Below are 120281 nucleotides of genomic sequence, written 5' to 3' on the forward strand. Positions count from 1 at the left end.
CCACTAGATACTGCCTATGCTCTCCTGGTCCCCAGGGCCTTAGTCACTACTGGGCACTGCCACTGCTCTGCTGGGTATAATGGACACCTGTTTCTGCAGTTGTCACCATCTCTAAATGGGCACCAAGCACCTACACTGGGCACCAATGCCCTTGGAATGCCAAAACTACACAGATTGTGAAGAGGCCCAGTCAAAGCTGCCCTGTGCCAGAATTGCCCAATGTCTTACAAAGGTTTTCGGGAAAATGTTAAACCTCAAATGGGACAAGTGATGTAAATGAGCAAAACTGAGCTGAGTCACATGCAAGGCAATAGAGAATGGTGGGGACTGTGGCAAACCAAAGTACATGCCTCAGCTAATTGTTGCCATGTGGACATTGGCACCCAGTATTGCCAGATTTGGGGGAATTTCTGAAAGAAAACCAGAAGGTCAGATTTTTAGATGAAGTGTCCCAAGTTTCAAAGTGCTGTTCAGGCGGGATTCAGCCCACAGGCCACGAGTTTGTAAGCCCTGCTTCAGTGAGACAACTTTTTCCATTTTCACTCCTAGCTCTCTGCTCTCCAACTTGGCTCTCTGGTTATCCAGAGGATGTGGACCTGAGCCAAATGGGGCCTAGCCAGGAGGCAACCCCCTCTCCCACTGACCTCAGACTCACCCTCCCCCAAATAGCCAAGGCTTCTCCCTGGGTCAGGATGATGGGCTGGGCTCCTCCTGTGGAGCGAAGTCCTTCCCAAGGGGTGCCTTTCAGGTTGACTTCTGGCCAGCCAGCAGTACATGCCTGCCAGGCAAGCCTGTACTTCTCTGAAACCCACTGACACCCAAGCTGCAGAAGCTTTTCTGGTTCTTATGATACAGACCAGATTCATCACCCTGACTTCCAAGGCCCTCACAGGCAGATTGTTGCTGACCCTTTCAGCCCATGACTTTGCTCCTCAAATTGGTCCCTGCTAATCCCCAGTCCCATCTCCTCACCCTCCCCCCTCACCCCCAGTTTTCAGATAGAGTGCCTCTTGCTGTCCTTCATCTCTGGACCTTTGTAAATGTTGTTCCTTAGACTGTGCCTTCCACATCCCTCCCCCCACCCCAATACTCTCATGTCTTGTAGCTCTTCAGGTGTCAGCCCAGAAGTCCCTTCTTCCAGGGAGCCTTCCCTGACCACCTATACTAGTTTAGGGACTGAGATCAGGTGTTCCCACACCTGCTGGAGTTCCCCATCACAGCTTAGCACCTAATGAATTCTCCTTCCTGAGGGAGGAATGGGACATTCCTCAGGGACAGAGACCAGGACTGCTGGGTTTCCAGGTGTTTATCTAGCACCTAGCATTATGCCTGAAGCCAAGTAAATGCTTAAATAGTCATAGAAGGAAGAAGAGGGGAAGGAGAAGGAAGGAAGGAAGGAAGGAAGGAAGGAAGGGAGGGAGGGAGGGAGGGAGGGAGGGGCCTTCACTTTGTTTCCATCTCTGTATCTCTTTCCATTTCTGCCTATCTCTCTCATCTCTCTCTCTCCATCTCTAATCATCTAAAATCTCTTTCTCTGACGATCTATAGGTGCAGCTGATCATCTGTTCCTGACCCTTCCTCCCCATCTCTGACCTACGCCCCTGGGAGTGCAGGCCGTCCGGCCCGCCGTCCGGCCCCCCCGTCCGGCCCCCCGCGCGTCCCTCCAAGAACCGCTGCTCTCCAGCCTCAGGACGTCAAGTGTCTAGAGTGGTCGCGCCAGATGTTTCCCAACAGAGGTTCCATAGGTTTTGCGCCCGGATTGGGGAGTAAAGGTTGGAAGGTCGCCGCACTGATGGTTCTCGCAGAGGCCCAAAGCTCTGGCTGAGGGGAAAAGAGGCGGAGAAAGGGAAAAAAAGGAGAAAAGAGGAGGAGGGCGAGAGGGGGAATGGGGCGGAGAGGGGCGGGCCTGAGCGCTCCCCTCCACCCGGCGCCGCACTGCCAGCGCCCTCCCAGCCCAGCCGGCCACATCTGGCGGCTGCCCTCCCTTGTTTCCGCTGCATCCAGACTTCCTCCGGCGGTGGCTGGAGCTACGCATCTGGGGCTTTAAACATACAAAGGCTTTGCCAGGACCGGCGAGAGCTGGCGGCGGCGGCGAGGGCTGGGGGCCGGACCATGCGCCGCTGAGCCGGGCAAAGCCGAAGAGACCGAGTCGAACAGCCCCTGGGGGCGCAGCGCTACGCGGGAGAGCAGGCGCCAGCCAGGCGGCGACGCGGCCACACGCACCGAGCCAGCCACCCCCCGGGCGACGCGCGGGACCCGGGAGCGCAATGACCGAGGCGCGAGTGGCTTGGGGCCCGCTGGCCGGCCCCCTGCGGGCGCTCTGCGTCCTGGGCTGCCTGTTGGGCCGCGCCACCGCCGCGCCGTCGCCCATCATCAAGTTTCCTGGAGATGTCGCCCCCAAAACGGACAAAGAGTTGGCTGTGGTGAGTTCCGAAGCGAGCCTCATCCAACCGAGTTTAGACAAACTTAGGAGGTGGAGGAAGGGCCACCCCTCCCCCCATCCCCACGGAGGGCACACAGCGTGGGGGAGGGGCTTCAGCAAACATCATGGGGTGGTCTGGTTCGCGGGAGGAGGGGCTGGGGAGCTGCGGTAAGAGGAGAAGCCCAATTTGGCAACTTTCAGGACACAGCGGGGGGCGCGGGGGGTGCTTTGGCAAACCGCTGGAATGGGCCCCCTTTGCAAATAGTAAGGACATTGTCTAGTATCCGGGATTTGGCAAAGGGGGGCGGCTTTGTATACATCTCTTGGACACATCTGGGGGGTTGGCTAACGAGGCCGTTGGCCAGCGTCCTGCTAGGCCTTTGGCAAAAAGCCTAAAGGGGTCTCTTTTGCAAACGGTGGAGGATCCTTTAAACCCCTGTGGGACTTAAAGAAGAGGGGCCTTTGGCACAAAATTTGGATAAGTTTTTGCACACGTGAGGGTGGGAGCTCTGAGCAAAGCGGAACTTTGGCAAACGTCTGGGAACCTTTGGCACACATCTGGAGAGGGGCCTTGGACGAACCGCTCCCCGGGACCTTTTGGCAAGCATTGGGGGCAGGAGGGAAGAGGACAGCGCTTTTTCCAGTGGCTCAATGAGCAAGTCGGTCAAGGAGGGTCAAGGATTGGACCTCAGAAAGTTTCCTCGAACTTCTCCGGAGGGGTCGGAGGACAGAAGGAGAGAATTGGCCGGCAGGGCGGAGGGAGGGGCGGCACGAGGGCCCTGGCGCGTGGGGCGGGGGCGGACTGAGGCCGGCTGGGGTCGGAGAGCGGCCAGGGAGCCCTCCCTCCTGGCGGGGCTCCGAGCTGCGGCTCAGATGTTGTTTTGCGAGCGCGCGCTCGCACGCGCGCGCTCCTGGCCAGAGGGGCATCCAGGCCACCACACTGCACAAGCAGAGATGGGGGCAGCTGAAGGGCCCTCCCTCTCGCCCTGTAAGCGCCTCGGGCTGGGGACCCCTCAAGATGTTCTTTCCAGCGCACAAGACATCTGCCACGTTATTGCTTCAGCCACCTTAGAAAGCCCCTATTCTCCTTCAACGTGGTCCCCAAACTGCCCAGGACAGGATCCTCGTGCCCCCTGGTCACCTGGGGGGCCCCTTCTCTGGATGTGACACCACCCCTGCCCCTTTTCCAGCATCTAGGTCTCTGCCTTCTCTGGACAAATGGGTTGGGAGACCTTACAGTTTTAGGGGGTTATTTTTCTCAAGGGTCTGGAGGTGGTCTGCATAATGAGGGGGCAATGGCTGAGGGCGAGGGTGGAGCTTTGGAGCACTGACAAAGCTACCTGGGTCCCCATGCTTTCTACAGCATATGGAAGTCCATGTTGCCCAGAGGCAATGCAGTGGGGACGGGGGCTTGAGAAGCCAGGCTTTGAACTTAGTCTGCCTGGCCTCAAATCTGGGGGTGCACTAACCAACTGGCCTAGTAAATCTTGGGCAAGTGACTTAACTTCTCTCAACTGCTTCTGCAAACTGAGGGTAATAATGGTACCTGTCTTGGGGTTCGAGGAGAGGTAATCTTAGACACTTTGAAGGGTACCTGGGACATGGTAAGTGCTCAATAAGTATTAGTCATTATATTGTTATTATCATTATTATTATTATACCCTTTATTTCTTCTTTCCTAACTACCCTCTCAAACAAGGTTAGGGCCCCAGTAATGAGATCTCCTGGCTCCTCCCACCATTCCTATCACATATTTAATTTTCCACTTATTTGTGGTCCATCAGCCTCCCCACACTGGGATTTAAACCCTAGAGACTAGAAACATCTGTCGTGCTCACCACTTGACCCCCAGCACTAGCACCAGGCTTGGCGCCTGGTACGTGTCAAAAAGTATTTGTTCAACAAATAAATGAGCTGATTGGTCCCCGATGCCCTGCAGGGGCCTGTTTGGTTTTGGCCTCCATTTGGGCAGAGCCTGCTGCACAGGACCTGAGGGACAGGACTGTTTTCTTCTGGGGAATGGCAGATTCAGGATTTGAACCCAGGACTGACTGCTGCTGGAGCCCTGGCACATAGCCCTTGAACCTCTTTAAAGAAAAGTGAGGAAAGTAATCCCTATGTCATCAGCAGTTTGGTGGATTAAAAGAGACAATGGAGGTATAGAGGGGTGGTAGAGAAGTACAGTTCTAAGCCTGGCCTCTGGAGCCAGTTTGCTTGGGTCCAAATTCAGTTCTGCCATTTGTGAGTTGTGTGATCTTAGGCAAGTTTCTTAACCTCTCTGTGCTTTAGTTTCCTCCTGTATGATGGACTGTCTACATGATAGAGTTGCTGTGAGCATTCAGTGAGTTAACACAAGCTGACATTAGTGCCTGGGCCCATAGTAAGCACTCAACATGTGCTCCCAAGCCGTGCTCTCTACAGCTTTTATGTCACTCGGCTAGTGGGTGACAGAGCTGGTTTGGGAACCTGGGACTCCACCCAGTGCCCTTGGGTCCCTGACTCCTTTGATCAGTACTATGCCATCCTAACGTGGCTGCCTGTGCCGGGGTGCTTACTTCTTCCAGCAATACCTGAACACCTTCTACGGCTGCCCCAAGGAGAGTTGTAACCTGTTTGTGCTGAAGGACACGCTGAAGAAGATGCAGAAGTTCTTCGGGCTACCCCAGACAGGTGAACTGGACCAGAGCACCATCGAGACCATGCGGAAGCCGCGCTGCGGCAACCCCGACGTGGCCAACTACAACTTCTTCCCCCGCAAGCCCAAGTGGGACAAGAACCAGATCACCTACAGGTGCCGGGGCAGGGCTGCGGGAGGCAGGGCCCTGGGCCAAGGGACACCGCGTCTCATTGGGCGTTGCCTCCCCGCTCCGGGGACCCGGGAGCTATCTTGGGAGGACTTGGCCTCTTAAGGAGCTTGCATGCAGAATTCTTAGGACCTGGAATAAGACAGACCAGGACTTGAATCTCACACTTACTGGCTGTGCGGCATTGGACTCCTTCCTTTTCAGCGCTCTGAGCCTTGGCTTCCCAATCTGCCAAATGGGGTTGAAATGAAGCCTTACTTACGGCTTGGGAACTGGATCATATGTATAAGGCGCTTTTAGTGTCCAGCATGTAGTAAGAGTGTAATAAATGCTAGTCACTATTATTATCAGATGAGGTCATTGGGGCGGGTAAAGGGAACTTGATGATTGGTTGCTAATTGGGTTTTTTATTGTATTATAGAGTTGCTATAATTAGTTGTTAATTGGGCTGCGGGCTCTGTTCTGTACGGCTCATGTTGGACTCCAAGGATGAGATCTCTGTGCTGTGTCCCTTAATGCACTATTTACACCCCCATCCTTCTCCCTCGGCCAGAGGGAAGGAAGAGACGCCTGAGGCGGGGCCTGAAGACACAGGCTGATCTGAGGCACTGCCGGACCTCAAGGCACTCTGGGCGGGCTCTTCTCCCAGGGAGCTCTACTCAACATGCACACACATTGTCTGCCTGTGCATCCACACTCACATGCACACGCTCGTGCACACAGACTCGCACACCCCTCCCATGTATGCACACACTTGCGCGCACACACACACCCTTGCACACATGCACACACTCACATGCATAGGTACACGCACGTTCCTTTGCACACTCACGTGCCCTTCTGCCACCTCCAGGATCATCGGCTACACCCCTGATCTGGACCCTGAGACAGTGGACGACGCCTTCGCTCGTGCCTTCCGAGTCTGGAGTGGTGTGACTCCACTGCGGTTTTCTCGGATCCATGATGGAGAAGCTGACATCATGATCAACTTTGGCCGCTGGGGTAGGCAGAAGAGGGGCCAGCAGGGGGGTCAGTGCAGAGACAAGGGGGCGATCGGACATTAGAGAGGCACAGGGGACTCCTTTCCAGCTTAGCTAGGAGGGCAGAAGATGAGACACTGGAGAGCCGCGTTGATGGGAAGGCAGTGACGTGACTCCCTGGAGGCCGTGTGAACCTGAAAGCAAATGGCTCCCCATCTCCTGTCCAACGTGGTAGCCCCTGGATCCATAGGGCTACTTACTTTTAAATTAGTTAAAATTAAATAAAATTTGAAATTCAGTTTCTCCGTTACACTAGTCAGATTTCAAGTGCTCAGTAGCCACATCAGACTATTAAGTTGAACAAAGAACATTTCCATCATGGCAGGGAGTTCTATTGGATGACACTCAGAGACACTGAGGAACTCTAGATATGAGAGTGGGTCAGATGGACCAGTGTAGACATGAGAGTAAGTGGAATAGAACCCAGGATCCAGGGCGCCATGCGTGTTGGGGTGGGAACACTGGCAGTAGTGTAGACACGCAGGTAGGCAATGTAGACATTGTGAGTGGTATGTGAGGAGGGTAAGTGACACAGGCACAGGAGACAGTGTAGGCATGTGGCCCTGGGTGGCAAAGCAGTTATAAGGGTGAGTGTTGTGGCCACTGGGGATAGTGTGACATGAAGGGAGGTGATACGGCTGAGGGAGAACGGTGTGGACTTGAGGGTAGATGGTATAGACACTGGACAATGAGGGTGGGTGGTGAGGAGACTGGTATGGCAGTGTAGGTATGTGGATAGCAGTAGTGTCATTGGCAGTAGTGTAGACAGTAAAGGTTGGTGGCAGAGATTCTGAAGGCTGTGTAGACTTGAGGGAGTAGTGAGACCATAGGATGGTGACAGTCAAGTCAGCAATACTCTAGACTCATTGTGTCCCCAGTCCTGGATAACCCAACAGGACAAGGGAAGGGGACAGATGCTAGGTGGGCTAAAGGGCCCCAACCATGGATGGCATGTGCTTGGGTTTCAGTGCCCAGCGGGGTAGCTAGAAGCTGAGATCCAGTGTGTTTCAGAGCATGGAGATGGGTACCCTTTTGACGGCAAAGACGGGCTTCTGGCTCACGCCTTCGCCCCAGGCCCTGGTGTCGGGGGAGACTCTCACTTTGACGACGATGAGCTGTGGACCCTGGGAGAAGGGCAAGGTAAGAAAGTGACCATCCACGTGCCCAAGCCTCCTCGCCGGTCCTCTGCATGCCTCCCTGTCACCTAGCAACAAAGATTTTGGCTTCCCTGGCAACCGCGGACCCCTCCATCTGCTCAAATGGGAGGGGGAGGGAGGTCACACACCCTGGTGAGTCACAAGCCTGGTCTCCAAAGAAAGGCCTGGAGAGGTTCACCCTCCACCCTGTGTGGCCCCTCAGTGGTCCGCGTGAAGTATGGGAACGCCGACGGGGAGTACTGCAAGTTCCCCTTCCTGTTCAACGGCAAGGAGTACACCAGCTGCACGGACACAGGCCGCAGCGACGGCTTCCTCTGGTGTTCCACCACCTACAACTTCGACAAGGACGGCAAGTACGGCTTCTGCCCCCATGAAGGTGAGTGTCCTCCTGGCCCCAGGCCTCCACCTTCCCGGCCTCCACACTCTCCAGGCCTGGCACTGCCAGTCAACCAGTGTCCCCCCAACTTCCTTCAGGCCCCATGTCCTGATCTGAGCCATCACTGTGCCCCTCTCATCTGTTCCATTATTCAGTTAATACTTTCATTAAATCAATTCCTTTTTTTCTTTAAGTTTTATCATGAGCAATAGTATTTTTGAACTCACCAGTTTGATGCACTAATTATTTTTTTCTAACATGCGTTAGAGGAACTTAGAATGATGAAAATGCCCAGCGGATCTCTAGAGAACCACTCTCTACCCTCCAGCAGGATTGGAGGTTCAAGGGCATGAGGAGAGGCTTGGGGGTAGATGAGAAGCCTCGCAGTGGGATTGGGAGGCAAGACTCAGACACCAAGGCTGGTACCCAGCCTGGCTTGGGGACGCCAACCTAGGGAATTTCAGCCATCACTTCTGGTTCTGATTTGGACTCTGAGTATGTGTGTGTGTGTGTGTGTGGCGAGGGTGGGGGGGTGTCTGGGAGCTGTTGCGTCTGCCTTTCTTGGTCTCCATCTGTCTTTGCTTGTGGCTGCATCTCTGTGTCTTGGCAAAGGCATTAGGTTTGACGCAGTATTTGTGTGTGCCTTTTTGTCAGTGCTTGAGACACAAGCTTCAGATATTTTGAAGCAATGTAGAGGGAAAAGTTTTTTAAAAGGTGAGGGTATTGACATACACACTCAATCCTTTTTCATCTATCTATCCTTGACACACTTCATAATCAGAAATCATAAAAGGACAGCATACGTACTTCATACTCTATCAAGTCATCGTGTTTAATGATTCTAGAGATTGAAAGCTGAGAAAGTTTGGGGAAAAGGGGAGAAAGTCCAAAACCTTTTAAAATACTTTTTAAAAGTATTCACTATCCCATAAAGATTCCCTGTCTTCTTGGCTGTAATTTTACATGTTTGTGAATCTCTGTGACTTTATTGCAACTGAACCCTAAGCATTAGCCATATTGACAGAAGGAAAAAACAAAGACCTAGTTAACTGTGTTCCTGTTTACGCTTTTGGTACCAAAGTGCACACAATACTTTGTATTAAGTAAGAGTTCAAGACATTGACCATCAATAAGTCAGAAATATTTAAAACCAAAAATATTTAATGTATCTTGCATTTCCCAGTAGGGATTTAGATGGCGTTAACCCTCCCATGTGTCAACCCCTGTGTTTAGAACAGAATGTCTTGATAATAGAAGTGGAAACAGCTGGAATTCATAAGTTAGGGAAGGGTTTTTCCCTGCCCTGAACATTAGCCATTGATTTGGTCTTTAGCCAGATGCAAGTACGCACGACATGCACGTGTTTGGGTCTTGGGGCAGAGGTTCTGGTTACTCAGCCCCTCCTGACTGCTGAGTCAGCGTCTGCTTCTCTCCATCCCTTTGGGGGCAGGATCTGAGAGGAGATGGGGGCTTCCTGGGTGGTAGAAATGCAGCTGATGGAAGGCCAGAGGTGGAGACTGGCCTCCACTGAGGTTAACACCATCCTGCCCACCATGGATGATATATTTAACAATTGCCTTTCCCACTTTGAGGTCACCAAGGCATCTGGCCTCAGTGTTTCTTCCTCCATTCATCCCCTTGTTTCTGGCATTGCAGGAGAAGGTCACTTGGTTGGGGAGACGGGAGCAGTGAGGGTACGGGGCCCCAAGACCTGTGCTGGGGTCACCACGGACTGGGCTCAACTCTGGCCATGGCGGAGTTAACGGGGGCTGGTGAGGTCACCTCTGGCGCCGTAGTGCACAGATGGTCCTTGTTATGCACTTGTGGTTTTGCTAGTCGGCAAATCCAAAGACACACCATTTTGTAGCTTTGGGGTGGATGAGGGTACAGGGGAGCAGGGGAAGACCCCAAGCCAGACAAGCCCAGACTCTTAATCCCACTATCTGCCCTGAACTCTCTAGTCATGGCCCAAGTCTTGGGGAGGTCAGAGTGGGAGCCTGGGGTGTGACTTGAAAGGTCCCCCAAAACACCACCTCCCTGTCCTGCCCTCCATCTCCTCTCCTCCTCCCTCGTGCAGGGACTGCAGCATCCAGGAAAGGGCCTGGGGTTGAAAGGAGGTGAAGCTTTCTCTGTGTGCACGAGCGTGTGTGACAGAGGAAGGGAGAGATTCCGATTCAGTGTGTTTTGTTGTTTTCAGTTACAGCCCTCATCCAGTTTTTCCGTTTCTATGACCATAAGCAGTTCTGGAACCAGCTTCTGCAAACCTCAGTTTCCCGATCTATCAAATGGAGAGACTCTTGCCATCCTGCCCACCATGGATGATATATTTAGCAATCCGCAGGGATGTGGGCAACAACCAGCCAGAGTGGACAGTGATCCTGGGGCTGGGGCAGGGATCTGAGGGCCCCACTGTGTGCCAGGTGTTAACTATTTTATTGCTGGTGTCGAGGGGCCGTCCATAAGGTCCCAGGGGCAGGATGGGGTTGGCCATGTAGGCAGGGGTAATTACCCCCTGGGAGCTCAGAGGAGCAGCAGTTTACCAGCCAGGATAGATGTTTTTTTAACATTTTACCAACGCTACAATTTCCCTGGTATGAGCGGGCAGGTGGGCAGCAAGCCAGCTCTGCGCCCAGGCAGGTGCCCAGCGGATGCTCCCGTGGGCAGATGGGCGGTCTCCCTCACATTCGCCTCCTCCCCCTCTCTCCTGCACCCCAGCCCTGTTCACCATGGGTGGCAACGCCGACGGACAGCCCTGCAAGTTCCCGTTCCGCTTCCAGGGTACATCCTATGACAGCTGCACCACGGAGGGCCGTACCGATGGCTACCGCTGGTGTGGCACCACCGAGGACTATGACCGCGACAAGAAGTACGGCTTCTGCCCCGAGACCGGTAGGTGTCACGCCTCTCCCTGTCCTTCGATAGCAAACCCACAGGAGCCCTGTCCCCACCTCCTTTCCCCAGGACCGGGGCGCTAGTCAGGGTGCTTAGCAGCTGGTCCAGCACGGACACCAAAATCAGGACAGACGCTGGGCACCAACAGCCAGTTCAGCTGAATTGGTTGGTGATGTCTAATGTCAGGTCCACCCAGGACCCTCTGAATGGCCCACAGTCTCGCAGCCTCCCTGGCAATTGTCTCTTCCTCTCTCTGATCTCAATGTCTCTATTGCCTGCCTTTCTTTGTCTTAGTCTGTATCTCCTTTGGTCTCTGTTTTTCAATAAGGACTCCCTCCCTCCTTCCCTTCTTTTCTTCCTCCTTTCCTTCAGCAGACATTTGCTGAGTCCCTGCTCTCTGTAGGAGACACAGGTAGGTCTCCCGCGAGACCATGTGTGATGGAGCTCCCGGTCTCGGGAAATGTGTTGACACCTTCAGCTCTGCCCAGCCCCCTTTGCCTCTAGCCGCTGTGGTCCCATCCATGGGAGGCTAATTAAAGCTCTGGAATCTGGCTGCCTGGGTTTGCACCCCAGCCCTGCCACTTCCTAGCAGCATGTGCCCAGGCAAGTTACTTAATCTCTCTGAGCTCCAGTCACCCTATCCATGAAATGGGGGGTAACCTAGGGTCCCAGCCTCACAGGGTTGTTGGAGGGGGCCAAGGGGGTGAGCGGTGTGTAAAGCACTTGAACACGTGCCCCGGACTGAGCAAGTACTCAGTAAGCCTGGTTTGTTAATGGCCGCATCATATCATTGCTCCCTGGTGGTGGCCCCAGACCCCCCGCTGCCCGCTGACCCATGTCCCTAACCCCACAGCCATGTCCACTGTGGGCGGGAACTCGGAAGGTGCCCCCTGTGTCTTCCCCTTCACCTTCCTGGGCAACAAGCACGAGAGCTGCACCAGCGCCGGCCGCAGCGATGGGAAGTTGTGGTGTGCGACCACGGCCAACTACGACGATGACCGCAAGTGGGGCTTCTGCCCCGACCAAGGTAGGAGCCCTGGCCATTGGGCAAAGACACTGCACACCCCGCCCCGCCCGCGACTGAGCTGGGAATCTTCCAGAGTCCCCACCCACCTCAGCCACAGACACTGCCCCCCAGACACCCACCTACCCTGGTAGAGACACTGCCCACAACAGACCCGCCCACTTGGCAGAGATGCTGTCCGTTCCTCGTAGAGACAGTGTCCCTGCCTTGGCCTTGTTTCTCCGGGCAGAGACATGGCCTCCGAAATAAGATCCCGTCCATCCTAGTACCCGATTCCTGGGTGGGAACCAGCTTTCCCAAGGAGATGCTGCTTTTCCCTCCCACATATGTACCCCTCCAGGTGGGGCTGTCAAACCCCAAAATGTCTCAATGCTGGGCACAGGGAGCCCTGCCCCAGAGAGATGATTCTCCTGCGAGGCATTCGCACTCCAGCAGAGAGCTGCCTTCAGGGAGCCAGGTGGGCAGAAGAGAGGAAAACAGGAGGAGCCTCATCCTTGCTCTCCCCACCCTCCGTGCAGCACGGGGAAGCGTCCACAGCCCTCCTGCCCCATGGGCGCCAACCTTTGCCAAGTTGTGAATGGAGGGGTCCTCGTCCGTGCTGGGTGTTGAAAACACAGCTACCTGGGACAGTTCTCTGCCCTCCAGGACTCACAGGCTGGAGCGAGAGGGTGGCCAGGAGACAGGTCATGACCGTACTGTGTGGTCACTGCAGCGAACAGAATCCTTGGGGGCACTGTGCCCACTCTAGGCTGTAGGGCCCAGTGTCATTGGGTTCAAGGCCCCAGATGGCCAGGTGAGAGTGCTGGTCCTGGGCCAGCCAGAATTAGGTCAGCCTCTCTTTAAGTTACTTTTCTTCTTTTTTACTCTCAATGAGATGGATCTTGGAGAACGCCAGCTGACAGAGGCTGGCCAAAGGAGTTTTTCTCATCCTCCACCAAGTGCCGTGCTAAGACATACCCTGATTTTACCTGCTGCAGTCTCTACCTAAAGGTGGGATTCTCCACCTGCCTGAGTGGTTTAAGGCTCCAGAGCAGGTGTGGTGCACCTGGGGGGCGGCGTATTAGTGTCCTGGGGGGGCCATAACAGGGTACCGCCAACCAGGTGGCTTCAAACAACAGAAATTTATTCTCTTGCACTTCTGGAGTCATCTAGAAGTCTAAAATCAAGGTGTGGGTAAGGCCACGTTCCCTCTAGAGGCTGTATCCCTCCAACCTCTGCCTCTGTTGTTATTTGGCCATATATGTTCATCTCTAAGTATCTTCTTTTCTTTTCTTTTCTTTTTTCTTTTTTTTGCGGTACGCGGGCCTCTCACTGTTGTGGCCTCTCCCGTTGTGGAGCACAGGCTCCGGACGCGCAGGCTCAGCGGCCATGGCTCACGGGCCCAGCCGCTCCGCAGCATGTGGGATCTTCCTGGACCAGGTCATGAACCCGTGTCCCCTGCATCGGCAGGCGGACTCTCAACCACTGCGCCACCAGGGAAGCCCTATCTTCTTTTCTTATAAGGACATGGGTCACATTGGATTAAGGGTCCACCCTACTGCAGTATGGCTTCATTTTAACTTGCATCTTAATTTATCTGCAAAGACTCTGTTACCGAATAGATAGTCACAGGTACGTGGGGTTTGGAGGGACACAATTCAATACACAACAGGGTGTGACAGTAGGGTTTGCCCACTGTCTGGCTTGAGCTTGGGCACCCACTCCAAGTGAGAGTCTTTTTACTGCTTCCCCTGGAGCAGAAATGGGGGTCCCAGGGGTTACCTCTTTGGAGACCCCACAGAGCAGGTTTTGTCCTTAGTCTTTATAGAGAAAGAGCCAGGAAACAGGATTTTTAACAAATGGGACTCTACAGAGAGGATTTGCCGATGTTACGTGCTCCCCTTTATAGCACACATGCAGCCCACCTGGAAAGGGACAAGCGGACTTTGGTTGACTCTCCTTGAAAACAATAGGCATGGTCTGTTAACCCCAGAATTCTTGGGAGAAGGAAAAATCAGTACATGTCACCTCCACGCTCTCAGTCCCACCATGGGGATGTCCTCAAATGTCGCCATCGCCAGGGCCAGGCCTGACTTCTCTCTCATCTCTCTCCCTGTCTTTCTGTCCCTCCTCCCCTCCCTGCGGGCCTCAGGGTACAGCCTGTTCCTTGTGGCAGCCCATGAGTTTGGCCATGCAATGGGGCTGGAGCACTCAGAGGATCCCGGAGCCCTAATGGCCCCCATTTACACCTACACCAAGAACTTCCGCCTGTCCCATGATGACATCAAGGGCATTCAAGAGCTCTATGGTAAGCCTCAGCTTGGGGTCCCTGGGGCAGGGATCTGGGGAGGTCATGCCACTGGGAATGGAGGCCCAGGGAGTAGAACCATCCAGGTCCCATTTGTCTAGGACTGCAGGAGACAAGGGCAGAAGTGTTAACCTGGTCCAGGTGTGCCAGAGCAACTCTCCAAGGGGGCTCTTGGACAGCCCTTTCCTTTCCAAAGAACACCAGTGTCTGTGCCCCACTTGGTTCCCCAGAGCCATGCTGTGAGGCAGGCGGGGCGGAAATGGACTCTCCATTGTCTAGGCGGGTCAACTGAGGTCTGAGAAAGGTAACCCTCTGGCCCAAGATCAACCAGGTTTATGCATCCAAGTGAGGTTTAGAATCCAGGAGAATTAGCTAAACACAGGGTAGAGTTTCCCAGTGCCTGGAATGACCTTAGTGATACTGGGGTGCAAGTTTCTAGTCTTCCTAACGACTCTTCTATTTTAACGTGTAATAGGATCAATACAACTAGTACCTGAAACTAAGGATTTTATTTATATTAATGCTTACAGTGAGGCCAGAGTTCACAAAGTAACACCATTTTAAAAAAAGAAAAGTAAATATATGATAGTACTGGTGGTACCTGGACAAAGCTGAAATCATGAAACTGGCTCTGGAGTGATGAAGTGTGGGGAACATTGGACTTGGGGAAGAACTGCAGTAGAGTGAGAGGCTGTGGGTTCGAGTGCTGCCTCTGCCACTCACCAGCTGCAAGAGATGGAGCCAGTCTTTACCTCTTTCGACTCAGTTTCTTCATCTCTAAACTGTGGCTGGTTATCCTAAGGAGTGAAGGAAATGCTGGACACACGAGTATCCCCTCTGACCGCCGTGACTCTCTTGGGGGCTTACTAACATGAGCTTTGGGTTTAAATATTTGGGCAAGTCATATACAACCTTTCTGGGCCTCAGTTTCCTCATCTGTAAAATGGGAGTAATAATGATGCCTACCTCTTAGGGATGTAGAAAGGACTGATTCTGAGGATGTCAGGGAAGAGCATTTGTAAAAGACGAAGGGCCACAGGATTCTGGTTTCGTTCAGTCTCCTCTCTCCAAGTCCAGGCCTCATCCCCCATCCTCCCTGGGCTGACACCAAGGCCAGAATACTATTCTTCTGATGCTTCACAGGTTGGGTGGGCCAGCCTAGGGGCTCAGCCTGGTAGGGAGAACCCCTGGAGCTGGGGAGAGTCTGAGGTCAGGTGTCCTCCCCCAGGGGCCTCCCCTGACATTGACATTGGCACCGGCCCCACGCCCACGCTGGGCCCCATCACTCCTGAGATCTGCAAACAGGACATCGTCTTTGATGGCATCTCTCAGATCCGCGGGGAGATCTTCTTCTTCAAGGACCGGTACGTGTGGGATCTTGCTTCCTGTCCTCCTTGCCCTCTGCCCATTCTCCGTTATTCTCATGCCCCCATCTCTTGCTCAAGGATCCCACTGTGGGCTTCACAGAATGGCCTGTATGAGACCATTTTTGCTGCGTGTCAGATAGATCCTGGTGGCTACCACAACAGGCATTTCTTGTGCCCTCTCCTAGTCTGTGGGTCTACTAGGTGCCTTGGCTTCAGGCTGCACTTTGGGCTCAGGTTTGCTCTGCATGTCACTCATTCTGGGATTACCGGCTACTTGTGGCAGATGGCAGGAGCACAAGAGGCCAAATCAAACCACACAAGCACATTTAAAGCCTTCAGTCTCCGCATGTTTGAGAATATTCCACTGGCTCAAACAAAGCACATGGCCAAGCCCAATGCCTACTCTAGGGGATAGTACTGCATAGTCGTGTGACAACACACATGGATGTATACTTCTAAACTAGGGATGGAGGGAAGAATTAGGAACAATAATCCAGTCTACCACAGGCCTTCTCCTGGAATGGCCTTGACCTAAAATGTTCTAGGTATGAGGAGCAAGTAACCACAGAGTAGAAAGAGGTGGTGTACTTCGTGCTATAAATAAAGGCCCTGGGCTTCCCTGGTGGCACAGTGGTTGAGAGTCCGCCTGCCGTTGCAGGGAACACGGGTTTGTGCCCCAGTCCGGGAGGATCCCACATGCCGCAGAGTGGCTGGGCCCGTGAGCCATGGCTGCTGAGCCTACGCGTCCAGAGCCTGTGCTCCACAACGGGAGAGGCCACAACAGTGAGAGGCCCGCGTACTGCCAAAAAAAAAAAAAAAAAAGGCCCCGACTCAATCCATCAGGGCTGAGACTCACCCAGCTATCCTAAAGGCAGGCAGAATCTAGGACTACATTAAAGGGTCCATCCATCATCCATCAATCCATTCACCTGTCTGTCCATCATCCATCCATCTATCTATTATCTGTCCATCCATCATCCATTGTCCATATCCATCATCAAGCCATTCATCATCCATCCATCTGTCCACCCATAGAGCATAATAGCTGAGAGAATGGTTCTGGAGCCAGATTGGCTGAGTTAGAATCCTGGACCTGCTACTAACCAGTTGCACGATTATAGGCAAGTTAATTGTGTATCTCTTTTTAACCTCAATTTCCTCATCTCTAAAATGGGACGAATATTCCAACCTATCTCACAGGGCTGTTGTAAGGATTAGGAGAGCTTAGTGCTTAAAACAGTGCCTGACACAGACTAAGTGCATTCAAGTGTACTAGCTGTTATTATCGACAAATAATTACTTACCATCTACTGTGCCAAATCCTTTGCTAGGCTTTGGGAGCTGGGGGTGCGAGGTGTTGTTCTAGAGGCAGAGGGGCTGTTTAATGCCTGAATCGGTGTCCTCAAAAAGAGGTCAATGGATCTCCCACACAGAAACCACCTAGAGTGTGAGGGTTAAACACGTGAGTTTCTATCCCCACCCTCAGGCCCTCTGACTGGAATCTCTGGGAATGGGTCCCAGGCATCTGCATTTAAGAAAATTTCCCCAAGGGAATTCCTGGCGGTCCAGTGGTTAGGACTCTGAGCTTTCACTGTCGAGGGCCTGGGTTCAATCCCTGGTAGGGGAACTAAGATCTCACAAGCCATGTGGCACAGCCAAAAAAGAAAAAAAAAAATTCCGCAGTGATTCTGATGCACATTAAAGTTTGAGCACCCCCAGTCTGGTTTAGGGAACAGAAGCATAGAGGACTGACATGGCAGAATGAAAGAGATGTGACTGCAAGGGACATTAGCAAAATGCTTGTGGACACGTCCATGTGAAGGAAAAGCTCTGCAGGTGAAGCAGCACTCAAGGGGAAACGTTAGAGGAGAAGCAGACGCGGATGGACGTGATGGGGCTGGCAGGGTGGGAGCGTGTTTGAGACGAGGGAACTGCAAGAACAAAGCCGTAGAGATGTGAAAGTTCCTGGCTTATCCCGGGAGAGCCTGGTGAGGCTGAAGATGTTCCAGAAACTCTTGTGAAGGGGCTCCTCTGCTTCAGGCACTGGGCTAGGTGCCGGGGGGCACATGCCAGTAGGGAGAGAGAGGGCAAGAATACAGAGCGAGATGAGACCCAAAATGCAGTGAGAAGTCAGGTCCCTCAGGCCATGATGCCCAAACCAGGACATGTAACAACAGATGTCAGTGCTGTCCTGCAGCCCCCATGACAGGGCTGGGGAAGGGGTGAGCCCAGGGGCCCCATGCCCCAGCACCACCCTTGGTCTGGAGCACTTCTCCCTAAAGAAGCCCTGACCACACCTGCAGATCTGCGTACAGAGTTAGGAAAGGGTGCAGTGCCTAGGCCAAGGTCAGAGCCATCACCGGCCTGACACATCACACTTTCTTTCAAAAGGACGTTGATGAGTGTTTAACGGATTCCTTGAATTAATCAGTAAATATTTAAGCGCTGACCATATGCAGAAATTGGTGCTAGGCATTGTGGGGGACAAGAAAGGCAGTATTGTAGGATAATTAAACTCAGACTTTGGAGTCAGATGTGGATTTGAATCCTGGTAATTCCATTACCTCTCTGAGCGTCATTTGCCAAGTAAGGATTGTGATACTTTCCTGTATCAGGATGTTTTGGCTGCAAGTAACAGAGAATCCCAGCTCAAACCAGCTTAAACAATGAAAAGAAATTACTCCCACATGGTACAAAGTCCAGGGGTAGGGCTGCCTCCAGGGGCAGAAAGAGGGTCACTGATTCAATGATGTCTTTGTCCACTGCTCTCCTTGGCATTGACTTCATCCTAAGACTGGGTCCCTCAGGGTCACACAATGGCTGCCAGTGGCAACTGGGGCTATAAACTTCCTTGCAAACATCCAGCAGAAAAGAAAGAGAGAGACAGATCTCCAGATGTGAAATATAAGTGTATGTGTTCAATCTTATTGTGCCAACATAGGACATATGGCCACTGCTGAATCAATAACAGTTGCCAGGGAATGCTAAGCTCCGATAGGCTTAGATCCGTGGTTCTCAAACTTTGGCATGCATTAGAATCATCTGGAAGGCTCTTAAGACACAGATTACTGGGCCCCAAGCCCAGAGAGTCTGATTCATGGGTCCTGAGTGGGGCCCAATAATTTGCATTTCTAATGAGTTCCAGGTGTTGGTCTAGAGATCACACTTTGAGAGCCGGTAGCTTAAACTCATCAGAATGGGGATTAGGTCCACCTATAGGAAAGGCGGGGCCATAAATGTGGAAATTTTGTGAGGAAGGATGATAGGGAAGTAAGATAATAGATGCTGGGTAGACCACTGAGAGTGCATATTATCTTATAATATTGACATTGAAATTGACATTTTACAAGCCACATAAAGTGCTTGGCACTTAGTAGGCCCTCAATAAACGATGGCTCTTTACTACTCCTTTACTACTCCAAAGTGCCTGAACCCATCATTTCAATTCAGGAAATACTTTTGAGCGCCATCAGCCTCTGCCTGAATTGGCTTTGAATCTGACAGGAAAGATAAGACACTTAAAAAAAACAAACAATCAAGCTACTCTTCTGGGCACTCAGTGTTGATGATTTTAAGAGGCTCAGAGGAGGGAGAACACAGTAAGGGACAGAAGTAGTTAGGGAAGGCTTCCTGGAGGAGGGAACAGGAGGGTGAGCAAAAGGTTGCTTCTCAGCCCTGGCATCTTGCAGAGGGGGCTCTGCCTATTCTCCAGTCCTTCTCCACCCTTTCTTTGATCTTCCCTCCCCGCCTCCCAGGGAATCATCCAGGGATGTTTCTGAGAGGGTTTATAGAGGCATGTGCAGTTACAACTGCAGAGTGACTGAAGGTGTGGTTTCCTGTGTCCCCTTCCCCCACCCAGGTTCATTTGGCGAACAGTGACACCACGTGACAAGCCCATGGGGCCCCTGCTGGTGGCCACATTCTGGCCTGAGCTCCCGGAAAAGATCGATGCTGTATACGAGGCCCCACAGGAGGAGAAAGCTGTGTTCTTTGCAGGTGTGTGGGAGGGGAGCTGCCTGGCCCTCAGCTCTCCTGTACGGATCCACTCTTTCAACCATCATCTGGGAGATGGGTTCAGACACCCAGCATCAACTAGCATTGGCCCACAGAACGACCATTTCAATAACCTTTTAATTCCTTTTCAATCCTTCTGATTCCTTTTCCAGAGGGAAAAGGACACTTTAGTTCTAGTGTCTTTAACACCTTCCTAATGCTAGTGCCTTTGGCAGATGACAGTTTTAATTAGAATTTTTAAAACACCTATTTGTTTTCATTTTTAATGTTTAAATTTATTTCTATAGACTTCAAAATGAATTCCTTGAAAGCAAAATGTTAATTCAAGAGTTAAGTAATATGAGGAGACTCTGTAAGTGGTAAAAATCATCGAGGTGGGGTCACATGGGTAACATTTGGGAAACCCTGCTCATTTAATCTTTATTCGAGCACCTATCATGTGCCAGAGATGCAGCTCCTGCTCTCAGGGAGCTCATGAACTAGTGGGGGAGACAGAAAACCAGGCTGTTATGAGGGAGCTCAGGAAAGGCTGCAGTGGAGGCGCAGGGGTGGCTTCCTGGGGGCACTGAAGCACCACGGGCGCATGTTCCACCAGCCGGCTTCCCGGCTCCTCCATCCCAGAGTGACGAGGGCAGCTGCTGGCTCACAGGGGACCTTTGTGCAAATTAGAAAAAGGTGCCTATTCACAACAGGTGTGGCACTTAGAGTCTCTGGCTTGGTGAGTGGAGCCAGGCTAGGACTCACTCCCGCTTACCTTCTTGGCCAGGGACCTTCCATAACCGATTTGTAAAACCTTATATGTGGACCCTGATTCCGGACACTGAATCCGGAACTAGGCAGAATTTGTGTCCCTGCTGAGAAAGGCCACAGTGGGGTCCCTGGCAGATGGATGGTGGGAGGAACAGCCTCCAGCACCTGCCACCAGCCCACCCTCTTCTTCCACCCCAGGGAATGAACACTGGGTCTATTCAGCCAGCACCCTGGAGCGAGGGTACCCCAAGCCACTGACCAGCCTGGGGCTTCCCCCTGATGTCCAAAAAGTGGATGCTGCCTTTAACTGGAGCAAGAACAAGAAGACGTACATCTTCGCTGGAGACAAGTTCTGGAGGTAAGGGAGGGCGGTGCACAGGAGAGCAGCACCACCAGCTGCGTGGACAGAGAGAAGACACTGGCTTTGAGCCTCCTGGGTTAAGTTTGGAGCCTGGTGGACCATGGATGCCCCCTCTCTGGTCTCTAATCTGCCAGGGTTATTGGCCCTCTGAAAAGTCACCACAGGGTGAACTATTCTTGGGCACATTACTGGTACAATTCTGGTTAGATCCTCCTTTCCCTTCTCAGAAGTCTTTGGATTGGACCCATGTCCGTCTGGTCTGGAGCCCCATATTTTAGAGTGAATCACTGAAGAAGGGAGTGATAAAAATAAAAATAATGGCTGCTACTCTGATGCTATGTGCCAGACACCATTCCAAAGGCTTTATGAGGTGGATATTATTATTACTATTCCTCCCATTTTACAGGTGAAGAAAGGGGTTCAGAGAGGTTAAGTGTCTAGCTTAAAGTCACACAGTCAAGTAGTGGCAGGCTGGGATTTAAACCCTGGAATTCTGGCTCCCAGAGAACATTCTTCACTTTTCTACACTGTACCTGAGATAGTGGGGTCCCAAGAGGTGGGGGTGGTGGAGCCAGGGATGGCAGATGGCAAACATAGGATGAAAACTGAGACGGGTGTCCACTGGAGCCAGCATCCAAATCTGGCCTCATTGAAAACAGCGGCACCTTCTGGCCCATCTGCCACAGGCTCAGTAGCTGTGGGCACAGGCTGGCCGGGGGGCCAGTGTGGAAGCAGGTAACTCTCTGCTCCAGCTCATCTAAAGGGAAGGGTCTGATTCTGAGAGGCCACGGTCAGGCCTGAGGGTCAGGGAGCCTGATCTCCAGGAAAGGTTAGTGAGAGGCAGCCCGGACCTCAGGAGTTTGATTTTAAATCTTCACATTTCCTAAGTGAGGAATCTGAGGTCCATAGAAATGAACCAACTTGTCTAAGTTATTTATAGGCAAGTGTGTTGGCCACAGATCATAGGATTTATAACCGCTTCTTCTGGCTTCTAACCCTGGGCCCCCTGCACTGTACCCTCAGGGTCATTGGGTCGGTGGGGGAGGGGTGGTCTTCCTCCTTCCCTCCTAGCGTCCCCATGTTTCCTCCCGTGGCTGCATCTGGACCTTTGTCTGCCACCCCTGGAACAATCCTGCTTCCCTCCCAAGGCCTCTCTCCTCCCGTCTCCTCCCCACCACCCGCCCCCAGCTGCCCTGCATTCAGGAGCTGTTTATGTCCCAGGCTGCCGTGGCAGGGTGGAATTCCAGACATATTGCTAAGATACTTAGCAACTTAAGCTGACTGATATCTCAAGCCTCAAGAAAGGAAACAGTCAGCCAGGAAACCACGGAGCAGGCACTCTGCCCACAGGCTCCAGAACACTCTCAGGCACGCGCACGTACTGTGGAAGGGCATCTCGGCTCAGTAGGCACTCCGAATCTCCAGATCTTAGAATCATGCACAGCAAGAGGCCCAGCCTCACAGAGCAGAATCATAGAACCCTTGTCTTTGAATCATGGTGTTGAAAGGACATTTATAATCACCCTCCAGCATGTATGGTGAGTGTAAACATATGAGAACAGACGTGTCCATGTGCACGCACGTGCGCACACACACACACACACACACACACACACACACACACACTGATGCTCATGCTGTGGTGGTACCTTGCTGGGTTTTGGGCAGAGTTATCTGCTTCCCAGTCCTTTTCCACAGCAAGCCCACCTCACAAAGCCTGGATCTGGGATGGACAGCCTGCTCTACAGAGGATGTTCTGTGAATCTTCCTTAAAAGCAGCAGAACTGAAACATCTATTGGAGGATCTGGGTGGGGTTTCCAAGGAGACGGATCTTTTTCCCAGGAGAGGTAGTTAACGAGCTCGAGACACTGGTCCTGGTGGAGTCGGCCGATGCCCAGGCCTCCTTTCTGGAGAAGGAGAGAACGCTCCAGAATGACAGAGGACGAGCAGCTGCTTCCAGATTGGGCAAACCCTAGGTCATGCCAGGGAGTGCTCAGCCCTTGCTTCTAGAAGCTTCCACTAAACCCACAATAATATATTCAATATCTCCTATGTGCCAGGCAATTACCTAGGTGCTGGAAGACAGTGGTCAAGAAATAGTCGCTCTGTGGAACTTACAATATCGTGAAGGGAAGAGACATAAACACATACAAATAAGATAGTGATGGCTCTTGTGACGGGACCTGTACCACACCCCAGGGCTGTACATTTCACCTGTTTTTCTCATTTAAGGTAGATGCTATTATTAGCTCCATTTTCTAAGTGTAGAAACTCAGGCTGAAGTGCCTCAAGGATATACCTTTGAAAAAGCTTGGACACAAATGTCTGTGTTCTTTTTTTTTTTTTTTTTTTTTTTTTTTTTTGGCGGTACGCGGGCCTCTCACTCTTATGGCCTCTCCCATTGCGGAGCACAGGCTCCGGACGCGCAGGCTCAGCGGCCATGGCTCACGGGCCCAGCCGCTCCGTGGCATGTGGGATTTTCCCGGACCGGGGCACGAACCCGTGTCCCCTGCATCGGCAGGCAGACTCTCAACCACTGCGCCACCAGGGAAGCCCAATGTCTGTGTTCTTAACACCTGCTCTGCACTGCAATTCTACAGCCAGAAGGGAGAAGTTCAGAGGGTCACAGAGAAGCCTTTCAAAAGAGTGCACCAGCGAGCAGGAAACACTGTAGGAGGAGGCTCTGGGGAGAGAGAGGAATGTGAAGAGGTGTGGTCCTGTTCAGAGCCAACATGTTCTGATGGCTCCATGCTGTATTCTTCCTGGAGGAAAAGAACTTGGAAGCAAATTGATTCACTTCTCCAAGCTTCAGTTCCCTCATCCATCAAATGGGGTCGCTTTCTGCTGTCCCTACCTTCCGTGGGTAGGGTGAGAAAGAAATGAGGGCAAGTTCAAGGACACATAGCTCTCAGCCATCATCACTCTAGAGAATGTAGTTTGGGAGGTCAGTGCAGGTGACATGGATGGATTGCTAGAATTTTGAGCTGGGAAACTTGGTTTTGGTACCCCAGGTCATGAGGAAGCATGCTAGGTTTGGCAAAAAGAAGTCTCATGACAGAACTGGGATTAGGAAGGCTTTTCTGGCAGTTCTGAGGGTGATGGGCACAGGGGGAAGACCCCTGTAGAAGGGGGCTCAGAGAGGAAGCTGCTTTTGGCATCTGGGGCGGAGGTCATCAGGCTGGCTGTGGGGAAGAAGAGAGTCAGCTATGAGGCTGATGCTTGACTGTCACCGGGATGGCATTCAAACACGGATCTATCTAGAAAATCAGCATCATGAGGGCAAGACTTTATCTTGTTGATTACCATATCCACAGTGACATAGTGGGAGCTCATTAAATATTTACAGAATAATAAATATATTGAGTGTAAGCGGAGAAACAATGGCATCAAAATAACCCCAGCGTTTAAAAATTCTCCCTCCAAATTAAAAAGACACAGATGTTGCTAGCCAGAAAGAAGAATATGCCAACTAATACTCAAGGTATTTACACAAATTAAAGGCAGAGCCCGAGACAACGACTTGCCCTGAGAACTGCGATTGGGACTGAGGTGGCAGGAAGTCGCCCTGTGGCTGACGGGGTTTGGGGTCACACACCACCTTGTACTGTAACCTCACGGTCCCAGCCAAGACCATCGCCCAGGATGTGGATTGTCAGCTCCACTTGACAGATGAAGAAGCAGTATTTGTCCAAGCTGAGCCGTGAAGGGCAGTGATGGGGCAGGACCCTGTCTCTGGGCTCCTGGGCCAGTGCTGTTTGTACTGCAGCAGGGATCAGAGTTTGTAAGGGAACTAACATTTCCCAGATACCTACCCAGTACCAGATACTGGGATAGGCACTTTGCATGTTTTACTCTGTTTCACATATATGTTAATTAAATACATTAAATTAATTATAACCCATTTTACAGATGGTAAAACTGAGGCTCAGAGAGCAGTTTGCTGCCCTGAGCCAGACAGGCCGGGGTTGGACTCCCACTTAGAAACTGGGTGCCCTTTTTAAGCCTCTGGTCTGTAAAATGGGTATTATGGGGCTTCCCTGGTGGCGCAGTGGTTGAGAGTCCGCCTGCCGATGCAGGGGACATGGGTTTGTGCCCCGGTCCGGGAAGATCCCACATGCCGCGGAGCAGCTGGACCCGTGAGCCATGGCCACTAAGCCTGCGCGTCCAGAGCCTGTGCTCCGCAATGGGAGAGGCCACTACAGTGAGAGGCCCGCATACCGCAAAAAAACAAAAAAATGGGTATTATGGCAGTGACTGTGTCTTAGGGTTGTCAAAAGGATTGAGAAAGTATATGGAAGGTGGGTAACACACTGCTTAAACGTGAGCAGTAATCACAAGATTGTTTTCATGGGACTTTCCGAAGTCACCTAATTAGTGAGTAGTGGAATTAGGATTTACCCAGGTCTGACTCACTGCCCCTCAGCTCCAGTCAGTGGCCTCCCTGAAGGGCTAGGTCTGGCTTCCCAGGCTCACCCAGGAGCCATCATCCTGGCCCTCCCATCAGGCTGGGGAAGGGCTGGCCTTTAGGGATTCCCACAGGTTCACCATGGCCATTTCCTTGCAGATACAATGAGGTGAAGAAGAAAATGGATCCTGGCTTCCCCAAGCTCATCGCAGATGCCTGGAACGCCATCCCTGATAACCTGGATGCCGTGGTGGACCTGCAGGGCGGGGGTGAGCTGCCCAGGCCTCTGTCCACTTTCTAGGACTCCCTGCCCCCCAGCCAGGGCCCTGCTCCTCGCAAGCACACACTCCCTTATTGTGCAGGAAAGCATGTGGCGCCCCGGGAAAACAAACCAGCCCCTTCAACCCAGTGCTGGGAAGGCATCCAGACCCCTGACCTCTGCTCACTCAGCGGGCTCCAGGCAATAAGACCCAGAAAGGCCCCTCACAGCTGCAGAGCCTGGAGCCAGGGAGCAGGGAGGGCGGGAGGCCTGCTGGGAGTGAGAAACCTGGGCTCAGTGCCCTGGATTCCTTCTGGGGTTTGATCCAGGCCCTTTTGGGTTCCACAAGAGGCCTTGTGACTGCTTCCCATTAGCAGAAGGATGGCTCCATCTGAGACAGCACAAACCTTGTTAGGCCCTGCTGCTGATGTGGCAGAGATATCCCACCGGCTCAATTTGTCCCTGGTCCCTTGCTGAACGAAACACCAAACCAGCGAGGGATAGAGTTTGGAGTTTCGAAACCATATTCCTGAGGAGGCTTCTGGGAAGTCTCTAGGGCCCTGGAAATGAGTTCAGTTTGGCTTTTTAGAGGAGCTTTCAATTAAATTTCACAAAGATGCTTCTTGAGTTCCTATCACACGCTAAGCACATGGCCCTGACCTCCAGGGGCTAAAGGTCTTACATGTCCAGGAAAAAGCAGGATATAATCAGGTGCTAGGTTAAAGATTATCTTCAGAAATAAATGTCTACTGAGCACCTACTATATGCCAGTGTTTGAAAGGAAGAAAATGAGATCATATATGTTAGGAGTAAGAAATCCCAAAGCCCACAGGGGCCAAGCTGGTGGCATGAATAAGTGAAGCGGGCAAGGCAGACAGTAGGGAGTGGTGGGGTCTGTGGAGCACCAGAGAGCACATGGCTCATTTTCAGGGAACAGTTGCTTCTCGGCTTCTGGTGATCTCTGCCCTGCAAGAAAAGGGGAGCAGTGTTATTAGATATTCTAACTCTTTTAAAAGGAAGTGAGAAATCTGTATTTTCATATGAAATTTCCAGATGTTTACATGTTAGCCAGTTATTCAAAACAAAACAAAACAAAAAACTTGTGTGAACTAAATAAAACCAATCTGTGGGCCCGATGGGGCTAGCAGCCTCCCGGTTTGCCACCTCTGGAAAAGGAAGTTGCCTAGTTTGGAGCTTGCGCTCAGTGGAGTTCTGTTATTTATCTTAATTATAGCATATATCATCTCATTTAATCCTCAGAAGCCTTAAGAGGTGGTATCGTTATCCACATCTTAAAGATGAAGAAACAAAGACTCGGAGAGCATAATTCCACAGCCGTTTCCCTTCTTCCAGCCTCACAGGGGTGTCCTGTGATTTAAAAGCTTCTTCCCTATGGCAGGCAGACTTGTAAAGCTCTCAGGAACCTTCCCTGTGCCGTAATGCCTGAGGATGGCTCGGTCACAGCCTCTTCTCTTTCTCATCCCAGGTCACAGCTACTTCTTCAAGGGTGCGTATTACCTGAAGTTGGAGAACCAAAGTCTGAAGAGCGTGAAGTTCGGAAGCATCAAGTCCGACTGGCTGGGCTGCTGAGCTGTCTCTGCCTCCCCCAGGGCCTGCCTCTCTATCACTTTCTGCACACTGGGCCCCGAGCACCAGGGAAGGACCCGGATGGGCCTGGCAGCCCTCAGCTCTGTAGTTAATCAGCATTCTCACTCCCACCTGGTAACTTAAGAAACCACAGAGTGGCTCTGCCCTGTGCTCCAAGAAAGGTGCTGATTGTACCCCTCCCAGGTGCCCCTCCCCCTCCACACCTCACCAGCCCTCCAGAGCCACCCCCAAAGAGATGCTTTGATATTCTAAATCAGGCTCTTCTCCTTCCACAGTCTTCTGTGGCTTTACAGCACCCTTGGAGCCAACAGAGACTGTCTGAAGAGGGCACTGGTGGCCCGACAGCCTGGCCCGGCATGGGGCAGTGGGAGAGGGGCGCGGCCCGGTGGCCACGCCAGACACCTGGCCTTCTCACTGCTGGCTGCCTTAGAACCGTCCCTACATTAGCAGTCTGCTTTGTATGCACTTTGTTTGTTTGTTTGTTTGTTGATCTTTTTTATTTTTCCACTTTGAAACTGCATTTCCTGACAGAAGGACTCAGGTTATCTGAAGTCACTGCACGATGCATCTCAGCCCACGTGGTGATGGTCCCCTTGGTCACTCTATTTAGTATGTCCCTCCTCTGTCACTTACTCCACTGGATGGAGGAAAACCAAACCCCGGCTCCTCACCCAGCTCTCCCCTCCTCCCTTCAGCAGTTTCCCCGTGGGAAAAATCAACGAGTATGAATAAAGACACCGATTGAGTGGCCGTATTGGCCGGCTGTTTTAGCAGAGACTAGAGGGACCCCAGCCCCAGCCAGAAGAGGAAACTTAGAAAGTCTAAACCTCCGCTCCCTGCAGCATACAGGTAACATATGCTGGAAAAGTCACAGATGCCCAAATAAACAGCGAGAGACTCAGGGTGGGTGAGCTGGAGTCCCTCTGTCCCGTGGAAAGAGCCCTGGAACAGCAGCGTTTCTGTTATTTAATTGCAGGGCCTTGTTCAAGGTTTCCTCTCTTCTTGAGTCTCAGTTTCTTCGTTGACAATAACACCAATTCTAATACTAATAACAGTGAACAACAGTAATACCCCTTCCATTAATAGAATGCTTACTATATGCCAGGCACTTCACATGCATCACTTCATTTAAGCTTTATAGCAACCTAAAGAAGGGAGAATATTATTAGTCAACTTTTATTGATAAGGAAACTAAGGCTTGGAGAAAAGTGATTTTCCCAGGATACCATAGATACTGGGTAACATCCTGACTCAAGGCCAAAGATGACCTAGAGAAGGAGATTTAGCAGGAAGCTGAGTATCTCCCTCAGCAGCATTAACCTCCACCTCCCCCAAAACCCTCTAAGTAAACTCAGCTGGGGAGAAATGTGTGTGCTTTCTAAACACAACTTCTATTAATGGGTAAGCTCCTTACCTTCTTCTCCAGCAGATTGCCCATCTTTAATCCCTTCCTATATAGAAATTCTGGAGCTGCTACAGAGCAGAAACTTAAGGCCTGGGGTTATTTCAGAGATCCTTTCTGGCTCCGATAGACTATTACTTCAGGCCTCTCATGGTGGGGCTGGTAGGGAAGGGGATGAGGAGTGGACAGGTCTCTCTGGAGGTGACCTTGGTGGAGTCCTCTTTTCTCCTGTGGCCTGCCCAATCGCTCAGGTCCTTGAAGGCTCTGGAGAGACTGCCTTCTGTGCTAAAGAGCCACAAGGGTCTGCCACCCTCTACTTGAAGACTCCAAAGCTGGGGCACTTTATATCACGGCTGTAATATGTTGTTATTAAGGTTCTCTGTTAAATACTGAGAAAATTCAGCTGCTCCACTACATAATACCTAATACTCCACTACGTAATACCTAATACCATTTCTTGAGTGCTTTTCTATGAACACTACACATGCATTATTTTACTTAATTGATACTACTGGGTTGGCCAGAAAGTTCATTTGGGCTTTTCCGTAGCGTGGTGTGGAAAAACCCGAACAAATTTTTGGCCAGCCCAATACAATCCTATGGGGTAGGAATTAGTCTTCCCATTCTGAGATGAGTACGCAAGCTCAGAGAGGTTAAGTGAGTAGCTGAAGGCTGCATCTATCTGGTAGGGTCAGAAGATTCTGAGATTCTACAGTGGACACCTTGGAAGGAGCAGCGGTCCCAGGGCCCAGAGTCAGATTCTCATCATGCCTCCAGCCTGCTGTGAGCAGTTGATCAGTAAAGATAAATCATTCACCATCTCCATCTGCCTCTCAGCCACTCAGGGCTTGACCAACTGGTCTCAGGTCCTGGGAAAATCCTCCCCCTAACCCCCACCAACAAAGGGCCAGATAGGCCCTTGAACTTCTTCAGGGTGAAGTGGAGCCACAGCCCAAGTCACTTCCCTTTTTGAGGCCAGGTTCCTCATCTAGTGCAGAGGGCAGTGGTGGTTTTGTCATTTTCTAGTAGTTGCAGCTTCAGTTTTCATTTGGAGAACTATCTCCCCATTGTCAGTCCATATTTTGAGTGAAAGAGATTCCACTCCTGGTACCAGTTTCTATATTAGTCAGGAGTCTCAGCGGTAACTGATAAATATCCCACCCAAATGGGTGTAAGCAAAACCAAAACATACACCAGAAATCAAATCCACCCTGGATAATTAACCCTCTTACTGGAACAGCCCAGGGGTTGCTCCTTGAATTGCTGGATTCAGGTTGTTTATCTAAGTTCCATTTATCCCCGATTACGATTACGAAGGGGGCAGCGGAGGCTCATGGAGACAGTGATTTGACCAACGTCAAAGAGCCAGTAAAAGCGAAAGGAGGGGTTTCCCTGGTGGCGCAGTGGTCAAGAATCCACCTGCCAGTGCAGGGGACATGGGTTCGAGCCCTGGTCCAGGAAGATCCCACATGCCGCGGAGCAACTACTGAGCCTGCGCGCCTAGAGCTCGTGCTCTGCAACGAGAGAAGCCGCCGCGATGAGCAGCCACCGCTCGCCGCAACTAAAGTGGGCAGCAAGGAAGACTCAACGCACCCAAAAATAAATAAATAAATAAATTTCTTAAAAAAAAAAAAAAAAAGCAAAAGGAAATCTAGGTCCGCCTGACCCTAAAGCAGAGAACTCAGCCTAAACTGTCTCTCACTGGGGGGTGCCTTGCTCTGAAGGAAAAACATTCACCCGCAAGGAGGCTGAGCTATTAACCCCAAGAGGAAGAGCCGGACAACCTAAAAGGGTGGGGTGTGCTCAGGGGGGTGGGGCCAGGGCCTGGGCGCGTTCAGAGCCAGAGGGGGCGGGGCGAGACCGGAGGGCGGGTAGGTAACTTTGGCGCCTGCGCAAAGGCCCCGGACTCCTAAGCTACTCCCCCTCAAGCCTTGGCGGCAGCGGCAGCTCGCACGCGCCGCCTGGGTCTCTTCGCTCCTGTGAGACGCCGGGCTCGGCCATGAACCGGTGCGCTGAGGCGGCGGCGGTGGCGGCCTCGGGGCCCGGCGCGGGCGTCGGGAGCGCGGGGCTGCGGCCGCCCATAGTGCCCCGCCAGTCGTCCTTCTTCCCGCCGCCCGTGCGCAACCCCTTCGTGCAGCAGACACGGCTGGGCGCGACGAGGCGCATCCAGGTGCGGGGCGAGGGTCTGACAGGGGACGCAGATTCAGGTGAGGGGCGTCTGACAGGGGACGCAGATCCAGGTGAGGGGCGTCTGACAGGGGACGCAGATTCAGGTGAGGGGCGTCTGACAGGGGACGCAGATTCAGGGGAGGGACGTGGGTCCGAGAGAGGAGGCAGTTTGAGGGGAGCTTGGGTCTGTCAGGGGAGGTTGCCAGAGGGGAGTGCGGGTGTGAAGGGGAAGTGGCTGAGGAGGGCGTGAGTCTGGGAAGCAAGGCTCTGAGGAAGGCAGGGATGTAGATCTGAGAGGAGAGGGCTTTTGAAGGGGCCATGAGTCTGCAGGGGACTGAGATGCGGGACTGAGAATTGAGGGGCCTTGGAGGATGGTCTGGGGGCGTGTGTGAGAAAAGAAGATGCAAAGAACATGGGGGCCTTGGAGGAAGGTCCTAAACAGGAGGAGGCCGAACAGGCAGGCCATTGGCAGAGGAAACATTCCTTGCTGAGAAGAGGGAACGACTGTGGAAGAACTTCGACTTGAGTGTGTGAAAGTCTAGTGGGAGGTCATCGTAGCACAGGAGAGTGGGTTTGGGGAAGTTTTCGCTTTGCCGCAGGGAAGGAGAGGAGTCAGTTTGGGATGGGAAGAGCAAGGGAGAAGGCAGAGAACCCAGGTCTGGAATTAGAACAAGAAGAAAGGCTGGGATGCTCCGGCTGAGCAGGGACATCAAGGACGGGAAATCACAGTCTAAGAAAAGGGATAATATGGGGCAGCTTAAGGTATTCAAGAGTTTTTGGTCCTGAATCCGTTTTCACCCAAACACTTCTACATTCAAGGATGAGAGGCAACTCAGACTTGCACTTACACTCGCTCTTTGGACTTCCTGTTTGGTGAAGTTAGTGATCGGAGAACAAGATAGACTGTGCAGGCTACGTTTGTCCTTTGTGTTCTGCATGGAAAAAAATGGCTTTAATATTTTCTTGTCCATCTCACCCATTTATTTACTTTGGATTTGAAATAGCGTAATTTTTGCACGGCATACTTGTGTGCCCTGAGACTGTTGTTCTCTACGATGGAAGCAGGTTAAGTGCTGGGCCAAGCAGCCTGGGGTGGTGGTTAGAATAATGGTGGATGGGTGTCTGGTTGAAGAAAGGTGTGAGAGAGGAAGAGGAAGATAGTGAATGTAGTAATACCTCTTTGTAAAGAAACTAAATGTTTAAAAATTTGATCTTCATGTCTTTAACTGGATAGATATTCCCTTTATATCTTAAAACTTCTGAAACACTTAATAAATACATGGACTATCATTCAAGGTTCCTTTTGGTCTGATTTAGTCAAATCGGTCATACTTAAATGAAAGTCATGTCCGTCTATTTGGCTTTATGTTTTGGAGAGAGGCTCAAAGTGGCATATTTATAAGTATTTATATTGTACCTGGAGTAAATTATTAAGTTTTTGAGGGTTTTTTTTTTTAATAGCGTGCCTGCAACCATTTTGAGAGCACTTTCAAATAACCCTGTAAGAGTTGTAGTATGATAGAAAGATCACTAGTCTTAGTCAGAAAACCTGCTCAGGCCCTGCCATTTATTAGTTGTATAACTTTGGCCAAGTCACTTAACCTCTCTGAACTTTACTTTCCTCATCTATTAAATTGGAATAATAATACAGGGAAGAGGGATTAAAATTTAAGTGAGATAATGTGTGAAAGAATCTGGTATTGTTTGCTGATCTTAATATTGATAGTTATGCTATTTGTTATCTACAACTGTATACTGCACTTAAAATTTACCACTTGGATTGGATGGAAATGAATATGGTCTCAATATTTTTTTAAAAATTAAAAATGCATGTAGACCAGAGATCCCAAAGTAGTTTCAATGGCTTGAACAGTCTGGGTAAAAGGAAAATTTAAATAGACATGATTGAAAAACAATGTTGTCTGTATCATCCAGTTTAAAAGATTGATATACTTGCATTTAAGTATGATTTGATTAAATCAGACTAAATCTAATCCTAAATGATGATCAATGTCTTGCTTAAGGACTGTTGTGACTTTTGCGTCTCATTATAGGGCTTAGCTTTATTGCTCGCCTTCTCTTTTTTGACCGTTTAAGGGTCTGCTACATAGTGCCGTATAAAAAATTAGCCTAGCTTCTATTTCCTCAATAGAATATGGAATTAAAATGAGTGGTTGTAATTGTGGGGTCATTTACCATACCAAAAGTATTTGTTGGATGCCTACTATGTGCCAGGCACACTGTTAATCCCCGGAGACATAGCAATGAACAAGAGAAATAAGGACCCTGCCTATTTAAAGCTTGTATTTCACTGAAAAAGTTAAACAAGCAAGTATAGAAATATATAATTCCATGTTTTAGTAAGTGCTATGAAGTAAGTCCAGAGAGGAAAATAATCCCAATAGAGTGTTGAAAGAAGGCCTTCCTACAGAGATGACATATTACCAAATGGCAATATAATGGGTAATCCTCTTAATTCGACAGTTACTCAGAATTGATCTTGTCATCTTAATTTAAAGATTAAAATTTTAAATCAACTTTGTGTATATACTAGCAGCAAACAATTGCAAAAAGAAATTAAGTAATCTCATAGTAGCAATAAAATGACATTAAATACATAGGAATATATTAACCAAAAGCACGTAAGACCACTACAGTGTAAACAACAAAACACCATTGTGAGAAATTAATGAAGATTTACATAAAATGAAGAGATATACCATGTTTATAAGTTTGAAGAATCGACATTACTAAGATGATAACTCCTCCCAAATTGATCTGTAGATTCATTGAAATCTCAACAAAAATCCCAACAGGCTTTTTGTTTGTGTGGAAACTGACTAATTCTGAAATTTATGTGGAAATGCAGAGGATCTATATTAGCCCCAAAAAAGCTTGAAAAAGAAAAAGTTGGAGGACATACACTACCTTATGTCAAGAATTACTACAAAGCTATAGCAATTAAGAGAGTAAGGTAGTATCGACAGAAGGACAGATGAATAGATCAATTGAACAGAATAGAGAGCCCACATGTATGTTCAATTGATTTTTGACAAAGTGGCCAAGAGAATTTATCGGGGAATGTCAAGTCTTTTCAAAACTTGGTTCTGGGGAATTCCCTGGCGGTCCAGTGGTTAGGACTCGGCGCTTTCATTGCTGGGGCCAGGGTTCAATCCCTGGCTGGGGAACTAAGATCCCGCAAGCTGCAGCGCAGCCAAAAAAAAAAAAAAGGAAGGGGGATGGAATTGGTTCTGGAACAGCTAGATAAATCTGTAGATAAAAATGAAACTTGATCCCTTCTGCACACTATACAGAAAGTAATTTAAGATGGATCATAGTCTTGAACATAAAAGCAAAACTCATATATCTTCTAGAAGAAGAAGAAAATATAAAATAATCTTCATGATCTTGAGATAGGTAAAGATTTCTTAGGATGCAGAAGAGAACTAAACAGAAAATAAAAATTGATAAATTAGTCTTCATCAGAATTAAAATTCTTCTCATCAAAGGATACCATTAAGAAAATGAAAAGGCGGACTTCCCTGGTGCTCAGTGGTTAAGAATCCGCCTGCCAATGCAGGAGACACAGGTTCGAGCCCTGGTCCAGGAAGATCCCACATGCCGTGGAGCAACTAAGCCCGTGTGCCACAACTACTGAGCCTGCGCTCTAGAGCCCGTGAGCCACAACTACTGAGCCAGTGTGCCACAGCTACTGAGGCCCGCGCACCTAGAGCCCATGCTCCGCAACAAAGAGAAGCCACCACAATGAGAAGCCCGTGTACCACAATGAAGAGTAGCCCCTGCTTACTGCAACTAGAGAAAGCCCACACACAGCAACAAAGACCCAACACAGACAAAAATAAATTAATTAAATTTTTAAAAAAGGAAAGAAAGAAAGAAAATGAAAAGGCAAGCCATGAAATGGGAGAAAATATTTTCAATACATGTATTGAAAAAGGGCTTGTAAACAGAACATATAAAGAACTCCTACAAATTGATAAGAAAAGGACTAACTACCCAATAAAAATGGGCCAAAGACTCAAAAAGACAGGTTAAAGGGATGACCAATAAGCACATGAAAAAATGTGCTCACCGTCATTGTTCATCAAGGAAATATGAATTAAAACCACAGTGAGATATCATTTTACACCCACTAGAATGGCTACAAAGACTGACAACACTGAATGTTGATGAGGATGTGAAGCAACAGGAAATTTCATACTTTGTTGGTGGAGATATAAAATGATACAACTACTTTGGAAAACAGTTTGGCATATGCTGGCCCAACAACTTCACTCCCCTTGAAATGAAAATGTATGTCCACATAGAGACTCAAACATTAATGTTTACTCATAATAGCTAAAAACTTATAATAGGCTAAATGTCCCTGAACAGATTAATGGATAGATTAAGTGTGATATATTCATACAATGGAATATTACTCTGCAATTAAAAAGACTATACTACTGATACATATGACAACATGGTTGAATCTCAAAAATATGAAGTGAAAGAAGCCAGACATAAAAGAATACATACTGTGTGGTTTCATTTATATGAAAATATAGAACAGGCAAAAACTATAGTGAAAGAAAGACTGTCAGTGGTTGCTATACACTGAGGATATATTGACTGCAAAGAGGCACAAGGGAACTTTTCTGGGTGATGGAAATGATCTATATCTTGATTATAGTGGTGTCTGCATAGGGTTATGCATTTGAAAACCTCATACTTAAAATAGGTGCATTTTATTTTACGTAAATTATGCCTTAGTAAAATTGATTTTTATAAAAGACTACAATCACCAAATGTCAGCAAGGATGTACAGTAACTGAAATTCTCATACACTACCAGCGACACTTTAAAATGATACAGCCACTTTGGAAAATTGTTTGGCCAGTTTCTTATAAAGTTAAACTACATCTATGACCCAGCAATTCCACTCCTAGGTATTTACCTGAGAGAAATGAAAACAACTATTCCCAAAAAGGCTTGTAAAAGAATGTTTGTAGTGGCTGTATTCATAATAGCCCACAACTGGAAACAGCCCAAATGTTCATCAACAGGAGAATAGACAGACTGTCATATGGTCATATTGTGGAATAATACTCTGCAGTCAGAAAGAATGACTTACTGACATCGAAAGCAACATAGTTGAATTTCAAAAACATGTTAAGTGGAAGAAGTGAGACACACAAGAATGCATAATGTATGACTCCATTTATATGACACTCAAGAACATGCAAAACTAATAATATATGATGATAAACATCCAGCATTGGTTGCCTAAGAGGATAAGGATTGACTGAAAGAGGTATGAGGCAACTTTCTGAGTGGCAGATGTATTCTGTATCTTGATTGAGGTGATGTTTACAAGAGTACACATTTATCAAAACTCATTGAATTACACATTTAATATCTGTATATTTCCTTGTATGTAATTTTTAATTCAGTCATACACATGTACACAAATAATTTGATAGAGATCTGATAACTACAATATTTTTGGCATTTCTCGTAAATTATTTGATGATGCTCAGATTCACATTACGGGCCAATAGAGCCAAGAAGGGCAGCACTGTTTGAGTAGTGTAATTGGCTAAAAAAAAAGAAGACAATTTGTGATATATAAGGATAGTTTATTTCACTTGAAAGGCATTATAGGATAGGATTAAGAGCAAGACCTTTATAACCACATTGGTTTCAAATCCTGGTTCTGCCACTTACTGTGTGATCTTAAGCAGTTTAACTTAATTCCCTCTGTGCCACTCCTTTCTTGTATGTAAAATAGCTTAAGGTTGTAAGACTCAGATAAGTTACTACATGCCAAGTACTTAGAGTGCCTGGTACGTAGTAAGCACTCAGTATTATTTGCAGTTCTTATTTATTTAGTTTTTATTCTTATTTAGTTTTTATTATTTTTTGTATTTCCTCCCCCATCTCCTTATTGTTAGTTATAAAGGACTGGCAGGTATATAAAATAATACATTTACCTCTTCACACTCTAATGCCTTTACTAATATTCATCCTGCTTATAGCTCTCAAAAAGCTATTTCCCCCTCTTACCTTGCCAGCTTCTGCTTGCTTCTTAAAGCAAGACGTTTCAGCTTCAACTCCTCCAGGAAGCTTTCCCTGACTACTAAGTCCAACAAACCTTTTCTTAGTTCCCCCAGCAGCCCCTATTCACATTCACTGATATACAGATCAGGTAGTACTTGGTTTTCTTCCCTGTTTCTTTTGCTGCTTTGTAGGCTTTGTGAGGTCAGGTACAATGTCTTATTTTCTTTGTGCTTAGATCCTTGTCTGGTATAGGGTAATGCCCAATTCATCTTTGAGTGAATGCATGAATAGCATAAGATTTTCCTCTTATGTATTTCTGTTTGATAACTACAGCATTAAAATAATGTCATCTGTTTTTTTAATCAACTTTGATTTCAGATTTTCTTTCTTGGAATTATCCTGCTTCCAATTCGTGCCCTGTTGCTTGCATTAATTTTATTACTGGCGTGGCCATTTACTGCAATTTCAACAGCATGCTGTCCTGAAAAGCTGACCCACCCAATAACTGGTTGGAAGAGGTAAGAAATAACTATGTCTAAATATTAGGAAAATCAAGATAAAGAAGAGTTTGTCAAAGTTTAGTCAGTGATCAACAATTATGACTCTGAATATAAGATATTTTGGAATATAGTTTTTACAGGCTATGTCACTAAAAATAAAAAATAGGAGGTATGGAGATTCTGTGAAGGGATGAGCTCTTTATCTTTAAATAAATAGAGATTTCAACTCTAAACTACAGGGCAAGGAGAGATCGGTCATTTCCCTGTACCCTCTGGAAAAGTTCTTTGGTTTTCTGTGTCTCACTTCTCCTTACCATGAAATTAAAGTTAGAGAAACTTCCTCAGGAGTTAGTTGCTTAATAGCGCCTCACTATATTATTATGTGAATTTTGAGAGAATTCTATAGGAAGCCCATTTTTTAAAGCTCCCACTGGATGTCTTACGGGAGACATTTTTCATGCAAAGCTATAATGCTTATTCACATACTGAGATGTCTATCATGTGTTTGCACTTCGAGGGCTATTTTTTTGTTTCTCTACTCAACTGAGTTTATCAAGGACAGAGACTGGATCTTACTTGTCTTGTGTGTCCAACACAATTCCTGGCACAATTTGATGAATTAACTAATCTTTAATGACAGATTCTTTTTAAAGAGTAAACAATTCAATTTCTGGAATTGAAATTGCTCTGTTCCAGAGAAGTGAGATGGTAAATTTACTTCTTAAGATTCTTGATGATGTCTAAGGGCTATAATGATATAGGTAATAAGGCTTACTTTTAAAATTTTACTCCTAAAATAATTCTGAGGACAATTTCCACATGCCGGTTCTAAAAGTGTTTTGGGAGGTAGCGGCATCCTTGTTACACAAATATAGATTTCCAAGGTGACTCCTTTGAAGGACAGTACTGATTTGGATTTCTCAGTGGTGGATGCATGTTGAAGATTCATTCTTATTACTTTATAGTCACAGAATAAAGGAGCCACTTATTAGCCACATGGCCTTGGGAAAATTACTTCTCTGGGACTCAGTTTTCATGTCTGTAAAATGGGGATAATAATAAATGCTATCTATTTCATAAAATTGGGCTAAGGATTAAAGAAATTAATATGCATAAATTACTTAGAACAGTGCCTGGCAGAAAGAGCTCCACCGAAGTGTTAGCTATTCTTCTTAGCTCACGTTTTAAAATGAAGTGCTCCAGCTTGTCTTGGTTTTTGCGTTGTGCTTTAGAGTAAAACCCTGCTGTTAGCTGCAGTTGGAAAAGCTAATTATGTCCTTTTTTGTATTTATTTCCAAAGGAAAATTACTCAGCCAGTCTTGAAGTTTCTAGGCCGTGCCATGTTCTTTTCAATGGGATTTATAGTTACCGTGAAAGGAAAGATCGCAAGTCCTGTGGAAGCACCAATTTTTGTTGTTGCCCCTCATTCAACATTCTTTGATGGAATTGCCTGTGTTGTGGCTGGGTTACCTTCTATAGTATCTCGATATGAGAATGTGCAGGTGCCTCTGATTGGCAGTAAGTACTTTATAAGATAACAGAGATAAAATATTTTCATGCTCATGCTTTCAATTTAGAAAATCATGTATAGTTCATTGGTAGGCTTTTTAAAAACTTTAAAATAATAAAACACTTCAAACATATTTCCTTGCTTTTAATGAGGTACTATATCACAAGAATGAATTTATGAAAAAAGATTAAAGACTTCCCTATCTGTACCCTTATCATTCTTTTTAAGTCTAAACTCTGTCTCTGCACCATCACCTCTTTCTGCTCCTAAATATAGCCAAAAAGAAGTTTTTAAATACCAAACATGGTAGATTTTTTGGAGAGAGAATTTAATCTAAGAGTCTGTGAAAGCACTGGTTACATGCTATTTCAGTGAATTTCTCTTCAGGGTATTAGACTGATAAATAAATGCACTAAGTCTTTTCTCCTCTCTGTTTTCTTCATTATTGCCCAGATCTCCATGAGGGACAAATGTGTAACTCTTTGAAAATTATGATGTGGAACAATTAATGCTTCCTGCCATAAAAAATAATGAAGCAAGTGAAATGTTTTTCCCACCAGATGCTTTGCTCTCTCCCCAGGGGATTAGTCTCCAAGTAACTGCTACCAGTTGTCCCAAGGTTATTGCCAAGCATCAAGTGGTGAGAAAGTGCGTGTGAAAACTGCCTGATGTTGCCTTGGTACTCTGGAGAAATAATAGTAGTTCTTACAGCTTTGTCATTCATCTAAGAAAGACAGACTCTCTCTCTCTCTCTCTCTCTCTCTCTCTCTCTCTCTCTCTCTCTTTTTTTTTAAGGTAACCACCTTTCTTTGTGTAATATGACATTTTCCCCAAAAGTTGTTTAGCAATAGTCTTTTGGTAAATTGAGGTTTATTTTGCAGGTGCTAGGAAGCTACCTACTTAAAAGACTATTGCGCTGAAAATTTTAGTAAGATAAATAATAATTGCCTCCTACCCACGTGTACTATCACTTCACATAATCGGTTTGCAGGATATTCCTGAAATAAAACAAGATAATCTTATAGTATATTCCAAATGTTTAATGTCAATTGAGGAAGAAGTCTTTTAGGGAGAAAACTGCATTTGCTTCTTTTCATATTCCTGCTGCTAACTTCTGTTAAATCAGTGAAATATTTTTAGGTCTAAATATCCACCTATCCTTTTGCAACTGGAAGCTAAGTTCTAATAAACTTTGAATTAGAGGGCTTTTTAAAGTTGTTCTCTTTGATTTGCTATCATTTTAATTTTCCATACAATTTGTTTTATGATTTATCTGGTATCATTGCTGAAGTAGCTTTAGCCCCCAAAATGACTTAGTTGTGACTTTTCATTTGTTTTAAAGGAATATTGCGGGCTCTGCAACCAGTGTTGGTGTCCCGTGTAGATCCGGATTCTCGAAAAAACACAATAAATGAAATAATAAGGCGGGCCACATCAGGAGGGGAATGGCCCCAGGTAAAACATAGTAGATGTTTATTTAAATATATTGAAAGTTTATTTATTGTACACTTGTATACATACTCATTTGGATCCACAGATCCAATACTGAGGGACACCTTCTGCTAGATGTCTAGAAGCAGAATAAATGAGTGAGGATTAAAAAGTCCTCTTCCCCATGAGATACTCTGTGGAATTAAATGTATCATTCTTTTTTATTCTCCAAACTCTTTGAACTGGTTTTTACTTTGTGTCATAAAATGTTAATTCTCTACCTCTGAATTTATTTACCCTTTTAAAGATGAGATACTGAAGCTCAGTTATACTCAACAATATGGTGGGTTTATTTTGAAAATGATTAAAATCTTAAGTTTATCTGAAGTGTATTTAGATAGTCTTTTTAGTTCAGGGGCATATCAGAATCACCTGTAGAACTTTTTCACATTTTACCATTCCACCACCTCCTTCCCCTGGAATGCTTTTTGAAGGTGTGGAAGAGGCAACATTTATTGCATAAATGGAGCCTCATGGGTGATTCTGATAAGTACCCCTCTATCTTTGCCCAGGTGAAAACAAGTGATCTCTAGCAGAACTCATGGTCCTGAGGTGATCTGGCCACTCATGGTGATTTGTAGTTGTTAAAGTACCAAGAGGCATATGACCAACCAGGAGGTTTTAGAAACCAAGGCATGTAAGGAATGATTTAAAAAGTCACTGGGAAGAAATGACATTTGGAATAAGGGTGTGATTTTGCTCTTGGCTCCAAGGAATGTATCTAGGACTTGTGGGTGAAAGTTAACAAGTAGGTAGATTTCAGTTCATTTTGCTCATCTCAAGTTTTCTGTCCAGAATTAGAATGGTCTGATTTGGAATCTCTTTCTGGAATGTTCAGGCATTGGCTAAGCAACAACTTGGGTGGGATATTGCAAAAAGAATTCAAGCATTAGAGATGCTATATGACTTTTAATGCCCCATCCAGTTCTTGAGATTTTATGATTTACTCTATATTAATTTATTGTTTATATTAATTTATTGTTCATAGAATATCCACTCCATGAATCATATTTGATATTGTATCCGTTTGGGGTAGGAAACCTGTTTTTTTTTTAATTGGAGGATGGAACTGCGCCTATTCACAATTTTTATTTTACAAATAACTTGTTATTGTGACAATTTAGCTTAATAATGTTTTCCTTCTCTAATTATTATAAAATACCCATTACTAACTGCTGTTAGTGCAGGGATTTTCTTTTTTGTTTTATGTGCCTAGCAATTTACTCATTGCTAAATTCTAACTGCTTCAGAAAAATGAAGCTGCTATGCTGTTCAGTTAATGAGGAACTGTACTGCATATCTTTTGTGTGGGAAACATAAAGAAGTATATTAAAAGCTAAAAACACCTCCTCAAAAAAGGACATTAAATTGTATTCCATATGTCAATGAATTGAAGTAAGCATAAAGCATATTGTAGGCATTTCCTCCTTTTTTCTCAGTACTTACCAAAGCTATATGTTGTAAGAGGGAATATCATTTAATGGGAAAACTGAAACAAAGAAGTAGGAAATGATTTGGTTAAGGATGTACAGCAGTAGAAGAAAGCATTTAATATTGCCTAACATGCACACTTTGACCATGATTCAGGGTCTACATCTTCGAAGCCTATTCAGATCATTAGCATCATCATTAAGAAATCTCACATTTACTATGTGAATTCTCTCTTCAAAGCTTTAATTCATTTTCTAGTTATCTTAATGGTCAGACTACACTTCTTCTAGAGCAAAACCGAATAATCAGATTCTAGCTTTCACTAGAATCAGGTGTTAGCCTTTTATTTTATTTTTGCTTTATAAAAATTGGCAACTATTTGCAAAGTCTTAAGAAAGCAAGTAAAAAGCTAATCTATTAATTAGACTGAAATATTAAATCTATTCCTTTTCTCCCAAGATACTAGTTTTCCCAGAAGGTACTTGTACTAATCGTTCCTGTTTGATTACTTTTAAACCAGGTGAGATCAATTAAATTATGTATTGTGACAAAGTAGTATGGAAGATTTCTCAATGATCTGTTAATAAATATACAAAATAACTTGTCAGTTTGCTTGGAGCATTTTTTATTTTCTGATAAAATGTTTTGAATGATGTGGATCCACAGAACTCACTCCTTTGCTTTCTCTTTTGGTATCATAACCCCTTCTTCCTTGGAATGTCCCGTGTGTGTGTGTGTGTGTGTGTGTGTGTGTGTGTTTGAGCAGAAACCACTAGCAGATTTTTCTTTTCCTCCAAAGATAACCCTCACAGACACTTGGGGTCCTGTGTCATCAAGTTAGAAAACCTACTTCAATTATCATTAAAATACCTTCAGTTCCTTCTAAGGTTCACTCCTTTTAAAAATATTATGAAGTTTTGAATTTTATGGTAATTTGTAATTTCATATGTCATTTCATAGTAATTATTAATACTTTAAAATGTTTTTGTATTGGCTACTAGAATGCTCAGCCAAAGTTAGAACTCAATTCTAGCAAGTGTGGTAGTTTAGGGTTCACGCATTTGGTTTCAACTAGATTTTCTTCTCTTTATTTTCTCTTTGTCTTGGTTTCATCATTACTGTTTTTTTAATCCTGTTGAATAATAGGTATTTGGCAAATGAAAACAAATGGAGATATAAGCAATATTTTAGGTGACTTGGGCATAACATTTAGTATTTTGCTTACATAATTCTGAATTCAAAAATCTGTCATTTTGGCTAACACCAGGGATTTACCAACATTTAACCAATAGTTTATATGTGCTCTTAAAACATTTAACATATTTACATCATTTATTATTAATTTTTTAATTCACTGTAAAGTTTGTGTTCATGTAAAGAGCATGTTATAAAATTTCACTATGTGGTTATAGGGGCCTTCATTCCAGGAGTTCCAGTGCAGCCAGTTCTCCTCAGATACCCAAACAAGCTGGTAAGCATCGTAGTTTACTATGGGAAGAATCTCAACATTCCAAACAGCACAAATTCTCTAGGACCCCTTTTGTTTGAATAAATAAAATAGATGAATAGATAAATGGTGGGCGCAGATGGGTAGACTCATTCTCCTTGCTACAATTTAGTTTTTAAAAATTTGCAAGATAGGCACATATTGGTTGATACCAATTTGACATATTGCTTTTGCTATTACTAAGCTATAGGAAGATATTTCCTTAGCTTCTACCCTGTAGTCACTGTGATGGTATGGTTAAGTCTCAGATTCAGGGTCTCTTAGACTGGACTTCAGAAAACTCTTCATAAATTTGTAGTTTTCATTAAGCCTAGAAGGAGCAACTTCTCCTGATTCAATGGTCATTACTGATGGAGAAGGATTGAAGTAGTAGGATAAATTTGGAAAAGGCTTGGTGTTTAATTTCGGGCTCAGTACTTAGTAGCTGTGCGACACTTGGCAAATAGCTTAAATAAGAAAATATCTGAAAAGAACCTAACATCCTACAGAAAGTCCATGTGGGATCAGGAAATACTCTTCTGCCCCAGCGAGGAGCATTGTCATTCTCTGGGTATTGACTGCATCACCATTTTCCTAAAGAAAGCGGTTTTTTGGCAGGGGGAGGGACGTTCTGTTTCGGAGAGGAGCTTTCTTTACTAGAGAATTTACATTAAAAGGCGGGATGTAATTATTAATGATCTATGTCATTTAAGATTGAGCTCTTAATTCAACTTTCTATCAGCGGCTTATTTCTCAACCTTGGACACTTGTAGTTAAAAAATTAAAATTCATCAAATTTCTACTCAGTGTACTTCTACCTGTGGGTTTGCATTTGTCATTTACTTAAATTCTTTCACTGTGCACTACCTCACTACTGTAGTTTATTTTCCCAAATAAACTTTTTTTTTTGAGAACTGATGTATTCTGGTTTTTGTAAGCCAATTAATTATCCAGATATGTTCATATTAGGAGAAAAATAGTTAAGCATGCACAAGTTTTGTTAAAAATTCAAAGCAACTTAATTCCATAAAAAGATAGGTGGTTACATATGGAAGACAGATCTTTGCCATGTAGGTATGTGATCCAAGAATTTATAGATCAGTTGACTCTTGTTTAACAATAATATTATGCTTGTCTTACTTTTCAGCATATTGCTTTTAATTCAGAAAGAAAGTATATTCAGTATCAAAATGAAATTTTTGTTTTATTTGGTATTTTTTCTCTGAACTAACAGTTTAAATACTATTGTTATTCTAGGATACTGTGACATGGACATGGCAAGGATATACATTGTAAGTCACTTATATTATTATTAGTTTATATAAATTTTATTCGAGTGAAGAAAAAGAATTTGTTCTTCTTTTTTTTTAAAAAAAAAAAAACCTTGTTTTTGTAGAAGTAAAGATTTCTAATCAGATCCTTAAATCTTGTAACTGAGAAGTTTCTGTAGAGAGCATAACTATCTTGCCCATTAAACCCCAGTGTCTGCCACATGCAGAATTCTAGTTGTTTGTCATGTTCTAATGGGTCTCAAGTGTTTATCTACCAATTCTTAAGAAACATTCCAGTGATCTCATTTGCATCCTACTTAGCTTAAGTTTTGTAGTTTCATTCCCATTGCAAATTTAGCATTATCTGGTGTCTCCATCTTTATTTTACTGTATTCATTTAAACAGTCCAGAGCAGTTTAGTCATATGGTCTGAAATAGTTGTGATGTGTCTGATTTGAGTTGAGGAAATAGCTAACCAAGCTTTCACTTCCACTCTTGGATTTTAAGAGCCTAGGGATCAGCAGTTTCTATAAATGTTGAAGAGAAGAATACAGTTTCACTGTTAAGCTAGCTGAAGTGAAATAGACCTTTTAAAAAGAGCAGAACATGTAGAATCTTACTTTCTCTCAAGAAGTTCTTTTGTTTAGCTCCCCTGCCTGTTTACGTGCCTCCTTTGGTCCTTTACCTGCATGGAGAGTGTCGACATCCCTCTATGTTCACCTCAAGGAACCTGGCTGGCTTTGGGTGGCAGAAGAGAAAAAAAATAAATAAACCTCTCCCAAACTTAAAAAAATTTTTTAAAGACAGCCTGTTTATATTTTGGATTTGAGGACTTTCCCAGGACTTATGAAGTAATGCCTTTTGATACTGTTATACACAGAGCTCAAATTATTGATGGATAGGTGACGATCACTTGGAAGTATTTAAAAGAAATCGCCGTTTGCCTTCAAGTACATTGTAGACAATCCAAACAACTTCTGAAAATTAGATTTTTTTAACTACAACATACTTATTTTCTCCATTTTTTTGTGTATGTAAGTTGCTTTGAAATGATACATTTAAATCAGAATAGATGGGCCAATTACATGTGTTAATAAATATTGATACGCCTGAGACATTTATGTTCCTGTTATACTTCAGTCCCTCGTAGTTGAAGTTAAGTGAACAACACCAAAAATAAGGAACATAAATTGTAAAAGGTATCTAGACATTATGCTATCTTTAACCCTACAGGAAATCAGTCTATTCCCTTGGCTAGAATACATATTTCCTGTCATTACTAATTACGAATTCCTCGTTTTCAGCTTCTATACAAGGGAAAAGTAGGAGAAACAAGTAGTGTGAGAGCATTTTAGAAAAAGAAGTGCCTGAAAATTGAGGGGATAACATATTTATATTTCCAGAGGTGTGTCATCCTTGGGGCCTTTACAAGTTAAGTCCTCATAGAGATAGTGACTTTGGGTTCATTGTGACTTTCTTTGGTTTTGCAGCTGGGCTGGTGGATATGAAGGTCAAATAGGAAGCTTTTCTGGAAGGGAGATCAGGGATAAATAGAGTGGTTGAGTTAATCTAAGCTCTAACCTGAGAAATGTGTGACAGAGGGGGAAAAATAGGATTCAGCAAAGAAAGGAAAAAAAGTATTTTCAGAGTTAAAGATTTCTTAGGGTTTATAAACAAACACAAAATCTTCTAAAGATACAACGTTGTTTTATCCAAGTGCCACATCACACTTATGTGTGGTAACCTCTCGTTTACACTTTTATCTTCTGATCTTCATGTTATATTTAGCACTATGTCTCTTACTTCTAAATCAGTTCTCTCAGTTGCCCTGGCTCCAAGTACTACTCTGACTCAGGATCTAGGGAAGGGATTTTACACCAAAGCAGATGTCCTAGGGAAGAGGAGGCTCAGGGACTAACCATCAAGAAGGGAAAGCCTTGGAAAAGCTGTTTTATGTCAGTCTAAGAAGTGTTGTTTGGTTTGTCTGTAGTGTGGACAAGTCAAGTTTAAAGAGATCTTGTGTGTGGTTTCATTTGTGTTTTTTTTTTTTCTTTAACAGCATTCAGAATTTTCAGAACAAAATATGTATTAAAGTCATTGAATTCCAAAGCTCAATTTAAATCATTAAAGAACAATTTACTTAATGATAGATAATCTGGATTGGCTTTGTGGCTTGGAGTTGATAGTAAAAGATTCTTTCCCTTTCAAACAGAAGATATGAGAACTGACACATTAACAATTTATAATTAATTATGGAATTAATAAACCTGTTTCCTAAATTCCTTCTTTTAAGTAAATTCCTTGTTTGGATTCCTAAATTCCTTGTCTTAAGTAAGTCCCTTCAAGAAGTTTTTACAGGTAAATCATATTTTAATTTCTTAATAGCAAAAAAAGCTTGGTTGGTTGTTTTCTTAAACATGTAGTCTAATTTACCCTGCCTGACTTCTGGGTCATCCGTCTACATGAGGCGAAATAAAAGTCCCGTAGAAATCTTATCCAGAGAGTCTAAATATACACTGGAAAGCTGCAAGTAGGAACCATTTCAAAAATTATCTTTGAAAGGATTGATTATAACCACTTTAAAGAAAGCCTTTGTCTAGCTTTACAATGAAATCGGAAACTTTTCAGAAAATTTCCCCATAGCTAAAACATTTATTAATAACTGGGACAATGATGATAAAGTATTGACTTTTAAGGAAAGGCCCACTGGTGGTTTTTTTTAATATTAGAAAAGAATTTAGTAATGTAATGTTCTACTCAGCAGTTTTTCTATAAACACATTAATGTACCTTAAAACGTGACCATGGTTAGTTTCTCTAGGCCTATGAGTCTTAGCTGTCAAGAAGACTTCAAATTTGGGGTTTAGTCTGCTGAGCTGTGGCTCTGACCCACAAATACATATTTGGTATTGCATTCGGCAATTTAACTTTTGAATATCAACAATAGTTCTCTAAACCCAAGAAGTGTTATAGCTACAGTGTGGCATTTATAAATGCAGAATACATACAAAAAGTGACATAGGGTTGCTTGTATGTAAAGAAAAGATTGTTCAGTAATATTAGATGGTACTTGTATTACTACATAAAGATGGCCTTTTCTTTTTTTCTCTTCAGCATTCAACTTTGTGTGCTCACTTGGTGCCAGCCCTTCACAAAGGTGGAAGTTGAGGTAAGTGGTTCAAAATGTAGCCTTGGAGCCTAAGATTTGGCCTTACCTTTCATTGTGAATTTTTAGTCTAGAGAGACCAGATGTAGAAAGATTGGAAGTTAAATCCGCCACCTTGAAAATAAACCCTGGTCTTTTGCAAATTGTGTGCCTAAACCCAGTCTGTCAACCCTAGCCCTTAGAACTGTGTTAGGAAACACAGTTTCCTAACTTCTGGGAACTTCCAGCATGTCACCACCCTGGCTGGCCAGATTTGCATCATCCGTTCCTATCTTTTAGTCCTTTTAGTGCTGACCTCTGCCAAGTTGTATGATATACCTTCACATCCTGACCAAAGGAACTACAGTAGCTGGTAGAACCCCACAACTTCTTGGAGAAGTATGTTCTCTGAAAGCTGAGAGATTGTGGGAGAGGTACAGAGTGAGAAACCCTCACTTTTGGAATCAATCTGCACATGGAAAGCCTGAGGAAATCATGTTGTATGAGCCGTGAAGGCAGCTCATACCATCTTTCACAGGACAGTTTTTCAGTTTAAGTCACAGTAACAGGCTGTAACACTGGAGGAGTGATTAGAATGTTCTGAAAATTCTGACCAGATTTTTAAGACTCTGAAGGTTGATTCCAAGAACTATGCTTAGTTTCCAGGAATGACATGGAATAATGAACCCCTGAATTCAGAATCTCGTTGGCTTTAGTGATACCCTCAGGTAGCCTCTGAAGAGAGAGGGTCAGAATAGTGGTTCTCCAGACTCTTGCCTGGATTTTCCAATTGCATCCATGGCTTTTGTAATGAAAACCTTAAGTTTGCATATGTAATTCAGAGTTCTGAGCAGGGGGCCAGTGCTCCAGGTGACAGGACTGTGTAATGGAAGTCACAAGAATCCTATTTTATTTTGTTGGATAGCTTGGTTGTTCAGCCATTTAGGTGTTGTCAGCAATACCAAATGATGTAGGAGGGCAGATTATGTCAAAGTGAATTTAACTTCAGTGAAATTTTTCTTGACACTTGCAGGTTGTCTGCCTGCCTGCCTTGAAAATACCTGTTTACTAATTATATGCCACACCTCCCCACTCAGTATCTCTCAGTGTGCCCAGAAAACACTAGATCTTGGAATATACTTAGATGTTTCTAGAGAAAAAAACTAATCTGTATCCTAATAAGTTTAGGAAGTACCAGGGTAAATAAAATGAATCAGATTTCTTTTCTCAAGACTTCTCAGTGCCTTTGAAATGTTTGACCACTGAACCCCTTTTTTCTCTAGGATACCTCCTAGAGCCAGTTTCCATAGAATACATTTTGGGAAACCCTGGTAGAAAGAAATATCTTATTATTTCTAAGTACTTCGACTGAGCACTGCTCTTCCTTCTTGAAAAGCTGCTCAGATAGCTAGCCCTGTTTTCTTTCTTTCTTTTTCTTTTTTTTTTTTTTTTGCGATACGCGGGCCTCTCACTGTTGTGGACTCTCCCATCGCAGAGCACAGGCTCCGGACGCACAGGCTCAGCGGCCATGGCTCACGGGCCCAGCCGCTCCACGGCATGTGGGATCTTCCCAGACCGGGGCACAAACCTGCGTTCCCTGCATCGGCAGGCGGACTCTCAACCACTGCGCCACCAGGGAAGCCCTGTTTTCTTTCTCTAAAAAAAAATAAATAAATAAGAAAACCCATACTTAAAACAGCCATACTATCTTCTCTGCAAATTTGGAAGATGCTGTTTATATATATATATGCTGTTCCTTCCTCTAAATTTACCCCTCTTTAGCTAAGATGAAATCTAGCAATAGATGTGGAAATGCACATAGAACTGTACATTTTTTTTGTCTAGCACACGTGTCAGTGGTCAAATTGTGTTACAACAGAGGTATGCAAATTCCTCATGCTTTTGCCCTGACCACTATTACCACATTTCCTTTCCAGGTCATGGCTGTCCTTCTTTCTTTTCAATTACAATATTTGCATTCTCCAACCTGTTCTCAGACCTGTTTGGATAATATTTTCTGCAAATAAAAGAATATATCCTTTGCTTGATAACTTCACACACAAAATGGCTTTCAACCAGTTGAAAAAAGCTGAATAGGTAGGGATTTGATGTATAAGAATTGTGGTACAGGGTAAGAAGATGGAAACTTAATAGGCTTCAAACTGGGTATTCTTATTTTAACTGTAATTTAATTTGAGATTTATGAGTCTACCTTTCACCCAGGGGATTCCTAACTACTTTATGATTTTTGAATATTTTTAATTCCCCACCGTTGGGATGTAACTGGAAGATGTATCCCAGCAGCCTGCCAGGCACTAAGTATACCCACACCTTGGCTCAAGACTCTCAGGGGCTGGGCACTAGCTCTGAGGCTCCAGCTTTTCCACCACGTCAGAGGAGGCCCAGCTTGAGCTGCCCCAATGCAGCTCAGTCAGAAGTCTCAGTACATTTAGTTGCTACAATTTCAGTTGTCTTGGTTGTTCAAAAGCACCTCCTCTGCTTTCCTTTTTCTTAAAATGGATGGAAATCCTAGGTATTATTTTTAACATGTGTTTTTAGACCTTCTTGAATATTAATTAGGTAAACCTAATTCAAGATGTATTATTCAAGAATATAGCCTTAACTTTATGGTTTTTAAAATGAGCTATGAGTGGATTATTACGAAAATGTCCATTTAGACACACTTGTTCTTGTGAGTCAAGGACTTCTCAGTATGTTGAAGGCTGTATCCTTTAGTTTCACAAGTCTCCCCTCATTAATGATGATTATCAATCTCTTTAATTACCAAAATGATCAGATATCTAAAAATCTAGGGAATATAATATTTAGGACTATTTCCTTACCCACTCCTTCTCTGCTTCCCCAACACAAAGACTTATTTTTGAAAAGGTTATTATTTTCTTGACTCTTGGATCTTAAAAATACAAGTTCCAAACCTCATGCCCTATGGAATTGGTCTTGTGGCATCTTTGAACAATGATGCCATGTGTGTCTACAGAATGGTTCTATTGAAAGTTATTCTTTGAATCATAATGTGGCATAGTGGGTGTACTTAAAGCATCTTTTAGTGATCACTTTTATCAGCCAGCTACTCCACAAGTATTCCTTAATAAGCATATGGCTTAGGGGCATAGGGAATAAGCTAGCTAGTAGGGAACATTCCAAAATATGACATAAATTAAGAGCCTTCTATTTTACCTCATGAGAGAGAATATAAGCAAAGTGAGACTATATAGCACTCTGTGGATAACAGCTAGTTTCTGAATGGAAACATGACGTTCACATTGACTCTACAATCAGTTTCCTTTTTCATGGGCTATATCTTAGTTTGCATTCAAAATATGTTGACTTTAAAGCCATCCATTGTATTTAGAGATACATAAAAATGATTTGTCTGTAGACATACATATTTTGCTTTAGGAAAAATTCCTTGGCAAAGCTTATAGTGAGCTTCTAGTGGCTGCTGGCATTACTTAATGGTAGGTAATTCATTGCCTTGTGATAGAGGTGTTTTTTTTTCATTAAAAAATTTCTGATGTAGGAAAGGATTATAATAATGAGTGTTATGGTCAACACCTATAGAAATATATCACTTTTTAAATCTCTTAAAGCTAATTACTTAGAGAAATTTCAAATACATTTATATAGTTTATTTAAATATACAAATGCACTAAAATGATGTGTAGTTTTTAATCTAAAACGGGCCTTTTAGAAAACCATCACACAAATACATACATACATACACACACAACACACCCCATATGTACTTGTTCTAACAGAGGTAATTTCTTCTGGAACTTGGTAGAATTCTGGAATTTGTAAGTGGAGAAATAGAGTGCTACAAGAAGAACGTTAGCTGGGGTTTTTGTTCCAGTTCTGCTAGTACTTACCTGTATTTGCTTGAGCAAATTACTTAAACCGCTCTAAGCCTGTGTTCTCACTGGTCAAAGGGGGATAATAATACCTGTTTTATAGGGTTCTGAGGATTTAATCAGGTTGCTTGTGTGCTAGTATGTGGTGAGTTAGGCATTAACCTTTATTCACCTTATCAACTAGATTTTCCTGTTCTTTTAAAAAGGAAGGAGCTAATGTTCATAAAACATTGTTCATAAAACCTTTCTTCTTTTGCATTTCTCCTTTTGAAGACTGTAAAGGAGAATCACGAGCAGAACTAGAACTGCACTTTTCTTCTTCTTTTTCTTTCTTTCTTTTTTTTTTTTTTGGCTGAACTGCGCGGCTTGTGGGATCTTAGTTCCGTGACCAGGGATTGAACCCCAGGCCCAGCAGTGACAGCACCAAGTCCTAACCACTGGACCGCCAGGGAATTCCCAAAACTGCACATTTCTTAAGATTCACCTGTTAAAATCCTTTTCTGTTCCTTAGAAGAAGAAAAAGTTGACTGTAGCGTCGTCACTTGTCAGTCTTTTTCCCTCTCATCATCACTTATTTAATAGAAAGGAATGTGCTTGATGTGGTTAGTAAAAAATGAATACACCAGACTCACTGGTAGTGAGTATTCATGTAAAGGACTGGTTCTGGGTAATGGAAAGCCTTAAACAATAGGCAGGGAAATTTGGGCTTTATCTTGTGTGCAGTCTAAGGCCCAAGAAGAGGTAGGAGGCTCTGGGACCAAAAGTGCAAACTAGAGGTGCTGGTGTGGGAGACAGGCCAGTTAGTCTCCTCCTCATCTGGGTCAAGATGGTACAGAGTAAGCAGGGTGAGGGAAGAGGTGATACTGCAGTGAGGAGGGGGCTGGAGCTGTGGAGCCCATCTCAGGTGCAACGGGAAAGGGAATTGACGAAGTTTACACAGGATGCTGTCAGGGAGGAAAGACTTCCCTCTACCCACCCAGGTCTGATTCCTGGGTCTGTGAAATAAACTGATAATAGGCAGATTAACAGCAGAAAAGATATACAAATTTATTAAGTTTTAATATGATATGCACAAGGGCATCACAGGGAATAAAAAGTGAATACCCCAAACAGTGAGATTTGAGAGCTTATATACCATATTAAAAGAAGCAGGGGATACAGCCACTATGGAGAACAGTATGGAGGTTCCTTAAAAAACTAAAAATAGAACTACCATATGACCCAGCAATCCCACTACTGGGCATATACCCTGAGAAAACCATAATTCAAAAGGACACATGTACCCCAATGTTGATTGCAGCACTATTTACAATAGCCAGGACGTGGAAACAACCTAAATGTCCAATGATAGATGAATGGATAAAGAAGATGTGGTACATATATACAATGGAATATTACTCAGCCATAAAAAGGAACGAAATTGGGTCATTTGTAGAGATGTGGATGGACCTAGAGTCTGTCATACAGCGTGAAGTAAGCCAGAAAGAGAAAAACAAGTATCATATATTAATGCATATATGTGGAATCTAGAAAAATGGTACATATGAACCTATTTGTAGGGCAGGAATAGAGACGTAGACGTAGAGAACGGACATGCGGACATGGGGAAGAAGAGGGTGGGACGAATTGGGAGATTAGTTTTGACGTAAATACGTGGGAACCTGCTGTATAGCACAGGGAGCTCAGCTTGGTGCTCTGTGACGATCTAGATGGGTGGGATGGGGAGGGAGGGAGGTCCAGGAGAGAGGGGATATAGGTATACATATGGCTGATTCACTTCATTGTACAGCAGAAACCAGCACATTGTAAAGCAATTTTACTCCAATTTAAAAACAAGATGAATTAGAGCTTCCACACAGTTTATAGCAGAAATAAAAGTTTCAAATTAAAGAAAAAAAGAAGCAGGGGAGGGAGGGCCTAGGCCACTTAGGGGAGAGTAAATGATTTTTAAGAAAGACCAGTGGGCCCTTAGAACAGATAGGAGACATGATGGTGTGTGATAAAGTTTGTCTGGGTGTGATGTTGACTTCTAGTCTCCTCCCCTCTGATGAGAGTCAGTCTTCCCTGTTTGATGAAATTCCCCAGGAGCACATTTAGGACAATTGAGTTCTTTTTGGAGGATCTGTCTTGGGCAGATAAGGGAAGTTCAGAGAAAGCCTCTCCCTGCAGTGCTGTTTTTAAGTGCCTACAGCTCAAAATAATTGATATACCCAAGTGGCACATTTTGCAGTTGCATGTCCTGAACTCCTTCACTGTCTTCTTTCTAAAGTTGGAAATGAAGTATCATTGAGATGAAAGTGGAATTGCAACTTGAGAAGCAAGGAACATGTTTGAAACAGGAAAATATGATGGCAGCAGGTCAAAGAGGGACAGAAGAGGGCTGCCAAGCAGCAGTGAGGTTCGATTTAAGTAACTTGATCCTCACCCATCACATCAACATTAAAGAAATAGACCCAGTGTTGAGATCATATATTTTGGCCCACCTACAGAGATTAGAAAGATAAAAGAAGATCTTCAACAGCAGAAACAAAAAAGTATTTTTTTATGTTTGGAGGCAGCATGGTCACCTTGGGAAATTACATAGTTTTTCAAGCAGCTCCAAGGAACTGAACATGAATTTGTAGTAGCCTCAGCCAGTAAGATTTTGTACCTTTGTTTAGCATCTCTCAGTTAGCATCGCTGTCTAACAGGATTAGGGAGGCGGGATCAGGAGAGGTGACCGAGTATGTGATTAGTGCCCTGCCTGTGGCAGAAGTGACAGATTCTAGGTGACAGAAAGGTCATAGAGAAGTGTCTGATTCTCAAAGTCCAGTGTAGACAGGCAGACAGATGGTGTCAGCAGGGGGTGGTAGAGAGGGATGAATAGTTTCTGAGGGTGACCGTCAGTTTCTTGCGGTCTCTGCAGGACCAGGTTAGGGGTGAAGTAAACACTAATAGGTAATGAGGGGAAACTCTCATGGAAGAACTTGTCAGAGGAGGAACTAGAATTGCATGTTTTTTCCATGGCCAAGGTGGAGTTGAGAAGAATATCTGTGGCCAGATGAAGGGGTGTGAAATCAAGATGGTCCATCAACGTGGATACTGGGGATAAGGAGAGAAGATAAAGGTAGAAAGGATAACTTGCGGTCCTGGGGTCACTGGGGTATTTAGGTGTGTATTAGTGTTCAGTAATAGATAATGACAATCACGTTCCCCTCTCTCTGGCTGATCTTCCTTCCCAAGTAAAAGATATGTTCATGCTGTGACCCTTGAATGACTTTGTACAAATTGGAAATGTGATATAGAGGGCAAGATCTTATCCAAGGAGAGATGACTTTTTATTAGAATTTCCACTGAATTGCTTCTCAGGAGGCATGGGGGCCTCCAAGACCAGTGAGTATCAAATCCAGGCTTTTAACTGTTTTGAACTCTCAGGGGAATTATTTTTCTCAAGAATAAAACGCCATGCCAATATGAGCATTATTAAAAATCATTTTATGGAAAATATTCCCTGCACTAAAAGGAACCAAACCCATAGTTCATTGTATTGTGTTTGGTTAACGGTGTAACAGCAATTTATTTTTTAGGGTTTTCAGTATGAACTTTTATAACCTACCAATCAAGTGTATTATAAATGAGCATTTAGCTTATTTTAATGAAGAATTACATGGCAATTTAAAACTTTAATTGTATTATTTTGTTAGGTTTTTATGAACATTGATTTTAACATAGTTTTCTTCCTTGGATTTCATCCTAAGCAACTATAAGAGATTTTACTAGAACAGGATAGAGGGAATTTTTAGAAATATTTATTTGCAAAGATTTTTCATTGCTCTGGATATATAAGTGATGTGGGGACCTCTGGTGGCTTAGTTTATTTTTCCATCTTAAAGAATGACTGGATACTAAGCAAAAAGATAGACTTAGAAGTCCAGTTGGAAAGGACCTTAGACGGCATCTACTCAAACTTTTTCCTTTGACAAGAGAGGGAATTGAGGCCTATAAAGGCTAAATGACTTTTCCAGGATCTCACAGCAGAGCCAAGGCATCAATCCGGGCCTAGTGCTGTCTCCGCAGAATGCCACTGTCCTCTTGGAGAGGATGTTAATAAAATAAGTGTGAGAAGTAAAATAGCAAATAGCACATTATCCTATGATTTCTGTCCATTTTATCCTAAAAATGCCAGTTGGGTCCATGCTGGCCCGTACACCCTCCCTCTATTCATGGTCTTACCATCAGTCACAAAGTGATTGTGGTTGCCTCCAGGGGCTCTCCCTGCTCTGAGCCTCTTCCTCTTTGGTTATCCACTCCCTGACACCAAAGTTACTGCTCAAAAACTTGGACCGGGTCATTTCACTCCCTTGCTTAAACGTCATCTCTGAGTCACTGTTGCCCGTAGGCTTCTTAAGCATGGTTAACAAGCTTGAAAACAGGTCCATGTGAGTCTGAAAGTGGTGTTATTTATACAGATATTTACTTTTCTTTCAAATTGTGACCCTGCCATTTGTGTGTGGCTTAGCTATATCGTTTAACCTCTCGGAGCCACATTCTTTACCTATCAAAGGGAAATGGTAGAATTTGCCTCAAGAAATTGTTGAAAGAGTTCAGCATATAAAACCCCTTATATAAAGCACCCAGTACACAGTAGGTTCTTGAAGGATGATAGCCCTTATTGGTGGACTTAGCTCGCTGTATCGTACATTTATTCCCCACTGCATGAAGAACTCCTTGAGGGCAGAACTTCCTTGTCATGTCTTCAAGGCTTAGTGTGGTGCCTGGCATATAACAGTGTGCTTAAGCAGTATTTGTTGAATGGAAATGAGCCATGAAATCTTGAGCAAGTCATTTAATCTTTGTGATCCCCAATTCCTTATGACCAGAATTGGGAGGGTTAGTAAAATGAAATAATGCATATAAAACACCTAGCATGGTGCCTGGTTCAGTTAATAAACAGTAGGAATTGGCAAGATCATGTTTATCCTCAGAAAGTCAAGATCAAGTATTAGCTCTTCTATAAAACCTCTTTGGTTGCTTTTCCCAGCCCCCGACCAAATTAATCATTTCCTATCCCTTGTGTTCGTACTCCAGGAAGGATGGTTTAGTGGGGAAAACAAGGGTTTTAAAGTCTGACAGGCCTTGAGCTGAATGCTAGTCACGTGACCCATATAACTTTAAGTAAGTTAATTAAGCTTTTAAGTCCTATCATTATAGGGGTAATTATAGTTAGTGTGTGTTGTGTCAATCTATCCTGTTAAAATATGGATCTTCTTTAGAGTGGGAATTAGGGTCCTGTTCATCTTGCCGGGTGCTCAAAACATGTACAATGACTTAAATATAGCACTGAAAGCTTGTTAATGTTAGGAAACTATAATTAAAAACAAGAATAGTACAAATGAGGTATCACAGAATATCAAGTGGAGAAAAAAGAGTAAAATTTAAAATGATAAAGCAAAACATGGTAGAAAGCCAATATAAGGGTTCAAAAACAAGCAGAAGAAATGATAAAACATAAAGCTTGATCAAGTGATTAAAATATAGCTGATATAGGAATGGATAGAGAAGATAAACTACGAAAAACAAAGTACTACCACTAATAACATTTTCACACAGAGGGTAGGTGGGAGAAAATGCAGCTTTGAGAGTAAGATCTGAGTAGTTTCAGCTTTACAACTTCCAGAATTCCAGACATTGGTTCATTTCATCCTCACCACAACCCGGGACATGGGTGGTCACAGCCCTCCTTTCAGAGTTGAGGAGACAGTTCAGAAAAGTTAAAGGTCGTACTAGTTAACACACAGAAAGACCCAGAGCTTGAATTCAGATCTCTTGAGTCCAAGCACAGTGCTCTTGACATTCTATCCTATAACCCGTGTGCTAGAAAGGCAGGGGATTTCATATAATGACAGCTTATGAATTACTTTAGCATTTAAATCTTAGGCCTCACAATTGTAATGGAAAGGTATATTTGCCTTTCAGTTTATGCCTGTTCAAATACCAAATGATGAAGAAAAAAGTGATCCTGTCCTTTTTGCCAGTAGAGTCCGGAATTTAATGGCAGAGTAAGTATCTATATGTGATTATGATCAGTAAATAGTTTTAAAATTATTGGTAAAAGGCATTTAACATTGTTTGAAGTCTGTTTTTTTCTGTCTGAGGGCCTCATTCCCCAGCTCATTTTGGTAAGGAAAAATCATGTGCCTAGGAATGCGGTCAGTAAGAAAATCTATAAATATTTTCCCTGACGTAACCCCAAACTAATGGAGACGTAGCTTTGCCAGAAGGTGAACAGGGAGGGTACATGAACCGGGAGAAACCAGCCAGTGACCTCCAAAGGGTGAATTCTCCCAAGCTGGCCAGTCGCTGTCAGACAAAGCTAATGACGGCCTGAGTGGTTCCTGCTGTGACCCACCTTCTATCCCCTCAGCCTCCATATAGCTGCCAAGGCCACGTGTTTCAAAGGCATTAATGATTATAGCACCAAAGAGGAAAAAGTTTGCAAGGGAATGCAATAGATGCATAGAAAAGGGGGAAAGTCACCCTCATTAAGGGGATGGCTATAAATTTAGGATTTAGAAACTGCAAAACATAAGGCAAGTATTTTCCTGCACTTAAAGGAGTTTTAACTGGCCACTATCCTGATTAGATAAATCACCTCTCCTCCTGTAATGAAAGGGTGTGTTATACTATCCCCACCACCCAGGCAGCCTCAGAGCCCTCCAGGTGTGCACCCTTTCCCCAAGCACCACCTCCCTCAGTCATGCCCAATGGCAGGTTTGGAGCTAATAAGCCAGCAGTATTTATTCTCTTAGTAAAAATGCAATGAGAACTCTGAATTTAGCTTCATAGCTGAATTTGGCATTATAAGCAAGATTATATATATTATATGTATATTACATATATTAATATTTCACAGGAGACTAACTTTATTTTCAAAAAAGAATAAATATTTAAGTGTTTGGCTGAAAAACTTTTGTTACTATGTGTCCCTACATGTACTTGATTTACCTAGTTTCTAGAGCAGCTACAAAATTTGCTTTGATATTGTTTTCTTCCCTCTTCCATTATGTTTTCATACTAGCTTATGTCCAAAATTTAGGAAGGAAGATAAGTATTAGGAACTGAGAGAATTTACATCAGATATTTTGACTTCCCAAAACCTGCCTAAAAACAGAGGAAAGGTTTGTTTAAGCAGCCTTTTCCTGGATTTGGAGGCGTGGAGGTAGAAGGGCCTTGGATAAAGAGTAAGGAAGACCTCAGTTAGCTGTACAACCTTGGATAAGTCCCCTCCAAGGCTCCTTTCCTCATGTGTAAAGTGGGAATTCTAATCCTTGCCTGGCTTTTCTCATAGTTTTGGTTATTATGAGAGTCAAGTAGGAAAGTATATGTTAAAAGCATTTGAAAATGGTAAAGAGCAAAGCCGAGGTAAGTAGTGGTGGTCGACCACTAATATATATTTACCAAATCCTGTGCTAGGCCATTTGCTTGTGTTACCTAACATATTCTTCACGGCAGTTCTGAGGCAAGTGAGGAAATGGAGACTCTGAGGTAGTGAGAGTCTCTGGGCTGGGATTCAAATCCACACTTCCTATTACCAAAGCCCAAGCTCTTAACTGTTTTGTTCTACTGTTTACTCTTATAATTCCTGAAGTGTTTTTAATTTTTATTTTCCTTATATATTCTTACACCCAAATAGTCATTAATCAAAAACAGCTTAGTGGCAGGTGGGAAAAAAAAGTTTATTCATATTGCATTCATTGAAAATTGAATGTTCTTAGCCATGATTCAACAAAATCAAATAACAGTTGATGACATAATTTTATGATTGTCACTGAATGTGTGTGAATAAAAATTTAGCCAAGAGGGATCTGCAGGAAATTATTTTATGTACAGCACAGATTTTCTTCTTGCCACTCAAGTGTTTTTTCAAGTTCTTGTTAATATGTATTTTTTCCAAATCTGTTTCACCATTAGTAGATCTCTGAGCAAGAGGGAGGTAGTCAGTGTTGTGCACTCCTCTGAGGATGGAGGGTGTTTAGGTTTGGAAGAAATATGATCTTATAATCAGTCCTCGTTAGTATTTTTTGAAGATTGCTATGTAGCAAGAAGGTGATCTTCAGTCTTAAGAGATGGAAAGATGCAGATGGCTAGCAATATGGATAGACTGTTCACTTATAATATGTACAGGTACCATTTATCTGTTTAAATGGCACTTCCACAGGCATTCTTAGTTGGTCCTTAAAATAACCCTGTGGAGGGCCTCCCTGGTGGCGCAAGTGGTTAAGAGTCCGCCTGCCGATGCAGGGGATACGGGTTCGTGCCCCGGTCTGGGAGGATCCCATATGCCGCGGAGCGACTGGGCCCGTGAGCCATGGCCGCTGGGCCTGCGCATCCGGAGCCTGTGCTCCGCAACGGGAGAGGCCACAACAGTGAGAGGCCCACATACCGCAAAAAGAAAAAAAAAAAAAAAAAAATAACCCTGTGGAGGAAGTGATTATTCCTATGTGCAGATGAGAAAAGTGAGGCTTAGGTTAAGTGCCAGCTGGTAAAAGACTCCATAGGACTTGAACCTAAGTCTTCTCATTACTTTCCATGGACTGAACTCAACTATTATTATCACTGTAGTCAAAACACAGAACAGAAATGACTAGCTGGCAGAAGCACACAGACATAAGGAGATTAACTCAGGCCACAATAAGTCTGTGAAGTAGAGAAATATGTCTCTTTGGCAAATAATAAGCCAAAGCCACTGGTTCAAAAAGTAGTAAATACTTTTCCATTTACTGTCGTTTGTTGACCAATTCAGGCCTAATGAAAAACCATCACCTTTTTTAAAAAGTTGAATCTGTTTGTTTTTTAATACTTTAGAGCTCTGAGAATTCCAGTAACAGATCACACCTATGAAGACTGCAGATTGATGATTTCAGCAGGACAGCTAACACTGCCTATGGAAGCTGGGTTGGTGGAATTTACCAAAATCAGCCGGAAATTGAAGTAAGCATATTTTTAAATTACCACACTTTCCTAAAGGTGTCCAAAAGAGATCTGAAATCCCATTATGTTTATTTTCTCTGGTTTCATTAATGCTCAAACTCTAGAACCTATGTGGTGTTTATTAAGAAAGCCAGGGATGTGAATTTATCTCCCATTTAGTTCATCTAGTTTTGTTTTTTCAAGAACAGCTAACTCAGAAATATGTGCGTTGGTCATGAGAGGAGAACGAGATAGTAAACATGAGTCAGCGCAGATCTGCCTCCCTACCCAGAAACAGCTGAGTAGGTGGTCCTGCCACCTTCTTATGAGAAAGATGGCATAATTATATGGGACTGGCACAAGGTGGTCAGAATTCCTCATGTGAAATAGGAATTGACTTGTAGAGCAGCAATTCTGACCATCATTGAATTTTAAATACTTCCCTAGATCAACCTTCTCCTTCTGGGTACATAATTTTTTTTTAAAGGCAAAAAAAAATATTGTGATTTTTATTATCTGGTTTAAACCATTTAGAACATTCCCTTTGAACTTCCTGGTATGAAGGTGTAACTCCCACATCCCTCTCATTACAGTTCATTGTTTTCAGCCCTGACAGGGATCTGCAGAATTTATTAACTCAGCAGACCTTGGCATCCTCCCTAGGAGGGAGTTGCAGAACCAGTTACTGTATTAAAGTTCAATATTAAAAAATATTTTTGATAACTGATGTAGCAAACATTATTTATATCTTCTAGATAGCAATGTTTTGATGTTATATTTTTACAATATTCCAGTAGATTTGAAAAAATTAGATAGTTACTGAAATTGGATGTAGAAGTATGTGTTAAGTCACCTGTTTAATTCTACAGGATGTGATGTAAGCTACAGTATATTTTTCAGTGTTTTTTTTGTTTTGTTTTGTTTTGTTTTTTTGCGGTACGCGGACCTCTCACTGTTGTGGCCTCTCCCATTGCGGACCACAGGCTCCGGACGCGCAGGCTCAGCGGCCATGGCTCACGGGCCTAGCCGCTCCACGGCATGTGGGATCCTCCCGGCCCGGGGCACGAACCCGCGTCCCCTGCATCGGCAGGCGGACTCTCAACCACTGTGCCACCAGGGAAGCCACCAGTGTTTTTTAAAGTGTTTTATAACTAATATTGGAGGAAGTGTACAAAGTCTAATGAATCCCCCATCACAACATTTTGTGAAATGTGAGTTCGTTATCATCCGGAAAGCTTGAAAGCAAGAATTGTATTTTTTCTTAACAACCCAGTAAGTACTGTTGACTTACTAAGTAATATTTGGATTAAAATGTGAGTTCTTTTTTTCTTCTCATGAGTCATTTATTATCTTACCACATTGCTCCTTTTCCCAGTTACTTTTCTTTCCCTCAGATATTTGGGATAATTACAGTTATGCTAATATCCTTTAAAAAATTAGAAGTCTGTATCCATGTTCAAAGTGTGCCTTAAAATATTCATTTTCGGGGCTTCCCTGGTGGCGCAGTGGTTGAGAGTCCACCTGACGATGTAGGGGACATGGGTTCGTGCCCCGGGCCAGGAAGATCCCACATGCCGCAGAGCGGCTGGGCCCGTGAGCCATGGCCGCTGAGCCTGCACGTCTGGAGCCTGTGCGCTGCAACGGGAGAGGCCACAACAATGAGAGGCCCGCGTACCACAAAAAAAAAAAAAAAAAAAAAATTCGTTTTCTTCTCCTTTTCAAATGTAACACTGAATATATTTTTCCCTCAGACAGATGAATAAAACAGAGCTCACAAAATGTCCAAGTGGACTGTAAAACGCTAATAACACATCTTCATAACTCTTTGTTTAGATTAGATTGGGATGGGATTCGTAAGCATTTGGATGAATATGCCGCTATTGCAAGTTCCTGTAAAGGAGGAAGAATTGGAATTGAAGAATTTGCGGAGTATTTGAAGCTGCCTGTTTCAGATGTCTTGAGACAACTTTTTGCACTCTTTGACAGGGTAGGTTAAAGTTTAATCTTTAACACACAAATATTTTTATTTCGCGAGTCCCCACAGGGTATAAATCAGTATGGCAGGCATTAGAAAAACTTGCTAGGTCAATGTTAGAAGAAGCAAGGCTGAGCCCATAGTTTAATTGCATGCTTTTGTTTTCAGCTTAATAGTAGTAGTAGCAGTAGTAGTCGTAGTAATAATAATAGTAATATAATAATGATTGTGTGTGTGTGTGTGTGTGTGTGGCAACAGTCATGATAGTGTCTATTTATTTTAAACACCAGGTCAGAAATAAATATTGTGACCATATACCCATATTTGTGTATGGAATTGGAAAGGTTTACATAACTAGCAAGAATTTTAATATTTATGTCAAAATCATACATTGATGACATGGGTGGTACTATTCTATCCTGAAGGTTTCTGGACTTCCCCAAAAACATCCGAAGACCAAATAGATTTTAGTTTATTTATAACAAAGTTTTCAATTAAAGCTTGACTGTTTGTCCTTATATTGGGGATTCAGTTTTCTGCTTACGAATATGTACGTACATGGAGTTAGATAATTGAAATGTCAAAGTTTCCTTAGGAAAAGTGCATCAAGGTTTCAAGTTCTCTCTTTTTAATTTGTTTTTTAATATATAAAGTTGACAGTAAAGTTTACTTTTTTGGTTACAGTTTTGTGAGTTCTAACAAATGCATAGAGGCATGTAACTACCACCACATTCAAGAAATACAACTGCAAAAAAAAAAAAACTCCCTGTAGCTAGGCTTTTATAGTCAAGCCCTTCCCTCACCTTTAACCATTGGCAATCACTCCATCCCTATAGGTTTGCCTTTTCCAGATGCCATACAAATGGAATCATTTAGTATATCCTTTTGAGTCCAGCTTCTTTCACTCAGCATAATGCATCTGAGATTCAGCCACATTATTGCATGTATCTGTAATTTGTCTCCTTTTATTGCTGAGTGGTATTCCATTGTGTGGATGTACCATACTTGGTGTATCCATTCCCCAATTGAGGAACATTTGGTTTGTTTCCAACTTGGGACAATTATGAATATAACTGTTCTAAGCGTTCATGTATAGGTTTTTGAGTGAATATAGTTTTTCCTTTTACTTGGGTAAATACTTAGGGTTGGGTAAATACTTAGGATTGTTACCTTTTTTATTTCACATTCATTCCTGAGGGATATTTTTGTTGTACATATATGGGATTCTGTATAGAGTTCTTCCCTTTCAACAATTTAATAATTTCATCCTGCTGCCTTCAGGCCTATCTGGTTGTTTTTCAAGTTCCTCCTGCCATGGTATTTTACCCAGAGGTAGTGCTTTTTGTATTTTGATCAAAGTTTCTAATTGTAGTGAGAAGGAGAGATAGGCTAAACTAGGCTCATTCCATCCTGGCTGGCACCAGAAGTCCCAGGTCTCTATCAACCACTGGGAAAAGATATTTTGCAAAGAAATTATAGCCTGCTGACAGAAACCAGGACAGAGCTTTTCTTTTTCTTCTTACCCAGAGGTCACTAACATTCCTAATGACTTATTCCGTGACTTATTCTCTTAGATGAACTTTTTTTTTTAATTTATTTTAATTTTGGCTGTGTTGGGTCTTCACTGCTGGGTGCGGGCTTTCTCTAGTTGTGACGAGCAGGGGCTACTCTTTGTTGCAGTGCGCAGGCTTCTCATTGTGGTGGCTTCTCTTTGTTGCAGAACACGGGCTCTAGGTGCGCGGGCTTCAGTAGTTGTGGCATGTGGGCTCTGTAGTTGTGGCTCGTAGGCTTAGTTGCTCCGCGGCATGTGGGACCTTCCCGGACCAGGGCTCGAACCTGTGTCCCCTGCGTTGGCAGGTGGATTCTTAACCACTGTGTCACCAGGGAAGTCCCTTAGATGAACTCTTCTTTAACATGATGCAGGTAAGCAACATTCTTCCATATGGAATGCACAAGCCTCTCTTCTGTGCTTGTTGCAGCATACAAATATTGTTTCCTTGTCTGTGCAATGGTAATGTGTCACTGCAATGGTGCTACTATAAAGTGTAATGAAGATTTAGGGAAAAGGAGATGTAAATTATGGGATGTAACAGTGCAAGTTGGGAAAATAGAGGCACTTTTCACTTATACTGTTACTAGTATTTCTGTGAGATTTGTATAGCATTTTTCAGTATGGCTCTGGAAACCATGCAAGCAATTTTAAATAAAGTTTCTATAAATATGAACTTCGTGACAGGAAGGAATTTGGCAGGGACATACAAATAAGAACAGGAGATGGGGAAATGGGAAGTGACATGAAACAGGGACCAAGAGGGAAGTTCAAAGCACATGATAGACTTATGCTCATCAGGATTTTTAATCAAGATTAAAAATAGTCTCCATAGAAGTTGCCCTGTCTTTCAGGTGTCATACTGTCATAACAGCAATAACAGGATTGCTTTGATACCAGTTCTGTCTTTTGATGACTGATGATACCTGCCAGTGGCCCCATTGTTTCTATAGCACTGGGATATGTGGGAAGATTTGGGAGTGGGGAAGGGAGTGTAAACCAAGGATTACAATAAGCCCTAGTTAGCCAGATTGACTCACTCTGAACGAAAGAATACAATTAGCTCCAAGCAGTTTGGAGACTGGTGAGCCTTTGTGGCCAGTGTGGTTAATCACACTTCTGCATGGACTGCTTCAATCGGCTCACGTATCAATTGTAACTGTAAGTTTTCTTCACTTCTTTGTATAGTGTATAGACTTCACTTTAGATATAGACCATGAGTTGGGCTTTAAAACACTTTTGATCTCCAACATACTGGAAGGTAGAGAAAATAATCTGGAGAATTAACAACCAATGCATTTGACCTTTCTTTACCTCTTCCTTTTCTCTTCTCTTTGTCTCTCTGTCTTTCTCGCTTTCCTTTTTTGTTTGTTTTTAACATACCTGCATGTCTGTGCCTGTGAAGATTTGCTTTGTTTTGAGAAACTGAATTATGCAATCGTTGCCACGCCCTGTGCACATCCCCACTTCCATGCTCCCTTGGAGGGATTTAGCTGGGAAATGTTCCACGGAAAAGACAAAGAAGTTCAGTAACGTCATAATTTATTTCTCTCTGAGTAGCTTATCTTGCTAAACTCAATACTTATGAGGGGTGGGGGAGGAAGAAGGGTGGGAAAGAGAGAGGGTGGGGTGTTCCTCTTGCTCCTTCATTTCAGTAGCTATAAATTTTTGCAGGGCAGAAGGCTCCTCCATGTGCCTTTCCCACTTTATTCTCATTTTCCCCTTCCTTCTTTTCTTCTCTCAATCTCTCCCCAAGTCTGGTGCAATTGTGGTTGGTATTTTGGGGAAGGGGAGAGATCTGTATATCTCTCCATGTTCCCTTACTCCTTCTTGCCACATACATTCCTGGCAAGTCTGCAAAAACTTCATAATGGTTTTCGTCTCAGTCTGTCCTAAAAAAAAAAAAAAATGTGCTGTCTATTCAGTTTCTTCTGACCATCTGATGTGTTCTTTTAGATTGTCAGATATGCGATGGCAGATGATTTCAAGGTCCAACAGAAATGTGGCATTCATGATCCAAAGCATAGCATGGCTCATTGGATTAGGATAGTTTCTTGTGGAGAGGTCTCATCTCTGAAAAAAAGGAAAAGAAGACCCTTTTCATCTTTAGGTTTCATTCAGCTTCTTTATTTTCCCAAATGTACACTGAAGTCTCTGAATCAGAGACTGATTGGGATTAGTCAAAAGTCCACATGAGTTAGAGTTGAGAGCTGAGACGGTAGTTTAAAACAGTGGCTTCTCAACATTTTTTATGTTCATAATTCAGTTTCCAAGACTAGATTGTTTTGCCAGCATTCTTGAAGGCATTTAAATACACTTAATGGGACTGAGAAACAACACTGGCTAAGTCAGAAATAATTATAACACAGTCATTTTTACAGTTATAAGAATATCTACACAGCATCACCTTATTTCATTCATTCTTCAACGCTGTGTTATTGAGCAGAGCCATGTGCTACCCTGCCAGCAGTATCTTACATACCTATGAGACAAAGTCCTCAAATATTGCAGCACACATGTCATCTTTGTTGCTAGTTTGACAGTATACCATGTTATCTGCCTCTTACCTCTTACTAGTTGCAAGTCATCTCATCTGCACTACATCTCATGATACATTCAGGGTCATGTTCCATCTGGCACACATCACCATAACGGTATGTGTATTCGCTGGTGGCAAAGCTGTATTTCAGGGGTCAGCAGACTTTTTTCAGCAAAGAGCCGGATTGTAAATGTTTTTGACTTTGTGGGACATTGGGTCCTAAACTTTCAGTATAATTTGTACAACTGAATAGAAAAGTTAATCCACCCCACTCAGAAAGATTTCTCTGTTTATTTTCAGTCACTTAAGCCACATAAATGCCCTGTCCTAACTCTCAGCATGAAAATCTGCAAAATACAGCACCCTACCTTCTCTAACAGGGAAGGGCAAGCAAGGATGCTTGTTATTATATGCTCATGATTTAACACTTGAACTAATGCCAAAAACAAGGCAGACAGAAAGAACTCGGATAAAGAAACACATTCATTCCACACAATGCAAAACAGTAATAAAAGATCTCCAGAATAGCCAGAAATGCTGGATTGTCAAAGTGCTAAAGTATACACACACTTTCCTGTTCTAATATTTAAACAAAGGACATAGTAATGCCAGAAGAACTAAGTACCAGTTAGAAGGCCGAAATGGGAAAAATTAGGACAGTTTTCACATTTTTTAGAGAACGGAAATAGTAACCATCTATCTAAATTTTCTTAGCCTGTGGTCTGTTGTGTGCGTAACGGTTTTAGTAAAAAGAGAGTGAGCTCATGCCAGACTATAGCTGAATGATTAGAAATCAGTCTCTCTCATCTGTGAAGATGAATGATATACCACTAGTTAGAAATGGGGAGGATGTCAATAAGAAGTAGACAGATTTGGTGAGAATAAAGATTCAGAGTGACCCCCTTTAAATCAGATGTGGAACAATGGTGGCTATAATGCCTGACTGCAATCCTTCAATCAGTCCTTAAACTTTACCAGCATGCTTTATTTTCATCAGTTTAGGAAATATAGCAGGTGACAGTCAGCAAACTACAGCTGATAGACCAGATCCAGTCTGACGCCTATTTTGTAAATAAAGCTTTATTGGGACACAACCATGCCCATTTGTTTATGTACTGTCTATGGCTGCTTTCATAATACAGTGCCAGAGGTGAATAGTTGCAACAGTGAAGTCTTCTATCCTTTTTTTTAAATTGAAGTATAGCTGATTTACAATGTTGTGTCAGTTTCTGGTATACAGCAAAGTGATTCAGTTATATTTATATATTCTTTTTCAGATTCCTTTCCATTATAGGTTATTACAAGATATTGAATATTTTTCCCTGTGCTACACACTAGGACCTCATTGTTTATCTACTTTATATCTAGTAGTGTGTATCTGTTCATCCCAAGCTCCTAATTTATCCCTCCTCCACCCCCCCTTTTCCCCTTTCTTCTATCCTTTAAATTTCCAGTTCGGGTTTGATGTGTACTTTAGTATTTCATAGCTCATGTGAAAAGAATTCATCTTGATTCCAATCTCAATTAATCAGGATTTGTTATATGAAATCTAAAGCTCATATGATATAATTAACAGAAGAAGGCTATAACCTTCTGAGTGGGCTAGATGAACATTCCTATCCAGTTGTACCAGTCATCCTGAAAGTTTGATGGCCTATATGTCTGACCATTTCCTTCTTCAATTCTCAGGGTGACTTAACTCCCCCATGTAGTCCAGCATAATATTTTCCCTCCCTGAGTGTTCTTACACTAGAAATATCCTTTTAAGCATGAGAATTGTATGCTTTCTTTTTGGCTTCTCAATGCAAGTCTACCTAGGGGACACTTAGAGGAAACAGAAAGGAGAGGGCATTGATTAAAGCTCAATTTTTTATTGGAACAAGTGAGCAATGGCCTCCTCCAAGAGCATAAAGAGGTAAAGAACAGGGCTTTGTACGGAGCAAATTGTGTCAGACCAATTTAATTTCCTCCTATGACAGAGTGACAGTCCAAGATGATAAAGAAGAAGAAATAGATATTATCTATATGGACTCTAGAAAGGTTTTTGATTTCATCCAATGTGACATTTTCATCAATAAATTAGGAAGGTCTGGTCCAGATCATGTTTCAGTTAGGTGAAAGCCCCACTTGACAGAGAACCCTCACTGAAAGTGGGAGCTGTGTGTCCTGTGTTATTCGAGACCTGCTTCAGTCCCCCCACCTTGGAGTTCTGTCTGGAGGAGAAACATATTTGATAGGTTACCGGAATACTTTTGAAAACCATACAATACATCAAAGTGAGGATAAGGGTGTGTAAGTATGTCTTTAAAAGTTGTAGAACCAGACCCAAGAAAAAGATTAAATTACAGTCATATATAACATAAAAATACTTGGGCATGAGAAGGAAACTGAATGCAAGGTAAGAACGAAGCTGCAGTCACTTCATGGCACATGAAGATCTAGACTCAGAGAATTCTAGATGTCAGATTGCCCATCTTCCTCATTTCTCAGGAAGCTTCCAGCCCAAAAGAGGAAGTTGTATGCTCAAGGCTACAGAGCTGGTTAGTTGCAGCACTGGGAACTCCTAGTTCAGTATTCTTTTTACTACAAACCATCTCTGGACTTTTTAAAAATAACTTTCTTGAGGCATATTTTACATATCATAGCATTCAGCCATTTCAAGCATACAGTTCAATGATTTTTTTTAGTAAATTTACCAAGTTGTGCAACCAGCACCATAAATAAGTTTTAGAGTTTTTCCATCACCCCATTATGATTCCTTGTGTCATTAACTATTAATTCCTGTCACCTACCTATCTCCCAACCCTAGGCAACCACTATGGTAAGTCCTCCTGCGTTGTTCTAGACCTGGTCTAGAATAAAGACTAGAATAGAGACTTGTATAGGTTTGCCTTTTCTGGACATTTCATATAATGGAATCTTATGATATACAGTGTCATGTCTGGCTTTTATCACTTATTGTAAGCTTTTTTTATATAAATTTATTTATTTTATTTTTATGTATTCTGGCTGCATTGGGTCTTTGTTGCTGCACGCTGGCTTTCTCTAGTTGCAGTGAGCAGGGGCTACTCTTCGTTGTGGAGCACAGGCTCTAGAGTGCAGGCTCAGTAGTTGTGGCACACAGGCTTAGTTGCTGCGCGGCATGTGGGATCTTCCCGGACCAGGGCTCAAATCCGTGTCCCCTGCATTGGCAGGCGGATTCCCAACCACTGTGCCACCAGGGAAGCCCACTTATTGTAAGTTTTTGAGGTCCATCCACGTCATTGCCTGTATCAGTAATTCATCCCTTTTTATTGCCAAATAGTACTCCATTATATGATTTTATCACATTTTGTTTATTCATTCACCTGTTAGTCGATATTTAGGTTGTTTCTACTTTGGAACTATTATGAGTAGTGTTGCTAGTAGCATTCGTGTGTCACTGTTAACTTTTTTTTTTTTTTTTGCGGTATGCGGGCCTCTCACTGTTGTGGCCTCTCCCGTTGCGGAGCACAGGCTCCGGACGCGCAGGCTCCGGACGCGCAGGCTCAGCGGCCGTGGCTCACGGGCCTAGCCGCTCCGCGGCATGTGGGATCTTCCCGGACCGGGGCACGAACCCGTGTCCCCTGCACCGGCAGGCAGACTCTCAACCACTGCGCTACCAGGGAAGCCCTAACTTTTTAAGTTCAATAACTCTTCCCCCTCAAATTGAGGTTAAATTTTCCATTGAATATGGCCTCTTCCCCTACTCTTTTTCTCCAGAGCTGCACAGTAGAGTTGCCCCAGACAACAACCAAAGTTCCTATTAATGTTCTAATAAATAGCCTTAGGGGATTAAATAGTCCAGAGAAGAAAAGGTTTGTTAATCTAATAACAGTCTTTTATTCTATGATGGCTTATGAGAAACTGTTAGCCAAATGCTTTCCATCTTAGCAGAAAATAAATGAGAGGAATTGGATTTAAACTTCAGCGAAAAACACTTCAGATGGTCATAAGGAGGCACATTTTATATGACAATGGATGCTGTCAAGTTAATTTGCAATATTATAAAAACAAAGCCCATGTAATTTCCTCAGAAGCTTATATGAATGGATTTAAATCTATCTGAGGCCAGATGGCCCCTTGTGATCCCCTAAAGGGAAGAAAGTCCTTCTGTGGTGCTTCTTCAGTGTGGTAAAGGAAGACATTTGGCCTTTGGTGTTTACAGAGACTGTTTCACGGTGCCCCTGAGACCAGTTATTGGAGTCATTGTGCCATAAAACCAGTTGATGGAGAGTTTTCTATAAACCACTAAGTGTGGCAGGAGACATTGCTCTCATGTCCTACCTACAGAGCAGTGTCTCCCAGCTACGATTCTCTCCCGAATAATAGCTAGAATAATCATTATTTAATTCTAGAATTGTACAGTTTATAAAGTAATTTTACATTTAATCTCCTTTTGACTTCATATTTGAGCCTTAGTAGTTTCCAGAGTAACCTGTGAGATAGACTCTGTCACATGGCAGTTCAGAGTCCTTTCCAATTTCATTCTCTTCTATTGAGTTGCCTTTATCTCCCATCATTCTCAGCAGTAAACTCTCATCACACTGGACTACTCATTATGTCTTGAATACCACACATGCTTTAGTTCCTCTATCTTTTCACTACACCACCCCTTTATATATATATATATATATATATATATATATATATATATATATATATATGTATCTTGTCTTTTTGGAGAACTCTGACTTAGCCTATAGTCAGGCCTACACATTACCTCTTCTGTAGGTAAATGTTCTCCTTTCCTTTCCTCAGCAGAACTTATTGTTCCCCTTTTGGACACCCATATTGGTTTGATAATCCTATACAATATATTAGCTGTGTGACCTTTTATAAGTAGCTTAACTTCTCTGAGTTTTTCTTTCCTTATTTCAAATGCTTTTATGTCTTTCAGGGAAATTCTATGAAATTGATATACCAAAGAATATTCTATACAAATGTAATAGTTTAGTATTAATAGTAGAAATGTGAAAATAGACCTCAGATTATAGTTACAACACCTAGTTTTCTGTGGGTCTCTTTGATCCTTGAGGACAGCAATCCTGATGTTTTCATCTTTCTCCCCTAAACATTGAGTCCAAGTCCTGAAACATAATAAAAGAAATGGAATCTTTATGAAGTAGGCAGGGGAGATACTATTATCATCAGTTTGCAGATTAAAATTAAGGTCCAAAATGCTGAGTGATATAAGGATTTAGTTATGTCCTGGCCACTTTTCCCTGAGTTTACCAATAGAACTTCCAAAGACTGCTGAAGGGCTTGTACCCTGACTCTACCTAGTATCAAGGGTGAGGTTTCTCAAAGTATTATCTGGGACTATCTGTCATAGACTGACTTCTGAAGATACTTATTAAAAATATAAAATCTCACAAATGTAATTTTGAGCAAAGAGAATCCAGACACACAAAATCAGAAAAGAGAGGACAGTACTACCAAATTTACAGAAATAAAAAGTATTATAAAACAGTACTATGAGCAACTGTATATCAACAAATTGGTTAACCTAGATGTAATGGACAAATTCCTAGAAATGTACAACTTACCAGGACTGAATCATGAAGAAAGAGAAAATATGAACAGACCTAACTAGTAAGGAGATTGAATGAGTAATTTTTTAAAAACCTCCCAACAAAGAAAATCCCAGGACCAGATGGCTTCACTTGTGAATTCTACCAAATGTTTAAAGAAGAGTTAACACTAATCCTTCTCAAACTCTTCCCAAAAATTGAAGAGGAGGGAATACTTCCCAACTCATTCTATGAGGCCAACATTATCCTGATACCAAGGTCAGAAAAAGATAGTACAGTTGACCCTTGAACAACACAGGGGTTAGGGGAACCAAACCCCGTGCAGTCGAAAATCTCTGTATAACTTTATAGTCGGCCCTTTGTATCCATGATTCTGCATCCACAGATTCAACCAAGCTCAAGTGTAGTACTGTAGTATGTATTTATTGAATAAAATCCTAGTAGAACTGGAGGCACATAGTTCAAACCCGTATTGTTCAAGTGTCAACGGTACATGAAAAGAAAACTACGGACCAATGTCCTATATGAATTGTTTTATTTATTTATTTATTTTGGTCTTAGTTGCAGCAGGCAGGCTCCTTACTTGCGGCTCACCAGCTCCTTTAGTTGCAGCACGTGTGCTACTTAATTGCAGCACATGTGCTCCTTACTTGGGGCTCATGGGCTCCTTAGTTGTGGCATGCATGTGGGATCTAGTTCCCTGACCAGGGATCGAACCCATCTTCCTTGCATTGGAAGGCAGATTCTTAACTACTGCACCACCAGGGAAGTCCCCCATATGAATATTGATGCAACAATTCTGAACAAAATACTAGCAAACAGAATTCAACAACACATAAAGAGGATTTTACATCATGACTAAGTGGGATTTATTCCTTGAACGCAAGGGTGGTTCAACATATGAAAATCAATCAATGTAATAAACCACATTAACAGAATGAAGGGGGAAAAAACACAGTTACCTCAATCGATCCAGAAAAAGCATTTGACAAAATTCAACACCCTTTCAGATAAAAACACTTAACAAACTAGGAATAGAAGAAAAGTACTTCAACATAATAAAAACCATATATGAAAAGCCCACAGCCAACATCATACTCAATGGTTTGAGCCTGAAAACCTTTCCTCTAAGATTAGGAACACAAAAGGATGCCTGCTTTCACTACTCCTGTTCAGCATAGTACTGGAAGCCCTAGCCAAACAGTTAGGCAAGAAAAGAAATGAAAGGAATATGAGCTGGAAAGGAAGAAGAAAAATTATCTCTGCTCACAGAATACATGATCTTATATGTAAAAAAATCCTGCAGACAACACACACACACACAATTCTTAGAACTAATAAACTAATTCAGCAGAGTTGCAGGATACAAATCCACACACAAAACTTAGTTGTGGGGACTTCCCTGGTGGCACAGTGGTTAAGAATCTGCCTGCCAATGCAGGGGACATGGGTTCAATCCCTGGTCCGGGAAGATCCCACATGCCGCAGAGCAACTAAGTCCGTGCGCCACAACTACTGAGCCTACGCTCTAGAGTCCGCAAGCCACAACTACTGAAGCCCGCATGCCACAACTACTGAAGCCCACGAGCCTAGAGCCCATGCTCCACAACAAGAGAAGCCACCACAATGAGAAACTCGTGCACCGCAACAAAGAGTAGCCCCTGATCACCACAACTAGAGAAAGCCCGCATGCAGCATCGAAGACCCAATGCAGCCATAAATAAATGAATGAATGAATGAATGAATGAATGAATGGATCTGCCTACCAATGCAGGGGATACAGGTTTGATCACTGGTCCAAGAAGATCCAACATGCCATGGAGCAACTAAGCCTGTGCAATGCAATTACTGACCCTGCACTCTAGAGCCCGCCTGCCACAACTACTGAAGCCCGTGTGCTTAGAGCCCGTGCTCTGCAACAAGAGAAGCCACTGCAGTGAGAAGCCTGTGCACCGCACCGAAGACCCAATGCAGCCAAAAATAAATAAATTTATTTAAAAAAAAAAACTTAGTTGTGTTTCTATATACTAACAATAAACAATATGAAAAAGAAATTAAGAAAGCAACTCTGTTTACAGCAGCATTAAAAAGAATAAATATAGGATAAAGAATAAAATAGGAATAAACAACCAAGGAGGTAGAAGACTTGTACACTGGAAACTACAAAGTGTTGTTCAAAGAAATTTAAAAAGATGCAAATAAATGGAAAGACATCCTGTGTTCATGGATTGGAATTCTTAATATTGTTAAGAAGTCAATACTACCCAAAGTGGTCTACAGAGTCCGTGCAATCCCTATCAAAATCCCGACAACATTTCTTTTTACAGAAGTCAGAAAATCCATCCTAAAATTCATATGGAATCTCAAAGGATGCTGAATAGACAAAATAGTCTTGCACGAGAACAAAGTGGAAGTCTTATACTTCCTGATTTCACAACTTACTACAAAGCTACAGTAATCCAAATAGTGTGGTACTGGCATAAAGACAGACATATGAACCAATGGAATAGAATAGAGAGCCCAGAAATAAACCTGTGTGTGTACATACAAATGATTTTCGATAAGGGTGCCAAGACCATTCAATGGGGAAAGAACAGTCTTTTCAACAAATGGTGCTGAGAAAACTGGATAACCACATGCAGAAGAATGAAGTGGACTCTTACCTTATGCCATATATAAAAATTAACTCAAAATGGGTCAAAGACCTAAGCATAAGAGCTAAAACTATTATGTTTTGTGTTAGACAAAAACATAGGAGAAAAGCTTTGTGACGGTGGATTTCTTGTTGATTTTTTGGGTATGACACCAGAAGCACAAGTAATAAAAGAAAAATTAGATAAATTGAACTACATCAAAATTTAAAACTTTTGTGCATTGAAGGACACTATCAACAGAGTGGAGAGGCAACTCATGGAATGGAAGAAAATATTTGCCAATCATGTAACTGATGAGGGGTTAATATCCAGAATGTAGAAGGAGCTACGAAATAACAACAAAAAAAACAAACAACCCTATCAAAAAATGGGCAAAGGGCTTGCATAACATTTATTGATATACAAGTGACCAACAGGTATATGAAAAGATGCTCAACATCACTAATCATTAGGAAAATGCAAATTAAAACCCCTATAAGATATCCTGTCACACCCATTAGGATGGCTATTGTCAAAAAACAAACAAACAAACAACCACCCAGAAAATAACAAGTGTTGACAAGGCTGTGGAGAAATTGGAACCCTTGTACACTGTTGGTGGGAATGTAAAATAGTATAGCCACTGTGGAAAATAGTATGGTTGTTCTTTAAAAAATTAAAAACAGAATTACCATTTTATCCAGCAATTCTGCTTCTGGGTATATAACCAAAAGATTTGAAAGTAGGAACTTGAAGAAATATTTGTACCCCCATGTTCGTAGCAGCATTATTCACAAAAGCCAAAAGGTGGAAGCAACCCAAGCATCCACCAATGGATGAATGGATTTAAAAAAAAATGTTATATACATACAGTGGAAGATTACTTAGCTTTAAAAAGGAAATAAATTCTGACACATCCTACATCATGGATGAACCTTGAAGACATTATGCTAAGTGAAATTAGCCAGTCACAAAAGGACAAATACTGTATGATTCCATTTATATGAGGTACCTAAAACAGTTAAATTCATACAGACATGAAGTAGAAGGGTGGTTGCCAGGGCCTAAGGGGAGGAAGGAATGTTTAATGGGGACAGAGTCTCAGTTTTGCAAGAAGAAAAAATTCTTGGAGATGGATGGTGGTGATAGTTGCACAACAATGTGAACATACTTAATGTCACTGAACTGTACACTTAAAAATGGTTAAAATGGGGGACTTCCCTGGTGGTGCAGTGGTTAAGACCCTGCGCTCCCTGTGCAGGGGGCCCAGGTTCGATCCCTGGTCAGGGAACTAGATCCCACATGCGTGCCACAACTAAGAGTTCACCTGCCACAACTAAGGAGCCCACGAGCCGCAATTAAAGAGTCCATGTGCCACAACTAAGGAGCCTAACTAGGGAGCCGCCTGCCGCAACTAACTAGGGAGCCACCTGCCGCAACTAAGACTCAGTGCAACCAAATAAATAAATAAATATTTTTAAAAAGATGGTTAAAATGGTAAATTGCACATTACATGTATTTTACCACAATTTTAAAATTTTTTAATTAAAAATTTAAAAACAAGATACAAAAATGTATATGCTATATGATTCCATTTATTTAAGGTACAAAAATGAATCTGTGGTGTTAGATGTCAGGACAATGGTTAGTTACCCTTGGGAGAGGAGAATAGCTGGAAAGAAGCATGAAGAGGCTTCAGGGGTCCTGATGATGTTCTATTTCTTGATCAGAGTGTTATGACATGGGTATATACATTTTGTGAAATTCTTTGAGCTATATATTTGTGATTTGTACAGTTTTCTATGTGAATGTTACACTTCCAAAAGATTCCAAAATCGTAAATCATGAGCCCCACAGCAGACTATACAGAATCAGAATCTCTGAGGATGGGACCTGGGGACCCTGCATTTAAAAAATCCCCCTTCTAAGTTTTTCTTAAGAACGTTGGATGCTGCAGATCTTTGCTAAAGGAAGAGAATTAGGTAAATATTTTTCCAGTGCCCCAGAATTCTTCAATTGTACCCTAACAATAAACATTCCTTAGAAAAGAAATTCTTGATAACCTTGAGTCATTTACCTTCTCCTGTTAGGAAACTCCACGTCATCTTTCAGGTGCTGAGAAAGAGAACTAAAAATAGTTAACAGCATATAGAAATGTATAGTTTAATATATTACACTTAAAAATATGATTTCTTCTAATTTGTCAGACATACTATAACTTAAGAGTGTTTTATTAACGCCCTCTGAAAAATGGCAGGTGCTAGGGCCTAGTGGAATTCAGGCAACTAGGGTAGGAGGTGCACCCGGGGTGTGGTACAGTGCAAGCAAGTACAGAAAAGCCAGTTCTTCCCCATGTAAACTACTTAGACTCCATTTCATCTTTCTCATACCACCTCCAAGATTTCAGCAGCCTTTACCCTTTACCCTTTCGGTAAACCAAAAGCATGTTTCTTGCAAAGGCTCTATTGGAAGGAGCAGATCAAGATCGAGGTCTTGGACAAGCTCTTGGAGACCTTCTTGGAGGAGGCGGTCAGAAAAGAAGAGGAGCAGGAAATATTGGAGGGATAGTTGGAGGAATTGTGAATTTTATCAGTGAGGCTGCAGCTGCTCAGTATACCCCGGAACCACCACCCACTGAGCAGCATTTCACCAACGTGGAGGAAGTGAGGAAGTTAGGCGGTTTCGGCAACAATTTGCACAACTGGCTGGACCAGACATGGAGGTGGGTGCCACTCACCTAATGAATATTCTCAACAAAGTCCTGTCTAAGCACAAGGATCTGAAGTCTGACGGCTTTAGTCTTGACACCTGCCGGAGCATCGTGTCCATCATGGACAGTGACACAACTGGAAAGCTGGGCTTCGAAGAATTTAAGTATCTCTGGAGAAACATCAAGAAATGGCAGCGTGTTTATAAGCAATATGACAGGGACCATTCTGGGTCTCTGGGAAGTTCTCAGCTGCGGGGGGCTCTGCAGGCAGCAGGCTTCCAGCTAAAGGAATAATTTTACCAAATGATTGTCCGCCGATATGCCGATGAGGATGGAAGTATGGATTTTTAAAAAAATTTATTTTATTTTTACTTATTTATTTTTGGCTGCATTGGGTCTTCGCTGCTCCGTGCGGGCTTTCTTTAGTTGCCGCGAGCAGGGGCTACTCTTCGTTGCGGTGCACGGGCTTCTCATTGTGGTGGTGTCTCTTGTTGGGAGCATGGGCTCTAGGCGCCTGGGCTTCAGTAGTTGTGGCACACGTGCTCAGTAGTTGTGGCTCACAGGCTCTAGAGCATAGGCTCAGTAGTTGTGGCACACGGGCTTAGTCGCTCCGTGGCATGTGGGATCTTCCCGGACCAGGGATTGCACCCCCGTCCCCTGCATTGGCAGGCAGATTCTTAACCACTGTGCCACCAGGGAAGCCCAGAAGTATGGATTTTAACAACTTCATCAGCTGCCTGGTTCGCCTGGATGCCATGTTTCGTGCACCCAAATCCCTGGATAGAGATGTGGATGGCCTGATTCAGGTGTCTATCCAAGAATGGCTGCAGCTGACCATGTATTCCTAAAGTGGGCACTAAGTCGGGACTACCCCGGGGGACAGGAGTGCTGGAAGCTTAGCCATGCTCTCTGCACGGTTGCGGTTACCCCATCCAAAGCTGTCATTTTCTGCCGAGTTCTTTCATAACCCGACCTATTTCTGAACTTGTGCTGCCCTTTACTGCTTAATTAAACAGATTTTTCATGAAAAATGTCCTGAGTGGTTTGTATGTCGGCTCTTTGAGACACGGGATTTATATGGACATATATGTGATGGGAGTGCAAGGCAGGCTCTAATGGAGTAGATTTTAATAGGTCATTTCTTATTTGGTGAATGAATTTCAAAGAGCAGGAAAGCTGTTGTTGTTATTGTTAAGAATGAAATTTTGAAAAATATCCTGGAATAAATCAAGAAAGCTCTCAGGAGATATATTTTTTTCCTTTAAAAAAGGTGAGGAGGCAGGAAATTCAAAATCTGTTTTTCTCTTAATTCACATCTGGTCTTTCTATTACATTTTTTTTTAAAAAGTGTTTTCCTGGAAACCTGCTTAACTGTATAGAAACAGGTTCAGAAATGTGAAATTAAGCAGTTTTATAAAAGGTAGCATTTTTTTAATGGTGGAACAACTATCTAAACTCTAGAATTCTTTAGTCTCGTTTCTCTAGTAAAATAAGCATGTAACAGTTTTGTTTTGATATAATTGTAAAAAGGATCAGGGCATTGGGGAATGAAAGAGTGTACTTATAGTTGAAATGTCTCTGGTTGCCTTAATGAATCAAAGTGATCACTCTTACATGTACTTCAAACTCAGGCACGCCCTGCTGATGTTAGCCAGCTCTTGTCATGTCTTGCCCTGCCTCAGAGCAAAGAATATTCTTTCATTTGTTTGAAAACTGCAGACAGGAAAAAAAGTAGACAACGAAAATGTACACAAATCATAACCCGTTATTTGGTATCTAAAGCGATAGAGAGATGTATAAATATATATAAATGTTGCTGAGTCTTTATTGCAGTGGTTCTCAGCCCTGACTGCAATTTAGAATCACCTGGAGAACTCTTGCGCTGAGTCCCACTCCACATGAGTTAAATAAAAATCTTTAGAGGTGGGGCTCAGAGATGAGTATTTTTTAAAGCTCCCCAGGTGATTCTGATGAGCAACCAAGGTTGACAGCCACAGCTTTAAGGTTAGGCTGTCTTCACTGTATTTTTCATATTAGTCTCAGCTGAAAACTGAGGTCCCCACAGGAGTCAGTGTTGCCAGCTTCCAAAAAAAAGAAGATAGGAGTGTGGAGAAACTGCTACCCAAAAAGCAGGGGTAGTTGTGCCTTTCTTGTGAATGGCCCTTGGTTTGGCTTTTTCATTTTGATTCAGGTGGTGATAACGGGGCAAACAGAATCCAGGAATCCCCGGCCAGTAGACTCAGCTAGAGAGGCTGCATTTTCAAGTGCTCTGTTCATCTGCCTATTTAATTGGTTTCTACCCCTACTGCTTCTCTGGTTTTTAATGCATTCCCTCTCTCCCAATCTACTTTGGAGGATCATCCTGAGTTTGGAGATAAATCCTTCCTTTTTGACTAATTTAGAGGAAAACTGTAACTGTTGAAATGATGTAACTGGCCTGTTAACAGCCCTCAGCTGCCTGTTAGAAATCCCCAGTGAAAATAGGAGAGGTTGGCACTTGGCCTCTGTGGACACCATTATCACCATCATATAATATTTATGAAATACCACATGCGTGTAATTCTGAATTGAGCCAAGCCCAGAGATCACATCCGCTTTCCTCAAGGGACTTGTAATTTAAACTTGGTCTGGGAAGCTACTTAAAACAGGTGTGGTTATATTAGAATGAGGCTGCTGCCAGCAACCACACATTAATATCAGGATCCCTGTTTTAGAATACGGCCACTAGTATGTTAGGCATGGCTGTAGTAATATAGCCAGGAAAGGGGAAATCTGCCAAGATGCCTTTTAAGGTCTCAGAATATTAAGTTTATAATTTAACCTTTCCACATGATGGTTGGGGAAAAGAAAATGTAGCCCCACTTTTCTCGCCTCACTTCATTTTAAATGTTTTATGAAAGTTAAGACAATTATCTCACACTAGGGGTGGTATTAAGTATTTCTCTTGCTCTTCAAGTTAAGGGATTACCTACTTTGATGATTCTCTTCCTGCATGCACAGGGCAAAACATCCTGAAGTTACCTAAGTTTCTCTTTTGTTGTTTTCTGAATTTGTGTAAAATTAGACAAATAACCCCAGGCACTAGAGTGGATCCCAGAAAATTTAGTCCGAAGTCTGGATTTTTCCAAGTAAACAAACTTTTGGCATTGTGTAGAACCAATAGCCTAACAAGTGATTGAATTTCTTAATTTCCATCCAATGGTTTTTTTTGTTGTTGTTTGTTTGTTTGTTGTAGTTGGTGTTTTAAAGGCACATCTTCAGTGTAAGAGGGAGTATTTACCTGATAATTTTTTTCAAATGTTGCCTTTTCTACATGGAAGACTACTGATAGCCTAAGATGAAGGGCTCTCATTAATATAACTCCATCTCATTTTCAAATTTCTAAAAGCAATACAATCAATGTAGTAAGTTGAAAATAATTATGATTTTGTTTAAATGTGAAATTATACATCTACGTTTTTAAATTTCAAAATATCCCATATGATTTTGAAAAACACCTTAGTCGTGATATAATACACTGAATTCTGTAAGCTATAATAGCAGGAAAAAGAACTGTGTGTTCTGTACCTAAGAACAGCAAATGTCCAAAATCATTCAAAATTTGTATATCATCTTAAAGGTCACTTTTAAAATATTTTTTGAATAATAGTGCATGTGATTTAAAAGTTGATTTATGTATCAACTTCAATCAGAAATTTCATCAGTAATATTGCACAACTAACCCATAGTCAGGCCTTAAAAAATATTTGCTGAGGCACCTGCAGGGCACTGATACTTAATGTACCTATTAATTTTGAAGTGCTTTCAGAATTACTTCTTTTTAAATGTCTATTTTTAATGCTAAGTGGATTAAAACAATTTAATTCCTAGAAAATTGATAATACAATTATGCAGGTGGGTAGAAATATGCTCTTAATAAGAATATTGAGGTGAACAGAATACCTCTTCCCTGACTCTCCTGGATAACTGAGAATTTATTGAATTTGAATAATACTCTTCCTGAGGAGTTCCATTGGTTTTTAAAGGAAAGAACCACAGCTTTGAGGAATAATTTTTTACCATGGGACTGATTTGAATTTGAAAAATTAAAGGAGTGTATTTTGCTGTATACTTTTTTATTATCTGTTTTTGAATATATTTTGTCAACTTGCCTGCTTTAATTTGAATGATTGGGAGTCAGATTACCTAAATGTTAATTGTCATTATGGCAATAGTGAGTTTTGTGATCTCAAGTAAAACTTACACCTCAATTTTTCATTAGTAAAAATGAAGAAGTTGAATGGATGATTTCTAAGATTCCTTCCAGTTCTAAATTTTATTATTCTGAAATCGGAACATTAAAATGTATTATTTTATTAGTCCTATAATGAAATCTCTCAGAATAATTTCTATGCTGCCTTTTTCCCTTCACATTACTAGGATGAAAACTTACATGTAGTTTCTCATGTGATTGATTATCAAGAGTCTGCTTTAATATTCTTTTGTCGGTCAAAGCCACTCATATAAAACTGTTAAAGAAAACCAGGGGTCCAGAATATTACCTTTATTCGTGAATAGCAGTAATACTAAGGGTCTTTTACATTTGTCTTTCTCCATCTGAAAAATAAGCTATAATGCTTGACCTGTATTATACATAGGGTCCAGTAATATAGATAAAAATTGGATGCCTCACAATAAATCAAAGGCGTATTTCCAGTCATACTACCTATGACCATATCTTCAATGTCCATAGATCATTCTTTTTTTAAAATTTATTTAATTCAAGTATAGTTGACTTACAATGTTGTGTTAATTTCCACTGTACAGCAGAGTGATTCAGTTATACATATATATACTTATTTTCATATTCTTTTCCATTATGGTTTATCACAGGATATTGAATATATTCATAGGTCATTCTTATATCTATACTTCAGAACTTCTTTTTTTTGAATTTTAGAATTTTATTTTTTTTATACAGCAGGTTCTTATTAGTTATCCATTTTATACATATTAGTGTATAAATGTCAATCCTAATCTCCCAATTCATCACACCACCACCACCACCCACCTCCCCACCATTTTCCCCCCTTGGTGTCCATACATTTGTTCTCTACATCTGTGTCTCTATTTCTGCCCTGCAAACCAGTTCATTATACTTCAGAACTTCTATTCAAGACTTCTATGTTGCTTAGTGGAGAAAACCAATTGCAGAATAAATTTACCTTTATTGAGCATATATTCACGGTACAATAAGCTGTTCAGCCTCTAAGGCCTAATGAACAACAGCCCTCCATAGTACAGAAGAAAATTAAACGTTAGTGGCACAAGGAAAATTATGTCCCTTAAAAACTCTACCTTCTCTGAAACTTCTGGGGTCATGAAAATATCATAGCCATCAATTGTGATGGTGGTTACCCTGGTGTCTGCATTTTTTCAAAGAACATCAAACTGTACACTTAAAATGGATGCTTTTTATTGACTGTAATTGATACCTCAATAAAGTCGATTAAAGGAAAGGCAGAAAACAGCTGTCTTAGAGGCTGGTAATCAGACAAAATTGAAGTCGGATGACCTGAATTTTAAATCCTAGGAAGAAACCCTGTTACTTTAGGGAAATCTTGAATCCTCTGTTTCTACCTTCTCCGATGAGAAAGTGAAGGTAAATTATTCCTTTTTAGCTCCCACCCTGCAGCAAGATAAAGTAGTATGGTGACAGTGAGTCTTGGTTGCTTTGAGAAGCTGAGGAAAGCTACAAGATTTTTTTTCCCTAGAAAAATGTACATATAAATAGGGCTGGGACTTCCCTGCCGGTCCAGGGTTTAAGACTCCACACTTCCACTCTACGGGACATGGGTTCGATCCCTGGTCAGGGGTTAAGACACCACGCTTCCATTGCAGGGGGCACAGGTTCGATCCCTGGTCAGGGAACTAAGATCCCGCGTGCCCTGTGGCTCGGCCAAAAACAAAAAAACAAAATAAAGGCACACCCTTTCGGGGCTTCACAGCCTTCCCTTTCAAGCTCATCTATGAAACCCCAGTGAAAAACACTGCCTAAGTGTCTTAAGGTGAACCCAAAGTATCAATAGTAGGTAAGGGTAGGTGAGGAAAAGGTAACATCGTTTTTAGCACCTACCTGTGTGTGCTAGGCAATGGGAATACACTGCACAGAGGAAGGCAATCCCTGCCCTAGAGGAACTCTTGATGGTTGAAATGTAGACACTTAGTCACAGTTAAAGATTGCGCTCTTATCAGTGCCAAACATCTGCTAACCTATCAAGTATCACACTTAGCTTTGTTGTTACTAGTTCATAGTTTATCTGGCAACATGAAGATCTTGCTGCCAAAATGATTCCACAGCTGGGATCATAATCATTGTGCTCATTGTTCTCTTCCTTTCTCCCTCCTCCTCCTCTCTTTCCCCCTCCATCTTTCTCTTCCACTCTCCATCTCACTTTTCCTTTCTCCTCTTCCCCTTTCCTTCTTGTTCTCTCTCTTCTATCTCTTCCTTCCATCCTCCCTCCTTCTCTGCCTTGCCTCTCTCTCCCTTTCTTCCTCTCTTCCTTAAGCTTTCTCTCCTTTCTCCCCATTTCATCTTCTCAGTGTTCCCATCTATGTGAGTAGTTCATGTGTAGGAAAAACTCTGTATTCGGTCAGCATGGATTAGAATTATCAACCCCTTCTTTTATAATACCATCAAGAAATACCTGCTGAAGTGTATAGATATAAACATCATACGAATTGTTTAGTTTCCAAGGCTTAGAAGTGCAGGATCGGGCTTCCCTGGTGGCGCAGTGGTTGAGAGTCCACCTGTCGATGCAGGGGACACGGGTTCGTGTCCTGGTCCGGGAAGATCCCACATGGCGCGGAGCAGCTGGGCCCGTGAGCCATGGCTGCTGAGCCTGCGCGTCCAGAGCCTGTGCTCCACAACGGGAGAGGCCACAACAGTGAGAGGCCCGCGTACCGCAAAAAAAAAAAAAAGAAGTGCAGGATCTTCCAGGGTCCGATATCACTAAGGGGCCCTTGAAGTTGCTCGGGTTTGCTTACTTTCTCCTGCTTTATTGCAGAGTAAGCACAGAAAGAAGAAAGAATGTAGCTGTGATTATTGCCTCAATTTGCCCCTTTCCTTTCCCTTCTATCTCCTACATGGAGAAAGTCTCTTAGTGACCCACTGGTGTTGGCCATCACGGCAGGCCCACCATCGATGGTGGAATGAAGGCTTCAGTCCCACCTAGGATGAAATCCCCCATCCTGCTTCCCAGAGAGGCTCCCATCAAGGCTGAGCTCAAGAACCCACAATGGGGCTTCCCTGGTGGCGCAGTGGTTGGGAGTCCGCCTGCCAGTGCAGCGGACACGGGTTCGTGCCCCGGTCTGGGGGGATCCCGCATGCCGCGGAGCGGCTGGGACCGTGAGCCATGGCCGCTGAGCCTGTGCGTCTGGAGCTTGTGCTCTGCGACGGGAGAGGCCGCAGCGGTGAGAGGCCCATGTACCGCAAAAAAAAAAAAAAAAAAAAAAAAAGAACCCACAATGAGTGCCGTAGAGCCACTCTAAATGAGCCTCAGTGATAAAATGTTTATACTGATCACTCAGCAGGAATATATTTTTCTTCCTTCTGAGTTGGGTATGGGTGGGCCACTCACTAGCTGTTCTATCTCAGTGCGAACTTTTTTCCAAATTGGCTCAGTGCATGACGAGGCTGAGCTCCGTGGCATGTCTGAATTTCGCCTTGTGGGCTGTGATTAATAGTCATTCAACCAGTGGCCCTGCTAACTGATTTCTCCCATCCTTTCACAGAACCATGATGGCAGTGTCGACTTCCGAGAGTATGTAATTGGCCTGGCTGTCCTGTGCAACCCTGCCAACACAGAGGAGATCATCCAGGTGGCATTTAAGGTACTGTCAGCCACACTGAAATCATCTTGGTCTGTCTCGTAAACAAGTGTTGACTCTAAGTGTATTATCTGAAAATCAGTGCATCTATTACGAGTGTTTATAGATCTGCTGTGACATGTACACGAGGGCAATGTGATTAAGACAATCGCTACCGAGAATAAAGAAAAGACAAGCATCCATTTAAGCAAAAAGAAAGTCTTTGGAAGCAGCCTAGTTAACAGCATTAAAATTGAAGAGCAGGTGATTTCATAAATTAGTTTAAAAATTATTTCTTTTCAGCCTCCCCATTTTGGAGCCCCAAAGTGAGGTTTATAAATAAACGCCACCTGTCTATAGTCATCCCAGTTCACCAGGCAGAAAGTTCTGATCCACCCTTATTTTCTCACTCTGTATGTCAGAGATATTTTAGGTGATCTTTTCCCGATGGAGTTTATTTTGTTGTGGTGGTGTCAGGTGAATACCATCATAAATGTCTCAAGTTTCCACCCTATGTGTTTTCCTGTATATCACATATATTGTCACAGCAGTATGGGAGGTTGAGGGGCAGATGAATAAAATCCATGTCCCCCATCCCTAGCAAAACTTAATGGAAGTTTGAATTATGAGAACTCAGATTCCATTTTATCACTTATATATGCAAAAAGGAGAGGGAAGAATACATTCCCAAAGTGTGTTTTGGTTCTTTGGAGATGAAACGTGCTTTATCTAATTAGTATTTGAATGGGATGTTCCCTTCCATATTCTAATCTTACATGATCTGCTCTCAAGTAAAACAAAAACTTGATCTCACTTACCAAGCTGTGTATGTGGAATCTTATCGTACAGCTCTTTGAGTCTCTGCTTCATCCACCATAACAGCTGAGGACCTTCCCCATGCCTCTTTCCTACTCTCATTTCTTCCTGATTTTCTCTGAGAAGAATACCCCACTGTGTCCTCAACAAATGTTTTCCCCTCTATCATCTAGAAAGACCCTCTTCCTCCCAGAGTCCTTTCTCACATCTTAGAGGCCACCTGGGATAGCCTCACGAATTTCCATGTGTTCTATCCTTGACAGAGGAGTCCCCAGGTTGACTTCTTATTTCAGATTGGTTTCAACTGAGTTAACTGCTAGGCCTATAAAGAACCTAAGAGGTTGATGCTTAGCAGATGGTCTCAAGGCAAGGGCCAGAACTCTTTCCAAGCTGAAAACTTTTATAGACTTATTCATCATAAAACCTAAAATTATACACATAGCTAACTTATTCCAACCCAGACATTTCTGTTTCTGTTCTGAGATTGTCTGTGTGATTATAAGGTCAGCTGGGCAAGTGGTCACTTTGGGTTTACCAATGAAAGACCTGATAGAAAATTTGGCCCTTAATCATAGTAATTATTGTCTTTAAAGAAGTCCTGAGATTTTTCTCTAGCCTAGACCTTGGTTTTGAGGGGGGACAGGGAGAGGAAAGAAGGACCTAAAACTATAATTAGCTCTTTTTTCAGTAAAGCAAGTGTCATGTTTTACTTTGGTTATTTTTTTAACCTTCTCAGGGGTGTATGATGTTTTGGTTTTTTTGTTTTGTTTTGTTTAAGTGTCTTTTTTTTTTTTTTGGCTGTGTTGGGTCTTCGTTGCTGTGTGCGGGCTTTCTCGAGTTGCGTCGAGCAGGGGCTACTCTTCATTGCAGTGCACGGGCTTCTCACTGCGGTGGCTTCTCTTGTTGTGGAGCACGGGTTCTAGGCATGTGGGCTTCAGTAGTTGTGGCTCGCAGGCTCAGTAGTTGTGGCTCGTGGGCTCTAGAGCGCAGGCTCAGTAGTTGTGGCGCACGGGCTTAGTTGCTCCACGGCATGTGGGATCTTCCCGGACCAGGGATCGAACCAGTGACCCCTGCATTGGCAGGCAGATTCTTAACCACTGTGCCACCAGGGAAGTCCCTGTATGATGTTTTTGAAAATTATTTTGGCATGCTTCTATTTTTCATTTAGTAGTATCATTTTGTATATATACAGAATGCATTCACATCCTTTTATTTGGGTAACACTTCACAGTTAACTTCCCATCTTTGATCATATTTCATCATCACAGTGACCTTTAGAGGTAGAATATTAGTCAGCATTCTTCAGTTGTAAGCAGTAGGCATAGACTCTCGTGGAGGAATCAGTTGTGAGGACAGCAAGCAGGCTCCAGGGAATACTCCCAAGCAGGCAGCTCCAGAGGTCCCAGCTGCGGGAGCTGCTCTACATCTCCCTTGGGCACTGCCGTTAGAGTGAGCAAACTCCAACGCTGTTCATCATTCAAATTCCAGGCAGAGTCCAAATGGCCTTGGACCATGTGCTTGCTAGGAAAGACAGGATGTTTTGATGCAGAGTCCCACAGCATTCCGTGCACTGGGGAGATATCACTCCCCCATTCTCCGAGGAAAATGAGGTGTTAAACCTTCTACCAGAGCCCAGAGCATGAGATTTACCTTAGGTCGGGGAACTCTGTAATAGGGAACCTATTGGGAGAGATGAGGAATTGAGAGAAATGGAGGGGTTTTTGTGGGGTAGTTGTGACAAATGACAAATGGAGAGGAAGTCAAAGTCCCCAGAATGGATGTGTGAAGGAAACTTATACAGAAGGAAGAGCCATCAAAGCACCAAATTTAGATGATTTGATAAGATGGTGAGAATTCTTTAGGAATGGAAGACTTTTACAGAAAAATTAGAATTTGTGAGAAGGGTGGGGGAGGTTGTGACTGAATCCTGGCAGTTAATGACTGAAGTCCAAGGCCCATAAAGAGCCCTGGGGGTACTGTTGTGAAAACAAATGCTAGCTAATTCACTTTGCACTTTCCAGCTATCTTATCGTCCATTTAGGGGCTGAGTAGTAGAAAATGGACTAGGAGTCCGTGCCTTCTTATCTGGGGGCAGCAAATCACAACTTCGAACTATATTTTTCTCCTCCCACCCTAGTGGGCAATTAAAACACTATTCAGTATTTGCTTATTGTTCTTTTCATGATTATCACACCTTATCCAATGCCTGGTTTTGATCGTGTATTTGGTCAGAAGTGGATACCTTAACATCAGGAACTGTAGATATCTGCCTGCATTTGGGCGACAGCTGGACCATTTACAAGCTGTGTGACCTTGGGAAAGTTACCTGGCTTCCTTGTTCCTCAGCTTTCTCATCTGTGAGATAGGGCTAATAACAACACCTCCCTTACATAAGACTATTATTAGGGTTAAATGAGTGTGTAAAGTGATTTGAACATGTTGGATCAGTGCCTGCAAAGAGTCAGTGTTGATATCATGAAAAAATGTTAATACCCTGGAGAGGATTATGAATATGGCATATTAATTATCTATCAGTTACCCCTGCTTTGCTGCTTGACTTTCAGTCTATCCCACCCTTTCCCCTCTGCCTATAAACATATTGTCTCTCCCTTCCTGAAGGCAGCCTCCTTTTGTATGTGGCTATTACCCTATTTATCTCCTGTGCTTTATTCCATAATTTCTTAAAAGAAGAGCCATGCCTGTTGCCTCCATGCCTCACCTCTCTATTCATTGCTTGATTCCCGTTACCATCCGTCGCCAGGATCTCCTAATTGCCAAATCCAGCAAACCTTCTTGCTTGGCCGAGTTTCTTCCTCTTTCCTGAAAACCTTCCCTAGCTTCCAAGATGCATGCTCTTTCTTTCTGCTTCTCCGTCTCTCTGGCTGCTGCTTCTGAGTTTTTCTGGCCGGTTCCTCTTCCCTGCACACACCTCAACTCTTGCTGTTCCCAGGGCTCTGCCTTACTTTGTGCACTTTCTACAGAGAAGCTCAAACACACTCGTAGTTTCAATCTTTACCTGAATTCATATCTCAAGCCTCATCACTCTCCTGAGCTGATGTGCTGAATCTTAACTTCCTCCTGGTACTTCTGACTCAAATGTAAGCTCTCCAGGTCTAACCCTTGATCTCATTGGGAACCTGTTTTCCCACTCTTGGTAACATAACCCACTTTCACCCACTTGCCCAAGCTAGAATCCCTCAGCCATCTTTAGCTCCTTCTTTTCCATCACTACAGACCTCTAATTGATATGTAAGTCCTGTCTTTGCTTCCTTATAAATTGTCTCTTCCTGCCCTTCCTGCTTCTCCACCCCAGACTCTTTAATTGTTTTTCATGACTCTAGTCTTTTCAACTTTCTGCCCTCTCTCCATCCTCCACACTTTGCCTCAGAGAGCTCCCTCAGTTCACAGGCAATCACACCACAGCCCTTCCCATCATAATCCTGCAGGGGTAGATGAGGCCTTATATGTCCATCATGATCTGATCCTTGCTTGTCTTTCTCTCTCCTGACTTGAGCCCCAGGCAATTGCCTGCCAGTCCTTGTATGTTCTGGGAATATCTCTTCATGTTTTAAGACCCAACTCAAATGTCATAAAGCCTTCCCTGACCTCTCCGGGTAGGATTCATCTTGTTCTACACAGGACTCCCATGTGCTTTTGTACTTACTATGGTCGTAGCCCCTATTTTTTTTTAAGATTTATTTATTATTTTATTTATTTTTGGCTGCGGCACACAAGATCTTTTGTTGCAGCGCACGAGCTTCTCTCTAGTTGTGGTGCACAGGCTCCAGGGCGCGTGGGCTCTGTAGTTTGTGGCATGGGGTCTCTAGTTAAGGCGTGAGAGCTCAGTAGTTGTGGCGTGAGGGCCTAGTTGCCCCGCGGCACGTGGGATCCCAGTTCCCTGACCAGGGATCGAACCCACACCCCTGAATTATAAGGCAGATTCTTTACCACTGGACCACCAGGGAAGTCCCTGTAGCCCCTATTTTAATCCTATCTCTTTCTACCACTAAACTATAAGTATTATGAAGGCAGCAGATACCATACTTATGGACATATATCCCTAGCCCCCCAGCACAATGAATGTCTGAATTACTAAACGGTTTATTTTTTAAGATTATTACATACCACCATTGCTCTGGAGGAGCTCAGTCTTAGGCTTTATTTTCTTTTTCCTTCAGCTCTTTGATGTTGACGAGGATGGCTTCATAACAGAGGAAGAGTTCGCCACCATTCTGCAGGCTTCCCTTGGAGTGCCTGACCTTGATGTTTCTGGTCTCTTCAAGGAAATAGCCCAGGGGGATTCTGTTTCATATGGTGAGTAGGCAGTTTGGCTCCTGATTTGGTGTACTGTACGGTATACAGTGTACATCCAGACTATGACTGACCCTCATACAAGAGTGTTGTTCCCCCCACTAATATGTTAACAATAGAATTAATAGTAACAATGATGATGATAGTAATAATAGTAGTAGTGGTGTAATGGTAGAAGCTAATTATTGAGGACTTACCATATGCTAAGCACTCTTCACACATTTTATATATATTAATTCATTTATTCTTTATAGCAAGCCTATTCGATCAATACTCTTCATTATTCTTTTTTTTTTTTTTTTTTTGCGGTACTCAGGCCTCTCACTGTTGTGGCCTCTCCCGTTGCGGAGCACAGGCTCCGGACGCGCAGGCTCAGCAGCCATGGCCCACGGGCCCAGCCGCTCTGCGGCATGTGGGATCTTCCCGGACCGGGGCACGAACCCGTGTCCCCTGCATCGTCAGGCGCTCAACCACTGCGCCACCAGGGAAGCCCTACTCTTCTGTTTTTAATTACTGTCATTTTGGCTCTCCTTATTCTATTTTGGGTAATTAAGTGCTTAGGGCACTTATCTATTATGTTCATTTTTAAAAAAAGGATAAAATGGCAAGTATATACTGATATAAAACTTAAGAGTCTGGGCTTCCCTGGTGGCGCAGTGGTTGAGAGTCCGCCTGCCTTTGCAGGGGACACGGGTTCGTGCCCCGGTCCGGGAAGATCCCACATGCCGCGGAGCGGCTGGGCCCGTGAGCCATGGCCCCTGAGCCTGCGCCTCCAGAGCCTGTGCTCCGCAACGGGAGAGGCCACAACAGTGAGAGGCCCGCGTACCGCAAAAAAAAAAAAAAAAAAAAACTTAAGAGTCATAAACCCCGGGCCTCCCTGGTGGCGCAGTGGTTAAGAGTCCGCCTGCCGATGCAGGGGATACGGGTTCGTGCCCCGGTCTGGGAGGATCCCATATGCCGCAGAGCGGCTGGGCCCGTGAGCCATGGCCGCTGGGCCTGCGCATCCGGAGCCTGTGCTCCGCAACGGGAGAGGCCACAACAGTGAGAGGCCCACATAACGCAAAAAGAAAAAAAAAAAAAAAAGAGTCATAAACCCCATGTGTACTAATTCTCTGACCATTTTCATTGCATAGTTAATACTCTGTATTACTCCAAACTACAAATTTTGAAAAACTATTTGGAATAACTATTTCAATGGAAGCTAATACTAAGAATTATTTTTAGGTAGTCATATTTTTACCTGTCAGTTTTAATATGTTTTTAGGGAAATCTACTCTGTTTTTTGGAGTTCAACCTTTTTCTTTTTAGAATACACAGAATATCTCCCTTTCCCCAATATTATGCAAGCCCACTTTTTTTTTGCAGGAATGTTTGAGGTATTTAAGTATGATTTTATGAAAGAATAGGTATAGACATGTATCATGAATGTATCCATTTACATTATTTAAATGTAATCGTTTAAATTGTTTTCATTCTTGGTTTTCCTTTAGCCAAATTAATGCCCAAATTCTACTTATTGCCAGCTCTCAGCACTTCTAGAAATGAGGTACTCTTTAATGCCACGAGCATCCTCAAAGAGGACAGAGAGCCTTGATCTTTTGACCAGAGCACAAGTCTTAAAATTAAAGCTCATGGTTTCAGTAGATCAACACTCCTGCCCACGTATCTTAGAAGTCACTTACGTCCTCTGTATCTCCGTCACTGAAATAGACTCATTCAGATAAATCTTTATTTTGGATGTTAAGAAAGAACAATTAATAGCTTGCTTAATTTGGAAATATAAAGTACTCTATCAATGCAAAATAATGTTGTAATTGCAAAGAATGACCTGGGCTCTATCTGGTGACTTCCTCATCACTAAGACCTGTTTTTATCTTCAAGAGTTGCTAGATAGTCTAATGTGCCATGAAGTAGACACTCGGTTATCGGAGGATTTTTTTTTTTAGTGAATGGATAGAAATAGGATATTGGGTTAAAAGCCTTTTATTATAGAGTCAAATAGCAAGCTGATTCAAAGACCAGGCTCGCTTTGCTATATAAGCTCAATAAAGTTTTCTCCATCCAAACAGAAGAGGAGAGAGAAATGTCAAACTTGAGGGTAGCATCATATTTCAGAAACTCCAGGTTACCGGAGGCTTGGGGTTCAAATTCTGATGGTTAATTTTGTAAGCCTTCTATACTCTACCTCACTTCCTAAATCTCAAACACCTGAGATAAAAGGAGGCCTAGTACTCAGGGGTCTTGTGATATGATTAGTGAATATTGTACACTCTACTTGCCCTTACCGATCATAAGTCAGGGCTCAGCTTTTCAAGATGGTTTATTTCTTTACCAGAGTTAAAGGTTAAAATAGTTTTAAAAGCCAGTAATAGAGAGTCCTGGGTAATAAATTTTGTTAACATTTTTTATTACAAAAAAATAATAAAATTACATAAAACATAAACATAGAGCACAACAAAGTTTTACAAATGAACCCTTGTGTAACTACCACTCAGGTCAAGGAATGGAGCTTTTCAATAACTCTAGAAACCTCCACGTGCCTATTCCCAAATAGAACCCCTTCCTCTGTCTTAAAGGAGGGAACTGTTGACCTGACTTAAAAAGGAATCTCTGCCTGCTTTGTTTTAGCATTTCACCACAAAAGTACACATCTTTAAATATATTTTAGTTTTGCCTGAGTTTTTGAACTTTACATAATGGTCTCATACAACATGTGTTCTTTTGCATCTGGCTTTTTTCATTCAACATTATGGTTTTAAGATTCATCCGTATTGTTACAACACAGCTATTCATTCATCTTCATTGCTGTGTAGCACTTTGTTCCACGAATATACCATGATTTACTTAGCCATTCCAACTGTTGACAAACGTTTGAATTGTTTCCATTTTTTACCTATTATGAATAATGTTGCTGTGAACATTCTCATACATGTCTCCCAGAGCACAATATGCACAAATTCTCTTGCTTATCTACCCTGGAATAAAGTATGCATATCTTCAACTTGACTAGATAATGGAAAAAACTATCTCCCAAAGTGGTTGTATAATTTATAGGGATTGAGTAATAGACTTTTGCAATCATTGTATTATTAAGATCATATGTGAATCTGCATCATGCCAAAAGAAGATTCACCTCAATTTATTGGATTTTGTTTTTTCTCCTCTTTTAGAGGAATTTAAAAGTTTTGCCCTAAAGCATCCAGAATATGCTAAGATATTTACAACCTACTTAGACCTCCAGACGTGCCATGTGTTTTCATTACCAGAAGAAGTCCAAGCAACTCCCTCAGTCGTAAGTAATAAAGTCAGCCCTGAAAGTCATGAAGAGAGTACCTCAGACAAAAAGGACGACTGAAAGCAAACATTCTTAATAAGGAAAATGCGGTGGCTTTTACTTGAAATTTCAAAGGCATTTATTGATAGTATTTTATTTGTGATTGAGTAATGATGTTTAAAATAGAAAGCTTTTTTATAAAAAAAAGATAGATTTTCTTATTGAAATACTTCTATTCACATGTGTTTATCAAGTAATATTCATTTTCTTTTACATTATGTTTTGCTATACTGATGGGCTTATTGGCGATAAAGATGTTTTTATGGATTTTCCAGGTTAATTTGCATATCCAAATGAATGAAATGGTCTCCCTTATTTACTGATGAGCATTAATCAACGCTGCAAAAAGTTTTAAAATTATAAATAATTTTTCGTCTACTTTCCTCTAAAGAAATAAGGTTAGCTTTAATCCCTTCCCATTCTAGAAATAAGAATGAAGAGTCTGAGGAACGTTGCAGAATTTTATACCTTTAACTTCACAGATTCATTTTTTCCATTTGCATTTCAGTTTCTTGGATTACTGAACATGGGGGGGATTGGAAGGGAGAGCTCCGCTAATTAGATGAGACTTCTTAAAAACTCATATTCTCTTGACCATGCATCCCTATTGTAGATTTCCTTAACCACCTGCTAAGGAGATCATAACCTTTTGCATGATCTACAGATTTAGAACTTTGTTTTAAAGACAACAGCTATGGCCAAAGGCTATGTGGGAATTGCCTTATTGAAGGTAACATTAACTGCCTAATGAGAAAAATTGTTTGCCACAGAGTTTAGTTTAATTTGAGTTGGGTAGTTTAGAATGTAGCCCTTGCCCAGTAAATGAATCAGATGTACTTTATTTATATATTATTAGAATTAATATATTTTATCATCTAAATGGGAGTTTTATTTTATTAAGTGTCCTCTCAAATTTTAGAGCTTGCCTGAAATATTTACAGGGAAAATACGAAAGGTTCCAAATTATCACCAAAAGCTAAGGAATCCAAAAACCTACTTTATTAATGCAAGACCACAATTTAACCCCCAGGCAAGAATTTAACAGTGATATTTTTTTCCTTTAGGTTAAGCAATAATTTCCCTCAAGTGCCATTTTATTATATGTCATGCATGCTTACTAAAAAGTTTCATCCTTAAGTATGAAGGATGAAACAGTATGTTTGTTTGCTTTTTACATATCTGAAGCTATTTAGACAAAGCATTGAATAAGCTGAAAACAATTTCTTAAGTAATTAGGAAAGTACATCTTTATAATATTGGTTGTCATATGCAATTGAATGTATGTATTACTCAGGTACCATGATTTTTATCATAGAAAACCCACATATTAATCCCATTAATCATGAAAAAGTAGCATTTTAAATTACAAGCTTTCTGTGAGGCTCTTGAAAGTGATCCCATTGTTTTCCTGTTTTAAAGTAATATTTTATGTTCTTTAAGTCCACTTCTGCCAATGTAATATGCCTATTTTATTATGTTACTGAACAAACTTGCTACATAAAATTCTTGGCAATTAAAAATTCTGGTTTTGCCATTCTGTCTCAAATGTAATATACCTTTTTAATATCATGGTTTGAATGTAAGTTTGCATATTTATGAATGTGATTAATCATTTTTGTTTGCATTTAAGCCTTATGAAATGTCAGACGTAATTTTACCCTAATGAAAGACTCAAATTTTAGCCAAAGCAGCAATAGTTATTATTCCTAAAGAAGTTGACTTTTGACTGGTAGCGTGTATGTAATAACACAAGTCATGACTGTCAGTACTACTACCAACGAGGCCTCTACTTTTATGCCATCTAAACAAAGATTTCCTTCAAAGAGTTTTTTCTCCTCTTAGAATTTAAAGTAAGAAATTAAATTTAACTAAATCAGTTAAATGCACTGTGGTTTTATATAATAGTTTGAGAAAACGAGGTTACTCTTTGAAATGAGAAATACTAGATCCTAAGACCTATACACCATAAAAATTTCCATCAGAACAGTTCTATTGAAGGATAACGACATACTGAATGCTTATAGAACAAGTTGCTTGCATTATGCATATTTAATTCTCCTTTGCCAATGCTTTTAGAGTGTTGGAAGGCTGAGTGTGATCGCTAGTAGTACTACCTCTAATGGATATTTAAAAGAGCCCCTTTTAGAAGACACATGGTCTGCTGTCTGCATGAGGCACAGCAGTACAGATATCTGACTCCCAGACTCAGGAGCTCTCCCTTTCAGACTGTTACAGATGCAAGGTGGTTACTTGATGGCAGTTAATTGATACACCATTGACCGTATTGGAACAAGTGGGCTCTCGACCACAAAGGTCCTTGTGGAATTCTTATAAAGGAATCACTAAAGGGGATTAAAAGACACTAGTAAGAAACCATTCCCTAGGAAAGCATACATATTTATAATTCTTTTTTTCTTTTCTGTTCACTTGAATGGACTTTTCCATTTTTGGTAAATTGTTATACCAGAGTATTCCATCGATGCCGTGCTGTGAGTTGACAGAGGCGAAGGCCCTCACAAAGTTCTTGACATATATCCAAGATACATATCACGTATACATATCATAAACAATGTAGATGGTTTTTATATACTGCTTTTTCACTTGCAATGTAACATTTTCCAGTATCATTAAAATTACTTGGAAATGTAAATTTTTAAAAGTATACCTAATATTCCTTCAGATAGCTATAACATAATATATGTGATCATTCTTCAAATATTGAAACTGTAAGTTTGATTTTCATTTTGGCACTATTAAAAATAATCAACTCCATACTCCATAATAGTTTATAATTATGAATAGTTTGCTAAGGGGCTTATTTATACTTACTGAATTCCAAAATGAAAAATTTTTTGGCTAAAGATTTTATAATTATTAACTTTATTTTAAACTAATTTTATTACAGGAAAAAATTGAAATTATTATTTTTGATTCCATATTTTTAACCTCATGTAGTAGTTAACAGGTTCATGTCTTTTAAAGGTAAGTAGACTTCATCTTTTTGAAGGTATTCTTCCCTTTGTAAAAGTAACAGACTTACTAATTATTACAATAAGTAATAATAATAATACTACCAATCTGGCATCCTTACTATGTATCAGGCATTGTGCTAAGTGATTTACAGACATCAACACATTTAAACACTCAATGAAGCATAGGTATTATTGTCCCTAGTTTTACTAAACAAAATTTAGAACTATCCCTAAGTTACTCATTAAGTGGCGGAGCTTGCAATTAAACCTAATTTTGTCTGATTCCAAAGGCCATGCCTCTAATCATTTATATAAAGCAGCAAAGCTGCCTGATTTATAAAATTTATAGATTGAGCAGCTGCCCATGTATTTTTCTACTTGTGGGAAATTTTGACTTAGTTCTTTTTTTATTTTTTTTATTTTTTATTTATTTATTTATCTTTTGGCTGCATTGGGTCTTTGTTGCTGCACACGGGGTTTCTCTAGTTGTGGCGAGTGGGGACTACTCTTCGTTGTGATGCGCAGGCGTCTCATTGCGGTGGCTTCTCTTGATGAGGTGCACGGGCTGTAGGCACACGGGCCTCAGTAGTTGTGGCACGGGGGCTCAGTAGTTGTGGCTCACGGGCTCTAGAGCGCAGGCTCAGTAGTTGTTGCGCATGGGTGCTCCGCAGCATGTGGGATCTTCCTGGACTGGGGATCAAACCCGTGTCCCCTGCGTTGGCAGGTGGATTCTTAACTACTGTGCCACCAGGGAAGCCCTTGACTTAGTTCTTAAAGAGAGACAGAGGTAGTTCAGAATGGTTCCAAGCAGTGGCTGAGATGGGGAAAAAGATTGGCCAACCCCAGCCTAGAAAAGGGAACCCTCCTGACCCTCTTCACTGTGGCCCAGGATAGATCAACTGAAAACCCTGAAACCTTCCTGTAGGAATAGTCCAAGTTACTGTAAACCAAAGGTGAGGTGAATGCCAGGGTACTACAGTAACCTTTTTCCTTTGTGGGTAGTGGTGGAGCATGAATTCTCTACTTCTCATGGGTCCCTCTGCTGCAGTGGCCTTTTCTGTCACATGTCTGCTCTCAGAATAAAGTATAAGATCAATAAAGGAGAGTCTGAGGGACCGAGGACAAAGCCAGAATTGCAATATCTAGGACCTTCGTTCTAACTATTGTGAAGCATTCCCTTTGCTGGTCTCCCTGCTTATATTTTTTCCCTCCTATATATCCTCTTGCCATACAGAAAGCACAAGTATTGTTTGAAAGCATAAACCAGATATCACTTCTCCAGTTAAATGTTTTCAAGGGCTACCCATTGCACTTTGGATAAAATCTCAAGTATTCAACATGACCTACGAGGCCCTGCCTGGTCTGTCCCCTACCATAGTCTAGATCTCCACCATCTCCAATCTCCTCCCTAACTAAACTCCCACCACACAATCTTTCTTTTCCTCCAACTGATGAAAGTCCCTTCCAGCCTCATGGTCTCTGTACTGCTGTTCCCTCTAGCTGGAGTGCTCTTTCCCAGAGATTTCACCTTGTTTTCTCTTCTTCCTTCAGACTTAAAAAAAAAAAAAGAAAAACAGCTTCCTCAAAATATGATTCACACACCATACAATTCACCCATGTAAAGTATACAAATCAGCTTTTTTAGCATATTCACAGAGTTGTACAACCATCACCTCTCATCTAAATTTTTTATTCTTGACTTCATTCAGATTCTAAATCAAATGTCACACCATCAAATGGGAATCTCCTATCACCTAATCAAAAAGCTCACTCTGTCTCTATGGGCAGTCTCAATCTCATTATCCTTTTCGGTAGTGCACTTAAACTTCTGGGGTTTTTGTTGTTGTTATATATATATATATATATATATATATATATATATATATAAAACAAATATATATTTATATATTAAAATATGTTTATATAATGTATTATTCGTGTATTTATTGTCTTTTATTCATAGCACTTAGAGGGTGTACCTGACAGTGAACACTCAGTATTTGAAGAATGAATAATGATAACATTATCTTTCACTTATTGTGCCTTGTATTGTATTTAGAATAGAGATCATCTTTACAACAAACTTGAAAACCTGGGATTATGATCCCTAAAACTAATATAGAAAATAAGGCTCAGAGAGGTTTTGTCACTTGCTCAGTGTTACATAATTGGTGAGTACCAGGGCTGGAATTCAAACCCAAGGCTGCCTGGCTCTAAGTGAAGGGACTTTTGATTAGGCCAAGGTAACTTGAACCCATAAAGTAAGTAAAAACTTATATGACAAGCTTCAGGTTCCAGAAACGTGGAAACTAGATAATCTGAGAACCCTCTGGCCACAAAACCCCTAGAATGTTGAACAAAATATCACCAACATATTTGAAATGTGTAGCTGAGCATGCACAATACTAAGGGAAATGCTCAAAGGCCAAAAATGAAAAGGGAGCTGGAACCCAGAACTGTGTGAAGGCATAAGTTACAGTTGACCTGGGGACATTCATCAATCTTAGTAACAAAGAGGGTTGTATTTTGTGGCTATGGGAAACAAAAGACAAGGTTTTTATATGATGTGGGGATTTGGAACTGAGATCTCAGGGGAGGAAGGAAAAAAAAAAAGACACTTGAAGGGCTACGCCCTCAGTAAAAGAATGAACTGCGAAAATTCATCTTCTGGTAAAGGAAGACTATGAGGAAGTTTTTCTGTCCTGGCCTGGGTTCTAGGTTGGGGGAAAAATTCCTCTGATAACTTTTTTAAAACTTTCAATTCTTTTAAATGTTTTGAGACTCATTTTATGGCCCAGCCTATGATATATCTTGGTGAATGTCCCATGTGTACTAGAAAAGAATGTGTGTTCTGCAATTGTTGGGTGTAATGTTTTAGAAACATAAGTTAGATCCAGTTATTTGATAGTGTTGTATAAGTCCTCTTTATTCTTACTGTGTTTTTGCCTACTTGTTCTATTAATTATTGAAGAGGGATGTTGAAATCTCCAACTGTAATTGTGGTTTTAGCAACTGTCAGTTTGTCTGGAGTTTGCCATTGGTTTACAATCATTTTCAATTGTTATATAGTTTTGATAAAATAACCTTTTTATCATCATGAATATTCCTCTTTAATTCCAGTAATACTTGTTCTGTTAACATAGCCACTTCAACCACACCAACTTTCTTAGTGTTTGCATGTTTACCTTTTTCTATCTTTTTACTTTATATTTAATATTCATCTCTTAAATAAGTGTTTTGTGGTCTGTTTGGGTCTTGCTTTTATATCTTGTCTGACTTTCTTTGATCTTCTTTGATCTTTTTTCCTCCTTTCCTGATTTATTTTGGATTAATCACTATTTTTTGGTAATTTATTATCTTATTTTCTTTTGCCTTCTTAGCTGTACTTATTTATTTTTAGTGGTTGCTCCAGAGCTTACAATATATATCTTTAAATTAATATAGTTTACTTTCAAATAATAGTATACTTTTCACTTAGAACATAGGAACCTTACAAATGTACTTCCAATTCACTCCATCCCATCATTTGTGCTATTGTAATATATCTTCTATGTGTTTTAAATCCCACAAGACACTTTTATCATTTTTGCTCTGAATAGTCAAGTTAAAAATTTAGAAAAAAAGGTCTATTTATGTACATATTTACTGTCCCTAGCACTCTTTATTTCTCTTTGTAATTCCACCTTTCCATCATTTTTCTTAAGCCTGGAGAATGTCCTTAAACAATTCCTGTAGTGCAAGTCTCCTGACAATAATTTCTCTCTGCTTTCTTTTGTCTAAATATGTCTTTATTTTGCCTTCCTTTTTGAAGAATATTTTTGCTGGATACAGAATTCTAGGTTAACTTTTTTTTTCCTTTCAGTACTTGAAAGATCCCTTTGTCTTCTTCCTTTTATTGTCTCTGATAAAAGTTAGAAATATTTCTTTTCATAGCTCTCTTGTATATAATGTATTTTCACCATCAGGCTACTTTTAACATTTTTTTCTTTATTACTGTTGAGAAATTTTTGAGAAATTTTATTGTGATTTGCCTTGGTGTGATTTTCTTTATGCTATCCTCTAGGGGTTTATTGAACTTCTTGGATCTGTAGGTTTAGAGTTCATCATATTGGAAAATTTTTCAGCTATTATATTTTTCAAATAACTTTTCTGCCCCTCATATTTCTCTTTTCTCTCCTCCAATTACACATATGTTAGACTGCTTGGATTATCCCACAGGTCACTGAGTGGGACCTCAAGTGGTGGGATTTTTTTTCAGTCTTTCTCAGTGTGCTTCAATTTTGGTCATTTCTGTTGCTCTTATTTCAGATTCACTGATTCTTCATCTAATCTGCACAGCAGATGTTTCATTTCAGATACTGCAACTTTTGCTTCTAGAATTTTCATTTGGTTCTTAGTTTCTATCTGGCTAATGGGAAATCCTTATTTGTTTCCCTCATTATGTTCATAGATTTCTTAACCTTCTGGAATATACTAATAATAGTAGTTTTAAAGTCCTTGTTTCCTATTTCATCATCTCTGTCATTCCTGGGTCTATTTATATTGGCTGATTCTTCTCCTGGTAATGGGTCATATTTTCCTTCTTCACGTGTCTTTGTACAAATTATTTTGTACACAAATGTGTACAGTTTATTTATGAAAGTAATTTTGTACTATATCCTGTACATTATAGATGCCACTGTATTGAGTGTCTAGATTTGGCTGTCATCCTTAACAGAGTTTTGAGTTTTGTTCTGCCAGGTAGTTAATTTACTTGCAGAGTATCACATGAACTTCAACCTAAACCTCACACCCTATACAAAGAATAACTCAAAATGATCACAGATTTAAATGTAAAATGCAAAACTATAAAACTTTCAGAGGAAAATGTGTGAGAAAGTCTTTGGGCTCTATGGATAGGCAAAGAGTTTTGAGACTTGACACCAAAAGCATAAGACTATAAAACGTTTTTCCCAAAGTAGCTGTACCAATTTACATTCCATCAGCAATAGATAAGAACCCTGAAGGCGCTACATTCTCACTAGCATTTGGTGGAGTCAGTATAAGTTGCATTTTTCAAGGAATTTATTTATTTTACTTAAGTTGTTGAATTTATTACAATAAATTTGTTCTTAATATTCCTGTGTTATCCTTTTGATGCCTGTATAATCTTGATGATATACTTTCTTATTCTTTTTTTTTTTTTTCATTTTTGCGATACGCGGGCCTCTCACTGTTGTGGGCTCTCCCACAGGTTGCGGAGCACAGGCTCCGGACGCGCAGGCTCAGCGGCCATGGCTCATGGCCCAGTCGCTCCGCGGCATGTGGGATCCTCCCAGACCGGGGCACGAACCCGTGTCCCCTGCATCGGCAGGCGGACTCTCAGCGACTGCGCCACCAGGGAAGCCCTCTTATTCTTAACATTAGTAAGTTTTAACCCAGACTGATTTTCCCAGTAGATAGCTTCACAAGTTGTTGGATGCATTTTTGCCGTATAGAAAGATGAAGCATATGTGTCCGATGGAGAAAGTTCAAGTGAGTGATAATTTGGGGAACTGGAGGTGGGGGAAGGAAAGAATCCCTTCCAAAGTGGTTGTTTGAATAGCATTGCTGAATTGTAATCCACTTCTCTATAGTAGAATAGCCTGAAGTTTCCCCTAAATTTATTTTACACACACACAGAGTTTTCTTCAGTGAAAAACATTCATAATATAAACTTGCAAATTTTTCCAGGTTTCTTAGATTCAATCACCTGCTTGTCAGTGTTTTAAACTAGAAGGCGCTCCAAATTAAATTGAGATAATTGAAGCAAAATCTCTGTGCTCGGCACAGTTGTTACAGAAAAGGAATTTCCTTTGAAAGGTAAACACAGGCCTTATGAACAGCATTGATGGGGCCTGCTGAAATCACTTTTCACTCCATTCAGGGTTACTTTCCTTTCAGATGCACAGGGTGGAGGAGAACAAATGATTTGTCAAATAAAATGAACAGGGAAAAGTTTAGGAGGCTGAAACGGATTTCTGATACAGGAACTTTATTTGAACAAAGGTGTTTTCTCAGGCAATAGATTCAACCTGCAGTAGAATCCAACATTTGTTCAATAATCTCCCAACCCTACCATACTGTATCAGTGTCGTCTTTACATAGCACGTTTCCTCTTCATCCAAATTCTGCCACATTTATAGGCCTCGCATTATCTCCTCAACTCTGCCATGATATTTCTGGACAAATAAGTAACTGAATACTCTCAACCTCAGAGTTTCTTGGTGAAGAAACAAAACACAGAAATCCTGAGAGAGAAGCACTGTCACTTTCCCCAGTGACAATTTGGCTCTTTGTTTAAATTGTGTGTAAACAGAAACCCAACCTGCTAGTAAGCTGCTTTTAAATCTGCCAGAACTGCCCCTTTCCCCATCATCACCCTGCAATGCCTGCATTAAATGTTGGCAAATGCAGAACAGTTGTGGGAACATTCAAATGTAAACCATAAATGGCTCAGAAGTGAAGGAACCAGATCATGGGGTCCTGACCCTCAGAGGACATTTTTGGAGAACGATTTTGTTTTCTGCCTTGAGCTCACTCATAATAGTCACACATATACCTTAACTTTGTCTCCATTCATTCATTGAATCAGTAGATCATTGGAATGATGGGTCCAGAAAGTTGATGGGTTTTTTTTAATGATTCTCAAGGTACTATCACAATGAAGCTACCTATTTGGATCCTACTAGCAGTGTCTCAAGAGAAGCATTAGGCCTCCTTTACAAATGAGGAAGCTGATACCCCATGAGGCGAAGTCACTGCTGGATCCAGCTCTGGGGGCAGAGTTCCCACAGTTCTGGGGACCAAGCTGGCTTAGTGACCTAACTCATAGGTCAACTCTGATTCCCACACAGCACCAAGAAGCCACTTCCATCCCTCTGAGCTCAATTTCTGCCTCTCTAAAAGGAAATCATCATCATGGCTTTGTCGACCACACAGGGCCTTTGGAGAAAGCTGAGGCGACGAGATGGGAGAGGGCTCAGGATGCTCGTGAAGTCCACATAAAGGTAGAAGTGGTACTGTGACCTTGAATGGAGACCTCCTTTGCTTTGATCCCTCACATGGCAGCCCTTGAGCCACACCAACGGCTCATACTTCCTCGGGCAAGGAAGGATTCTTTCCTGGAGCCTTCAGAGGGGGCAAGGCCCTACAGAAACCTTGATTTGAGACTTCCAGCCTCCAGAATCATGAGACAGTAACTGTTGTTTAAAGCCACCAGTTTGTGGTACTTTGTTACAGCAGCCCTAGGAAATTCATACAGTCCTTTCTGGTAAATGTATTGTTTCCAAAGATGGCTCTGAACAAGATTCAGCAACAGCCCTTCAGATTCCCAGGCCTCCACCGGAGAAGCATGTGACCACACGTTCTCAGGGCAACTGGTTAATTAACACTCAGATTAGCTTGGTAAGCCATGTTTTTTTCCCCATCCCTCCTGCCTATTTCAGCAGAACATCTGGTCAGGTTCAAATGCTAGACCAGGAGGATGGACCAAAGGCACCTGACCTGGTTAGGAATCACCTGGCAACACTGACATAGGTAGGAATTCAGACAGAGGGCCAGCGATGGCTGGGGAGGTCAGTGCACATGGAAAGCCCCATGTAGAGGCAAAGCGATAACTCTTTCCCAGGCAGCACCACATTGCGGGGGCAACACTGGTGACAAAGAAGTGGAAGGGCCGAGGGCCGTGGTTGCAAACTCAAAAGCCACAGAGGCTCGGCAGAGAGGGAAGTGAGTACAGCCGTCAAGAAATAAGGGGTCTGGAGTGATCTGGAGAGCTCCTGCCCTCTCCAAAACTCAGGGTGGCCAGACATAACTCCCCAAGCTTTATGAGAAGCCAGAGACCTAGATTTTTTTTCTTAATTGAAGTATAGTTTATTTACAATATTGTGTTAGTTTCAGGTGTACAGCAAAGTGATTCAGTTATCCCAATTTTTTCTATTCTTTTCCATTATAGTTAATTACAAGATACTGAATATAGTTCCTGTGCTATACAGTAAATCCTTGTTGTATATCTATTTTATATATGGTAGTGTGTATCTTATCAATCCCATACTTCCAGTTTATCCCTCCCCCCACATCCCTTCCCCTTTGATAACAATAAGTTTGTTTTCTCTGCAGAGACCTGGATTTTTATGTGAAATTTCCTGATCTGTAAAGCACTGGGTGGGCCAAGTAAAACACTGAGACCTCAAGGTGGGCCCATAAAGGCACTGGTTGGTGACGCTCTGTAACAGAGGTTAACTCCTTCCACCATCCACCCTGACATCTGGCTGTGTGTGGCCACAGCTGCCTTAGTGGCCCTTGGGCACCTTCCTAAGTGATCACAAAGGGTTATGGCCTTCTCTGGTGCGGAGAACAGGCAGGTCTCTCTGGGGCAGTGAAACAGTGTGAATGTTTGCATTTCACTGGGATGTGATAATTACAAACCGGATCAAGGAAACCAGAGAAAGTCAAGGGCTGGGAGGGGAAGAAATGTGTCCCTGTGGCCTCTTAAGCAATTAGCGTTGATGTCCCTAGCAGCTGCTGAATTCCAGAGGCAATTCCAGGAGCTATGATTTGGAATCAGTCTCTTAAGACACACTTAAAGGCATTGGGGCTGGATGCCTGGCCCAGAGAAGAGAAAACCCAAGGTGCGAGCGTGGTGAAAGGGAGGGAGAGGGAGTAGTTACCCCTGTCCTCAAATACCCGCCCGATTGTTACAGTTGGAGGGAAGTAGCTTCTTTTGTGAGGATCCAAGGGTTAAACCCAGGGCCAGCAGGTAGAAGTTATAGGGAAACAACTCCCTAGCAATCAGAGAGGTCTAAAGGTGGAGTCGCTTGCCTTTGGAAGAAGTGAGCACTCCATCGTGGGAGGCATCCAAGCACATGTTCAGTGCCTACTGTTTGGAGATTATATGGTGGAGAGAAGCATCACTTTGGACAGACTCTGGAGTTCCATCCATCCTAGAAATTCTGTGATTTACCTTACTAGTCACAGTTCAATTGACCTGCTTTATTTGGGGTCTTGTTTTTTGTTTGTTTGGGGTTTGATTTTGTTTTGTTTTAGAAGCTAGGCAGAAACTTCAGAATTCTCTTTCCACCCTAGAAATGGGACTTAGAACTCTCAGCACAGGAACTATGAGGAGTGGAAAGTGACCCTGGACCACGATACTTTCGAGGCGAAGGTAGCAGGGAGTCACTGACAGTGCCTTAATTTGTGGCTGTCGGGAAGAGTTAAAGTACAAGCCAGGCTTCTGAGAAACAGGAAGGAAAATGGGCAGATAGGACACGGGATCCTGGAATTAATAAGAAGTCAAATGGCTGAGTCACTGAGATAATTTCCAAGTCTGAAGGTAACAGGAAAAAATAAGAAATGGAAAAAAGAAAATCGACACTTGGAGAGTAATGAAGGCTTTCCAGACACCCCTGATGACCAACACAACAGGAGAAGTCAGGAAAAGTTAATTACACGCTGCTAGGGGAGTCCTTCACGGCAGGCAGACGTCCTGCTCCAGCCTTCGCCTATCACTGGATTCCTTCCCGGTCAATAGCAGCCCTCACACACACCCCAGGACCCAACGAGACCAGGGGCTCACCATTTGCGCAAGTGATCTCCTTCACGTCCAGTTACAGTGCTGATCAGTCCATTTCATCACCCCCCCCCCACCTCAGTAAGGACGCAGAACATCAGAACAGAAGTAGACATTGGGAAACACTGCACGCGTCGTACAGAAGGGAAAGCGGAGGCCCAAAGAATGGTCCCTGTACCAAGTGCGACAGGGAAGATTGAGATGTGCAAGAGCTGATTCATGTTCTCTCCTAAATTAATAGAAAAGAAGTTCACAGTGCTAAAGATAGAGCTCACGCTTCTGCGTTAAAAAACATCATCTCTGGAGATTAATATGGGAGTCTCTCCAACTCAATAACTGGCTTTTGAGGAATAGAGATTTCTCCTGTCCCACACACTAAAAGTCATGTTTTTGTTGACAGGGTGAGGTTTGGGGATGTTCTTAAGAACCACCAGGCTCTGTGTTCTGCCCTGTTCACAGAGCCACCCAGAGAGCAGGCCCATCCCTGGGTGGTTCAGGGGCATGGAGCCTGTTTGGCCCACTTTGAAAGACACAGAGAGGCCCAGCAGGGTTCCCAGCAGGACTGGGAAGGTTAGGCAGTTTTCTGAGCCAGGGCGGTCACGTGTGTAAGGAACTAGAGAGAGCAGGTCCATTTACTCTTTCAGTATTTCTTTACATTTTTTCAAGATCAGAAAATGTCCCCAGACTGTTCTTTTGGGGTGTGATTTAGACTCGTCGTTAAAACTACCCTTTGATCCTGCTGTCCTCCTCCTCCTGCCTGTGACGAAGGCCTCAGCCCCCCTTCCTCACTGCCCCCTCTTCTCTTCCGGTGACTCCAGGACCTCCTGACCAGGCCTCTGCCCCACCCCTGCCCGCCACTCTGCACACAGTATTGGACAGACCCTTTCAATACAATTTTGATTGTGCTGCTCACTGTATAAAGGCCTCAGGGGCTTTCTCACTGCATTAAGTAAATGCCATCCTCTTCAGGGTGGCCAAGAAGCAGATTAAAATTAGGCCACCGCCCACCTCTCCACTTCCTCTCCCTTGCCCTTGGCCACACCCCTGGGAGGCACCGCCCCTTGCTGCTCGCTCCCTCCAACCCACACGGTGCTTTGTCTACCTGAGTCATCCCTCCCTGCTCCCTGCCGACCTAGGTCCCTCTCACCTTTTGGTCTCATTGGGGAGGCCTTGGAGAAGGCGTTCCCGAGCACCCAACTAAAGGGCCCTTCCCAGGTTTTCTGAGTTAACCCACTGCTCTGGTATTGTCTGCAAGGCTTTGTCAGTATGTGTTGATAGCTGATTTAGTTGCTTGTTTATTTGTTTCTAGTCTTCCCCCTGCTTGAGTTTAAGAGGGACCTCATCTGTTTTCTTTATTATTACAGTCCTGGCTCATAGAACCGTTCCTGATGCATAATAGTTGCTCAAGAAATACTTGTGGGAAGGAAGGAAAGAGGGAGGGAGGAAGAAAAGGAGAAGAAAAAGAGAAAGGATAAAGGAAGCCTCTTATATCTACATATTCTAGTTGGTGTCTAGCTTGAAGGGGGTAGTAGCTAAAACAAAAGTGGGCTTTAATGCATTATAAGCAGCAATATTGGGGGGCAGATAGGGGGTGGGGAGCCCTCAGTCTCACCTTCCAGGCAGCCAGCTCTGTGGTCCAGGGGAGGACAGACAGGAGCTGGGGAGGTAAAGGGAGCTGCCAGTGGGGCGTGATGGTTGGATGGAGTGGATGGAGGAGGGGAGAAGTCTCCACCCTCACAGGTGGGCAGGATCGGCCCTGCCTGGCAGACTTGTGATGGTAGCATCTGCCATTGTGTAAACAACATCAGGACCAGCCTTGCCCTCAAATAATCTAGAATCAATGAAAGAGTTGGTGGAATGCAAATATTTAGGTCAGAGCGAGGAATATAATTTATTTCCCTCCTTCAGCCCATGAGGTCCTTGGAGACGGGGCCCAGGTCTTCTGAAGTTATGCAAATGAAGTATGTCACTCAGGAGCTGGCCTCAGGTGGGCACTGTACACACAACTGAGCTATGATGAAGGTGGTTCAGGAGGGGGTGGGACCTTGTTCCAGGGAGGTGGCATTGCACCAACCTTTGGTGTTCCAGAGGGCAGGACTCATGTGGCTGGACACGTGCTACACAAAAGCAGCTGGCTGGCCACCAACAGAGAAATCTCTTTTAACCGAGAGTGCAGACACTGGACAGCTTGACTAGGGAGCTGGAGCGGGCAGGAGCTTCCCACACTGGAGGCCGAGGAGAGCAAGAAGTGCTCAGGTATTAGGTAGGAGATGGTAAAGACAGTGGTCTGAATCCCTGCCACACCACAGATTATTCTATGATGCCCAGACTAGATCCATTTCCCGCTGATGCCCAAGTGGACACTTGGAGCCATCAGGAGGGTGCTCAGCTCATCAGGGGAAAGTCAATTCCCTACGGCTTTTACTTATAACTTTGTTTGCAGATAGTGAGCCTTTTCTGTCCGGCTCCTCATCCCCATCCTTTCTGCCTGTGACAATCACATTATTTAATTTAGACGAGTGAAGTTACCTTAGATCAATTATACTTATTTTTCCTGTGTAATTTCCAAAGCTTAATATCTCCATTCAGGCCCAGCCTGGGGGACAGGTTGTCTAGCAGAGTCCTAAACGATTTCAGCCCTTAATTCAATTGTACTTTTACCACAGCCCGGGCAGTGAGCATAATTCTTTTATCCCTAAGATGTCTCATTAGCAATAATCTAATAGCACATATTAAAATATAGGTCACCGAGGTGGGCTGCCAAGTGGAAGGCTTGTCATAACTTTGAAGGCTGGACAGCTGTCTTGTTCCCCCCACACGACACACCCCAATCCCAGGCTTAATTCTCAAACAATCAACTCACAAAAACAGTTTAGTTTCTGCGGTTCAAGGTTAAGAACTAACCCTGGCTAGAAAATAGTGTTGGTATCTGTTGCCATGGGGTGTGGGGTGAGGGAGACAGTTCTTGCCAGCATGGCACTGTAGAAAAGATCTCTGGCCTCTAGCATTTGGAGCTGGGCCCTCATCCCAGTTGTGTCCCGAACTTGCAAAGTGACCTGAGGGTATGACTTTTACTCTCCCGGGCCTCAGTTTTCACATCTGTAAGGGAGGAAGGCAGTGGAGTTAGAGCAATTGTTCCTCTGGCAGTCCGAGTTCAACTTGTCCTTGTGTGCCCTTGATGTTTTCCTTTAAATCAACTCACTCTTCTAAATTAAATACATTTGTTTTAAAAAGGAAGCTCAAGTATCAATATGAAAAAATCTCAAGAACATTTGCAGAAAGATTCATGCAGAATGATGCCATTTGTATAAACGTTAAACATGCAAAATGAAATACTAGCAAACAGAATCCAACAGCACATTAAAAGGATCATACACCATGATCAAATGGGGTTTATCCCAGGAATGCAAGGATTCTTCAATATATGCAAATCAATCAATGTGATAAACCATACTAATAAATTGAAGGAGAAAAACCATATGATCATCTCAATAGATGCAGAAAAAGCTTTCGACAAAATTCAACACCCATTTATGGTAAAAACCCTCCAGAAAGTAGGCACAGAGGGAACTTCCCTCAACATAATAAAGACCATATATGACAAACCCACAGCCAACATCGTTCTCAATGGTGAAACACTGAAACCATATCCACTAAGATCAGGAAGAAGACAAGGTTACCCACTCTCACCACTATTATTCAACATAGTTTTGGAAGTTTTAGCCACAGCAATCAGAGAAGAAAAAGAAATAAAAGGAATCCAAATTGGAAAAGGAGAAGTAAAATTGTCACTGTTTGCAGATGATATGATACTATACATAGAGAATCCTAAAGATGCTACCAGAAAACTAGTAGAGCTAATCAATGAATTTGGTAAAGTAGCAGGATACAAAATTAATGCACAGAAATCCCTTGCATTCCTATACACTAATGATGAAAAATATGAAAGAGAAATTAAGGAAACACTCCCATGTACCACTGCAACAAAAGGAATAAAATAACTAGGAATAAACCTACCTAAGGAGACAAAGACCTGTATGCAGAAAACTATAAGACACTGATGAAAGAAATTAAAGATGATACAAACAGACGGAGAGATATACCATGTTGTTGGATTGGAAGAATCAACATTGTGAAAATGACTCTACTACCCAAAGCAATCTACAGATTCAATGCAATACCTATAAAACTACCACGGGCATTTTTCACAGAACTAGAACAAAAAAATTCACAATTTGTATGGAAACACAAAAGACCCGAATAGCCAAAGCAATCTTGAGAAAGAAAAACGGAGCTGGAGGAATCAGGCTCCCAGACTTCAGACTATACTACAAAGCTACAGTAATCAAGACACTATGGTACTGACACAAAAACAGAAATACAGATCAATGGAACAGGATAGAAAGCCCAGAGATAAACCCACACACATATGGTCACCTTATGTTTGATAAAGGAGGCAAGAATATAAAATGGAGAAAAGACAGCCTCTTCAATAACTGGTGCTGGGAAAACTGGATAGCTACATGTAAAAGAATGAAATTAGAACACTCCCTAACACCATACACAAAAATAAACTCAAAATGGATTAAAGACCTAAATGTAAGGCCAGACACTATCAAACTCTTAGAGGAAAACATAGGCAGAACACTCTTTGACATAAATCACAGCAAGATCCTTTTTGACCCACCTCCTAGAGAAATGGAAATAAAAACAAAAATAAACAAATGGGACCTAATGAAACTTAAAAGCTTTTGCACAGCAAAGAAAACCATAAACAAGACAGAAAGACAACCCTCAGAATGGGAGAAAATATTTGCAGATGAAGCAACTGACAAAGGATTAATCTCCAAAATTTACAAGTAGCTCATGCAGCTCAGTATCAAAAAAACAAACCCAATCCCAAAATGGGCAGAAGACCTAAATAGACATTTCTCCAAAGAAGATATACAGATTGCCAACAAACACATGAAAGGATGCTCAACATCACTAATTATTAGATAAATGCAAATCAAAACTACAATGAGGTATCACCTCACACCAGCCAGAATGGCCATCATCAAAAAAACTACAAACAATAAATGTTGGAGAGAGTGTGGAGAAAAACGGAACCCTCTTGCACTGTTGGTGGGAATGTAAATTGATACAGCCATATGGAGAACCGTATGGAGATTCCTTAAAAAACTAAAAATAGAACTACCATACGACCCAGCAATCCCACTACTGGGCATATACCCTGAGAAAACCATAATTCAAAAAGAGTCATGTGCCACAATGTTCATTGCAGCTCCATTTACAATAGCCAGGACATGGAAGCAACCTAAGTGTCCATCGACAGATGAATGGATAAAGAAGATGTGGCACAGATATACAATGCAATATTACTCAGCCATAAAAAGCTACAAAGTTACTTGTAGTGAGGTGGATGGACCTAGAGTCTGTCATACAGGGTGAAGTAAGCCAGAAAGAGAAAAACAAATGCCGTATGCTAACACATATATATGGAATCTAAAAAAAAGAAAAAAAAAGGTTCTGAAGAACCTAGGGGCAGGACAGGAATAAAGACGCAGATGTAGAGAATGGACTTGAGGACACAGGGAGTGGGAAGGGTAAGCTGGGACAAAGTGAGAGAGTGGCATGGGCATATATACACTACCAAATGTAAAACAGATAGCTAGTGGGAAGCAGCCACATAGCACAGGGAGATCAGCTCGGTGATTTGTGACCACCTAGAGGGGTGAGATAGGGAGGGTGAGAGGGAGACGCAAGAGGGAGGAGATATGGGGATATATGTATATGTATAGCTGATTCACTTTGTTATAAAGCAGAAACTAAAAAAAAAAATGCAAAATGATACTTTCTGTTGTTTAGACAGGCAAAACTAGTCCATACCATTAGAGGGGAGGAGGGAGGAGATGGTGATGGAGAGGGGGTACAAAGGGGAATTCTGGGGTGCTGGTCATTTTTTTAAAGTATATTCATTATGTAAAAAGTGCACTCATAATTATTGCACTTTTCTGTATTTTTCTGTGTGTGTTAAGCCTCATAGACACACACACGTATATGTAAGATAATTTTAGGAGTATACACATACAATTTTAGTTATATATCCCTATATCTATCTCTATCTTAATCCATCCATCCATCCATCTACCTATCAGTCTATCATCCGTCTAGTGAAAGCATAGATACATGCTTGGGAATAATCAACATTATATAAGGATGGCGGCAGGCCGGGCAGGTGGGAGGGAGAGTAATACAATTGGGAAAGGGACTCAGGAACTTCGACCATATTTCTAATGTTTTTACTTCTTAAGTTAGTTAGTTGTTTGTTATAGGAGTGTCTATAATTTTATGTAAGTCTGAGGTATGTCATAAGTTTAAAATCACTAAGTAATAAATAATGAAAGAAACTTTATATAATATCAGAAATCAAAAACCACTACCACATGCTATAAATAGATGGTAAGCGTAACAATAGATATGCAGTGAGATGAAACGCTGTTATTCAGTTGTACTTTGACACTGTTTGGGCTAGAAGGGTCTGATCCTGAGCCCAGCTTCCCTCTGTTGAAATGGGGATCAGTGAAGGAGAGAGAGGTGCTACTTCAATAGTCAGGGTTAAAAGGACATGGTGTTACCAAACGAAATGTTGGAGTTTGGATCAGAGAAAGGTTTATTGCAGGGCCATGCAAGGAGAACAGGTGGCTCATGCCTGAAAAGACCCCAAACTCCTCGAAGGGTTTCAGCAAAGCATTTTTAAAGACAAGGTGAGGGAGGAGCGTGGCTTGTTCTTGCAGACTTCTTGGTGTCAGAATTGTTTGCTCTTGTAGCTGTCCATGTAGGTCGGGTCAGGATGTTCCTGTAAACCTTCAAGGAGGTAAATGTTATTCTCTCTGTTCTGCAACTTTTTATCTCTATATGAATGGGAAAGTATTATACCCTTAAAGGTCAGGGCCTTGAGAATGGGCTGTGCTGTATATTTCAGGCTATAGGCAACATTCTTAACTGGAAGCAAAAGCAATAGAATACAAAGGTTAAAACAGAGGAAACAGATCTAATATGGAGTTAGATTTGTTCTTCTCTATTACAGTGGGGAGGGGGTCACACTTTCTTCCTATATGAGGCAAAGCCATTTAAAGCAGGGACTGCATGGGCCTAAATCATCAGCATCTCACGACCCATTGTGCTGCTCTCCTTCAGGAAAGGGTAGCGAGGTCCCTCTAAGCCCTGGCTATCCTGCCTTCTAAGTGGTTTGGGGAGTGCAGTAGGTCTTGTTAGGAGTGGGCTGGGAGGCAGGGAGACAAAAGAGGAGGGATTATTATTAGTAAAATGATTAGCAATGATTGGCAGAATTGGGAAAGCCTTGAGGAAGAGCCCCCTTCCTCCTGCGACCGCCTTCCCAGGCCTCATGAGTGCCTGGAAAACTGTCAGGCAAACAATCCCCACCATGTGATTTGTTCTCACGCTGGGGCTCAGCGTGGACGCCTCTAGGAGCCGGGCCCTCATGCCTGGGAAGGGGGCCTCTTCCACCCCAATACAGCCCTTTAAGCCCCCTCCTGTGCTCCGGGGAGCTGGGGGCTGACTCCCTGCAGTGTGTGTTTATGGGCTTTGATCCTGCTCTTGGGTCACAGAGAATATAACTGCCCCCTCCCCTCTCTGACTGCGTGTCCCCCCATGAGGACAGCAGGTCTGTCCCTCAGTCTCCGACGGCCACAAGCCCCTTTACCACCCCCTCTCCTCATACTCCCCAGCACACACGCAAACAGAAATATGCAGTATATTTGCAGGGGTGTCCGAGTGTCTGGACTGACTTCAACTCAACAGCCCCCATCTGTGCCTGGGCAGTATGAACTGGCTACCTGGTCTCCTCACAAGGAAAGCAGTGCATTGAAGGGTTAGTGTGTGCATTTCTGTGTCCCCTGGAATAAGCAGGGATGACCTAATGATGACCTGTCTTCGACTCTGTCACCCAGAATTTTGCCCGGCCTGGACCCTCCTCCACCAAGACCTCAAAGTCTTGTCAGCCTCCTCATCTCAGCTTCCCTGTCCCTTGTTTCATCCCTTCAGGGTGTGCCCAGACTACCTAGTCTGATAAATGCTCCACAGAGAGGATGTGGCATGTGGGAAGAGCCCTGGACCACATGTCAGGAGTCAGGGTCTGAGCGCTTGTTCTGTGTGACCTTGGGAGTTGGGGGTGAGGCACGGAAGCTGTGAGTGGAGGGCTCTTCTTCGAGTTACCTGGGAGGAAGGGAAAGGAGCGTGATACAGCACTAAGGAGGGGGGATGCCATCAGATGGAGAAGACCTGGGTAGGACAGAGGGAAGAGGAGGAGAGAAGAGAAATAGAAGAGAAACAGGATGGTGTTGGGGCAGGTCCCAGAGGTGGAGGGTGGGGGGGACATAAGGGACTGGAGTGGGGAGGAGGTGAGCCTTGGAGAGGGAAGGACTCCAGCTCCGAGGAGAAAGGGCCAGAGAAGATGGTGGCAGCAAACAGACAATGCTGGGGTTCAGAACTGCATCAGCCACAGCCTCCGGGTTTCCAGACAAAAAGCGAGAGGAGCCCGGCTGAGAATGGGGAGCTTGAGTGGGGAAGAGGGAAGGTGAGAAGGTAAGGAGGATGAAGAAGGTGGGGACCAAAGAGGGAGACCCTGAGCCACCAGGATAGAACAATGGTTAAGAGCGTGTGCCCTGGAGCCAGCCTAGTTCTAGGTTCAAATCCCACCCTCTGTCCCATCCTACCCACGTGACCCTGGGCAAGGCATTTAACCACTTTCACCATTATTGGGTTTTTTTGGAAAATTTCAAAAAATTTTATTGGTTAATACCATTAATTCTTTAATCTGTAAAATGGGGATAATAATAGTGAGTATTATATGAAATAATACTTAGCGTGGTACCTAAAACCGATGAATGGAAAGACTGCCAAATATATAGCAAATGTCTTTTGTGTATTTAGTATGTGCCCAACACGAAGCGTTTAGCAGTCATGATGCATTTAAGCCTAATGAGTACCCTCTGAGATAAGTACTATGATGAGCGCCATTGTATAGAACACTGAGGCACACATCAGCCTAGGCTGACACAACTAGTAAGCAACAGAGCCAGGATGTGAAGCCCCAAGCAGTTAGTATGAAAGTTGAGTGCCACTCTGCCTGCTTGTCACATAAAGGAGGCCAGCGTGTCACGGGTCTCCCGAGAAACTAGGAGGGGCGGGTGATGGTGTTTACCATAAAGAGGGGCAGAAAATCACTACCCTGAGCCCTGCTCTCTAGTTCCCCTGCCCTTGCCCTAAAACCACTCAGCTTTCATCTTGGGGGTCAAGGGTACAGGCAGAGGAGGAGACAGGCTTCGTAAGAGCGTGCCTCAGGGTGGTATTTTCTGTCTGTGGTGCACAGAGTGTGGCTACTGCTTGTGCTGCAGTCACTAAGTGGCTTATTAGATTCAGGATCCTGGGCACGAGGGCAGAGCAGGACCAGCCCAGGCTGGGGGCAGATCCCACAGCCCTTGGCTTCCTTGGGCTGAGGCCTCCTGACAGTCACCTTGATGAGGGTGCAGTTCCCACCTCCATCCCCTTGCCCATCCCCCACACCTGCTCTGGGGGTTCTATGGCTGCTCCTGGTACCTCTACAACTGTCCCTTAGACAATGAGCAGGAAGCAGCTCTTCTCCTTCCATGCCCTAGAGGGCACCCGTTCACCCCTCCCAGGGAGAAGACAGCTCGGCCTGGAAGTGGTGAGATTTTTGCTAAGTGTAGCCAGAGCAAATGGAAGAAGCCCCAGTGCTCGGGAAAGACGGCACTCAGGCAGGGCAAAGCCAGTGTGAATCGCTATAGCCACTCTCAAACTGGGACTCTGCACTTATGAAACATATCACTAATACTGGAATTATATATTTTTTAAACAGGAATTAAACATGCCACAGACAGGCAGATTCCTGGTCCCCACTGCAGATCCACTGAATCTAAATTTCTGGGGCAGGCCCAGGAATCTGCACTTTGAACAATCTGCTAGACTAATGTGAACTGGGAAAGTGGCAAAGAGGCAACAGAACTCTAGGAAGAAGCAGATTACTTTCAAGGATATGACTGTAACTGACGTCACTGAGCGTTGATAAATGAGTCCCTTCCTGTAGTGTTACCAAGTCTTTCCCATTGATTGTTTTATTTAATAGCTGTGTTATCCCCGTTTTACAGGTTGGAAACCTGAGGCTCAGAAACCAATGTCACTCAGCAGGTAAATGGTGAAGCAAGTTTTGAACCCACCCAGCTTTTTTTTTTTTAACTCCAAATCCACACTCATAGCTGTTATACCAACCCATATTTGCTACTTCATCCCAGTCTCAGAATTTTTTTTTTTTTTTTTTTTTTTTGGCTGCATTGGGTCTTAGTTGCGGCACGTGGGATCTTTCGTTGCAGCGCGCAACTTCTTCCCTGTCGTGTGCAGGCTTCTCTCTAGTTGTGGTGCACGGGTTTTTCCTCTTCTCTAGTTGTGGCGCACAGGCTCCAAGGTGTGTGGGCTCTGTAGTTGTAGCGCACGGCTTCCAGACCGTTTGCAGTATGGTGGGCTCTAGATGAGGCAAGCTAGCTCAGTAGTTGCCATGTGCAGGTTGCCCCACAGTATGTGGGATCTTAGTTCCCTGACCAGGGATGGAACCCTCATCCCCTGCATTGTAAGGCAGATTCTTTACCACTGGACCACCAGGGAAGTTCCCCAGCCTCGGAATTTGAAGTCAGATAGACCTAACTTAAAATTCTGAAGACAATCCCCACCTCCCACAGACGTGGAGACATTAAAGTTTTTGAAACAACAGCAAGAAGAAGTAACACATATGCTATACCAGGCACTGTTCTAAGTGCTTTGCGTGTATTTATTCATTTAATCCTCTCAACAGTTCTATGAGGTAAGTCCTATTTGGCATCACCATCTTATCCATTTTACAGATGAGGAAACTGAGACACAGAGAAGTAGGAGAACTTGACCAAGATTTCACAGATAGTAAGTGTGGAGACAAGATTAAAATTCATGCAATATGGCTCCTAAGTTCCTGCTTTTACCCATTCTGTCTCTCCAGACTGCAGAAAAAGGTCAACTTGGTAAGTTTCCGAGGAATAGATATCAGAGGGCCAGAGAGACAAGCGGGAAGGGGGTGGGAAGGTAGCTGTATGTGTATGTATTATGTATGACTAGTGACACCACTGGGGAGTGTTTCCTGATGGAAAAGAAAACAGAGCACAGAGACTAGTGGGCAATCATGTCAGGGATTCTGAGATGGAGTCCATGTAGGAATCTGCAAGTCCCCTAAACCTCTATTTAAAATGCTGTGTACATTAAAAATGGCAAATACACAGAGATAAGGAATACTTATCTTGGATAGGAATACTGAATACTGTAAAAAATGTCAATTCTCCCCCAAATTGATCTATAGATTCAATGTAATCACAGTTGAAATTCCAATGGGATTTTTCATGGAACTCAACAAGCTGATTCTGAAATTTGCAGAGAAGAGTTTGCCAAGACACTTCCAAAGAAAAAGAGCTGGAGAGTCTTGCCCCATCAGGTGGAAAAACTTATTATATGGCAAAGTTGTTTGTTTGTTTTCCCAGCTTTATTGGGGTATAATTCACAAAAAGTTTTATATACTTAAAGTGTGCAACGTGATGATTTGATATACATATACATCATGATATGGTTACCATAATTAAGTTAATTAACACATCCATCACCTCACATAGTTACCTTTTGTGTGTGTGCGATGAAATATGTAAGATCTACTCTGCAAATTTCAAATATACAATAGAGTGTTGTTGGCTATAGTCACCATGCCGTACTTTAGAGCCCTAGAACTTAGTCACCTTATGACTGAAAGTTTGTACCTGGAAAACAATGTTAATTAAGACAATGTGGTATTGCTTGGACACAGAAAACCGACCAATGGGGCAGAATGAAGAGCCCAGAAACAAACGCAACTGTACAAGGAGACGTGGTTGGTGAGTGAGCATTCTCTGCCAAGCAGAGCAGAAAAGATAGAAGTACTTAATGAATGGGCCACAACAGTTTATCAGTGATTCATATGAAAAATAGTGAAGTGGAATCCCTACCTCACACCCTACACAAAACCAAATCCATGTGGATTAACGATATAAATATGAAGGGAAAAACTATCAAAATTTATAGTTTAGGAAAATATCAGGTAAGGAAGGGTTTCTGAAATAAATACATAATGTATTTGAATGCATTACTGCATTAAAATACATTAAAATGAATAACCTCTATCAAAATCACCATATAGAGAAAAAGGACTTAACACAACCAAGACAAGATGTTTGCAACGTAAGTGACAAAAATTCAGGCCCAGTATGTTAAGAACTACTGTGAATCAATTAAAAAAAAAAAAAAAGCCAACACAAAATTGCACAGACAACATGTCATCATGTCACAGAAAAAAAGAAACACAAATGACCCACACGTATGTGAAAAGATGGTCCAGGTCATTGGAAGTCAGAGAAATGCATGTTAAAATCAAATCTTTTCTGTTGTTTTTTGGCTGTGCCGTGCGGCTTGCAGGATCTTTGTTCCCTGACCAGGGATTGAACCTGGGCCACTGCAGTGAAAGTGCCAAGCTTAACCACTGGTCCACCAGGGAATTCCCCAAATCACATCTTAAAGATTGGTAAAAAATAAAAGCCAGATAATGCCAAGGGTTGGCAAGGATGTAAAGAAATTGGAAGTGAAGAAATAACAGTGTTAGAGTTTCAGCTGGTACCACTTTAGAAAATAGTTTGACATTATCTGATAAAGCTGAACAAACACATACTCTGCACACCAGCACTTCACTAAGTATAGAGCCTAGAGAAACTTGCACATGGGTGTAGGAGCTGTCTGTACAAAAGTTTCTAGGCAGCATTGTTCAAAATATTTAAAAAACTAGAAACAATCCAAATGTCCTTCAATAGCTGAATGAATAAACAAATGGTTATAATTCAGACAATAGAATGAATATATACAACAGTGAAAATGAGTGAACTACAGCTAACTCCATCATCATGGATGAATCTCAAAAATATTGTATTCGAGCCAAAGAAGTCACAGAACAGTATCTGTAGTATGATTCCTTTTATATAAAGTTCAAAGAAGGACAAAACTAAACAATATATTGTTAGGAATAGATTCATAGGTGACAATACTGTGAAGAAAAACAAAGAAATTGATGAGTTGCTAAATACAGGAAAGTGGTTACCTTGGAGTGGGGGCGAGTAGTAAGAAGAGGGGCACACAGGGGCTCATAGGGTATTGGAACTGGTCTATTTCTTAATCCAAGAGGGTGGGTTCTTGTATGTTCATATTATTGATACTTAAACTATAAATTGTTCATATATTTTTATACACTTTTTCTTATGTATGAGAAATTTCACACTAAATTTTAAAATGCTGTGTGTGCGTGCATATTTCTGGGAGAGTCCACATTCATCGGAGTATCTAAGGAGTGTCTGGTCTTCTAACAGAGTACACCTGGGCATGAAGGTTTCTGTGGTCCTATCCTGCTCTGATATTCATTCCCATGATGGACAGAGGCCTTGTGTCAGCCTGATCATGGCTCATCCTGGTCAGCGGACCTCAACCCCCCTCTGCCTTAGAGCAGGACATGAATCAGGTGTGAGTTCTCTGTCCCCATAACTCACATGACCACCTCAGGCCAAAGGATGTATGTGGTGGCTCGTGCAGAAGAGGGAGGTCCTCCTCTCCTCCCAGGAGACTGAGTTCCTTTGCCTCGAACATCTCCTTTCCTTTCTCCTTCTGCAGTTCCAGTCCTGACATAACTTCTGTCTGTCTTTCTTCTTCCTACTGTCCCTCCCCATCTTGCTGATGGACTTGGCCCTCACCAAAAAGCCCGAAAGCAGCAGAGCAGGAGTCAGAACCCAGGGTGCTGGCTCCCAGCCCTGTGCTTTTTCTGCCACCCCACCTGCCAGTGCCTCTGTCCATCCCATAGAGGGTCACGAGGCTTGGCCGGGCTTGTGTTGGCAAATCCACAAAAGGATGGTTTACTCAATCATCCATCTCACCCGTGGAAGGGCTTCAGATTCTATTCTGAATGAGATGGGAGCCATTGGAGGGAGGGAGGAATAGGATCTGAACTCGCTTCCAAGAGGTCTTCCTGCTGGCTGTGTAGAGCTTAAACTTCAGGGGGCAAAGGGAGAAGTGAGGGAGGCCATTCAGAGGCTGCCACAGTAATCCAGGTGAGGGATGACATAGCCTGGAACAGGGTGGTGACCTTGGAGGTGTGGAGGCGGGATCTGCATGCAGGTCAGCAAGGGGGCATCAAGAATTCTATCCTGGACATGGGAGTTCCAGGTGCCGTTTATTACCCATGTGGAGATGTCGGTCCATATTTAGATCCAGGCAGGGG

The 120281-nt window shown here is 42.9% G+C and overlaps 3 protein-coding genes across 3 annotated transcripts; all 3 read left to right on the forward strand.

Moving 5' to 3' along the window:
* The first annotated feature begins 1928 nt into the window (after positions 1–1928).
* MMP2 (matrix metallopeptidase 2) lies at positions 1929–27232 on the forward strand. The gene is made up of 13 exons (XM_060085642.1): positions 1929–2423; positions 4987–5213; positions 6080–6228; positions 7278–7406; positions 7626–7799; positions 10515–10688; positions 11545–11718; positions 13847–14002; positions 15231–15366; positions 19229–19365; positions 20332–20491; positions 25060–25169; positions 26646–27232. The coding sequence occupies exons 1-13, from the start codon at positions 2268–2270 to the stop codon at positions 26747–26749; spliced, it is 1986 nt and encodes a 661-aa protein (XP_059941625.1). The 5' UTR covers positions 1929–2267; the 3' UTR covers positions 26750–27232.
* Positions 27233–30057: 2825 nt separating this feature from the next.
* Positions 30058–94820, forward strand: LPCAT2 (lysophosphatidylcholine acyltransferase 2). The gene is made up of 14 exons (XM_060083718.1): positions 30058–30339; positions 36777–36916; positions 38199–38416; positions 39751–39863; positions 41790–41850; positions 42743–42801; positions 44074–44108; positions 47201–47255; positions 57059–57141; positions 59948–60073; positions 61886–62039; positions 84784–84882; positions 89853–89988; positions 93156–94820. Exons 1-14 carry the CDS (start codon positions 30169–30171, stop codon positions 93338–93340), a joined length of 1635 nt encoding a protein of 544 aa, XP_059939701.1. The 5' UTR covers positions 30058–30168; the 3' UTR covers positions 93341–94820.
* CAPNS2 (calpain small subunit 2) lies at positions 76745–77858 on the forward strand. Its single transcript, XM_060084751.1, is given in 3 exon segments — positions 76745–76958; positions 76961–77347; positions 77707–77858. Coding segments are annotated over 3 exon segments (753 nt in total).
* Positions 94821–120281: the final 25461 nt, after the last annotated feature.

This window comes from Mesoplodon densirostris, chromosome 19, assembly GCF_025265405.1.
Source record: "Mesoplodon densirostris isolate mMesDen1 chromosome 19, mMesDen1 primary haplotype, whole genome shotgun sequence".
In the NCBI taxonomy this organism is placed as follows: Eukaryota; Metazoa; Chordata; class Mammalia; order Artiodactyla; family Ziphiidae; genus Mesoplodon; species Mesoplodon densirostris.

What these genes read in the sequence shown, in the direction of transcription:
- MMP2 (XM_060085642.1), top strand. Translation starts at nt 2,268, where the DNA reads ATGACCGAGGCGCGAGTGGCTTGGGGCCCGCTGGCCGGCCCCCTGCGG. An exon ending in ATCTTCTTCTTCAAGGACCG is followed by an intron (nt 15,367 to 19,228) that starts GTACGTGTGGGA and finishes TCCCCCACCCAG; the next exon opens with GTTCATTTGGCGAACAGTGA. An exon ending in GAAAGCTGTGTTCTTTGCAG is followed by an intron (nt 19,366 to 20,331) that starts GTGTGTGGGAGG and finishes CTTCCACCCCAG; the next exon opens with GGAATGAACACTGGGTCTAT.
- LPCAT2 (XM_060083718.1), top strand. Translation starts at nt 30,169, where the DNA reads ATGAACCGGTGCGCTGAGGCGGCGGCGGTGGCGGCCTCGGGGCCCGGC. An exon ending in GCAGGTGCCTCTGATTGGCA is followed by an intron (nt 38,417 to 39,750) that starts GTAAGTACTTTA and finishes TTTGTTTTAAAG; the next exon opens with GAATATTGCGGGCTCTGCAA. An exon ending in GGGGGATTCTGTTTCATATG is followed by an intron (nt 89,989 to 93,155) that starts GTGAGTAGGCAG and finishes CTCCTCTTTTAG; the next exon opens with AGGAATTTAAAAGTTTTGCC.